This window comes from Henckelia pumila, chromosome 4 (assembly GCF_033568475.1).
Source record: "Henckelia pumila isolate YLH828 chromosome 4, ASM3356847v2, whole genome shotgun sequence".
NCBI lineage: Eukaryota > Viridiplantae > Streptophyta > Magnoliopsida > Lamiales > Gesneriaceae > Henckelia > Henckelia pumila.
This window is the reverse complement of record NC_133123.1, coordinates 200,638,622-200,782,800: the sequence shown is the minus strand read 5'-3', so window position 1 is coordinate 200,782,800 and position 144,179 is coordinate 200,638,622. Positions and strand designations below refer to the sequence as shown.

The 144,179-nt window shown below is 37.2% G+C and overlaps 7 protein-coding genes and 1 non-coding gene across 8 annotated transcripts; 4 read left to right on the top strand and 4 right to left on the bottom strand.

The window, feature by feature from the left end:
• Positions 1 to 2,779: 2,779 nt before the first annotated feature.
• On the bottom strand, positions 2,780 to 10,172 carry LOC140863696 (pescadillo homolog). The gene is made up of 13 exons (XM_073267297.1): positions 10,055 to 10,172; positions 9,886 to 9,971; positions 7,778 to 8,026; positions 7,540 to 7,677; positions 7,357 to 7,441; positions 7,154 to 7,261; positions 6,573 to 6,666; positions 6,233 to 6,468; positions 5,542 to 5,649; positions 4,647 to 4,768; positions 3,817 to 4,030; positions 3,247 to 3,453; positions 2,780 to 3,034 (listed from the first exon to the last, which is right to left on the bottom strand). Exons 1-13 carry the CDS (start codon positions 10,076 to 10,078, stop codon positions 2,963 to 2,965), a joined length of 1,743 nt encoding a protein of 580 aa, XP_073123398.1. The 5' UTR covers positions 10,079 to 10,172; the 3' UTR covers positions 2,780 to 2,962.
• A 37,809-nt stretch (positions 10,173 to 47,981) lies between these two features.
• LOC140866373 (auxin-induced protein 15A-like) lies at positions 47,982 to 48,569 on the top strand. The gene has a single exon (XM_073271350.1). It carries the CDS (start codon positions 48,065 to 48,067, stop codon positions 48,332 to 48,334), a length of 270 nt encoding a protein of 89 aa, XP_073127451.1. The 5' UTR covers positions 47,982 to 48,064; the 3' UTR covers positions 48,335 to 48,569.
• Positions 48,570 to 71,058: 22,489 nt separating this feature from the next.
• LOC140862601 (uncharacterized) lies at positions 71,059 to 71,640 on the top strand. The gene has a single exon (XM_073265634.1). It carries the CDS (start codon positions 71,059 to 71,061, stop codon positions 71,638 to 71,640), a length of 582 nt encoding a protein of 193 aa, XP_073121735.1.
• Positions 71,641 to 71,898: 258 nt separating this feature from the next.
• Positions 71,899 to 74,004, top strand: LOC140862600 (uncharacterized). Its single transcript, XM_073265633.1, has 2 exons — positions 71,899 to 72,333; positions 73,810 to 74,004. The coding sequence occupies exons 1-2, from the start codon at positions 71,899 to 71,901 to the stop codon at positions 74,002 to 74,004; spliced, it is 630 nt and encodes a 209-aa protein (XP_073121734.1).
• A 4,126-nt stretch (positions 74,005 to 78,130) lies between these two features.
• Positions 78,131 to 79,854, bottom strand: LOC140862599 (uncharacterized). Its single transcript, XM_073265632.1, has 5 exons — positions 79,384 to 79,854; positions 79,079 to 79,284; positions 78,905 to 79,025; positions 78,455 to 78,667; positions 78,131 to 78,364 (listed from the first exon to the last, which is right to left on the bottom strand). The coding sequence occupies exons 1-5, from the start codon at positions 79,852 to 79,854 to the stop codon at positions 78,131 to 78,133; spliced, it is 1,245 nt and encodes a 414-aa protein (XP_073121733.1).
• A 7,204-nt stretch (positions 79,855 to 87,058) lies between these two features.
• LOC140866162 (uncharacterized) lies at positions 87,059 to 88,563 on the bottom strand. The gene is made up of 3 exons (XM_073271070.1): positions 88,401 to 88,563; positions 88,147 to 88,225; positions 87,059 to 88,043 (listed from the first exon to the last, which is right to left on the bottom strand). The coding sequence occupies exons 1-3, from the start codon at positions 88,493 to 88,495 to the stop codon at positions 87,234 to 87,236; spliced, it is 984 nt and encodes a 327-aa protein (XP_073127171.1). The 5' UTR covers positions 88,496 to 88,563; the 3' UTR covers positions 87,059 to 87,233.
• Positions 88,564 to 135,269: 46,706 nt separating this feature from the next.
• On the bottom strand, positions 135,270 to 137,582 carry LOC140862598 (uncharacterized). Its single transcript, XM_073265631.1, has one exon. It carries the CDS (start codon positions 137,580 to 137,582, stop codon positions 135,270 to 135,272), a length of 2,313 nt encoding a protein of 770 aa, XP_073121732.1.
• Positions 137,068 to 137,174, top strand: LOC140869977 (small nucleolar RNA R71). Its single transcript, XR_012146964.1, has one exon. It is a non-coding gene; the product is annotated as a small nucleolar RNA R71 (small nucleolar RNA).
• Positions 137,583 to 144,179: the final 6,597 nt, after the last annotated feature.

The window sequence follows — 144,179 nt, the reverse complement described above, 5'->3', positions numbered from 1 at the left end:
GTTATTCACTAGTATTAAGGCCGGTTTTGTAAAACGGTTTACAACTTTTCTAGTGAAGTTTTTTTTTTTGCCCTGAGGTACCGCACTAGTCCTTAGTACTTGCGCATAATTATTCTTGAGTATTTGCTTTGTTGGTTTGTTGTATTATTTACACTTTAAATATTTTCACTGCATGTGTCATGTGTCATATGTTGTCAACATCTAATGACAATATCTTAATTTGATAATTTCTTATGTACCCTTATTCCTTACAAATCATTTCTTACAATCTACAGTTTTCTAATGTGTGCATATAATATAGTGTAATATATTTGATAATAGAGACAAAATAGTATTTTGATATAATTTTTTAAATCACGAAAGTAACTCTTTTTTTTCTCCCCAATTTTTTTTCCATGAAAATCAATTTAGGAAAAAAAAATAATCTAAAAAAATAATTAAAAATAAGAAAATTTTTAATTTTCAATTTAATTTAAATATAATATTTTTTAACAAGAGTAATTATAACAAAATCGACTGAACATGTACGTAACACATAGACACGGGACTAGTGTCCATAACGATTGACACGAAGATCAAAGGCCAAAGCACAAATAATGTTCAAAGATTAATTGACCATATGTAGTCTCAAAAATAATTTGCATGAGGGCCTTAAAAGGATGATGAACGAAACGCCTTTGAGAAAAGACGATTAACGTTTTGAAAATATACAGTCCAATGACCATTTCTAAAGCGCAAGCAAGTAAAGCTATAGCCAACCTAGTTCCATGCTTTTGCCCACTTAGAATTAGAATGAAAAGGATGTCATCTGAACTTTATTGGCTCCGATCACCGGAATGAGCATCAGCCTCTCTACAAAAGGCGACGAGACAGATCCCATCTTAAACTAGGCGAACCCTTGCCTGAGCACCACAATAACCAAGCAGCATATCGAGGGCACGACATGGATCAAGTCCGGCATATGGAGGGTATATGGCCGGCGGTGTCGGAAGTATAAACATTTACATGTTTAAATCATAACATATGATGATATGAAATTCGATAAACCATTAAATTTTAAACCCGGCCCTCGGTGCTTTACTTAATCTCGCGTTCTTATACATGGAACATGGAAACGTAAATGTACTTTCTTTTATTGAGTAGTTCACCATCTTGTGTAGTACTTTATGTTTTACCAAGTATTTTAGTAACATCAACCTCATTAAAACTTCGTCCTTATCTAATATAGTAGAACACAAATAATGCTTATATACACACTATCTTTGTGAAATCACAATATTCGTTATTATCTCCTCGTATTTACAAATTTTGCGCGCACATACCCTGAAAACACGTTCAGACAAAAGAGTACATGCTCAAAATTTGAAAACATGAAGATGTATACGCTTTTTGAGTTTTTATCTCATGCATGTAAATATTGAAAAAAAAACTCCGTGAATAAGCTTTTTGTGCGTTTGTCTCATTTAATTTCAAGTTTCCTTTGGGTAAAGATATCACAAACTATTTATCAAATAACAAATTGGTGTATGAAATTATTGTTATTTACTAGTTTTTGCCCTTTAGGGGTTTCCCATTGCAAATTTTGCTATCGGATGTGTGCACATTTTTTAAAAGAAAAACAAGTGAAATTTGCGTTTTTGGCCGTTGATTTTGGCCAATATGTGATTTTATTCTTTTATATTATCAACATTTAATTTTGGTAACCTCTCTTCTAATATTTGGCAGGTTTAATCATTTTTTTTTAAAATCAAGATGGCTAATATAACAAAACATAGACACCACGTCACTTCTTATCAATAGTTAATTGTAGTTGTCCACATGGGTATAAGCGAGTTGATAAGTCTTAAGATGACGTGAAAAAAAATTCTCCAACGTTGCAGGTTCAATCCTCGTGTGGAGCATATTTTCTGCTGAAATATTATGAAGATATGTAGGGATTGACCATGTTGCTCCCTTCCTTAGGTCTCTGTCGCCCGCGCATATCCCTCGATTTAACTCTCTCATGAATCAATGAACTTATGACTCATGTGAAATGAGATCCCTTCGATATCAACCTTTTTAAATAGTTAATTGTAGCTGTACACACTAGTAATTATATATTTTAAACTATTTCAAATCTACTGTTTAACCACCACCATGTAGTACCCAAAACTGCGAATAATCAAATACCAATTATATCGGCCGGGTAGCATTGAAAATTCTTTCTGTGCATTTTCTTTTCAATGAATGGTTAGTGAGAATCCTAATACTCAAATTAAAACTAAATAAATAATGGGCCATAAACTACTATTGCGCATTAACCCAATCTCAATGGCCACCAAATCCAAATTGAGGAAGAAAATTGTTTCGAAAAATTTCGATGAAGAAAAAATTTAAAAAGATTTAGTTACGTCTACAAATAGACAGACGACTCTAAATGCATATAGACTACGATCTAATCCAAATTTACTCTGGGTGAATTAGGAGGGAGTGCAATGACACGATTGACTCAAGCTTGAACATGGAAACAAAACAACAAAAGAACGAAAAGTTATTATTTTTATTTATGTATACATTTAAAAGAATTGGACAATATCTGTCAGATTCAAGATTTCCTTCCCACCAATATTCAATTTTTTTTTAATATTTGGTTAATTCAGTACCAAAGTACGCAAAAGTCCAGATCCGAATTTTGCGTAATTCGATTTTGATTGATAACCAGAAGAACCTAACGCACACCCCTAAACCCGAGCTCTTCTCCATCAAACCTTCCATGGCCTCAAATTAAGAGCCAGCAAAAGAATACAGAACATAAATCTTGAATTTTTTTTCGAAAAAAAGCAGCAGCATAAAAGAGAGGTGTAAGTGGTTTTCATCGAAATGAATTATCGGACACATAGAGAGAAATAAATTAGAGCTATAACAAAATTGGTATCGGGGATTACATGATAAAGGGGTTGAAGAGTATAACTTCAATCAGAATTTATTCTGATTTCTTGGTTTTCATCCGTTCCTTCATTGCTCGTTTCTTTTTCCCTTTGTTTTCGCTGCTCTTCTGAACAACAGAGGGCCCATATGAGCGAAATTGGAAGTTTCAAATGTAAAAAACAGAAAGCACGTCTGCAAATATCCAATCATGTTCTCTAATCTACCATAAAGATTGAATTACATATATCTTAACGAAAAGAAAACCGTAAACAATGCTGATTTTCGTGCAACAAATCCAGGCACGAAAGAAACACAGACCGAGTTGTGCGACTGTCTTACCTGCATCGCTTCAAAGAGCTTTCTCGTGGTTCGCGACATGAACATCATCGACATGTTGTCCTCATCCGCAGCAATTTGGTCAACAATATCAGAGACAATTTCTTCTTCAGCATCTTCACCTTCAACTTCATTGGAGACCGCAGAATACGGAACACCTTGAAGTTCTAGATCCAGTTCATTGTGATACTGTTCCTGCAGCTTATTAATCTGAATCCAGAAATTATCGAGTCAAATATATTTTTATGCTTCAACTGATAATTTGTTGATGAAAGGTTACTTCGTACGCTATGGAATAACACATAATATTATAAAACCAAAATAAACCACTTGCATGAAGAAAATGTGCACACTTCGATTGACATGCAGACATTATTTTATCTTATTCAAATTTTGAGGACTAATAAACTAATATTAATGACTTCTCGCTCTTGTATATTCATCTACAAATGCACTCGGCAAAGAAACATGCCAGAATTTCAGAACCAAATGGACAACACTTTTAGAAATACCTCTTCTTGAAATAGAAGGTATGCAATAAGAATCAGTTGGTGTTCACCAAGATGCTATTACCTTCCGTTTATTCTCGGCAGCTCTAATAGCTTCTGCCCGATCAACGATACCCAGTAAACTCTGAGGGTCATCCAAATCTTCTTTTCCAGCGCCAGGCAAAGGTAGGACTTGTTTTCTCTCAGCAGCCTTCAGCCGTTGAATAGCTTGTGCATATTCAGGAACATGACCTTCTGCTTCATTGTCAACAAATGGAGACAGATGCGGAGGTGGTACACTGTAAATATTCAAAAATCACACATGCAAAAGTTAATAACATCATAGTGAAGGCTTAACCAAGTTTAAATCGCAAATCCGAAACAAAAAATGGCCAATAAGGTGATACAAAATGGTCGATTCACTAAATTAGGGCAAGCAACTTTTTTTACACAATCTTTCACTGAACTGGGACGGTAAAATTATAAAAAAAAACTTCCACAACCGAGGTCCATCAGACGCATATGTATGTAGATACATATAATAGACACTGGCCTCAACAACCAACTCAACTAGTGATTGTAGAAAGTGTTGGTGCGATTCTTCAATGACATGCCCACTCAAAAGTGGAACTTAAGCCCTGGTAGGATCTTGTGACGTAGGAACCCACAGCCGCTACCATTCAGTGCAGCCCTGGTAGGATCTTTCTGTTCCTGGTGCTTTTGTTCTTTGTTTTAGGAGGGTGTGGCACATGGAGTCCAAGTAAATTAACAAAGATAAAGCCATGGGACAGCAACCACATATTACCGGCACAAAATTTAACAATATCGATTTCAAGATTTTTGAGAAAGAACTTGAATCAAGAAGTAAATGGGGGACAAAATTAAAACAGCAAGATGAATTGTTACTGAACCTACCATCCCACCATGTATTTCTCAGTTGGCAATAATATGCGTGCATTTACAGAGTCAAAAACCCACTGTGGCTGGATATAATCTCTGGATAGGAACTTGTGCTCCTGTGTTGGCCTATCCACAACCTGCTCATAGATGCAAGTATGCATCAAGACATAATTTTTGAAGCTCTCGATAGCTATAGCTAAATTAGAAACACAAGCAACCCAACATAACTACCTATAAGCTCAAAATACCAACATATCGAGTAGACACCACAAAAAATAAAACTATATACCTCAACTGAACTTTCACACTATTCCCATGCGATCACATGTAAATTATGTTTCGAGTATCGTTATAGTGTCTCTAATTTCTTGTGGATAGAAGTGAGTGCCAAAAGCAAAACATCAACCATTATAAAATGCAACCAATCTATCATTAAATTTGCACAAGGGTCGAGAAACAAAAGAAGTACTGTTAGGTAATAGGCAGACATTTCCGACTTTGTCAAACCAAACTATATGTATGAAATTGGCCAAGGAGACTCGTAGTTGCCAAAAACAACATGCTATTCATGTTGTCCTCTTAATTGCTACTTGTTTACAAATTCAAACACTTTAGCCCCTTTACTTTCAATCATTTCAGTTGTTCCTATAGAATATAGATTGGAGATACAGAAAAGGGGACCAAAAAAAAGATATAATTGCCAGTACAGGATAAAGGAAGAGATAACGAAATCATAATTTGGTTTTTAGAGAAAACATAAATGTTGTGGCTACGAAAACACCTTTACATACACAATATGCACATAAACGTCGAATATGGATCTGAAAAACAGGAGAACAAAAACAAGACGGTTTATGTCTCCCACTTGTGATGCATGAGTTGTGTCTTAAAAACAGAAGAATTGGTGGACCTGATGAGTAATACTCTGGTCAGACTCCTCAAGTGGAGCTCCTTCACCTTCCCAAGAAACTGTGCCACCAAACGCTGGAATGATAAATAGCAATGACTCTCTAGGAACCTGTACAAGCAAGCACAGGCAAATCACTATAGGTTATGTAAAAGAGAAAATCAGGGAGAATATCCAAGATAATAACACATCACCAGGAGGTCCAGGACAAGGACATTCAAAAGTATGCAAAGATAACAAAATGCATGACAATGGAGATAATTCATCATTGACATCAATCACTATTAAATAACAGCAGAAGGCACATATTTTATACATAGGCAGCAATGTAAGACAAATTGGAACATCATCTCCACGAATTGCGTCTACAAAACTCTGAATGAATTACAAACCATAACACCAGTAATGCACATGCAACACTGTTGATTGATATACATTTGTGGGAAGAGGATCATTATGGATCCAAAGCCATATGGCCATTAAAGCATTCAGATTAGTTACCATGGATTGTCTTGCATTTGCTATGCCAACTTTCACTCATAGCCCATCAAGTAACAGAAATACAAATGAAAGTTACTTATCACAATGTATCCAAAATAAAATATTATGTTCCGTCCTAAAAAGAATTAAAATCTCAGTTCATGACTCGAGGAATTTCATGTTCTTGAAGAGATTTTCAAGTATAACATCTCACCTCACGACTCAAGAAGAATTTCATGTTCTTGAAGAGATTTTTACAGTCCCTTGTTTCTTCATCCTCTTCATCCTCCTTTGCAGCATCTTCAACAAGGTGCATTAAAGCACCTGGCTCATTAGAAGGAAGTTGTTGTTGAAGTTGGGCAAGTCGAACTTCAGATTCATTAAGTTGTGTCCCCTTCTTTGAGGAACCATGAGCACTGGCATCAAAGAATCTTGACAGGGCATAAAGATCTGCATCAACTCGAACAGAATCAATAACAGTATCTGGCGAATTGCAGCATTTCAAAATTTTATATTCTTTTTCTGCAATTCATACAATAATTGATAAATCATACCAGCAGCTAAAGCTTCCAGCCTCGGATCAAGGATGGGTGGATATTTTAAGTTTATTGAACTATAGAATTTGTAGTTAACAAATGCGAGGAGAGTCTGCAGCCAAATAATACCAATAATCAACACTAGGTACACTGAAAATCACTCACAGGCTACTAGAACGAAATAATAAGTTTTCAACTGTTGAATAAGAATTGTTCAATTCATTGACAGTCACCACTTTAGGAAAAACATGGAATTTAAAATCTTTATGAAATCTAAAAAGGCTTTTGGACATGACCATTGGAGGAGAAATATAATCTAAAATATCTCAATAAAATTACGACAACCACTAAAAAGCTTCGCGTCAAAAATCACAATAAAATTCAGCAGGGTGGCACTCATTGAGCCTTCAGTGGGTTATTTTTGGCTGTGTACCAATTTAGGTCCACCTGCCCACGACAAAGTCTTCACTTAGAGCAAACAGCCTAGCTTTCACCCTAGAAATAACTATTAACTATAAGCGTGCTTTAGGTATTCATGCCATCTCAATTGTGTGAATAAAAAATACATTCATGATCATTGGTAAGAGTTACAAACAAACCTCATAAAATTCCAAAAATGTAAGCAAGACTCTGTAATCAACTTCAGGCAATACTTGTTGCAATGCATGAGGAGTTAACCATGTAATTTTTTGCCCTTCAACCTCTGCCTATTAAGATTTAAGGAAAAAGACAAGGAAAGGAAATCAACAGCATTACCAGCAACAAAATAATGAAAGATTATTATCTATTGCATCTTACATACCTGGTAATATATGCCTTTCACAGAAATGAACGTCTTCCGCAGTCTGTGGGTGCGAGAAATATATGCCTGCCACTCATGACTCAACCTGCTCACAGAAAGGATCATCAAACATTCACACAAACAAGTTCACTTTTTCTGTTTTGCGTATCAATGAAATCCATTTTAACAATGAAGAGTGTTGACCTTCGGCAATTATGGATACGGTCAACTGGAATCTTTTCTCCGTCTACCGCCCTATCCACAGCTGGCAATGCAGCAAACAGGTGTACCATACTAAGACAATCATCAAGATCCCTCAGTGCATCAATAAATTTAGGATACCTAAATGCAAAGACCAACAAACAGTAAACTATCAGCGGTAAACAATACAATAAGATAGCAAGTGCAAAAAGCCCTAAAAATCAAAACTTGTCAAATTTACCTCTCTTTAATGAGCATATCAAGAGTGTAAGAAGGCTTCCTTGTCAAAAGCCGTTCAGCGAGATCTTTGTTCTTCTTTGACATGGCTTTTTTCACCTTCTTTTCATATGCTTGCATATCTCTCAATTTCTCCATCAACGGCTCGTGTTTGAGAAAGATAATATCTTTCATGTGATAATAAGAATGATGGTTTCCCTTCAACTTCTTCTTGGGTTCCCGAGGAAAAACACCTTTTAGGATGCATATTTTCCTGGAGAACAGCCTATATTAAACTCTCCATATAGAAATAAAAAAAATTTAAAGCAGAAAAAGCTATGTTGCATGGATACGGGTACGGGTACGGCAATATGGGAAATTTTGAAAATATAAGACACGACACGGCTAGAATACGGCTATGATTAAAAAAATATAATATTATATATAAATTCAGTATTAAAAAGAATCCGCGGGCGGCGGGCGGCGAGCAGAAAACTTCAAGGTCCAAGGAGTGGTGTTGGTGGTGATAGACCATGAGAAGCAGAGAAAGGAGAACTCACGAACCGAAGCAAGAATCAATGACTTAAGGCTTTTAAGCCCAATTCATATTAATATATTTATTAAGTAGTCCTCATACATTTCTAATTTTTCAATTGAACCCTTAAAACTAATAATTTTTTGCAATTTAGTCCAAACGTACCGTTGCCGTACCCAACTGGTCAAACTTGAAAAAGGTCAACGACATGGGATTTGTCGTATCCGCGTGTCGGATACGTACCCGTGCCGTACTCGTACTCGTACCCGTACCCGATACTTTAAAAAAAAATTTGGAGTACCCATGCTACATAGAGGAAAAGAATGCACACCACAACATCTATCTAGATCAAATAACTTGGAACACCTTTTGAGTGCGTGGTTTCATGAGGATAGAACAAACCAGATAGAGCTATAACCCAAAATTAGCATATAATTAACAACTTTCCATCGCAGCAAAATCGAGCACTCTATCTAGAGAGATCGAAAAAACTGAGTGTCTCAAAAATTACTGGAACATAGAAAAAGACCTGCAGAAGTTAAACTTGATACACACACAAAGAAAACAACAAAATTATCATTATCATCACTGAAGTTGTTTGATTTTTAATTGTAAAGAAATAGCAAATTAAACTCAAAACAGAAACCTCTAATTGCAAGAAATCAATGGAAATTACTGTAAACCATATCAAGAGGGAAAAAATGACACCTCTGAATATTTATAATTCCTGAATTATAAATTAACATCACCATAACTTAATTAAAAAGATATGCGTAAAAGCATCACAAAATTTTCATTGCAAAAACATAGAGAACGGCACTAAGAAAACAAAATAAAAATAATCACCATCCGACAAGAATAATAAGAGAATTTAAGAAATACAAGCATCCATAAACATTTTAGCCATTATTTGAGAACATTCTTTAGTCTCATCAACTTCTGCCAAGCATACAGCGCTAAGCTAGTTATTTTTCCAAAGCCATCACAATTTTGAACTCCCTGATAGAGATGGAGGTTCATTTTATGCAAAGGTTCAACTCTACCATGGACTTGATTTCTGGATTTTTTTTAAAAAAATCCCCTTCATTTCAGGCTGATTATGAATTTTTTAAAAAAATATATGGATAAAGTTTCAAAATTTAAGCCTTTTTAAGACTTCAAATACTATAACGTGCACTCTTCCAGAAACTAAATGTTAGGTTTTAAAATTTTTCGAATTATGAAATGAACTTACAAATAGAACTCGAAATAACATTTAAACAACCTGAAAAACGGAAGGCTGGCCTCAAGATACATGCCAATTTTGGTTCGAAACAAGTATCATTGCAAATTAAAAGAGCAATTCCAATGCGTAAACTTAAGTTATTTTGCGTTATATTTAAAAAAAATCGTGAAAAATTAAGTTTAATCTATCAATCTGATGCACAGTTTCATCCTCATGCACCACCACAAGCTCATGGCTAGCCGGAGAAAGGGGCTTGCTGCCTCGCTGGTCCCAATATATCCATCAGCCCATGATTTTATTATTTCACGCAATTCTTCCTGAAAACATGCCACTTCGATTTCGAAACGCCAAAGAAACAGAAAGATTGAAGAACCTGAAAATTGGAAGTCTGAGTTGAAGGTACTTAATCGCCTGAGATCTCGTCACATATTTGGCGGCATTTCCTTCCTTCTTCTTACCCTTAAGAATAGCAAAAAATATAGAAAATTAGTCCGATTATGGTGTGTGCGAGAGGTGGCGGCGGTGGTAAGAAGAGAACATACGGCAGGCCTGTAGTGCTTCGGCATATCGGCACACGGCGGAGCAGCTGCAAAAAGTGGCGGTGAAGGCCTACGGATGAAAGGGAGGGTTTTATTGCTAGGTTTATTTGGGCCGGAGAATCGGAGCATAAACCCTAACCTTAATGGGCCGGCCGGGTCGAATGTCCGGGCAAGTAGGCCCAACTTACGAGGAGCTATCTTAAGGTATTTATTGGTACACAATATTATTAATCCATGTATAATTTATTTCATCCAATCTCGTGATCTTTTCATCATATTATTTATCCATCTATTAATTATTAATTTTACATCAATCAAATCACTAATAATTTTTCTTATATCAATCAAATCATTGAATTTAAAATACAATATTACCCTTTATAAATAATATTAATTATATTTTATTTAAAGTTACAAGGACAAAATGATCATTTGATATTTTTATATAAAATTTAATCAATCAAATCAAATAAACTATAATCTATCAATCAAATTCAATATTATATAAACTATCATTTTTTATTACATTATATTACTTGTCTATATATTATTTATCATATTCCTCAGCCAAACAGTACCTAAGGGTATGAAACTATAGATAATGGATCAAAAGGATAATCCAAATCTCACCTCAATTTCCAAATCAACTTATATACCACCTCATGGCTCTGATACCATTTCATCATTTGATCCTATATAAATAGTTATTGGCTCTTTTACAAAACAACAAAGGATTTTACCGAGGGCCACCTCAGATATATAAGTTCATAAAAAAAAAATCACACATGAAAGCCAACACATCAACTCATGGCAAAAACGGCAAAGGGCTACAACATGAACTCATAAATTCTGGTTAAACTTGAACCTTGTGCTTAAACTCGGAAACTATTCATATATTTATCAACCATGTTATTAGTATATAAATAATAAGGTCATGGTCTAAAAAAATTAAATTAGTCTGTCATACAAGCTAAACTTATAATAAAAGATTATAATCAAATTAAAATAAGAAATAAAAATAAAGAAGACTTACAAGTTTTATATCAAGAGCAAAGAACCTTTTTATAATAAATTAATAATAGAGAAAGTTTATTGGGAAGAAAAAGAAAGAGGAGGATCAAACTCAACCGTATCTAACAACACACGAAACCCCGGATTTCAAAGAAAAATAAAAACAGTAAAATGCTTTATAAAAGCAAATAGTATCGGACATCAAACCCCAGATTTCAAAGTAAAATAAAAACAATAAGTGTTTTATAAAAGCAAATATTGTTATGTCACTTCTTGTCTTCTTTGTTTATCAATCTTCGAGAATTAATCTTCTTAATATTATCTTTTAATGTCTCTTTCAAGATCTCAAAGATATCTTCAATGGATAGATCTTCATTATCTTTCGGATCTTGAGCATCTCTTGCATAAGATTATGAAATTGCATATCATATGTTCTTGAAGTCATAGATGAATCAGACTTTGAATCTGAGCAACCCATGTTTTTGCAAATGTCTTTCTTTATTTATTCGATATATTTTGAATAAATTTCAGAATATTTCCGAGTTATGATATTAAAAGGATTGGGAGAATCCTGTCCTTTTTATTTTTCTTTTTCATAATTTTGTCTATAAGACGCAATTTTTTCTTCCAAATTCTAGATGGTTTCTGAGCCATATAATTGACATGTCCCTAGATCATTCTTTAGCCATTTTTCCAAAAATTTTGTCATGCTTATACACCATAAAACAAGGGATATCATTCTCAGTATAACCAAATTCATGTTTCATTTACAAATCCATGAAATACCAAAATCTATAAAGAAAAGACAAAGGGTTTTGCCATCAATACAATTTTCTGAAAATTATTGTTGAACCTTTGGAGAAAATGACATCCATTCTTTCAATAGGTTTTGAAAAATATCGGGTAAAATTTTGAAGAAGGACCAAATGTTTTCCACCAAATGAAAAACCAATTAGGAATTGGGTTGTGAAAAACATTTTCACAAATTTTAAGAACCAAGAATGTTTTTTTTTTCACATAAAACAAAATTTTATTAAAACTCTCAATATAGTCCCGATAATTATATTTAAAACTCATTTTATGATTAATAGATGATAAGTGCAATTTATGAACTTAATTTATATATGATTTGACTTGACTTTTGTGATGTATTGAGTGAATTTTATGCATATTAGTTGTTTTTGTGAGTTGCAAGGATTTGCGCAAAAGTACCGAAAAAAAGCGGAAGGATGAAATACGAAGCATCAACTTCTAGAAAATTACTGGGAATTATTGAGATATTCAAATCCAATCTTCATCATTCATAATATAATTTAGGATATTTTGAAGCTTTTGTCAAAATTTCAACTCAATCTGACGGTTATTTTGTGATATTGAGTTTTTGACAATTATCGCGGGCTGCAAAATTTCACACCCGAGAGCCATGCGCGAGCGCGTCTATCTTCATGATCGGGCGCGCCAGTTGAGCAATTTTGAGCCTGGAGAAGACAAAATCACATGCGTGGGCGTCTCTATCTATATGCGCACATGCGACATCGCGAAAGTCGAATTTTTTTATTTTTCGGGAAGGAAACTTTCGGACTTTCGTGGGCTTTTATTTATTGGATTGGAAGCACATATAAACAAAACTTGGATACACATAGTTGAAGGGAGGAAGCCGCCGCACAACATTATAAATTTCTTAGAGCTTAAACGTGAGATTTGGTAGAAAATATTGGAAGAAAAAATATGCATCAAACGTGAAGAACATCAAAGCAAGCGAAGACGAAGGAACCGAAAGCTACTTCGGATTTGTTTTTCTTTCCCGTTTTCTTCTTAAATTCTGATTTGATGTCTAGTTTCATGAACATGATTTGTGTTTATTTATTTTTGATTATGATCTAACATTTTCTTAGTCTAGAGGGACGATAGAACCTGGTGTGTATACTTTTACAAGTTCTTAATTTTATTGAATTGAATTTCCTTAGATTAATTGCTTTTCTAGTATTGATTGTTGTTTCAATTACTTGATCAAAAATTTTTTTGTTATATTTATTTGAATTCCGGCACTCGGGAGAGGGAATTTTGAATAGGACCGATAGAAATAACACCGTTAATTGTTTATATAGCTCGGGACAGTATATAACTTTAATAGAGCCTTAAAAGAACATTTTTTACACATATCACTACAATTAGATTCTTAATAGGGATATTGAAATTGAACCATAGTTGATACACTCTATTTGTTTCTCGGGAGAGGAGAATAAAATAACCTAAGTGTTATTGGCTATTAATTGAAAGAAATTCATAAAAATAAGTTAATTAGGAGTAATTGTTGTCGAAATCAGATGAAATCTAAACATTTGGACCATTTTTCTTCTGATTGATACTTTTTGAAAATTGTGTGCGTGTTATTAAAAAATCAATGCTTATTTTATTTTTCTGCAAATCTCTCAAATATTAATTTTTTAGATAAATTTTAGACTATTGGAATTACAAGTACTAAATGATTTTCAATATTACTCCTCGTGGAAATGATACTTTACTCACTATATATTAAAACTTGACAATTGAGCGCTTGCGAGCTTAAATTTTGCAACAATAGAATAGAATTCTTTTTCAGCCAATGGAGATATGTCCCATTCTTCAATTGATATGATTTTTTTTAGAGTTATTTGCACCAAATACTCATGTAAATATTGAAAACATACAATTCTCTCCTTTAATATTGAAAATATACAATTCTCTCCTGTAAAATTTTAATATGCATCTTAAAATCTTACCTTTTATAAAATTAGCACACGCATGATCTAGAAATTCAAGGAGATAAGTGAATATAGATCATGAAGACGGGCATTCTTGACTTGTCAAAGATTATTTCTACGAAAATCCTACATTCCACGCTAAAGTGTTTTGGAGACGATTTCGAATGCGTAGTGTAACACCCGGTATTTTTAATTACATAAATCCGCCTGCATAATTAGGATATTTAATTATTTAAATTTATGATTTATGGGTTAAATAATTATGTGAATTATTTATGCATGATTTAATTTATTTTTAAGCATTTAACCCATAATTAGTGATTTTTATGATTTTTAGTATTTTTATTATTTAATCGCGTAGACGGGACCGTGGACGGACGAGATGACAACTTTCTAGCCAAATTATTTTATGAGTCTTTTTAGAGCCTTAAAATATTATTTTGAGTTTTATTATCTCAAAATTTTAAGTATTTAATTTTATTTAATTTTAGGGGTCATTTTTATCCAAAATTAGTCAAAATATTGACTTTTTAATATTTTTAAAATTCCCCTAAATTATTATTTCGAGATTTTATTTAGGTGATCAGATTTTTAAATGTTTATTTAAGAGTTAAGTTGTATTTTAATTATTTTAAAACCTTTTTATTTAATTATTTAACCTATATTCTAATTAACCTAAAATTTAAACCTATTCTACCCAAACCCCTTAGCCGATCTTCCCACCCCCATCAGCCGCCACTCTCACAGAAAGTCTTCATCATCTTCGACCTAGCAACCTTCAAGACTCCATAGCCATTTTTCGAAGGTTCCAAGCAAGCCAAGGCATCCCGTCGTCGCCCCGTCGTCCCGGAAACGTCCTACGCGTGTGCTAATCGTCTTCTACGGTATTAAGGCATGTTTTTCTTCACTTTTCAGACCTATATCAGTGTATGTATGCGTGTGGGTGTGTAGCATCAGAATCGAACATATTTGACAGCAAGTTTTCGATTTTTCCTCCTCTAATGCTCTCGGTCTTGGTTTGTGATTGCATGCTCACGTTTTTCATGTCCATGGCTAGGTGGGCTGCTGGTCCACGGTTAGAGGGGTTCTTTGGGGTCCCTAAGGTCGAATGGTAGGGTCGGACAAGGGCTGGAATGGGCTAGGACCGGGCTGGTTCGAACTGAACCATGATCGGCCATTTTTCTGCGCAGCTTAGGTTATGGTGGAAGAGGGTTCGGGGTAGGCTAAGGGGGCAGCATGGGGTTCGGACCAGGGGGTGGTTCGAACCGGCAGGACCCTGGGAAGGTCCTGCCGGCGGGGCTTCGGCCACGGTGGCCGGAGCTGGGCTGCAGCAGGCCGTGAAGGCCTGCTGCTCGCGCAGCCGAGGAGGAAGGGAAAGAAGGATAGGCTAGGTTTCGGGTTCTAGGGTTTATGGTGGGTCCGGGTCGGGTCTAAAATAATATGGGTTAAGTTAAGTGGGTCCGGGTCCGGGTTATTTTATATGGGCTCGGGTATTTTTATTTTTAAGTTTTTAAGTTAATTAGGAATTAAATGGACTAATTAAATTCCCAAAAATTTAATTAGTACCATTTAATTTATTTGGGCTCCATTAAATTATTTTGGGTTAATTTATTTATTTATGGGCTTGTAATAAATTTTATTTAAATTTTTAAGTTGGCCAGAAATTTTTATGGGCTTGGGAGCCCATGAAATTTATTGGGCCTGTTATTGGGCTTTTGGGCCCATTGGGCCAGTGTCAGTGTTATTGGGCTTAGGTTAGTCTTAATGGGCTTTGGTTGATTTATGGGCCAAGTCTTAAGTTAATGGGCTTGCATGTCTAGGGCCAGCAGCTGTATCAAACCATGAGAAAATTGCATGTGTCCTGATTATATATTTAATTATTTTTATGCATTTAAGTTATTTTAATATTTATATGTTAGTAAGAAAAATTAAATTAAATATATATGAAGGACACACAATTTATTTAAGTACATGCATTCATGAAATCAATTTTTATGCTATGATTTAATTCCTATGGTTGAGCAAATAAAATATTTTAGGTGGAAATTGAAGTAGTGTGGCCATTTATGTATGGGCAGTTTCTGCCATTTATGTATGGGCAGTTTTCTGCCATTTATGTATGGGTGGTTCGCCACCAGCCTCGTACGATGGTTTCTTAGACTGATCAGTCGCACTATGGGTCACACTTACGGATAGGACCATTCGATGTTCAGAAAATAAATGCTCAACAACTCAAGTATGTATGATATTATGTATGTTATGTATTATGTTATTTATGTTTATTTATGTAAGTTATGTTACGAAATTTTTAAGCATGCTCATTCACGTATATGTATGTATTAGTATTAAATTGTTTTAAATTATTTTGAACCCTTGTTAGTATGCATGTTGGGCCTCTAGGCTCACTACACTGATATGGTGCAGGTGAGTATGTAGTGGAGCAGGTTACCCCTACCGGTGGTGAGGACGTATGAGCAGTGCTGCAGTAGCCCCGTGACCGTGACAGCTTCTGAGTCACCATGCTTGAGTCTTATGATACATTTTATTATTTTTTTTGGGTTGAGTTGTTTGGAATATTTTATTAAATAATTTAGTGCATGCACACTTTTTATTTATTTTAATTATGCAGTATATTTTTAATTTATAGGGTTGACTCAGATATTTATTTAATTCATAGAATGCATTTTATTTAAGTATTTAAATTGTTTATTTATTTAGTCATGAATTTATTTTAAGATTTTATTCTGTGCATATATGTATGGGCATATATGTACATATTTTATTTAGTAGTATAAAAAAAAAAAAAAAATTTCCGCATATTTATTTATTATAGAGTTAGGGTCGTTTCACGTAGAGAGTTATTTATTCACATAGTCGATACGCTTACAAATCATTCAAACTACTTTCAACAGAGGAGAGACATTGTAGGAAGACAAAGTTTGTCGTCGCTTCAAAAATACACTGTGGCTATTCGTTAATTTGCATATGCTGCCCTAGCCGACTCTCTCGATGAGTATGGATGGGTGAAAAAACTGCATTGGACTGCTTGATCAACCTCTGTCAATGCATGATTGCTTTTTTTGGGCCACAATATTTGAGAAGACCCAATGATGTAAACACTCAAAGATTGCTTCAAATGCATGAAGAGAAGCACGACTTCTGTGGAATATTGTTGGGCAGTCTTGATTGCATGCATTGGGAGTGGAGAAATTGTCTCGTAGCTTGAAAATGACAATATACTAGAGGTGATTATGGCGTCCTAACGATAATTATTGAAGTCGTTGCATTTGCAGACTTGTGGATATGACATGCTTTTTTTGGCGTTGCTGAATTGCATAATAATATAGATGTTCTTAACGAATCATCGTTATTCAACGCCATCCTATAAGAAAAGGCTCGGAATGTTCATTTCACTGTGAACAAAACATCTTATACAAAAAGATATTATCTTATAGATGAAATCTACCTCGAATGAGTTGCTTCCGTCAAGAGCTTTCCGTGTCCCGTGGATCCCAAGATGAATAATTCAAAGAAAGACAAGAGTCTGCAAAAAAAAAAAAAACGTTGAGCGCGCATTTTGAGTGCTGCAAGCTCGTTGGGAAATTTTTAGAGTTTCTGCGTAATCTTATTACAAGAATGATTTAAGAAATATCATGTACATATGTATTATTTGCACAACATGATTATTGAGGACGGTGGAGATGATTCAGTCAACTGGTCGGATGAAGACTCTCCTCCACCAGCACAAATCGTCATGGGCTTTACCCAAGAATTCCGAGAGTACCTCTAAAATTATAGCGAGCTACGTGACAGAGAAGCACATCACCAACTTCGAGCCGACTTGGTTGAACACATCTAGGCAAGCTAGGTACAGATGTGATTAGTGAGAAACAACTTTATCGTTCAATATTTCGGTTGTGTGAATTTATGTTTTTTAAATTTATCTTGGTCTTTGTCACTTGTGTACGTTTATGTTTTTTAATTTTAATTTATGTTGGTCTTTATTTGTTCTGTAAGGATGTGATTCATGAATTCAATCTTTATTATTAATTATGAATATTTTAATTATATTGTTTCTTATGTTATTAAATCATTATAACACTTTAAATTGTAATTTAATATATTATTACAATTATATATTAATAAAAATAAAAAAATAAAATTTAATAAATCTATTTCAGATATAGATTTATTTATTTTATACATAGATGAATTTTTTAATAGTTATTAAATTTTGATTAGAGATTAATTAATTAATTAAAATATTAAATATTAAATATTAATTAATAAAATCACCTTACGTGTGTAAGACAAATTTTTTTATTATATTATAAAAATTAAAATTTAATTATAGATAATAAATAGAAATTATATTAATGTGTATAGAAATGATTAGCAGGACTCGTGAAAAAGTTATTTTTTGGTTTTAGGGTTGTGAAAAAAGTCATAAAAGTTGTGTTATTTTAAAATGTTGAGGTGACAATAATGTGACATTGTAGGTCTCGTGCTGAATTTGTATGTATAAGATGGTAGATTTCAACCTAGCATATGGGTAATATCCCAATGATAGATCTAATGTCTCATGATTTGCCACGTCAACAATATATAATTAATTACGCATATGTGTAAAAATACGAACCGTTGGATGCATGATTTGGGGATTACCCATATGCTAGGATCTCATCTACAAGTATAAGATCATGGTTGCGGGTACCCTAACCTAAAAAGCTTATGTACTCTCTCAATTCTATATACCTCGAACCATAGTTGCATAATTTTGGCATTTTAAGGTAGTGTTTGAGAGAGTTTCTACGAAGTACTTTTCAGCTTTTTCTAAACAAAATTTTATAATTTTTCAAATTTTGTGAAAGAAAAGTTGAGAAATGCTTCCTAAAAGCTTTCCCAAACACTACTTAAAAAACCTGAATGTTCGAGATCTCATGTGCCTACAATGTATTATGGACAGAACCAGAAGCGAGTGATATTATTCCCCAAGAGGGAAGTGATTATTCCAATCCCCAGCCTCCCAACATTTCAACGTATAATTCAGCATATTTAGACATTGTTTGCAACCTCTAAAAATAAGTGATTATAAAATTTTTCTTAACAAATTTGTTGAAAAAAAATCCATAATAACTTGTATTTAAATGTTGCAAACATTACTTTAATTAACTATACTCATGTTTGCAGTATATAATCCAGCAGTACATGTCAATTGGTACTTATTCGATTAATTCACCAACAAGTAACAAATAATTATTATTAATTTGTTATTATATCCTCTGTCAAGAATGATTTTTTTAACAAAAGATTTTTTTTTAAAAAACACACAATTTTATGATTTCAGTTTTCAGATAAAAATTCATCATCGTCGAGCTTTTTCAAGTCTGATTTGATTAGAATTAAGGTTTTGTCTATGCTAGCACATGAGTAGTGCCCATGTGCTGCAACCAAGGACCCATGTTTTTTGGGATTTAATATAATCTTATTTAAAATGAGATCATATCAAATCCCAAAAAAGATGAGCACACAAAACCCAGAATTAATTAAACATATCTTGGTGTAGATTATATGTACGCTTGCCAATTCAGAGAGAGAGAGGAAAAGGCAGTTCATAATATAATTCGTATTGAGACATTACATCCAACAAGGACCCATCAGATTTTGCCCTCTTACATTACAACAATTAAGTTCAATGTATCTAAAACAGTGAAATTAATGGCTTTCATACTTTATATTATATATATATATATATATATGTGTGTGTTTGAATCCGATAATTCAAATGTTACTTGAGTTGTTTCTGCATGTCCAATCGCGAATTTTCTTTATAATTTGTTCTTTATATATAGAAGTGGTAGGTCACCATGTCTTGACATATATTAGCCCAAACCATATGATTAATGTTTGGCAAATTATCTCACCTGATATGTCTCCTACATACACATAATCTTGATTTGAAGGCTTCAATGCACTACTTTTTAGGGTTTGATGCGATCCTTTAACAAAAATTAAAAAAACATACAAATTACGAAATAAAATATATAACTTTCATTAGTATATGACTTATTTAATTTGCTGTTTTTGTTTTTCGTTTTTTAAAACAAGACAGAGTTCAAAAGATTTTTTTTTGCATTCATCTCGTAATGAATATTATGACACTTTGCCTCCAGAGACCGGAGCCAAGGGGGTTGGTTGTTGCACCTGTCTTCTTATTTTGTCTATTCTCTAGTATGACACTAAAGAGTTATTTTTCTAAATTATTTACCCACATTGCCCCTTTCATCCGATAAAAAAATCATTTTAGCGTCTATTAATTGAATTTCATGACTCTGTCATCCCTTCTCACCTCTCTTGTATCTAATATTTGCATTCGATAAATGAGTTAAGTGTCAAATACAATAAATATAAGGGTTGAATGTGAAAATCCTGACTCTGAACATAGATAAGATATGCAAATCGAGGTCAAAAAAATATAAGTTTTAAACTTAAAGTACCACGGAAAATTGCTTAATAATCGAGAAAATCATATATGAAAATGTTAGTCAAACAAATTTAATTGAAGCTAAATTTCCCTCCGACGCACATTAATATTGTAATCTGGACTGAATCGAAAGACAAATGAAATGATATCATTTTCATTAAATTTTTAAAAGAAATTTTAAATTATATACACAAAAAGTATGCTTTAACTCAATTTCTTAAAGTATATCGTTCCCTCCCCACTACCAACTCCCTCCACCACTAGTGTACCACAATGAATACTTTGCATCATTTTCCCTATATATATACCCAAGACGTGTGATCTCCAACAGAGAACAAATTAATCAGTTTCCAAAATGGGATCTTGGCTAGAAGGCATAGCTCACACAAGCGAAAAACTCCGACGAACGATTTCGCCCAAGAAAGGTAGCATGAACTCGACCTTTTCCGATGTTCCCAAAGGTCATTTTCCGGTCTACGTAGGCGAGACACGCAGACGATTTATCGTTCCGATATGTTACTTGAACCACCCGGTGTTTCAAAATTTGTTGCATCTGGCTGAAGAAGAATTCGGTTATAATCATCCAATGGGTGGCTTAACGATTCCATGCCATGAACATCACTTCTTGATCCTCATGACTTCTGCACTAAGTTAATTAATTCTTCACCCACGTAGTCGTCGTCGACTGATCGATGCAATTCATCTTTAAGATATATGTAACCAGCTAGGGTTTTGTATTCCAGATTAGTTACATTAATGTTAATTCTTTTCCTGTAAGGGAAAAAAATCAGACATTATTTTTCTCTCAATTTTTTGCATTTGTTTCCAAAGTCTATAATTCAACGTCTCGGCAATATAATTGATGGTCATGTATTCATCAAATTATACCTATAATTTTGTCTCACCAACGTATTATTAATCTTATATTTTCAAAACCGGCCCAAGTTAATTTGTATCACCAAAATCTAATAAATTATCTAACTAATTAAAACATTAATGTTACACACACGCACATGTACACATTGTCACACACATATTTCATTGAACGAATTAAAGAAAAATAGAATTATCAATTTCCCAAAACCCAAAATAGTTTTTATATATATATATATATATATATATATATATATATATATATATTAACTTCGATTACCGATTCTTATGATTGAGAAAAATATTCAAACTATTTTGGAGTCACCAATCTTTTTCTTCTTAGGAATATATAGTTTCACATACTAGTTGGTACGAAAAAATTATTAAAATGGGTTGATGGGTCGCCCACGAGGGCTGGTCCCGACCCAAATTGTAGCTCAAATATTGATTTTTCAATTTCTTGGAGGAAGTAGTAGTTTTTAATTCTCATGATCATATAATGGTTATGCAAAATAAAGTTGAGATGATATCTTATATATTTATCTTGAAGATAATCCGCTGCCAGTAATGGATGTGCATGGATTGTGAAAAGTTATTCATTTTATGATTGACATCGAACCATCGATAATTTATTATTCATCGGAAATGCTACTAAGGTAGTGTTTGCAACCTCTAAAAATATGTGATTATAGAGATTTTTTTCATAAATTTGTTAAGAAAATCTCCATAATCATTTATTTTTAGAGATTACAAACACTACCTAAGTGCATAAATTAATACAAAGATCCTCACATAAAAAGCTTTTTATTCGATAGTTACGTTTTATACGAAATTCCGTCTCTCTTTTTTTTTTTTTTTTTTTTCCCATCATTAAGTGCACAATAATATAGTTTATCCATTTTAATTGGTACCTACAAATTAAATCATTTTTCCTTTTTTGTCCCCATGCCATTACACTTGTAACTAACAGTCAGGACAACCAAACATGCATGTAAAAACTTGATTCAAGGAAATACAAACAAAGAGAGATGATAAATTAAAAGATACTATTAGACCTAGCTAGGAAATAAATAAATGAATTTTGAAGTCCTCGATCGTTCGATTTATTACCAAAACAAAAATTACCAAAAAACTAAATTTGTAGCTCGAACTATGAAATTTGACCCAAAAATACCCCAAAAATCTTGGCAAAGAAATGAGTTTTGTTTGTTGGCTTTGTTTGCACCCAAAGAGCTGTATTCTTTTTCCCCAAAAATCCTTCAAAATTGAAGCATATGCATCCTTATTTTGCTTTGTCAAAAAGGTTTGCTGCATTGCTACATGTATATTATGGAGTGCATTAATCAATGGAATCCGATATCTTCCATTAGTAGGATATTGTCCACTTTGAGGCCCTCATGATTTTGCTTTTGGAATCACACAAAAGACCTCATACCTATGAAGATATCATTCTATTTATTAACTCATGATCATTTTCTTGATCTACCAATGTGGAACTTCGCTTGATAACCCAACAATCCCAAAAGACCTCATATCTATGGAGATATAATTTCATTTATTAAATCAATGATCATTTCCTTGATCTACCAATGTGGGACTTCGGTTGATAACCCAATAATCTTTCCCTCAAAGGAAGTCCCACCATTATTCCACATGGCTCGATCAGACCAAGACTCGTTTCCTACGGACTGCACTATTTGTTAATCAATGGAATCCGATATCTCACATTGGTACGATATTGTTCGCCTTAGGCACAAGCCCTCATGTTTTGCTTTTAGAACCATCCAAAATGCCTCCTACCTATGGAGATATCATTTCATTTATTAACTCATGATCATTATCTTGATCTACTAATATGGGACTTTGGTTGATAACCCAACAATGTTAAATGTCTCAAATCGGTTGGATAAGTTCTTGAGATCGAGTTTGTGTATATAGAACTCGACGAATTTTTCCCTTTGATCCAGCTTTTGGGTGAAGTTGAGTCCAATTTCATGGTCAAAGTCATGATATTACAACACTATTTTCTGTGGCATTATTCGATATATAAAAAAAGGGCTCCAAGTCATGAGGGACATTGGCACATGAGGAATCACATGAGTTTGGTTTCCAACTAATGGCCATGAATTTAGACTTGCATATTTGGTGAAGAACAGAAGACCCTACCATTTACCACAACCAACAGCTAAGCTGGATCCCCTCACCAAATTTTAATGGTGATGACAACCTAGAAAATAAATTAAATTCCCTCTCAATGATGTGCATAGGGACCAAAAACGCACCCCGAATCGAACATCCGAATGTGAATGATTTCCGTATGTATATTTCGATACGATTCAATGAACTCGATTTTGAATTATTGGCCCTACTTGGTACACAACGAGGTAGATTTAGTGATCGTTATATTCCTATTTGGTGTAACAAAATTGCATGGTACACGGAAATATTTGGAGAAATATTCTAAGGTTAGGCTCAAGTCAATTTTATGTAATTATGAGCATGATATATTTTGTATGGATGAAATGATCTTGACTATTTTTGCTGTCCTTGCAGCAATATGAGTCACTCGGACATGCCGACACATGATCATGTCTAAATTATAAGATACATATATCGATAGTTCGAAAATATATATTAGAGTTACACTCATATTTGTAATTATAACTTTTATATACATACATAACATATATAATATATTTCGGTCCTAAACTTAGGTTGTGACTTGTGAAGCATGCAAGGGCACAAGATTGATATTGATTGATATGCGCCTCGGCATAGAGATTGACTTGTCAAAGTTACGACTTACGACACAACAGCCGAGTCTTGATTTAAGAACTTTATTATACGATTTAATGGTTTCAAATTATATATATAGTTACTATCAACTATCATTTTAAGGGAAAATGACTTGTTAGGCTTTGAGTTTGTCTCTCTGTGAGTTTATTCTTTTAACTTGTCAAATTTTAGTTTTAGTTTATTATTTTTTGCTTTTTCGAATATTTAATAGTTGTTTTTCGATGTGATATTGATGTAACATCAATGTAGCGCTTTTGTGTATAGTCTCATATACTCCAAATGAAAAAGGGCTAAAATTGAAAAAAAAAAAAAAGAGATATATGATTAAAACTGAAATTGGATGATATAGAAAACTAAAATTGCAAAGTGACAAAATTAAAAAATACAATTTTTTTTCTAATTTAAATTATAAAACTGTAATAAATTCATATTGTAAGTTAGCCGGCTACACAGATTTTTGGTCCCCTATTTGGTCCAAATTAGACGTTGCATCATTAAGGTAGTGTTTGGGAGAGTTTTTTGGAAAATACTTCTCAGCCTTTTTTCGACAAAATTTCATTAAATTTAAAAATTTTGTTTAAAAAAATTTTTTGAGAAGTAACTCTTCTAAACACTATCTAAATTTCAAAAGCAATTTTTCTCACAACTAGGAAAAACCTCCATTTTTGCTTTTCTTTTTATTTCTTTCTAGCTCTTTCTCTTTTTTTTTTTTTTTTTTTATTATTTCCTTTTTCTTTTGCCATAACAGTGAGCTCCCGTGCCAACCCTACAATTTCCCTAGGCATTGAGAATTTTGGCCAAAATCCGGTAAAATGTGAATAAAAAATAGAAAAAAAAATCCCTAGAATTAGTGAACTGAAACCAAATTTTCATAGGAAAAAATTTTGGAATTCGAAACGAGATCTCAAATTCAAAACTCAATTGTTAACAACTCTCTTTCGACTGAAAAGAATAATTAATAATATCGATTCTGGGGAAAAAAATAAAAAAAGCTTGTTTTTGCACTAGACTAGAGGTAGATGAGATCCTATAATATGGGTAATACCCAAATCATGCATCCAACGGTTCGTATTTTTACACATAGGCGTAATTAATTATATGTTGTTGACGTGGCAAATCATGGGACATTAGATCTATCATTGGGGTATTACCCATATTCTAGGTTGAAATCTACCCTAGACTAGAATACGGTACCCAAAAAAGGGTTGACTTATCTAAAATAACCAAATGATAATATGGAAACATGAATCAAAGTGTTTTTGTCAATTAAGCCTCCACCATGGATGGACTAGCTAGCTAGTAAGTTTGCGCGTACAAAAGGGACCTTAATATTGACTCAAAGATAATGGGCTTCTTCTCCATTTTTAAATGTCAAATGTTTCTCACAAGTTTCAATAATATAGTAGTAGTGGAACACTAATTATTACTTTAGACTTATCCTTTGAACAAAATGCCTTCAACTCTTCCAATTTGTCCATATTTCAACTAACAAAATGCCCAATGAATCGATTGATGGCTATTATATTATTATTATTTTTTCCTGAATACCGTATAATTTATTCAATTTATATGTAAAGATGAATCTGGGAAAAAAATAATTATTAGTATATGTTCAGATTATCAACGACATTCACTTATGGTCAAGTGCTTGTATTATATTGTATATCCTTAAAATTTTAAGGATTCATGTAATAAACAAACGACTCCTTCGAATTCTTATATATATTATATATGTTTGTGTGTGAAAAATATCAAAATTTTTATTTATCATGTAATGGCCAAATATTTCACGTAAATGGTATGGGTGTTAGATTATATTATTTATTAATTTATTTGTTAATTAGTATTATCCGTAGGTTTCTTATTTCTGGAGTTCATTGGTAGATTATGATTTTTTTTTTTCTGTACTTTCTAATACGTTATGTTGGGATCGGTTCAGAGGGTAGAGGGGGAGGGTGAATACACTCTGAAACTTATTTTCTTTTTTTTCAAAATGATCAAGTGAAGTTTAGTTCACTTAATCTGTTTTCTCAACTTCTAAAACGGTTTGAACAACTTAAATAGTGCGGAAATAGTTCAGAGGTTTTAGTGATGCAAAGGCAAGTTATAACACGATGTATGAGCAATATATAAGATAAATATGCAGTAAAGACTAAGGCACGATTTATGGAAGTTCGAAGGCTTAATCCTTCTACGTCTCCCCTTCTTCCACTTAGGAAGGAATTCACTAGAAGACTTTGGTTATTACAGCGTCTTGCAATACACCCACTTCAGACTTAGGACTTATCCAATGCCTAATCCGAAACTCCTAGATTTACACAGATAAGATTCTCAGTTCTTATCAGACTGGTGGAAGCTTTCAGAGTAGCTTCAAGTCTCTTCAATAATGAATACAGTCCGATTGAGCTTCTCAAACTGCAGAGCGGTCGAGAGGCTTGGAAACCCTAGGATGATCCTTGAAGATCAGATATGTAAACTGTAGGCGAGGGTTTATTTGAGCAGCAAGTGAATGATCTTGTAAGTGTGCTCAAGTATTGCTTCAGTATATCAGATGAGGACTTCTGATAGTATTCAAGTGATTGAGTTGATTGAGATTTTTCGTGTTGCTTGTCTTCTTGTCACTTCTTGAGCAATCTTCCCTTTATATAGGTCAATCATCAACGTCTTTATTTTGAACGTTCTGATGCTGCATTGAATGCACATTTAATGCTTCATAAATGCATTGATGATTCTGCATGAAGTTCGTACACTTCTTTAAATGCAGACAACTTCCAGGGTCCAAAACTGGTATAAACGGTCGAATGCTTTATCTGTAGCCATTCTGCGTTTTTGCCATTTTAGTGCAACCTGTTGTCTCGATGCAAGAGTCAATAGATCTTCTGATACGCCGGTTCTTCTTTTGATAAAAGATCTTGCAATGAACGTCTTGTCTCAAGTATTTGTCTTGAGATATCTTGATAAGCAGTTGGCATTCTACCGGTAGATAGATTTATCCTCTGCTGGTTTGAATAACCAGTCGATAGGCTTGTGACTGCAACCGGTCGAGAGACAAAGGCGGTTGACAAGCTTCCGGTAGATAACTTGAAGGGTTTAGACGGTTGCGGTAGGAGTTGTAGTAGATTCCTGAAATACAAAAGATTGGCAGCACATTCCTATACAATGAGTTGTTGTTTGTTATCACCAAAATGTCGGATTCAACAATTTCCCCCTTTTTGGTGATGACAAAACTTAAGTGCTCCGAAAACAATATGAAAGCATTAAAATGAACTTCATTGAGAGAATGAATTTCATTAATTACAATAAGCATTCTTATTACACCTACTGAAGAAAAACAAAATGAGATACAGCTGCGATAAGTAAAGAAGAGACAAGTTGTTCATCTTTTGAACCAACTGGCTCCTCCTGACCTATCGCCTTCTCTTCTTCTTCTGTCGGCTTCTTTCTTTCTTCTGGATTCTTCTTCACGTCTTCTTGCCTCTGCTGCTCTTCGTTGCTCTTCTTCCCCCTTTTTGGCATCACCTTGGTTGAGTCGAAGGATGATCTCAGTGAGTTGAGTGCCAAGGCAAGCTTGCATAGTATCAATTTTTGCATCTAGTTGAGCAATTAGAGTAGCTTGCATAGTGTCCATCCGATCATTCAACTGCCTATGAAGGCGGTTTTCGGATCTGACAACTTGTTCGGAGACGGTAGAGAGCGTTTTGATTTGAGTGCAATGATGGGCAGTGATCTCTTTGGACAGATGAGCAAGGTCTCTAGACACGGTCTCAAAATACCGAATCATCGTCTTGCGTGAATTGTCAACCCATGAGGATGTGTTTGTGATGTCTTGTGAAAAGGATCGAACTGTTTGCATGAGCTCATGAAGCCTATTTATCAATGTGTGATCCAGAGCTGCTGCCATGGCTTCAATATATGAGTCATCAGTCTGAAGCATTTGACTCTGTGTGTCATTCCTTGGTGAAGCCGGGCCAGACTCAAGATGATGTGGTGCTGGTGATCTGGCTGGTGAGCTAGCTGATGTACCTTCCAATAGTGGTACAGTTGGAGATGTAGGGGTCTCAACTGCAGCCAAGATGGTTGGTGGAGTAGCAGGATCAGCACTCGGTTCATCCATTAGGAGATCTTCCACAAACTTTTCAGTAGATGGAGACGATTGAAGTGCTGGGTCAGCATCAGTCACTGGCTGTTCTGGAGGTGCAAGTGATACAATAGTGCTTGGTATCTCTGTTGGGGGCACTACTGCTTCACTGCTGCAAGGAGCCTCTGTCACAGAGGTGACAGGAATTTCTTGTTCAATCACTTCTAAAAAATCTTGTAGACGACTGGGAGAGGTGTGAGCGGTCGCCGCTGGAGATGAGTGAGCAGTCACAGCTGCTTCCGGTTGAATTACTGCTTGGACTGCGGTTGAGGCGGGGTCGACCGATGAAGATGCTGCCACACTCGATCTTAGAGCGGATGATTGAAACAGGTCAGCAGTGATGAGACCGGTCAGAATCCCATCTGAAAGAGTAATAGCAGAGACGTCTTCTTCACCCTGATCTTGGGTAAGAAAAGTCTTCATCATCACCTGTGCTTCCAGTACATAAGCCTGTAAACAAGCTGCTGAAGCTGTCGTCTTTACGTTGTTAAGAGCTTGGAAGTGCTGAAGTAGTTGAGTGATTTGACGTAGACTATTCTGTAATCCAGTAAAAATCACAAAGTCATTGGTGGCGGTAGGACTCTTGGATTTGAAGTTCTTGACACGCTCATTAATCAACAGAGATATCAGGCTTCCTCGAAGCTTCAAGTCGATGAGCTGTCTTCTTCCCAGAGCCTCCACGATGTATTCAGTGTCAGCAAAAAGAAGCATCTTCTGCTCAATAACGTTCAGAGCTTTCCACTTAGGAAATATTTGAGCAAGCGTCAGGTGAGTACGGGAATGATGCCATCTGTCAAAGCGCTGTAGGTGACGCTTGACAGTGCGGAGAACGTGAGAGATGATCAAGTTGAGCTCTACAGTAGCTGCTGGTTGAGCCTTAGGTGAGTAGATCATCACACCTTTCCCTTTGTCCTTGGGATCAGCGAGAGTGACCTTTGGAGTTGATGAGGCACCTTCCCTGATTATCACACCCTTGGTAGGACGTGGAGCAGTAGTAGCAGTAGTGGTAGTAGTCTCGACCGTTGGCAGAATTGGTGTTGGAACGGTAGGAGCAAGTCCAGAAAGGGACTTTAACCTCTTGTGCTGCCTCTTCTTCTCGCCTGCAGGCGTGGATGGCACAGCTGCTTTGGAGACAGAAGGAGATGACTTGCTGAAGGCTTGAATCAGTGGAACGTTCTCACATGATTCTTCTTCAGAGTCAGACTCTATGATAAGTTGACGCTTGGAAATTTCTTGGTATGGGCTGGTTTGGCCGCTACCGGGACTGTTGAAAGCGGTTGAGTGACAGCAGCAACACTTGCGGTTGAAGGCAGAGTGTCGACCGCAACCTCTTTCTTGTTCAGAAACTTGAAGATGGTAGACTTGTTGAGCCATTTGGTGGGATGCAGAGGCTCAGTCTTGGAGAAGTCTACTCCAAGGACGCTCAAGACGTGGCAAATTTGCAGAGCAAATCCCTCGGATTGCCCTTTTCCCCTGATCAATTCACATAAAGTAGTGAACAATATGTCTGACCAGTTGATGTTGATTTTGGAGGCGATACAAGCCATGTATTGGAATTTCTCCATCGTCACCTTGTCGTACGATCCAGCCTTGGCAAGAAGATTCTTGGCCACGATGTTGGTCAATAGCCTGAATGGAGCTTTAAGAGATGTCTTCTGAGCCGGCAGTTTGATCGGAGCATCAGTGGTTGAGAATTCCTTCAACCAGTATGAGCAGTTATCATCGGGAAGATCCGCGCATTTTGTCAAACCCCTGGAGGGCAGATCAAATGTGCTGGCGAAGAACTTTTGATTGAAGGAGTAGGACTCTGTCCGGATCAAGCATTTGACAGTCCCATGCTCGATTTGAGCGGTTGCAAAGAACTCCTTCAAGACAGGCAGATTGCAGATGGCGCTGCTTCCCAAAAACTTCTTCAGTCCAGAGGCTTCAAGCATGGTGAAGACCTCAGTGATTCCTGCATTGTTTGCCTCAATAACGAAATCAAAGTTGATTGCAAGGCAAGTCTTCTGGATCGACATGATAGCTGTAGATAAGAACTCGAGCAGAGAGTAAGCAAAAGCTTGATAGTAATACGATAGAACTTTTAATGCAATATGAAAGCTTTAGCAACGGTGAAAGGTTGATATACGAGTGTAAAGAAGTATATATAGGAACCTATGGGCCATATGGTGATGTCATGAAAAGTATTTTTGAAATTCAAAAAGTTTTGAAGAGTATAATCACAGCGCCCAATTAATGTTATTTGGTTCAAAGCACAAAACTGTTAGTACGGAGCCTGTCAGAGACTAGCTAAAGGCGGATGATATGTCAACATTTATGGCAATGTAACAGCTAAGCTATTAAAGTCATACTAGCAATCATTCCCCCTAAAAGCATGCATACTAACTTAGATCTACTAAGCCAAGAATATTTCAAAAATATGAAAACTTAGCGTCTGGTAAAGGCTTGGTGAATATGTCTACTGCTTGCTGATCGGTAGAGATGTATTCCAGCCTGATTTCCTTCTTTAAGACATGATCTCGGATAAAGTGATGTCTGACATCAATGTGCTTTGTCCTAGAGTGCATCACTGGATTGTGAGTGATGGCTATGGCACTTGTATTGTCACAGTAGATTGGAGCTTCACTCGACCGGATTCCATAATCATTAAGCTGCTGTTGAATCCAGAGTATTTGAGCACAACAGCTGCCAGCAGCAAGGTATTTTGCTTCGGCGGTCGAGGTAGCAATTGATGTCTGCTTCTTACTTGACCATGAAATTAGTCTATCTCCAAGGAATTGACATGTGCCACTTGTACTTTTGCGATCAATTCTACAACCTGCATAATCTGCATCTGAATAGCCAATAAGATTAAGATTTGAATCTTTGGGATACCAAAGACCCACATTATTAGTTCCTTTAATATATTTAATTATTCGTTTGGCGGCAATGAAATGAGATTGCTTAGGTGCTGCTTGAAATCTAGCACATAAACAAACTGAATACATGATATCCGGTCAACTGGCAGTCAAATAAAGCAATGAGCCAATAAGGCCTCGATACATTGTTACCTCGACCGGGATTCTCCCTTCATCTTTATCAAGCTTGATTGATGCACTCATGGGGGTAGATACAGTTGAGCATTGTTCCATTCCAAACTTCTTTACCAATTCCTTGGCATACTTGGATTGATTAATAAATATTCCAGTTTCAAGTTGCTTCACTTGCAATCCAAGAAAGAAATTTAGCTCGCCCATCATGCTCATTTCAAATTTCTCCTGCATCATCTTAGAGAACTTTGAGCACAACTTGGGGTTAGTTGACCCAAATATAATGTCATCAACATAAATTTGTACTAGTAACACATGATCACCTTTTACAAATTTAAACAAGGTCTTATCGACCGTTCCAATTTGGAAATCATGTTCCAGTAAAAATTTTAGTAATGTATCATACCATGCACGCGGTGCTTTTTTTAATCCATAGAGGGCTTTGTCAAGTTTATAGATATATTGAGGATGAGTAGGATTGACAAAACCTGGTGGTTGTTCAACGTACACCTCTTCTTGAAGTAGACCATTGAGGAATGCAGACTTGACATCCATTTGATAAACTTTAAAGTCCTTGAAAGCTGCATAGGCAAGAAAGATGCGGATTGCTTCTAGTCTTGCAACTGGCGCGAAGGATTCCTCAAAGTCTATGCCTTTTTCTTGTCTGAATCCTTGTGCAACAAGCCGAGCTTTGTTACGCACAACAGTGCCATGTTCATCGAGCTTGTTACGAAACACCCATCTAGTTCCAATCACATTTTGATTTTCCGATCGAGGAACTAGATGCCAAACATTGTTGCGGGTGAATTGATTCAACTCTTCTTGCATAGCTTCAATCCAGCTGGCATCTGATAGAGCTTCATCTATCTTCTTGGGCTCTACCTGAGATATGAAAGCTGCATGCAAGAATTCATTAATCATTTGACCACGTGTTTTTCGAGGAGCAGAAGGGTCACCTATGACCAACCCAGGTGGATGATCTTTGTTCCACCTAAAATAATTCCCTAAAGGGTTGTCATCAATTGGTTGACGAACGTCCTCGTTTACTGGATCATCATTGGCAGGAGGATCGTTATCAACCGGTGGATCCTCTTCTGGCCTTGTTTGATCACACACGGTAGAGGGAACTGGATCATCCTTCTTTGGAGGATATGGATCACTGTCACTCTCTTCCTGTAGATTTGTGTTTTCCAGTCTATGACTCAGATCATTTATGCTCCCTTGAGTTTGTTCTGTACAAAGAGTAGATTCATCAAAAACAACATGAATGGTTTCCTCGACCGTTAGTGATCTTTGATTGAACACTCGATAAGCTCTGCTAACGGCTGAGTAACCAATAAAAGTTCCTTCGTCTGCTTTGGCATCGAAGGCTGTCAAATGATTTTTGCCATTGTTGTGGATAAAACATTTGCACCCAAAAATTTTGAAGTATGAAATATCAGGTTTTGTGCCATTCCAGATCTCATATGGAGTTTTGTTAAATCGTTTATTAATCATAGATCTGTTTTGAGTATAGCAAGCTGTGTTAACTGCTTCTGCCCAAAGCCTTTGAGAAACATTTGAATCAGCAATCATAGTTCTGGCTGCTTCTTTTAAAGTACGGTTCCTTCTTTCAGCCACCCCATTTTGCTGTGGGGATCTAGCAGCTGACAACTCATGCTTGATTCCCTGATCATCTAGATAAGTCATAAGAGTGGTGTTTAAAAATTCAGTCCCTCTATCACTCCTGATTCTATCTATCACAGTAGATTGTTCATTTTGCAAACGTTTAAAAAGCTTAATCAGGTGAGGTGCAGTTTGATCTTTTGAAGAGAGAAAGATGACCCAAGTAAATCGAGAAAAGTCATCTATAACAACAAGAGCATATCTCATTCCCCCTATGCTTCTTACTGGTATAGGACCAAATAGGTCCATGTGAAGTAAATCTAAGCATTTGGAAGAAGACATACACCCTTTATTTTTAAAGGTTGCTCTCACCTGCTTTCCTAGTTGACAAGCAGGACAAACTTTGTCTTTTATAAAATCTCCTTCAGGCAGACCAGAAACCAAATCATGCTTCCTCAAGTTAGAGATGGACTTAAAATTTAGATGATTTAACCGCTTATGCCACAACCAATGTTTATCATGATGAGCAGTAAGACAAGTAGGTGAAGAAATATGTGAGCAAGACCAGTTTACCTTGTAGGTGTTTAGGTCTCTTACACCGGTCATAAGAGTCTCACCTTTGTCATTTTTGATGATGCAAGTGTGTTTGTGAAACTCGACCGAATGATCATTGTCACATAGTTGACTAATACTTATCAAATTATAGCACAGTTTGTCAACAAGCAACACATCTTTAATAATTATGTTACCATGGATAATCTTACCCTTACCCACGGTTTTACCTTTGGAGTTGTCTCCAAAGCTGATCTTTGGTCCTTTGCACAGCACAACTTCTGTTAGAAGTTCTGGATTTCCTGTAATGTGCTGTGAGCAACCACTATCTAAGTACCAGGTAGTGTCCTTGATAGAAGTGGTCTTCTCGCCCGTTTGGACTTTTAGTACCTGCAAAAAGTGAAGAACTTTTGGTACCCATATCTAGTAGGGTCCAGGTCGGATTAGCCCTTTCGGGACCCACACCTGGAACACCCTTACAGGTTTACCCGTGTGTGTGTCCAGAAATCTGTGCGGTCGATAAGCAGTAAATGTGTGTGCTTGTGAGGTTGCTGTGTGCTGCTTGCCTTTTTTATCTTTATCAGTTAGCCTGTACCTCTTTTGAACTGGCCTGCAATTAAAGTACTGGTAAGGCTTCTCCTTTGACCATCTTCTCTTAGAGTAGTTAGACTCATTCCATGGCCTTTTGAAATTAGATTGGTTTCCCTTTCTTCTTTCATTAGGTTTTGGTTTAATCCAAGTTCCTCTTTGATTAGAGATCTGGGGATCCACATATCCCAGCCCTCTATGCTTAGAGCTTCGTTCGTTAGATACTTTTTTATTTTTGTCAAAGCTGCACTCATCATGTTCATATATCGTGCTGGACCTGACAAATTTTATTTTGTTAAGATTGCCTTTGTCCAGGCTTGACTAACTACAAGATTCCATAGACTGCTCATTTGTTCCAAACCCTAGACCGGTTTTGTCATGTGCCGGTCTTTGGATTTCTTGAATCTTGTCAATGGTTACAGAAGATTTATTCCAAGCCTTAATTGTTTCAAGTAGTTTTTTGTTCTCAGTCAAGGTTGCTTGAAACACTCTTTTCAAGGTGTCATTCTCAGTAGCCAGCAGACTTAGCTTGACCTTAAGACCATCAAGCTCTTTTCACTGCATGCAGCTTGCTTCGCTTGACTTATCTTTTAGGTCAGCTCTTTCTGCCTTTACCTCCTCGAATTCCTTGGATAATGCTTTGTATTCATTAGCCATTTCGTGTAAAGCAGTAACTAGATCACTGTGAGTAAATTCAGGTGAACCAAAGTCAAATACCTCCTCAGCTTCTTCTTCGATGTCAGCCATAAGGCATTCCACCTTTTCATCATCGCTGTCATCTGAAGAGCTTCCGATATTGGGGTTGTCAGAGTCAGACTCAGCCCACTTGCTTTTGCTTTCGTCTGCTACTAGAACCCTTTGGTCTCTTCCTTTTCTAAACGTCCTCTTGTCCTCCTTGCCCCTTCTTCTTTCGAAGGATTGCTTCTGATCATTGCTCTTAGGCTTGGTGCAATCTGCAATGAAGTGGCCTGGCTTGCCACAGTTAAAACAAGTAGGACCATCGTCTGTATGGTCCGATTTATGATAATTTTTAAATTTAGAATTGTTTTTACGCATAAATCTACCAAATTTCTTGACAAAGAGTGTCATGGCTTCGTTGCTGATTTGCTCAGCTGATCTCTTTGGAGCTTCCTCGACCGGTGGACGCATCACCGTTGAGGTTAAGGCCTTGGTTGGTTGAGAGGTAGATGGTTCATCTTCTGTCCTAATGTTGAGCTCGAACTCGTAGGCTTTGAGATCTGCAAAGAGATCATGCAGTTCAACCTTGCTTAAGTCTTTTGACTCCCTCATGGCCACTGTCTTGATCTCCCATTCTTTGGGCAAAGCTCTCATAACCTTCACAGCAATTTAACGGTTAGTATAAGTTTTTCCTAAAGCAATAAGATCACAAATGATACTACTGAACCGTTCATCAAATTCAGCCATGGTTTCCCCTGGCTTCATTTTGGCATTGTCATATTTTTTGAATGGCCATGGTGAGCTTGTTTTCCTTGGTCTGGTCATTTCCTTCACACAGCTGAGTGAGCTTCTCCCAAATCTCCTTTGCTGTGGAGCATGACTTGATTTTGCTGAACATGTTCTTGTCCAGTGTTTTGTATAGGATGTCCCGGGCCACATTGTCAAGATTGGCCTTCTTTTTGTCCTCAGTAGTCCACTCAGCTCTTGGTTTCTCAATCATTTGTCCTGCACCATCGGTTAGAGCTGGGTTGACCTTCATGATTTTGATAGGACCGTCTGTTATGACATATAGCATGTCATCGTCCTGTGCTGCAAGATGTGCCTGCATGCGAATTTTCCAGTCATCATAATCTTCTTTAGAAAACATAGGAATTTTGTTGAAAGAAGTCATGATTTTAAAACTTTAGATCAGCAGTTGAGAAAGAAACCCACTCTGATACCACTTGTTGAGATTGGTTCAGAGGGTAGAGGGGGGGTGAATACACTCTGAAACTTATTTTCTTTTTTTCAAAATGATCAAGTGAAGTTTAGTTCACTTAATCTGTTTTCTCAACTTCTAAAACGGTTTGAACAACTTAAATAGTGCGAAAATAGTTCAGAGGTTTTAGTGATGCAAAGGCAAGTTATAACACGATGTATGAGCAATATATAAGATAAATATGCAGTAAAGACTAAGGCACGATTTATGGAAGTTCGAAGGCTTAATCCTTCTACGTCTCCCCTTCTTCCACTTAGGAAGGAATTCACTAGAAGACTTTGGTTATTACAACGTCTTGCAATACACCCACTTCAGACTTAGGACTTATCCAATGCCTAATCCGAAACTCCTAGATTTACACAGATAAGATTCTCAGTTCTTATCAGACTGGTGGAAGCTTTCAGAGTAGCTTCAAGTCTCTTTAATAATGAATACAGTCCGATTGAGCTTCTCAAACTGCAGAGCGGTCGAGAGGCTTGGAAACCCTAGGATGATCCTTGAAGATCAGATATGTAAACTGTAGGCGAGGGTTTATTTGAGCAGCAAGTGAATGATCTTGTAAGTGTGCTCAAGTATTGCTTCAGTATATCAGATGAGGACTTCTGATAGTATTCAAGTGATTGAGTTGATTGAGATTTTTCGTGTTGCTTGTCTTCTTGTCACTTCTTGAGCAATCTTCCCTTTATATAGGTCAATCATCAACGTCTTTATTTTGAACGTTCTGATGCTGCATTGAATGCACATTTAATGCTTCATAAATGCATTGATGATTCTGCATGAAGTTCGTACACTTCTTTAAATGCAGACAACTTCCAGGGTCCAAAACTGGTATAAACGGTCGAATGCTTTACCTGTAGCCATTCTGCGTTTTTTCCATTTTAGTGCAACCTGTTGTCTCGATGCAAGAGTCAATAGATCTTCTGATACGCCGGTTCTTCTTTTGATATAAGATCTTGCAATGAACGTCTTGTCTCAAGTATTTGTCTTGAGATATCTTGATAAGCAGTTGGCATTCTACCGGTAGATAGATTTATCCTCTGCTGGTTTGAATAACCAGTCGATAGGCTTGTGACTGCAACCGGTCGAGAGACAAAGGCGGTTGACAAGCTTCCGGTAGATAACTTGAAGGGTTTAGATGGTTGCGGTAGGAGTTGTAGTAGATTCCTGAAATACAAAAGATTGGCAGCACATTCCTATACAATGAGTTGTTATTTGTTATCACCAAAATGTCGGATTCAACAATTTCCCCCTTTTTGGTGATGACAAAACTTAAGTGCTCCGAAAACAATATGAAAGCATTAAAATGAACTTCATTGAGAGAATGAATTTCATTAATTACAATAAGCATTCTTATTACACCTACTGAAGAAAAACAAAATGAGATACAGCTGCGATAAGTAAAGAAGAGACAAGTTGTTCATCTTTTGAACCAACTGGCTTCTCCTGACCTATCGCCTTCTCTTATTCTTCTGTTGGCTTCTTCCTTTCTTCTGGATTCTTCTTCACGTCTTCTTGCCTCTGTTGCTCTTCGTTGCTCTTCTTCCCCCTTTTTGGCATCACCTTGGTTGAGTCGAAGGATGATCTCAGTGAGTTGAGTGCCAAGGCAAGCTTGCATAGTATCAATTTTTGCATCTAGTTGAGCAATTAGAGTAGCTTGCATAGTGTCCATCCGATCATTCAATTGCCTATGAAGGCGGTTTTCGGATCTGACAACTTGTTCGGAGACGGTAGAGAGCGTTTTGATTTGAGTGCAATGATGGGCAGTGATCTCTTTGGACAGATGAGCAAGGTCTCTAGACACGGTCTCAAAATACCAAATCATCGTCTTGCGTGAATTATCAACCCATGAGGATGTGTTTGTGATGTCTTGTGAAAAGGATCGAACTGTTTGCATGAGCTCATGAAGCCTATTTATCAATGTGTGATCCAGAGCTGCTGCCATGGCTTCAATATATGAGTCATCAGTCTGAAGCATTTGACTCTGTGTGTCATTCCTTGGTGAAGCCGGGCCAGACTCAAGATGATGTGGTGCTGGTGATCTGGCTGGTGAGCTAGCTGATGTACCTTCCAATAGTGGTACAGTTGGAGATGTAGGGGTCTCAACTGCAGCCAAGATGGTTGGTGGAGTAGCAGGATCAGCACTCGGTTCATCCATTAGGAGATCTTCCACAAACTTTTCAGTAGATGGAGACGATTGAAGTGCTGGGTCAGCATCAGTCACTGGCTGTTCTGGTGGTGCAAGTGATACAATAGTGCTTGGTATCTCTGTTGGGGGCACTACTGCTTCACTGCTGCAAGGAGCCTCTGTCACAGAGGTGACAGAAATTTCTTGTTCAATCACTTCTAAAAAATCTTGTAGACGACTGGGAGAGGTGTGAGCGGTCGCCGCTGGAGATGAGTGAGCAGTCACAGCTGCTTCCGGTTGAATTACTGCTTGGACTGCGGTTGAGGCGGGGTCGACCGATGAAGATGCTGCCACACTCGATCTTAGAGCGGATGATTGAAACAGGTCAGCAGTGATGAGACCGGTCAGAATCCCATCTGAAAGAGTAATAGCAGAGACGTCTTCTTCACCCTGATCTTGGGTAAGAAAAGTTTTCATCATCACCTGTGCTTCCAGTCCATAAGCCTGTAAACAAGCTGCTGAAGCTGTCGTCTTTACGTTGTTAAGAGCTTGGAAGTGCTGAAGTAGTTGAGTGATTTGACGTAGACTATTCTGTAGTCCAGTAAAAATCACAAAGTCATCGGTGGCGGTAGGACTCTTGGATTTGAAGTTCTTGACACGCTCATTAATCAACAGAGATATCAGGCTTCCTCGAAGCTTCAAGTCGATGAGCTGTCTTCTTCCCAGAGCCTCCACGATGTCTTCAGTGTCAGCAAAAAGAAGCATCTTCTGCTCAATAACGTTCAGAGCTTTCCACTTAGGAAATATTTGAGCAAGCGTCAGGTGAGTACGGGAATGATGCCATCTGTCAAAGCGCTGTAGGTGACGCTTGACAGTGCGGAGAACGTGAGAGATGATCAAGTTGAGCTCTACAGTAGCTGCTGGTTGAGCCTTAGGTGAGTAGATCATCACACCTTTCCCTTTGTCCTTGGGATCAGCGAGAGTGACCTTTGGAGTTGATGAGGCACCTTCCCTGATTATCACACCCTTGGTAGGACGTGGAGCAGTAGTAGCAGTAGTGGTAGTAGTCTCGACCGTTGGCAGAATTGGTGTTGGAACGGTAGGAGCAAGTCCAGAAAGGGACTTTAACCTCTTGTGCTGCCTCTTCTTCTCGCCTGCAGGCGTGGATGGCACAACTGCTTTGGAGACAGAAGGAGATGACTTGCTGAAGGCTTGAATCAGTGGAACGTTCTCACATGATTCTTCTTCAGAGTCAGACTCTATGATAAGTTGACGCTTGGAAGATTTCTTGGTATGGGCTGGTTTGGCCGCTACCGGGACTGTTGAAAGCGGTTGAGTGACAGCAGCAACACTTGCGGTTGAAGGCAGAGTGTCGACCGCAACCTCTTTCTTGTTCAGAAACTTGAAGATGGTAGACTTGTTGAGCCATTTGGTGGGATGCAGAGGCTCAGTCTTGGAGAAGTCTACTCCAAGGACGCTCAAGACGTGGCAAATTTGCAGAGCAAATCCCTCGGATTGCCCTTTTCCCCTGATCAATTCACATAAAGTAGTGAACAATATGTCTGACCAGTTGATGTTGATTTTGGAGGCGATACAAGCCATGTATTGGAATTTCTCCATCGTCACCTTGTCGTACGATCCAGCCTTGGAAAGAAGATTCTTGGCCACGATGTTGGTCAATAGCCTGAATGGAGCTTTAAGAGATGTCTTCTGAGCCGGCAGTTTGATCGGAGCATCAGTGGTTGAGAATTCCTTCAACCAGTATGAGCAGTTACCATCGGGAAGATCCGCGCATTTTGTCAAACCCCTGGAGGGCAGATCAAATGTGCTGGCGAAGAACTTTTGATTGAAGGAGTAGGACTCTGTCCGGATCAAGCATTTGACAGTCCCATGCTCGATTTGAGCGGTTGCAAAGAACTCCTTCAAGACAGGAAGATCGCAGATGGCGCTGCTTCCCAAAAACTTCTTCAGTCCAGAGGCTTCAAGCATGGTGAAGACCTCAGTGATTCCTGCATTGTTTGCCTCAATAACGAAATCAAAGTTGATTGCAAGGCAAGTCTTCTGGATCGACATGATAGCTGTAGATAAGAACTCGAGCAGAGAGTAAGCAAAAGCTTGATAGTAATACGATAGAACTTTTAATGCAATATGAAAGCTTTAGCAACGGTGAAAGGTTGATATACGAGTGTAAAGAAGTATATATAGGAACCTATGGGCCATATGGTGATGTCATGAAAAGTATTTTTGAAATTCAAAAAGTTTTGAATAGTATAATCACAGCGCCCAATTAATGTCATTTGGTTCAAAGCACAAAACTGTTAGTACGGAGCCTGTCAGAGACTAGCTAAAGGCGGATGATAAGCCAATATTTATGGCAATGTAACAGCTAAGCTATTAAAGTCATACTAGCAATCATTCCCCCTAAAAGCATGCATACTAACTTAGATCTACTAAGCCAAGAATATTTCAAAAATATGAAAACTTAGCGTCCGGTAAAGGCTTGGTGAATATGTCTGCTGCTTGCTGATCGGTAGAGATGTATTCCAGCCTGATTTCCTTCTTTAAGACATGATCTCGGATAAAGTGATGTCTGACATCAATGTGCTTTGTCCTAGAGTGCATCACTGGATTGTGAGTGATGGCTATGGCACTTGTATTGTCACAGTAGATTGGAGCTTCACTCGACCGGATTCCATAATCATTAAGCTGCTGTTGAATCCAGAGTATTTGAGCACAACAGCTGCCAGCAGCAAGGTATTTTGCTTCGGCGGTCGAGGTAGCAATTGATGTCTGCTTCTTACTTGACCATGAAATTAGTCTATCTCCAAGGAATTGACATGTTCCACTTGTACTTTTGCGATCAATTCTACAACCTGCATAATCTGCATCTGAATAGCCAATAAGATTAAGATTTGAATCTTTGGGATACCAAAGACCCACATTATTAGTTCCTTTAATATATTTAATTATTCGTTTGGCGGCAATGAAATGAGATTGCTTAGGTGCTGCTTGAAATCTAGCACATAAACAAACTGAATACATGATATCCGGTCGACTGGCAGTCAAATAAAGCAATGAGCCAATAAGGCCTCGATACATTGTTACCTCGACCGGGATTCTCCCTTCATCTTTATCAAGCTTGATTGATGCACTCATGGGGGTAGATACAGTTGAGCATTGTTCCATTCCAAACTTCTTTACCAATTCCTTGGCATACTTGGATTGATTAATAAATATTCCAGTTTCAAGTTGCTTCACTTGCAATCCAAGAAAGAAATTTAGCTCGCCCATCATGCTCATTTCAAATTTCTCCTGCATCATCTTAGAGAACTTTGAGCACAACTTGGGGTTAGTTGACCCAAATATAATGTCATCAACATAAATTTGTACTAGTAACACATGATCACCTTTTACAAATTTAAACAAGGTCTTATCGACCGTTCCAATTTGGAAATCATGTTCCAGTAAAAATTTTAGTAATGTATCATACCATGCACGCGGTGCTTTTTTTAATCCATAGAGGGCTTTGTCAAGTTTATAGATATATTGAGGATGAGTAGGATTGACAAAACCTGGTGGTTGTTCAACGTACACCTCTTCTTGAAGTAGACCATTGAGGAATGCAGACTTGACATCCATTTGATAAACTTTAAAGTCCTTGAAAGCTGCATAGGCAAGAAAGATGCGGATTGCTTCTAGTCTTGCAACTGGCGCGAAGGATTCCTCAAAGTCTATGCCTTTTTCTTGTCTGAATCCTTGTGCAACAAGCCGAGCTTTGTTACGCACAACAGTGCCATGTTCATCGAGCTTGTTACGAAACACCCATCTAGTTCCAATCACATTTTGATTTTCCGATCGAGGAACTAGATGCCAAACATTGTTGCGGGTGAATTGATTCAACTCTTCTTGCATAGCTTCAATCCAGCTGGCATCTGATAGAGCTTCATCTATCTTTCTTGGGCTCTACCTGAGATATGAAAGCTGCATGCAAGAATTCATTAATCATTTGACCATGTGTTTTTCGAGGAGCAGAAGGGTCACCTATGACCAACCCAGGTGGATGATCTTTGTTCCACCTAAAATAATTCCCTAAAGGGTTGTCATCAATTGGTTGACGAACGTCCTCGTTTACTGGATCATCATTGGCAGGAGGATCGTTATCAACCGGTGGATCCTCTTCTGGCCTTGTTTGATCACACACGGTAAAGGGAACTGGATCATCCTTCTTTGGAGGATATGGATCACTGTCACTCTCTTCCTGTAGATTTGTGTTTTCCAGTCTATGACTCAGATCATTTATGCTCCCTTGAGTTTGTTCTGTACAAAGAGTAGATTCATCAAAAACAACATGAATGGTTTCCTCGACCGTTAGTGATCTTTGATTGAACACTCGATAAGCTCTGCTAACGGCTGAGTAACCAATAAAAGTTCCTTCGTCTGCTTTGGCATCGAAGGCTGTCAAATGATTTTTGCCATTGTTGTGGATAAAGCATTTGCACCCAAAAATTTTGAAGTATGAAATATCAGGTTTTGTGCCATTCCAGATCTCATATGGAGTTTTGTTAAATCGTTTATTAATCATAGATCTGTTTTGAGTATAGCAAGCTGTGTTAACTGCTTCTGCCCAAAGCCTTTGAGAAACATTTGAATCAGCAATCATAGTTCTGGCTGCTTCTTTTAAAGTACGGTTCCTTCTTTCAGCCACCCCATTTTGCTGTGGGGATCTAGCAGCTGACAACTCATGCTTGATTCCCTGATCATCTAGATAAGTCATAAGAGTGGTGTTTAAAAATTCAGTCCCTCTATCACTCCTGATTCTATCTATCACAGTAGATTGTTCATTTTGCAAGCGTTTAAAAAGCTTAATCAGGTGAGGTGCAGTTTGATCTTTTGAAGAGAGAAAGATGACCCAAGTAAATCGAGAAAAGTCATCTATAACAACAAGAGCATATCTCATTCCCCCTATGCTTCTTACTGGTATAGGACCAAATAGGTCCATGTGAAGTAAATCTAAGCATTTAGAAGAAGACATACACCCTTTATTTTTAAAGGTTGCTCTCACCTGCTTTCCTAGTTGACAAGCAGGACAAACTTTGTCTTTTATAAAATCTCTTTCAGGCAGACCAGAAACCAAATCATGCTTCCTCAAGTTAGAGATGGACTTAAAATTTAGATGATTTAACCGCTTATGCCACAACCAATGTTTATCATGATGAGCAGTAAGACAAGTAGGTGAAGAAATATGTGAGCAAGACCATTTTACCTTGTAGGTGTTTAGGTCTCTTACACCGGTCATAAGAGTCTCACCTTTGTCATTTTTGATGATGCAAGTGTGTTTGTGAAACTCGACCGAATGATCATTGTCACATAGTTGACTAATACTTATCAAATTATAGCACAGTTTGTCAACAAGCAACACATCTTTAATAATGATGTTACCATGGATAATCTTACCCTTACCCACGGTTTTACCTTTGGAGTTGTCTCCAAAGCTGATCTTTGGTCCTTTGCACAGCACAACTTCTGTTAGAAGTTCTGGATTTCCTGTCATGTGCCGTGAGCAACCACTATCTAAGTACCAGGTAGTGTCCTTGATAGAAGTGGTCTTCTCGCCCGTTTGGACTTTTAGTACCTGCAAAAAGTGAAGAACTTTTGGTACCCATATCTAGTAGGGTCCAGGTCGGATTAGCCCTTTTGGGACCCACACCTGGAACACCCTTACAGGTTTGCCCTTGTGTGTGTCCAGAAATCTGTGCGGTCGATAAGCAGTAAATGTGTGTGCTTGTGAGGTTGCTGTGTGCTGCTTGCCTTTTTTATCTTTATCAGTTAGCCTGTACCTCTTTTGAACTGGTCTGCAATTAAAGTACTGGTAAGGCTTCTCCTTTGACCATCTTCTCTTAGAGTAGTTAGACTCATTCCATGGCCTTTTGAAATTAGATTGGTTTCCCTTTTTTCTTTCATTAGGTTTTGGTTTAATCCAAGTTCCTCTTTGATTAGAGATCTGGGGATCCACATATCCCAGCCCTCTATGCTTAGAGCTTCGTTCGTTAGATACTTTCTGATTTTTGTCAAAGCTGCACTCATCATGTTCATATATCGTGCTGGACCTGACAAATTTTATTTTGTTAAGATTGCCTTTGTCCAGGCTTGACTGACTACAAGATTCCATAGACTGTTCATTTGTTCCAAACCCTAGACCGGTTTTGTCATGTGCCGGTCTTTGGATTTCTTGAATCTTGTCAATGGTTACAGAAGATTTATTCCAAGCCTAAATTGTTTCAAGTAGTTTTTTGTTCTCAGTCAAGGTTGCTTGAAACACTCTTTTCAAGGTGTCATTCTCAGTAGCCAGCAGACTTAGCTTGACCTTAAGACCATCAAGCTCTTTTCGCTGCATGCAGCTTGATTCGCTTGACTTATCTTTTAGGTCAGCTCTTTCTGCCTTTACCTCCTCGAATTCCTTGGATAATGCTTTGTATTCATTAGCCATTTTGTGTAAAGCAGTAACTAGATCACTGTGAGTAAATTCAGGTGAACCAAAGTCAAATACCTCCTCAGCTTCTTCTTCGATGTCAGCCATAAGGCATTCCACCTTTTCATCATCGCTGTCATCTGAAGAGCTTCCGATATTGGGGTTGTCAAGGTCAGACTCAGCCCACTTGCTTTTTCTTTCGTCTGCTACTAGAACCCTTTGGTCTCTTCCTTTTCTAAACGTCCTCTTGTCCTCCTTGCCCCTTCTTCTTTCGAAGGATTGCTTTTGATCATTGCTCTTAGGCTTTGTGCAATCTGCAATGAAGTGGCCTGGCTTGCCACAGTTAAAACAAGTAGGACCATCGTCTGTATGGTCCGATTTATGATAATTTTTAAATTTAGAATTGTTTTTACGCATAAATCTACCAAATTTCTTGACAAAGAGTGTCATGGCTTCGTTGCTGATTTGCTCAGCTGATCTCTTTGGAGCTTCCTCGACCGGTGGACGCATCACCGTTGAGGTTAAGGCCTTGGTTGGTTGAGAGGTAGATGGTTCATCTTCTGTCCTAATGTTGAGCTCGAACTCGTAGGCTTTGAGATCTGCAAAGAGATCATGCAGTTCAACCTTGCTTAAGTCTTTTGACTCCCTCATGGCCACTGTCTTGATCTCCCATTCTTTGGGCAAAGCTCTCATAACCTTCACAGCAATTTAACGGTTAGTATAAGTTTTTCCTAAAGCAATAAGATCACAAATGATACTACTGAACCGTTCATCAAATTCAGCCATGGTTTCCCCTGGCTTCATTTTGGCATTGTCATATTTTTTGAATGGCCATGGTGAGCTTGTTTTCCTTGGTCTGGTCATTTCCTTCACACAGCTGAGTGAGCTTCTCCCAAATCTCCTTTGCTGTGGAGCATGACTTGATTTTGCTGAACATGTTCTTGTCCAGTGTTTTGTATAGGATGTCCCGGGCCACATTGTCAAGATTGGCCTTCTTTTTGTCCTCAGTAGTCCACTCAGCTCTTGGTTTCTCAATCATTTGTCCTGCACCATCGGTTAGAGCTGGGTTGACCTTCATGATTTTGATAGGACCGTCTGTTATGACATATAGCATGTCATCGTCCTGTGCTGCAAGATGTGCCTGCATGCGAATTTTCCAGTCATCATAATCTTCTTTAGAAAACATAGGAATTTTGTTGAAAGAAGTCATGATTTTAAAACTTTAGATCAGCAGTTGAGAAAGGAACCCACTCTGATACCACTTGTTGAGATTGGTTCAGAGGGTAGAGGGGGGGTGAATACACTCTGAAACTTATTTTCTTTCTTTTCAAAATGATCAAGTGAAGTTTAGTTCACTTAATCTGTTTTCTCAACTTCTAAAACGGTTTGAACAACTTAAATAGTGCGGAAATAGTTCAGAGGTTTTAGTGATGCAAAGGCAAGTTATAACACGATGTATGAGCAATATATAAGATAAATATGCAGTAAATACTAAGGCACGATTTATGGAAGTTCGAAGGCTTAATCCTTCTACGTCTCCCCTTCTTCCACTTAGGAAGGAATTCACTAGAAGACTTTGGTTATTACAACGTCTTGCAATACACCCACTTCAGACTTAGGACTTATCCAATGCCTAATCCGAAACTCCTAGATTTACACAGATAAGATTCTCAGTTCTTATCAGACTGGTGGAAGCTTTCAGAGTAGCTTCAAGTCTCTTCAATAATGAATACAGTCCGATTGAGCTTCTCAAACTGCAGAGCGGTCGAGAGGCTTGGAAACCCTAGGATGATCCTTGAAGATCAGATATGTAAACTGTAGGCGAGGGTTTATTTGAGCAGCAAGTGAATGATCTTGTAAGTGTGCTCAAGTATTGCTTCAGTATATCAGATGAGGACTTCTGATAGTATTCAAGTGATTGAGTTGATTGAGATTTTTTGTGTTGCTTGTCTTCTTGTCACTTCTTGAGCAATCTTCTCTTTATATAGGTCAATCATCAACGTCTTTATTTTGAACGTTCTGATGCTGCATTGAATGCACATTTAATGCTTCATAAATGCATTGATGATTCTGCATGAAGTTCGTACACTTCTTTAAATGCAGACAACTTCCAGGGTCCAAAACTGGTATAAACGGTCGAATGCTTTATCTGTAGCCATTCTGCGTTTTTGCCATTTTAGTGCAACCTGTTGTCTCGATGCAAGAGTCAATAGATCTTCTGATACGCCGGTTCTTCTTTTGATAAAAGATCTTGCAATGAACGTCTTGTCTCAAGTATTTGTCTTGAGATATCTTGATAAGCAGTTGGCATTCTACCGGTAGATAGATTTATCCTCTGCTGGTTTGAATAACCAGTCGATAGGCTTGTGACTGCAACCGGTCGAGAGACAAAGGCGGTTGACAAGCTTCCGGTAGATAACTTGAAGGGTTTAGACGGTTGCGGTAGGAGTTGTAGTAGATTCCTGAAATACAAAAGATTGGCAGCACATTCCTATACAATGAGTTGTTGTTTGTTATCACCAAAATGTCGGATTCAACACGTTATATCATGTAATTTTGATTTTTGACATTCAAATTTTCATCAGAACAAAAATACAACCTTTTTTATTCCCAGTAAATTAAGATGTTCAACAGAGGGACGATGATCATGACAGTTTAAACGATCTTCAAAAACAACTTTGGAAACGAACAAATCGAAAAATAATATTTGAACTTTGGTACTTTACAGAAAAATTGAAGATTTAAAATAAGTTTGTAATTAGATATATAATTGGCTGTTATAACAAGTTAACAAGTTAAGTTAACTATTTTTGTAAAGCAAAAATCTATACAAAGTAGTGGTCATATATACAGGAACCCATTTGTGCAACCCATTTGTGCAATCGCACAGACGCAGAACTGATCCAACATTTATTCAAAATACAATCTTACTTATTTATAGAAAATCCGACGGACATCAGTGTCACTCATTTTCCTAAAAAAAAAAAAATTTCGACGATTAGATGTTATTAAGTAGTCTAATTTGTAAGCACAACCTAATGTAAATAATTTTTAATATATATACGAAAAAACTGCAATTTTGGTCCTGTATGTTTGTCAATTTGCGATTTTGGTCATCTGTGTTTTCATATTTCAGTTTTAGTCCTGCATGTTTCGATTTTTGGCAATTTCGATCCATTTTCTTCGAAAATGCCGAAGTGACACTGTATACGTCAGCTCCACATCAGCATTACATTGGTGCCACATCGAAAAAGGACTAAAATTGCAAAAAAAAAAATAAAGATACCGGACTAAAACTGAAATCTAAAAATATAGATGATCGAAATCGCAAAATAACAAACATACAGAACCAAAAAAACCATTTTTTCTATATATACACACAAATTAATATAATTCATCATGTTACATGGCATCTCTAATTGTTGCTTCCCTAATTAAAGTGGTAGGCCACAGTGTCTTGCAACAGTTTAGTCAAAACCATGTGATTACATGCCATTTTCCTCACTTAATGTGTCGCCCAACTTCCTTATCTACTCAACTTCCCACCCTTGGATAACTCAATTCAAGGCTTAGACTTTCTCTCCATATTCGAATTCGTCCCGATTGACATATTTTCGCAAGAGATTTTGCCATCTACACTAGTCTCCATATTAAATTACCAAGATGGGAATCAAGTCGAAAGCCAAGGGAAAACTACGTCCCGACTCGACGGCAAGTACTCACGATGTCCCCAAAGGGCACTTTGCGGTGTACGTAGGTGAATCGCACAAGCGGTTCGTGGTGCCGATATCCTATCTGAACCAACCATCGTTCCAAGAACTGCTGCATTGGGCGGAAGAAGAGTTCGGGTATCATCACCCCATGGGCCATCTCACCATACCGTGTACCGAAGATTATTTTCGAAATCTCATTGCCTTGCTAAATTCATCGTAAGGATATTTTGATCAAGATATATTAGCTAGCTAGTATGTAATAATCTTTTCTTCTTCTTTTCTTTTTTTACCATGTAAGATTCTTGTAGGTTTGAGTTTTTTATTTTCTTTGTCATTTTCCAATTTGGTAGTCCATTGTTTCATCTGTAAAGTCGTTGGATTATTTAGTGTAATGGTGAAGCAATCGTGATCCAAATTCCGATTTTGAGGTTGAGTACTGAAATATATCATGTGGGAAAGAATTGTAAATCAAATTAATTAGGTTGAATGCGACATTTCTTTAGAAATCAATCTTCTCTTGATATCCCTAAATCTTTAGCAAGTGAATAAAGATCATATATTTCATTATTTTATGTATTTTTATAAAATATGGAAAAGAATATTATACTATAATGTATAGTAGAGACTAGAAAGATCATGGCAAATAACTGTATATATACGTTGTGTTGGAAAGAATCATTTTACTGTACGTAGGTAACAGCTTGGTAGCACTTTCACACATCACATTATCTCTCATTAAAAAAATGAGTTTCCATCAAAATTTGTAAACGATCAAATTAAATATATATGGTGTTGGGTGCAGTAATTACTCGGATTAAGAAAACGATTGAAACATAATTTTTGAGTTGTTGTACAGATTTGTCATTATATATATAATCAGTTTTAGGTTTTTGTAAAACGGCAATCTCTTATTCCTAGCTAACAGTCGGTACTACTAGAGTCAATATCACATGCATGTTCGAATTTCATTAATCACAATAAGTGCAAATACTAGGAGGGGATTATTTGATCACAATTATAATTGTCTTTATAATTAAGAGAGCAATTGAAACGTGAACTCAGGTTGTTGCACGGGTTAAAATGCTAGAGTTACATTGTTACCACCCATATATAATTTTGGTAAAACAATAACCAATTGATCAAGTCCAACCACATGAATATCCAAAATGTACATTATAATTAAATTTATTTTAACTTTTATTTTAAACGGCAATTTCTTTTATTGCATGATGAATGAAATTGCAATTTTGATAAGAATAACTTTCTTCTCTCCATTTCATTTTCATCGACTCTTAATTTGAAATATTGAGAAGATCCATTTTTGTTAATCTGAAAAGAACAATTACTCGAGCTGATGCCAATGAATCATGTGCCAAATTTTATAAACAAAAAATGTATTTTCCCACTAATTTTAATTTTATACGAGCGGCCTTATGCATGCGCAATGCTTACACGGCCCTTTGTTGTGTATAATATAATATTTTCTTGACTTAAGTAAAGAACGAATATATCTTATATTTTAATAATGTGTTGGTTTACAAATATTTTAGTTACGGGTGAGACTGAGATTTGTAGTAATAGATAGTCAAACTAATGATGATAATTAATTAGAAAATTGTTATTATTTCAATTATATTTTTTATCGGATGTGATTTTTGTTAAGAAATAATTACTGAAATTTTGGTAATTTATATGTTAAGTATGATAATCTATATATTATTTCCCGTGGTTAAGTCATCGCGATATTATAAAAGTATGCGATGGATTATAAGCAACGGATATTTCCATCGTTAATCTTCAAGTACTTTGTAGTGACATCGTTATGAAAAAATGGTGCTATGGTCGTTTTGTTTGGTGTTGACGCTGAGCTATCATATGTATCAGAAATGTTATATTTACATTGATGATAACACAAACGTTTATGTACGTCTTCTAAGATTATAAAAGTACCCTAGCTAAATATATATTTGAAATGAAAGTGTACATATTTAGGGTAGTTTTATAAATAACAATATATAACTGTACGTGTAACCCTAATTGTATATGTAGCATAATTCGAAATATATATATATATATATATATATATATATATATATATATATATTATATATATATATATATATATATATATATATATAGATTTGTTATGGTGCCCACCAGCCATGCCTAACTCCGTGCCCACCATGTACAATAATTGAGTTGACCAGTACAATAGGTGTGTTGACTTGTACATGGTGGGCATGGAGTTGGGCATGATTGGTGGGCAGCATAACAAGACTCATATATATATATATATATATATATATAAATAGTTTTGATATGATGAGCACTCATTATGTGTACTTATGTGAGCATCGACTGATATGACATCTACCTATCGGAGATATTATCCTGAATAAGTAGGCAACCACATGAGCATCATGAGATGTTTAAGCAAATATATTCTTGTAGAACTTCATTTCAAATTTAAATTTTGACGAAATGTTCGAATGAAAATCTCATAGATGCTCTTTTAAAGCATGTCAAAATTATATATATATAATACAATTTTTATATATATATATATATATATATATAATTTAATATTTTGAGGGTATCATTATAATATATTTGGTGTTCATACTGCGCTATAAAAAATGTTTTTACATATATATATATATATATATAATATCCTGACAAGTGACAAGCCTAATTATATTAAATTTTGAAAAAGTTGTACATTTTTTTTAAAAATATATAATTTATAAAAGGGGACCTTTTTAGAGTTTAAGTGGCATGTGACCTTGCCCACAAAAATCTAGATAAATAAATCCGATCTTTTACGCAAGGCCACACAGAATTGATGGATCAATAATAAATGTTATTATATATATAAATAAATATATTTCAGAGCATCCAATAATTTGCAAATTGCATCAAATAGTATTTGGATACCTATAATATTCAATTAGAGGCCCACATGTAGTAAGTACTTCAAAGGACATTGCATATGTCCTGTGGGGTTGAATGGGTGGGTTGGGACATTATTACCACAAAATGCCTCATTTTGCTTCCCCACAAACTCACCACCATTCAATGCTAGCTCTCCATAAACAATTTTCATCTATGAATATATATATATATATATATATTATATCAATCAATACGAGAATATATATATATATGGATATGAGAAAAGATAATTATTATACAAAAATCCATCGATAGATCAAGATATTAAAAATAAAAAATTAAAAAAAGGAAGGGACAAGATGGGCTTGTTAAGTGGATGGTTAAGTGGAAAATTTGAGAGTCCCACATTGGAAAAAAAAAACATGGTATGAGTGAGCTTATAATATGTTACACTTTATAAATGTGTAAGAATGATTGGTCAAGAGACTATCTCTCGCGCGCTCCTGCGCAGTGGGTGCAAATCAAGGGCCCGATTTGCACTGGAAAAGGCTTTGACTTGTGTGCAAAAGTACAAGCGCAACCTGGGTGCGTCGAATGTCGGACCGATCAAGGAAAAAATTCGAATGGATCCTTCAGGATCTAACCTTCCACCTGCCTGTCGAACTATTCTGTTTCTAAACACACTCCTTGAAGAACACTCCGGAGGGGAAAAATCGAAGCACACTCCGGGATGGTTCTAAGTCAATCACATTATGTGGACAAAATACTTGAGAAATACAATAAGGATGACTCTGCATTGGCTAAAACCCCGATAGATACAAGTCAACAACTATCGAAGAATCGGGGTGAGAATATCTCCCAATTAGAATACTCTCGAATAATTGGAAGTATGATGTACTTAATGAGTTGTACACGACCAAAAATAGCCTACGCAGTAAGCAAATTGAGCAGATTCACGAGTAATCCAGGAGCTGAACACTGAAAAGAAATTATCAGATTGCTAAGGTACTTAAGATACACTCGAGATCATGGGCTGCACTATACTAGATATCATGTTGTTATTGAAGTATACTAGGGGTGGAAAATTTTACAAAAATCCCGACCCGTTCCGATTCCCAACCCGTTTCCGTCCCGAATTTTTCCCGACCCGAGTGTTCGGAATTTTTTCCGACCCGATCAATGTCGGGATCGGGATAGGCAACCCTTTCCGACGGGATTCCCGACCCGACCCGACCCGAACCGACCCGACCCGACCCGACCCGAATATAAAAATAATTTTTTTAATAATATTTTTTAATTAAAAAATATTTTTTTTTAATTTTATGTTTTAATATTAATGTTTTATAATTATATACCATATAATTTTTTTATATTTATCTTTTTTAATATTAACATTGAGTTATAATTTTTTATTTTGTTTTTTTTATTATTATGAATAATTATATGTTTTTTTATTAATCAAGTAGTTGTTTTAGTTTATTTGTAATGTACTAAAAAAATGTTTTAGTTTTTTAATGGTTATATATAAAGAAATTTTAATTTATTTGTAATGTATTAAGAAATTGTTTGATTTTTTTCATAAATTTTTTTCAAAAAAATATTTTCTTAGAATATTTTTTTAAAAAAATATTATTCGGGATTACCCTCTCCCGACCCGACGAGATCCCGAACATTCGGGTGCCGACACATCTCGGGTGCGGGATCGGGAGAAAAAAAATATAATAATTCCTATCGAAACGGGAATCGGGTAAGGGGGTTACGGGACGGGTCCCGACCCGATTCCACCCCTAAAATATACAGTGATGCAAACTGGATATCTGATATGAAAGACTCAAAATCTACAAGTGGATTTTGTATTCACTTTAGGAGGTGCAGCAATTGCTTGAAAATCTTCTAAACAAACTGTAATAGCTAGATCCACGATGGAATCTGAGTTTATAGCACTTGATAAGTGTGCTGAAGAGGCTGAATAGTTGCGTCTATTCTTAGAAGATGTTCCAGGATGGGTGAAACCTGTACCAGCTATATGCATTCATTGTGATAACCAATCTGCGATCGAAAGGGCACAAAGCAAGATGTATAATGGAAAGTCTAGACATATACGTCGTAGAAACAATACCATTAGACAACTACTCTCAACTGGAGTTATCTCTATTGACTATGTAAAGTCAAAGGATAATATAGCGGATCCGTTAACCAAAGGGTTAAACAGAGAGTTAGTTGAAAAATCCTCAAAAGGAATGGGACTGAAGCCTATGTAATAAATTGATGCAAAAAAAAACCCAACCTATGTAGACTGGAGATCCCAAGAACTAGGTTCAATGGGACAACCTAATCGCACTGGTTTTGTGAGGACCTCGGTTCTAATCATCTAATCTCAAGCTAACAAAAACTAAGGACACAAGATTCAAGAATAAAAGCAACTATTTTTTTTTTATTTTTTTTAAAGAAATAGTGCCTCGCTCGATCGGTAGGATTCAACCGATCGAGCGAGCAAAGAAATGCAAACTCCCTGCCCGGATGATAATCCTGCGCCGCTCGATCGGTAAGATTCAACCGATCGAGCGGGCATGCAATTCCAAAAACAGAAACTTGGCCACAAGTCCATTGCTCGATCGGTCAATCTTTACCGATCGAGCGGTGACAGCTCTGAGCAGAAAAACAGCAGAAAAACTTGCCCAAACTCAAACCAAATCATGCAATTCCAGCATCAATCTAGTCTCATACAATACATGGTAGTTCTAGAGTCGTACAATAATCGAACTAGTAGAACATGCATCAATTCTAAGTTCTACAACATAGTACAAAGACGAGTAAAAATACAATCTAAGTTCGATTACATAAACGACAATCCAAACCACCATGTCCCCACTTCTATCAACTCAACCACCTAGCCATGAAATCTCTGACTCGGTCATGCCCCACCTGTTGCCAAGTACACATACAAACAAAGACAACAGCCGGATAACTCCAGTGAGAATAATTTTCTAAGTATAAGCAACAAACATGCTATAACATTCAATATATCAACTAATGATATATAATCTCAAACATGATACACAAATATCAGTCATGTACTTCAAGAAGGAATCTAAAATGAAATGCATAACTTTAAATTCTGGGATTATCAAGTATGGATAATCCAACGGTAATCAGTTCTTCTCTTCCTCTAATGGGATCCCGAGGATGAACTATCACACAGATCGCACCGACTCTCCACTCGGGGTGGATAGTGTATAATTCAATCCTCTAGAATCTGAAGCAACTATAGAGGGTTAAGTCGATCATTGCAGTAAATCGCTTGCCAATGCCCCCTACTATAATTCTCAGATCGTCTAAATCAAAAAAAGAATGAATTCAAATGGCTCAATATGAATGCAAGTGCAAAGCATAACTCATTCAATAATCCAAGTAATCAATTAACATGCAAGTATGTGATTTTTTCGGAACACTCGAATCAAGTCGGATTCGAGTTAATCATTCCATTCAAGTCTAAGTCATCTTAGACCTCTTCTCAAAACGTCGATGCTCCAAACCTGGAAACAACAACAATTCCTGAATTCTAGAATCTCTGATTATCTCAAATAAACTCAATTAAGATAAATTCGGGGCGTTACAGGTTTGGTAGATCACTGTGGGGGTTATCCCTAGTCTATTCCTATTGCAAACAGTGAATGTTGAGGATAAGCTTATTGCTTTTAATGATTCTGATGAAATTCAACATAGAATCACCTGTGTGAGAGAGAAGTGGGGCCATTTCGAAGGAATTGTAAGGCTCAATTGTAGACCCTCTTATAGAACCAAGCGTGTGTTCATGGCCAAAACGAACACAATGATGAGAACTGAATTGTATCAGGGAGAGTCCTGTATGAAGTATATCTTAGTTTACACAAACGGATGTATAGTTCAAAGACATCGCATCTACTGTCAACCACTGAATTATTATACTTTCACAAGGGAAGGTTCAAAAGGTAATGTCTACCTATCCTATGCAGGATTCAACTGTTGAACTTTAGCACGACTATATTCGTTTACCTTTCAATTTCCATTCATGTGGGGGATTGTTGGACTTTAGGCTATTGGGCTTTAATGTGAATGAAAATATGGACAAGTACTTGGGCTTGTTAAGTGGATGGTTAAGTGGGAATTTGAGTGTCCCACATTGGAAAAGAAACATGGTATGGGTGATCTTATAATATGTTACACTTTATGAAGATGTAAGAATGACTGGTCAAGAGGCTCTCTTTTGCGCACGCTTGCGCATGAGGGGTGCAAATCAAGGGCTTGATTTGCACTGGAAAAGGCTTGACTTGTGTGCAAGCATACGAGTGCGACCTGGGTGCATCGAATATCGGATCGATCAAGGTTAAAATTGCCTACCTAGTGTTGGCCACCTTTTGCTATTTTCTTTTATTATTTTTTGAAATATTTTTCCTATAATTTCGAATGGATCCTTCAAGATCTGACCTTCCACCTGCCTGCCTGTTCATGCTCCAACCGATCAGACTTTTGGTGCTTCAGCTGGTTTGGATTTTGGCCTTTCAGATCAGACTGTTGGTGCTTCAGCTGGCATGGCCTTTGACCTTTCAGATGGCAGTTTGTGACTGTCCATAGGGCATTCCGAGTGCCTATAAATAGAGGCAGTCTACAGTCCTTCAAACCATCAGTTTCGAATTCTCTTCACTTCTGAACTCGGTTTTCTGCTCGAGCTCTTCTGTTTCTGCTCCGTCGTGATACTGTTTAGGTAGATTCTCGGTTCGCCATTGTAGTTCCTTCGTGATAGGTTTCTACAAGGTTCCTCCATTGTATCTTGGGATTAGGGGTGGGCAATCGGATCGGGTAGTTCGAGTCCCGATCCAAGCCGAACCCGATCGGGTGGCAAATTCGTGTATTTTGTGTTTTTAATCGGGTTCGGGTAGTAATCGAACCCGATTTTTTTTTAGTCGGATCGGGTTCGGGTAGTATTTGACTACCAGAACTACCCGATCGGGTACCCGTTTAATATTATATATTTATATATATATATTAAATATTTTTTTTGACATGAATATATATTAAATATTATATTACCTATTAGTATTATGTTTTATATGGCCCAGCCCATTAGCTTTTCTACTTTGCGTGAGTTTATAACCTAGAAACTAAGAGGCTCACAAGTGATAATTGAGAAGAGAGCGGCCTCCCTTGTTCTTCCATCATGGATAATACACACACCAATACACCATCGATTCAAAGCATCGAGAGTTCAATTAATTCCCAATCAATCCAGTTTGAGTTTTTTATCCTCAGAAGTTGTTTATATACAAAAGCTTTTTCTCTTCTTTGGCTTGGATTTTGTTGTTGTTTCTAAAGCTTTCGTTTCTGGGTTTTTGATACCGGCGAGAGGCGGTGGTTCTTGACCGTCATGGCTAGGAGTTTTTCCATGTCTGTGTCATGTTGTTCTTGGGAGTACTGTGTGATGATCATATGTAGCAAGCGTTCTCTGATTAGAAGGATCAAGTTCTCAAGATGGTGATACTGAGATAATGAGATTAATATTACCAACTTTTTATACCACCAATAATCACTAGCTGCAAAACAAGAAATCATAGTACCCTAAACCCTTTGCTGCAACTTACAATATTTTCACATTTAGCCATCTTAAGCACTGTTACTCTTTACATAACAATTTAGCCGAAACATGGTCTAAAATCAAACAGCGTCTAAGCGGAAAACCGAACCCGACCCGACCCGAACCCGACATAATCGGTAAGGTATCGGTTCGGTTTCGGGTAGTGTAAAACACTACCTGAATAATCGGGTACCCGACCCGAATAACCCGAAACCCGAACAACCCGACCCGTGCCCACCCCTACCTGGGATACAGACGTCCGTATCATCCTCGAAGTACACTTCGGAGGGGACAAATCTGTTTTAAGAAAATTATACTAGTTACAGACCTCGGTTTGCTTAAATGTTTTCTTATTCGTTTCATTCATATTGTTCAGTATTTACATACTCGTTATACTGCTGAATTGTTATACAATCATTATTTGTTCATAGTATATTGTTTCTGTTATATTCACGTTTTCGAGTAGCATTTTGGGTAACATTAACAACCATTGTACTAACCAAATAAAATGAGAATTATTTGCACCAAAATCTCTTTTGAAATGTCTAAAATGTGTATTTCACCTGTGCAACAATTAAATAGGTGTCTAAATCCATGATTTTTTTTAAAATAAAAATTATATGATCTACTCCTGCCATAGTGTTTTTATTTTTTTGCACACGCGCATTTCGTGTTGTGGTTAAGAACTTAAGATACCAAAATGAAGCCCAACATTGTGTTGATATTTCATGTTGGATGGAGTTCTCATACAAGAAAATGTGATCTTGTTAAGAAATTTCACGATTTCTTGCTCAATTTTTTCGTGTGGAGCTATAAGATTATATTCTGATAGCTGTATTATGTGGATTTGGAAAATATTATAGATCAATAAAAATCATTTTTGTACATTCAGCGTAATGTTATTCAAATTTTGGTTTTTTAACCGCAACAGACGAATAATAAAAAATCACATTTATATAGTTTTTGGTTAAAGGCTAAAACGCTTGTTTTAATTTTCATTAGGGTGAAATATGTTTTTGACGATATTTTATATAGATTTTTGGTGCAAATAAATCAATAAAATAATTTACAGGACAATTTGATTATTTTACATATCTATATTGATATATTAAACACGAGATGTTTTTCCCGAAGAGCTCGTATGTATAATTTATGTGTGTGTGATATATATATACATATATATATATATATATATATATATATATATATATATATATATATATATATGCATGGGCGGACCCATACCCTCAATTTTTTATATAAAGTTTTATTATATACTTGTATCATTTATTTAATAAAATATGGTAAATGTCAATTCTAACTCATATTGATATTATATATTGAAAAATAAAAATATTTAGCGACTTATCAAATAATTATATAATAAATTATTATGAATTGATGAAAATGTTTTAACTTTTTTGCTCGTCTTTTAGTGATATAAATTATGTATTCGTGATTTTTTATAAATTGTATCCAATAATGGAGTTAGATTTTATTTTTATCCAAATTTAAATTTTCTAACCTCTCAATTTTTTAATGTGTTTAACTTGTATTTTTTATTTTAAAATTGTTCACAGAGATATTTGACAAAGTGGACTAAATTTAATGTATAAAAAATAAAAAAACTGGACAACCAAGCTACCATCGGGCGGAGCAACACATGGCTCTACTCTTCAGTGCGCCCCCCTGAACAAAATTTTTGGGTCCGCCTATGTACATATGTGTGTGATATATATATATATATATATATATATATATATATATATATATATATATACTCTAGGGTATAGGAAATCTGTGAGCGACGGGTTTTAGTGGTGCAAAAAAAAAAAACACTAAAACTCGGTACCAAGTTTAGGATTTTTCAGTTGCCCAAAAATATTTTCACTCCTCGTCTCCGACCACTAAAACCTGGTATCGGATTTTAGTTGTTTTTTTTTATTTTTTGCATAACTAAAACACGGTACAGAGTTTTAGTGGTCGAATACGAGTTGAACATCATTGGTTGGGTAGCTGAAAATTTCTCCATATATATTACTCATTTATTTATTTATTTGAATGAGCCTAGGCCCTAGCTACTTTAACAAAATTGCTCAGGGAAAATTGCAAATTTAGTCCTGTATGTTTGTCACTTTGCGATTTTGGTCCTTTATGTTTTCACATTTTAGTTTTAGTCCTGTATGTTTCGATTTTTGGCAATTTCGGTCCTTTTTCTTCGAAAATGCTGACGTGGCACTGTACACGTCAGCTCCACATCAGCATTGAATTGGTGCCACGTCAGCGCCACATCGGAAAAAGGACTAAAATTGCCAAAAAAATAAAGATAGCGGACTAAAACTGCAATCTGAAAATATTAAGGACCAAAATCGCAAAGTGACAAACATACAGGACCAAAAAAGCAATTTTCCCAAATTGCTCATAGGTAATTGGTCCAAAGAATCTCTATTAATCTCTGTATTATTAACTGAATCGAGATATATGGTCCCGTATTGATTATTTTTACAATCATCATTTTTTTAATAATTAATTTGTTTATAAATTTTTAATAATATATTAATTTTTTGAAGGATTTAATAATATATTATATAACTATATATAAAATTAATTAAATTATTTTTGAGTCTACTAAAAGCTATTTTAAAAAATTTATAGCTGATCAAAATTCATTTTTTGAGTTATAAAAAGATGTTTGATTCGAAAATTAAAACAATTATATGTGTTGTCTAATAGTTTTAAATTAAATCTGTCTTTAAATTTACATGACAAAATAGTAAGTTATTGTTTTAAAATAATTATGATCATTCAATAGTGAAAATAGAAAGTTTGTCGCAAAAGATTTACCTAATTCTGTTTGCAGGTTACTTCGTCAGCTCAAGCAAATTGTGTAAATACCGAAATCCAACTACATACATCAAAAGAGCTATCAAATTAAACATTAATATGGATCAATGCATGCTTCCGCTTAATCATCCAAATGATCTCGAAGATTCATTAAGGGCAAGTTCATGGGATTAATTCGGATTAGGGTTTCCAATTGGTCGAAATTATTTAGAAAAATGGTGGATGGATTAAAAAAAACCCCATAAATTAAATAAGAAAACATTAGAGACAAGGAAAGAGATCATATGGTATAACCAACGGCAAGGAATAGACATATGATTGATGAATATAAGCATGATTAGCAGACACCAGCATTGATTCATATTCATATATATATTTAAAACGGCCCCCCTCATTCCCTATGCCCGACGGTGCATGCATGCCTTCCAATTAGCGGAACTAGTTGCACCAATTTGCTCCTATATATATATCATTTTCAAGATGGCGATGTATAAACTACGTATGTCTTACCGGCGTAAGTCATATCGATCGAAATAACATATTCAATTATGTTGACAAGTGAATTAAATAGTTTTTTTTTTGGTATGTTAACTTGTTCAATTTTAGATTTTAATATCCACAAACTTTTCAAAGTTTGATTTCGGTACACTAACTTTTAATTTTTGACTATTTGATTTAATTTCTCACGTCCAGAAAATGATGACATGGATTTGGAAAATGATCATGTCAGCCTGCCACGATGATTTGATCAAAATAGTTTGAAAATTAAAAATTAATGTAATACAATTTTTGAAAATTTAAGAGACCAAAAATATTATTTTCCCATTTTGATGATCTTCTTGTGAAATAAGTAAAAGAAACTAAGGACCAATATAATTATACGGTATGAATTCGAAAAAAATTGCAATTTTTGTCCTTATGTAAGTTATGTTAGTCTCTTTGCAATTTTGATCATTTATGCCGACGAATTTAATTTTGTGCTTGCTATCTTTGCCTTTTTTTATTTTTCTTTTTTTCAATTTTAATAATTTTCTCATGTGACATTTATATTGTTAGGTTCCTTCGTTTTGGTGATAACAAACAATGGTTTATTAATTGTACTAAATCAAGCTGTCTTTGCATGTAACAGATACAAGTTCACTCAGTTAAAGTTTCAGAAGAAGTTACTCAACCGCTCTTAAATAATGTTTAGGATTGCTTTTAAGAATCACTTTAATTGAGTTTTTCTTGTTTTAAAAAAAAAAATTTACCCCATGTATCCAGAAAGTATCAAATTAATGGGCAATATTGGGCATGCATATGAAATCATAATATATATATATATATAACATAATTTTTTTTAAAAAAAGCCTTACTTGATAACTTCTTTAATTTAGATAATATCTTTAGTTCTTTACTGGATTAATATTACAATATATAATACAAGGATACCATATACTAACTATATAAAGTCATGCTAGCTACAATTTTAGATTTATCTAAAACACCAGCCATCTTATCAAACTAACGACATTATTTTACTAAATTAGCGTGGCATTTTCTTTACATAAAAACCCATGTCCCACTGATCAATTTTGTGAGACGACGAATCTTTTATTTGAGTCACCAATGAAAAAATATTACTTTTTATGTTAAATATAAGTAGATCAGTTAACTCATCTCACGAATAAATCCGTGAGACCGTCTCACAAAAAACTTACTCCTTTCTTTATAATTTATTTTTTCGTCCTACTATTCAATTTCAACATTAATACTTCTATTTAATTTTTTTTTTTTAGAAAATACTTATTTCTTAATTTATTTTTTTACGGAACATCCACAGAATGTGTAACGATCCAGTGGTATTTTATAATACACGATGCTTTTGTTAATTGAAGTATATAGTATACAAATAAGTAAAACTCCAAAGCTTAATCCTGAGAAGGCGATGCAGGAAATTTGATCTAGTATCATGAGATGGACGTAAAAAAGTATAAAGAATTGAAAATTAAGGCTTGAGATTTAAATTAAATTAAAAATTTTCATTCTAAAATATCTGTACTGTATACCTGCTAGCTTCACATGGAAAACCGTGGATGAGGTGCATCCAATATCTGTGTGCTGATTAATAACAGTTGGAGCCAAAATTAAATTGTACAGCACATGACTCCATGACTTTCAGAGGCGCCATCATCCTCCATCACAAACTTCTCAAATTTCGTGAAAAATACAACCAAATCCTTGACTTCTTATAGTACTGTAACGAAAGGAGAAATGTAGTTGGAATTAATTCGACTGTTTTGTCTTGTCATGTATCGACTAGTGGTGCATCAAGTATATGAGACCCTTTGACTTTGAACAGATAACATATCTCGAAAATTCCGGGAATTTGATAACTGTTTCAAACAAGACGATTGATCGTTAATTATTCCTGTCAAACGCTATTCATTTAATATTTATTATGATCACCCTTCATACGCCCTCCCACCTCTTTAGGCCGAAAAATCGAAGGAACCGCGATCATATATGCTTCCTGGAAAAATTCCTGAAAAATTATCTTGTATTTATAGACGGGTCATAGAACAAACCACCCCCGCGAAATCGGAAAAATTGGCCTCATACCTATTATATTATTTTTACTACCTTTAACCGCATGCCTAGCTTTGTAAGCACAGAACCAAGATTAGATTCTGAGTACTATAAAAGTGACCATGTCAAATTTTGATATCTTTGCTTCGCATGATTGCCGAATGACAACTTTAATAATTACGTACGTACAAGTGGGCTTCTGGTCCATGTGCTGATTCGTACAGATAAGAGAAATATATTTTTTTAATATCATATATTTCATGACAAAGGCCATGTTCTTCTTATTCTGGTAGACCCCCTTCTTAAGGTATCATATCATCCACTCCGTCCCCGAATCGATGCAATTCCGCCACATATATATATATATACACTCCTCCGTCCCAAATACACATCCATTGAATCACAATCATTAATATATATATAACACATAACACATAGCTATAGCTTCTTTGTTCATTGGAAGATCAAAATTAACATTAAACACACATAATTTTCATTCCAACACATTATACGTACACACACGAGCCATATATATATACATGGCGATTCGGTTCCCATCGTTGATTGCAAACGCGAAGCAATTTCACAAGCTTCAATCTCTCGTGAATAGGAACCAGCAAACGACGGATGTGCCAAAGGGACATCTGGCGGTTTACGTAGGAGTAGGAGAGTATGATGAGCGGAAGAGATTGGTGGTGCCTATATCATACCTGAATCATCCTTGGTTCCAAGATTTGTTGCATCGGGCGGAAGAAGAATTCGGGTTCAATCATCCCACGGGAGGCTTGACCATCCCCTGCACCGTCAATGCCTTCGTCCAACTCACGTCCAGGATTCAGCAAGAAACCCTTTAACTTTTTTTTCACTCATCATTTTTAATTTAGATATGTATATTAGATTCATCAACCAGGAATTCTTGTACTAGTATCATAAGAATCCGTTATCTGGAAATTTTAACTATTTAAATTACATATATATGTGAAATTTTTTAAAATTGTGATCATTGTTATAGCCATTAAACATTAATTGTCCATATATATATATATATACGCGAAGAATTTTCATAGTTTTCTCGCAAATCAGAAGGCCGCGTACGAATCAAAAAAAATATCAGAAAGCTATAAATCACAAAAAGATATTCGATTAGTGATTTTTTTTTTTTTTTCAAAAAAAAAAATGGAGGAAAAAAAAATCTAATCCGAATGTGGGAAACGGAGATGCTACTTCCCTAAAAGTGAATTCGAGGGTGAATATTTAATTTGTGTACATTTTTATATTTTCATAAATACTTAATTTTCATTTTCTAAAATAACATAACTTTGTCTAGTATTAGTATAATATTTTAGGGTGATGTTACATGTACATAGAGGATCACACATTGCACTTGAAATTACATAAATATCTTGAGTATATTTTTGAAATAGTTTTTTTCAAATAAAGAGGACAGATATTTTTGTAATTTCAGCACGTTAGGGAAATTATATTATTTTTTTGATAAAATCAATCTACGTTTATAGCACAAGCTTCACACAGACGACGCCATTGATGATGTTTGATAAAAATGAGTGTCCGGGCTATCAGGGTAGCAAGGTGGGCCTGACGAGATGACCGGGCTGGTAAGGATGGAATATGATTTATCCCTCCCTGACTAAAGTGATCTGCGCACAAGGAAAGGAAATAAAAGCACGTTAGTGGGGAGCCGAAAGGTTTTCCGGCGGGACCACTCCGATGCTTAAGTCAGACTTAGAAATAGAGTGGGATTTTTAGGCAAAAATGAATATAATTCTTTTGAGATTTTAGATGAACATACCTTTACTGATACCTGATCTAAGGTATTTATAGAGTTTAGAGTAAGAGAGTCACTCCGAATTTCCAGGATAGTGGCCACGATCTGGGTCGTGGGTGCAGAAGTTGCCCACGTTTACCTGTCACACACGATGAAGCTGGCAGGCTCGGAATAATGCCAATCGTGGGGATCATGCCCCTGAGAAATGGGTCTTGCTCAAGTCCTGAAGACTTGGTCTTCTCGGTCTCACGCCTCCCTCCAGGGTGAGCTACTCCCTTATATCTGAGCTATTAGTCCGACTTTATCCAACCCTGATGTTCCTGTTCCTCCATAGCCCTGATACCCCTGACTTCCCGGGGTATCACCACTCCTTCCTAAAATAGTCGGGCTAGAGCCCTACTCACTGTCCTGACTAGCCTCCTTGCCTTTCCATAGGTCTGATACCTCTAACTTACCGGGGTATCACCAGTCCTTCCTAAAATAGTCGGGCTAGAGCCCTACTCGCTGTCCTGACTAGCCTCTCTGACGCCTCTGCCTTTCCATAGGCCTGATACCTTTAACTTACCGGGGTATCACCACTCCTGCCTAAAATAGTCAGGCTAGAGCCCTACTCGCTGTCCTGACTAGCCTCCCTGACGCCTCTGCCTTTCCATAGGCCTGATACCTCTAACTTACCGGGGTATCATCACTCCTGCCTAAAATAGTCGGGCTAGAGCCCTACTCGCTGATCCGAGGTGTAGCTCCAAAGACACTATGATCCCGAGATTAGGCGGCAAACTCTTGAAATTCAAAATTTAAAAGCCAGTGTTGACGTCAGATGTGATGTAAGCCCTAGGATGCGAAGTGACGGGTCACCTTAATGGATAACGCCTTATGTCTTGTCAAGCACCCAGGCCATCATTGTCTGTCCTGCCCAATTCCCCAAGTTATCCCTGGCCACTCGATTATCCGTAAACACACGGCTCAGATTAACCCTCATGTGTTTATATATAATTCCTAGTCGTCTTCATCTCACACTTTTCTCCTCTTTCTCCTGCATCCCAGCGATCGTGCAACTCCGGCGATTCTCTCCCCCGTATTGCTTTCTTTCGTGCTTCGTCGCTCCTTCGTAAGTTCCCTATAAAACTCTTCTTTTCATTTTTCTCTTAACCTTCATTATGTCCGAATCTGCCTCTTCCACCTCCGGTGCGAATGCACGAGGTTCTCAAAGCATCGAATCCGATGCTTTACGTCACGATTCTCCCCCTCCTGTGTATTTTCCGCCATAGTAGGGGCCCCCTCTGTATCTCGCCTCAAGAAAACCCAACCTGGCCCTTCTAAGGGCAAGGGGAAAGCTAAGGCTACTGATACTGCCCTCCTTACTCCCAACCTCCGTCCTAACCCAGATGGCCCTTGGTTTTCTTGTAGTACCAGCACCCTTCGGCCGGAAGCTATAGAGGAGCTCCGGGCCATGGGTAACATCCCCCCCACCTACTCCATTATTATCCCTGGCCTCCTAGGCAGGGCTGACCAACCCCCTGAGGGATTTTATAATTTCTTTCGGGAGCAGCTTCGAAATGGACTCCGTTTCCCGATCCATCCTTTTTATTATAAGGTTGCTGCTTTTATAAGGTACCCTTGAACCAATTCCATCCCAATGCTTTCCGGATGATGGCCGCCACCTACGTTCTTTTCAAAACACACAACTTGGCCATTACCCCTCATATTTTCCACTACTATTATGCTTGTCGTTTTACCGAGATGACCTTCTTGTTGAATGCTCGGCAAAACTCTCGATTTTTAGATGACACCCCCTCCTCCTGGAAGGGATGGAAAGAGAGGTTCTTTTTCATTCAACTTCCTTCGGCCCAGACAAGACCCACCAATTTTTTGACAACCCTTCCTCCCCAGCCTTCCTCCCGAAGAATTATAAGCTGGAAGAACCATATCTTCGCTCCCAAGAACTGGTGGAAAACCAGAAGTTTCCTTCAGCCCCTCTCCTGGAGGAGAAGAGCTTGACTACTTATGGGCTGGGCGCCCGAGTAGTCGATCCGGTGGACCGAATAAATTGATGAATACGAGGTCCAGGCCCAGCCCTTGGTATGTGTTGCCGCCTCGCCCCTACGTGATTGGTTTTCTTTATCTATTATTTTTAATGTACAACCCTCATTTTATTTTATGCAGAAGGACCAGCCCCGAAGAAGAAGAAAAAATCCAGACTAATGAAGAAAGCTTTTGCTGAGAAACGGGCAGCCGAGAAGGTGGCTGCTCAACAAAAAATAGGAAGCCAGGGCTGCGGAGGTGGCCAGGAAAGCAAGAGTCCTCCAACTGGCTGAGGAACCCCGGGCACAAGAGAGCCAGACCCAAGAGCATCCCTGCTCCACAACTGATCCCGTGCCTGCCGCCTGACCGACTTTTGTTGTGCCTCCCGTGCTTCCTTTGCGGGAAACCGGGGCAAATGATGAGTCTACGTCCCCTGCTGCTGAACCTTTCTCCTTACTGGTCCGTAAAAGGAAAGATGTGGAGGAACCAGACATGGTCATTCTAAGTGACCTCGAAGAGGCGGCTCCCCTTTCTCCTTCTTTCCGACCCCTGGCACCATTTTACCAAGCTGCACATGGCTCTAGTCCCCTGGGTGCCAGGGAGAATATATTCCAGGCCGGAGCCTCCGGTCGGGGAGTACGGATGTCGAAGGACCTCCTAACCCCTGCGGAGAAACACCATCTCTATCATCAAGGCCCAATGTCAAATACTTCGAGGGCACCAACCGAATTATATCCGTAAGTCTACTTTTCCTGGCTTTAATGGTATTTCGATTTCCCTTTCTAACACCTGTGTTTGCAGGGGCTGCATATGCTAGTCGACAGCTATGAAGATGCAACCCGATTTGGTCGGATTGAGACAGACTGGGCACATATAGAGGTAGAAAGGTCCCGGGCTGCTACTGAGCTAAACAAAAAGTTGGAGCAAGATTTGGTGATGATGAAGCAGACTCATGATCAAGTGGCGTCCAGTCTTCGCTCTGCCCTGAAGACAGCTGATCAAGCTCTTCAATCTGCCCAACAGAATCTCGCCCGCTCGGAGATGGAACTGGGGCAAACTCAAGATGCCCTAATCACTGCTACTGCTGAATTAAGGGCGGCTGAGAACCGGGGCTACGGAGGCTCAGGCTGAGGCGACCAGTGCCAAGCATAAGGCTGAGAAGGCAGTATCGGCCCTGGAGACCCGCTTGAGATCAGAAGAAGATCTTAAGGCTTCTGTTCTCTCTTCCGCCGAATTCCAAGAAGCAGTGGTGAACAAGTCGTACTCCTTTTTTCAAACCGGCTTTTACAAGTGACGTGATCAATTTGAGGAGGTGGGTCTTTGGTCCATTGACAAAAAAGATTTTCCAGATTTGGACAAGGCCATTGAATCCCTCCCTGGTTCAAAAGGACCTGATGGGGCAGAAACATCTCAGCCTGGTGGAACTCCAGCTACTAGGCGAGGATGCCCTGACGAATCCAATAGTTTAAGCACATTTTTTGTAATTTGGGCCATATAAGCCCCTCCTCTTGTAACCCTTTATCATTAATGCTATTCGCCTTTTCTATTTTTCAATTGTTTAATGCCTTAATTTTCTATATAAATAAAGAGTAGATAATGCCAAAGGATTATATATGCCTTGGGCTTAAATGGGTGTCGGGGCATGGAACCTCCCGTGCTTATATATGCCTTGGGCTTAAAATGGGTGTAGGGGCATGGAACCTCCCGGGCTTATATAATATCAAGGGCTTATATATGTCTTGGGCTTAAAATGGGTGTCGGGGCTTATATAATGCCAAGGGCTTATATATGCATTAGGCTTAAAATGGATGCCGGGGCATGGAACCTCCCGGGCTTATATAATGTCAAGGGCTTATATATGCCTTGGGCTTTAAAATGGGTGTCGGGGCATGGAACCTCCCGGGCTTATATAATGTCAAGGGCTTATATATGTCTTGGGCTTAAAATGGGTGCCGGGGCATGGAACCTCCCGGGCTTATATATGCCTTGGGCTTAAAATGAGTACCGGAGCATGGAACCTCCCGGACTTATATAATGTCAAGGGCTTATATATGCCTTGGGCTTAAATGGGTGCCGGGGCATGGAACCTCCCGGGCTTATATATGCCTTGGGCTTAAATGGGTGTCGGGACATGGAACCTCCCGGGCTTATATAATGTCAAGGGTTTATATATGTCTTGGGCTTAAATGGGTGCCAGGGCATGGAATCTCCCGGGCTTATACAATGAAAAACTTTCTTGCATGAATGAATACCTTCATTAATAAACACTAATTACAACAATTACACAAAATATTTTTTCAAATGTAATGCATTCCAAGGTCGTTTGAGTAGCTGTAACACCCAGAAAATTTATACGTAAATCCGCATGCATAATTAGGAGAAATTAATTTTAAATAATGGTTAAATAAATTTATGTGTTATTATGTGATTTATATGCATGATTTAATTTATTTTAGCATTTAACCCGTTATTTTAGAATTTCTAGATTTTTGAGTAATTAATTGTTTTGATCGCGTAGACGGGACCATGGACGGGCGAAAAATCAAAATGTTTAGTCAAAAATATTTTATGAGTTTTATGAGCCTTAAAATAATATTTTAAGGTATTTTTTCAAGAAAATTTTAGTATTTAATTATATATTTATTTAAGGGTTGATTTTTAGCCAAAATAAGTCATTTTATTGACTTTTATTAATTTTTAAAATTAGCCTATTTATTTATTTCGGGATTTAAGGATTTTTTTATCAGATTATTATTATTTTTAAGAGTTTTAAAGATTATGTTTAAGGTATAATATATTTATATTAAGTAATATCTATTATTAACCAATTATCTATCCAAATTTAAACCTAAAATTTATTCTTTTAGCCGATCAAAAACCTATCAGCCGCCTCCTTCATCTTCTCCAAACTTTCTTCACGTTTCTTTTCAGAAAACTCAACCCCATAACCGATCAAACCTTGTTCTTGAATATTTTGGTCCGTTCGTCGTCCCGGAGCCTCGAGTATGCATCAATCATCGTCCAAGATTTAAAAGGCATGTCTAAATCTTTCACTTGGACACCATATGAGCTATTAATCATGCATGATGTTTTTATTTCAGATTTCATATGAATATTTCGAAATTATGCAATTTTATTGATGTTTGATGCATGTTTGGGTGTTTTCTTGTCATGGCTCACGTTTTATTCAGCATGGCTCGGTCCAGGGGCTTGGGGCTCGGGTCAGAGGTGATTTAGGGTCATAAGGATCGAACCATGGTCAGGTTATAGGCTGGTTAGGGGGCTGGCCGATCAGAAACTAGTTGGTGCGCAGGTTTAGGGTTTTGAGGAAGAGGGCTCGGCTGGTCCATGCATGGTCATGAACCAGCGGGGCATGGGCTAGGTTAGGACCGGCAGGACCCTGAAAAGGTCCTACCGGCGGTGCTCCGGCCGGTCGTGGCCGGAGCAAGGCGACAGAAGCCCTGGAAGGGCTGCTGCTCGCGCAGCTGAAGAGAAGAGGGAGGGGGATCGGGTTTGGGGCTGGGTCGGGTCTGGGTGGTCTGGGTCGGGTCTGGGGTGTAGTGGGTCGGGTTAAGTTGGTCCGGGTTTGGGTTAGGTGGGCCGGGCTCGAGTCTTTTAATTTTTAAGTTTATTATGTTTTAATTGGTTTTGGGCCAATTAATTAGAAATAAAATTATTTGGGCTTTCAAAATTATTTTTAAGTTAGACCAATGATTTTTATGGGCTCGTGGACCCATAGGAATTTTTGGGCCAGTCAGTGATTTTATTGGGCCAGTCCAGGAATTTATATGAATTAATTAGTAAATGAGCCTAAATATTTTTATTTAAACCCAATAACATTTAAGCATTTTATTTTAGTAAAAATTATAATTTTTAAAATTATTTATTAATTATGGGGTTAAGTTAGATAATGGGCTCTAAGTCAGTTAAGGGGCTTAGTAGAGAGACCAGCAGTCTGGACCGAAACCATGAAAAATTTCTAAGTGCGAAATATATATTTAATTATTTTAGTGCATGAAAATATTTTAAGTATAATTATATATTATGACAAATCAATTAAATATATATTACGGACAAATTTTCAGTGCATGCATTCATGAAATTTTATATGCTTATGATTATGTATGTGTTGAGCAATAAAATATTTTTTTGATGGAAATTGATGTAGTGTGACATAATGGTGGTTATCCACCATATGATTTATGAGGTAGTTTACTACCATAGGAGGTGATTTATCACCGCCACGTACGTTGGTTCAGGAGACTGATCAGTCGTCACAGTTAAGGTCACACTTACGGATAGGACCATAGATTGTTTCAAAGAAATACCATGCTCAACTATGTTATGTATGACGAAGGAAAGATTATGATTGTGTTTAAGATTATGATTCAACATTTATGTTATGAAAATGTTTCCATGCATGTTCATGCATCATGTATATGTATTAGTATGATTATGTGATGCATTATTTTAAACCTTGATATTCAAGTTTAGACATGTTGAGCCCCTAGGCTCACTACGCTTATATGGTGAAGGTGAGTCAGATTATACTTATGTAGCTACTACCGGTGGTGAGGATGTATGAGTTCACGGAACAGTGGCCACGTGACCGTTGCAGTTTTAGTTGATGTTTCAGATACATTTATGTTTATTATGTTGAGTTATTAAACAAGTTACATTTTATTTATTATTTCCGCTTATGGGAGTTTTACACTAGTATACTTATTATTTTTATTTCATGCATGATAATATTTTCAGTAAGTATTTAAGTTATTTTTAAGTGGTAATATTCATCTTTTATTTTGAATTACATATATGTATGGGCATATATGTATAGTCTACTTTTAAAAAAAAAATTTCTGCATTTAGTAGTAGTAGGCGTTTCATTTGGTATCAAAGCACGGTCCTTGGAGGGTGTCCATCTGCCACGTGAAGCTCAGAAATCTCACTATCGATCTGTAATTTTTAAATGCTTTAATAAGATTTATTAGGAGCTTATGTATTAGTTTAAGCATTTCATACTTAGTAAAACTTTTGAGACCCTAGATATGCATTGCGATTTACGTAAAGAAACATGTGGTGGTGCAGAATTTCTCCAAGACAGATGAACTGACGCAGGGGATCTCCACCTCCGCAGAACCCTCTTTCAGTATTGGAGCAGGCCAATGCTAACATGATGGCTGGGATTACTTCTCTGTTGGAGCAGCAGGCGGCACGCCCGATGCTGTCACATGAGGAGGACGTGGATGAGCGGTTCCAGAAGAAGGGACCGAAGGAGTTTTCGGGTACTACCAATCCGCTAGTTGCTGAGGAATGGATTCGATCCCTGGAGACCATCTTCGATTACATGGGGATTACTGATGCTGACCGGGTCAAGTGTGCAACCTACATGATGAAGGGAGATGCATCTCTATGGTGGGAGAGCGTTGTCAGGGGAGTACACCTTCCTACCTTGACTTGGGCAGAGTTCAGGCGTACCTTCTACGCCAAGTACTTCACGGAGGATGTGCGGAGTCGCATGGTCCGAGAGTTTATGAGTCTCCGTCAGGGGGACAAGTCAGTGGTGGAGTACGTGAGTCAGTACGAGAGGGGCTGTCACTTTGTGCCCTTGATTGCAGACAGTGCACCAGAGAAGCTGAGGCAGTTCGTTGAGGGATTGCGGGCTGACGTCAAGCATGATGTTGGGATGATGGACGTCACTACATATGAGGCTGCAGTTAGCAGAGCTTTGCGTTCTGAGGAGGGCAGAAGGGAGATTCAGAGAGAGCAGCAGAGCAAGAGGCAATTTCAGCCAGGGTTTTAGAGGGCAACTTCGCAGCATCCTGCGAAGAAGCAGTACGCAGGGCCATCTAAGGGCCCAAATCAGCAGAAGCCACAGGGTCAGCAGCAGCAGAGGGGCGGGGCCCCTAAGACTGGAGGAGTTTTGATATGCCCGCAGTGTCAGAAGCCACACACCGAGAAGTGTTTAGTGGGTTCCAATGTATGTTATCTTTGCAAGGAGCCAGGGAATGTGTCATAAAACTGTCCGAAGAGGAAGAACACCACTGGGAGGGTGTTTGTTATGCAGGCTGAGGAGGCTGACCCAGATACCTCCTTAATCACCGGGAGAATTCTAGTAGGAGAAAACTCCACGTATGCGTTGCTAGATTCAAGGGCTACGCATTCATTTATCTCCCTGGAGTTTATCAGACGGATGGGCATTAGACCCGAGGTTGCAGAGATAGGGTATGATGTGACCATGCCGTCTGGGCAGATTCTGTCTACCACTAGTATCTGTAGAGACTTGGAAATGGATTTGCAGGGGCATACCATCAGAATAGATTTAGTGGTCTTACCGCTGATAGGGTTCGACCTGATTTTGGGTATGGAATGGTTGGCAGTCAATGGAGCAGTGATTGATTTCCGGCAGAGGACAGTGGCAGTGAAACCGGTGGGAGGCGACCAGTTTGTTTTCTTTGCATCCCAGAGCAGTAGAATGCCGCACGTGATTTCTCATGTGCGTGCGAGGAAGTTATTGAGACGTGGTTGCCAGGGGTTTCTCGCCAGTGTAGTCACTTCATCAGAACCACCTAGCAGATCATTGTCAGATATAGAGGTGGTAGGTGACTTTTCGGATGTTTTTCCAGAGGACGTTGCAGGAATTCCACCAGCTAGAGAGGTGGAGTTCAGTATTGATCTGTTGCCAGGTACCGTTCCTATCTCTAAGGCACCGTATCGACTTGCTCCTACTGAGATGAAAGAGTTGAAGGAGCAGATTCAAGAATTGTTGGAGAAGGGCTTTATTCGCCCTAGCTTTTCTCCTTGAGGAGCTCCGGTGTTATTTGTGAAAAAGAAGGATGGAAGTTTCAGACTTTGCATCGACTACCGAGAGCTTAACAGAGTCACAGTGAAGAACAAGTATCCACTGCCAAGGATAGAAGACTTGTTCGATCAGTTACAGGGAGCTTCGGTTTTCTCTAAGATTGATCTGCGTTCTGGCTATCATCAGTTGCGAATTAGAGATGCAGATATGTCCAAGACAGCATTTCGAACACGATATGGGCATTATGAGTTTTTGGTGATGCCATTTGGGTTGACCAATGCTCCCGCGGTTTTCATGGATCTCATGAACCGTGTATTTCAACCATACCTTGATCAGTTTATCATAGTCTTCATTGATGATATCTTGATCTATTCGAGGAGCATTGAGGAGCACAGACAGCACTTGCAGACAGCGTTGCAGACTTTGAGGGAGAATCGACTGCATGCGAAGTTCAGTAAGTGCGCGTTTTGGCTTGAACAGGTGGCATTTCTAGGCCACGTGGTTTCGAGAGATGGGATAACAGTGGATCAGACTAAGGTGCAGGCAGTGCAGGATTGGGGAGTTCCGAAGAATGCTTCGGAGATTCGCAGTTTTTTGGGTTTGGCAGGTTACTACCGGAAGTTCATCAAGGATTTTTCTTCTATTGCAGTACCCTTGACTTCCTTGACCAAGAAAAATGCGAAGTATATATGGAGTTCAGACTGCCAGAGGAGCTTCGATCAGCTGAAGGAATCACTCACTTCTATGCCAGTGTTGGCGATGCCAGTGCCCCATGAGGAGTTAGTGGTGTTCACGGATGCGTCTAAACTGGGTTTAGGCGCTGTGCTTATGCAGAGTGACAGAGTCATTGCTTATGCGTCGAGACAGTTGAAGATTCATGAGCAGAACTATCCGACGCACGATTTGGAGCTTGCTGCAGTGGTCTTCGCTTTGAAGATCTGGAGGCACTACCTGTATGGTGAGAGGTGCAAGATTTTCACAGACCACAAGAGTCTCAAGTACTTCTTCACTCAGAAGGAGTTAAACATGAGGCAGCGCCGATGGTTGGAATTAGTAAAGGACTACGACTGTGACATTAGCTACCATCCGGGTAAGGCTAATGTAGTGGCCGATGCGTTGAGTCGGAAGACTTCAGTGGTATCCTGTTTGACAGTACAGTTGCCACTTCAGGAGGAGATTCAGAGATTTGGTTTGGAGTACTATTCGGGCGGTCACGCACCGAGTTTGGAAGTGTTAGTAGTACATCCGAATCTTCGAGATCGTATCAGGGATGGACAGCCTGCAGATGAGGAGTTACATCGGTTGATGCAGAAGGATGAGGCTAAGGGCGGTCTTCTTTATACTGTTGTTGATGGCATCGTTTAGTACTGAGGTCGTATGTGGGTACCGAACGTTGATAAGTTTTTGGACCGAGATCTTGACATAGGCTCACACATCTCCGTATTCCATTCACCCCGAAAATACAAAGATGTATAGAGATCTGCAGTCATTATATTGGTGGCCCGGCATGAAGAGAGATATTGGTCGATTTGCATCGAAGTGCTTGACTTGTCAGCAGGTCAAGGCAGAGCATCAGTATCTGGCAGGGTTGCTTAAGCCTCTACCCATTCCGGAATGGAAGTGGGAGAATATCACGATGGACTTTGTAGTTGGTCTTCCGAGGAGTGCCAGAGGCTGTACAGCGATTTGGGTGATCGTGGATAGACTCACCAAGTCAGCTCATTTCTTGCCGGTGAGGACTAATTACTCATTGAAGTAGTATGCAGAGCTTTATATCAAGGAGATTGTTAGACTGCATGGCATACCAGTGTCGATAGTATCATACAGGGATCCGAGATTTACATATGCTTTCTGGAAGAGTTTGCACACAGCATTGGGGACTAGATTATTGTTCAGTAAAACGTTTCATCCCCGGATAGATGGTCAGTCTGAGAGAGTGATCCAGGTTCTCGAGGATCTACTGAGAGCTTGTGTCATCGACTTTCAGGGCTCTTGGGAGACAAGATTGCCGTTGGTGGAGTTTACCTATAACAACAGTTTTCAGGCATCTATAGGTATGGCTCCTTATGCAGCTCTCTACGAGAGAAGATGCAGATATCCCGTGCATTGGGATGAGATTGGCGAGAGGATTCTACTTGGTCCTGAGATTGTACAGCAAACTGCAAACATTGTGGCTCAGATTCGGGATCGTATGAGGACAGCTCAGAATCGTCAGAAGATTTATGTTGTTACTCGACGACGAGATCTTGAATTTGTTGTTGGTGATCATGTGTTTCTAAAGGTATCACCTATGAAAGGGGTAATGAGATTTGGTCGGAGAGGTAAGCTGAATCCGAGGTATATTGGGCCTTTTGAGATCTTGGAGAGAGTTGGCACGTTGGCCTACCGTTTGGCTTTGCCACCAGGGCTTGCGGCAGTGCACAACGTCTTCCATGTATCCATGCTACGGAGATACATCACGAACCTGTCGCATGTATTGGATTACGAGCCTTTGCAGTTGGCACCGGATCTAGCATTTGAGGAGAGGCCGATTCGGATCTTAGCCAGAAATGAGCGGAGACTGAGGACGCGGGTCATATCGATGGTCAAAGTTCAGTGGCTGAATCACTCCGAGGAGGAAGCCACTTAGGAGACCGAGGCAGAAATGAGGACTCGCTATCCGGAGTTATTCGGATAAGTACTTTAATTTCGAGGACGAAATTCAATTTAAGGGGGGAAGAATGGTAACACCCAGAAAATTTATACGTAAATCCGCATGCATAATTAGGAGAAATTAATTTTAAAATAAGGGTTAAATGAATTTATGTGTTATTATGTGATTTATATGCATGATTTAATTTATTTTAGCATTTAACCCGTTATTTTAGAATTTCTATATTTTTGAGTAATTAATTGTTTTGATCGCGTAGACGGGACCGTGGACGGGCGAAAAACCAAAATGTTTAGCCAAAAATATTTTATGAGTTTTATGAGCCTTAAAATAATATTTTAAGGTATTTTGTCAAGAAAATTTTAGTATTTAATTATATATTTATTTAAGGGTTGAGTTTTAGCTAAAATAAGTCATTTTATAGACTTTTATTAATTTTTAAAATTAGCCTATTTATTTATTTCGGGAGTTAAGGATTTTGTATCAGATTAGTATTATTTTTAAGAGTTTTAAAGATTATTTTTAAGGTATAATATCTTTATAATAAATAATATCTATTATTAACCCATTATCTACCCAAATTTAAACCTAAAATTTATTCTTTTAGCCGATCAAAAACCTATCAGCCGCCTCCTTCATCTTCTCCAAACTTTCTTCACGTTTATTTTCAGAAAACTCAACCCCATAACCGATTAAACCTTGTTCTTGAAGATTTTGGTCCGTTCGTCGTCCCGAAGCCTCGAGTACGCATCAATCATCGTCCAAGATTTAAAAGGCATGTCTAAATCTTTCACTTGACCACCATATGAGCTATTAATCATGCATGATGTTTTTATTCAAGATTTCATATGAATATTTCGAAATTATGCAATTTTATTTATGTTTGATGCATGTTTGGGTGTTTTCTTGTCATGGCTCACGTTTTATTCAGCATGGCTCGGTCCAGGGGCTTGGGGCTCGGGACAGAGGTGAGTTAGGGTCCTAAGGATCAAAAAATGGCCAGGTTATAGGCTGGTTAGGGGGCTGGCCGATCAAAAACTAGTTGGTGGGCCGTTGGTACGCAGGTTTAGGGTTTTGAGGAAGAGGGCTCGGCTGGTCCATGCAAGGCCATGAACCAGCAGGGCATGGGCTAGGTTAGGACCGGAAGGACCATGGGAAGGTCCTGCCAGCGGCGCTCCAGCCGGCCGTGGCCGGAGCAAGGCGACAGTAGCCTTGGAAGGGCTGCTGCTCGCGCAGCCGAAGAGAAGAGGGAGGGGGATCGGGTTTGGGCTGGGTTTGGGGCTGGGTCAGGTATGGGTGGTTCGGGTCGGGTCTGGGGTGTAGTGGGTCGGGTTAAGTTGGTCCGGGTCCGGGTTAGGTGGGTCGGGCTCGAGTCTTTTAATTTTTAAGTTTATTATGTTTTAATTGGTTTTGGGCCAATTAATTGGAAATAAAATTATTTGGGCCTCCAAATAATTTTATTTGGGCTTTCAAAATTATTTTTAAGTTAGCCCAATGATTTTTATGGGCTCTTGGGCCCATAAGAATTTTTGGGCCAGTCAGTGATTTTATTGGGCCAGTCCAGGAATTTATATGAATTAATTAATTAATGGGCCTAAATATTTTTATTTAAGCCCAATAACATTTAAGCATTTTATTTTAGTAAAAATTATAATTTTTAAAATTATTTATTAATTATGGGGTTAAGTTAGATAATGGGCTCTAAGTCAGTTAAGGGGCTTAGTAGATAGACCAGCAGTCTGGACCGAAACCATGAAAAATCCCTAAGTCTGAAATATATATTTAATTATTTTAGTGCATGAAAATATTTTAAGTATAATTATATATTATGACAAATTAATTAAATATATATTACGGACAAATTTTCAGTGCATGCATTCATGAAATTTTATATGCTTATGATTATGTATATGTTGAACAATAAAATATTTTCTTGATGGAAATTAATGTAGTGTGACATAAGGGTGGTTATCCACCATATGATTTATGAGGTAGTTTACTACCATAGGAGGTGATTTATCACCGCCACGTACGTTGGTTCAGGAGACTGATCAGTCGGCACAGTTAAGGTCACACTTACGGATAGGACCATAGATTGTTTCAAAGAAATACCATGCTCAACTATGTTATGTATGACGAAGGAAAGATTATGATTATGTTTAAGATTATGATTCAGCATTTATGTTATGAAAATGTTTCCATGCATGTTCATGTATCATGTATATGTATTAGTATGATTATGTGATGCATTACTTTAAACCTTGATATTCATGTTTAGACATGTTAAGCCCCTAGGCTCACTACGCTTATATGGTGCAGTTGAGTCAGATTATACTTATGTAGCTCCTACCGGTGGTGAGGATGTATGAGTTCATGGAACAGTGGCCCCGTGACCGTTGCAGTTTTAGTTGATGTTTCAGATACATTTATGTTTATTATGTTGAGTTTTTAAACAAGTTACATTTTATTTATTATTTCCGCTTATGGGAGTTTTACACTAGTATACTTATTATTTTTATTTCATGCATGATAATATTTTCAGTAAGTATTTAAGTTATTTTTAAGTGGTAATATTCATCTTTTATTTTGAATTACATATATGTATGGGCATATATGTATAGTCTACTTTTTTTAAAAAAAAAAAAAAATTTCCGCATTTAGTAGTAGTAGGTGTTTCATTAGCCGTCCCTGATTATCTTCCAGGTACCAAGTATTGGCACCTACCTTTCTGACAAGTTTGTACGGTCCCTCCCATCAGGCATCTAACTTTCCTACTTCCCCTGCTGGATTAACCCTCTTCAACACAAACTCTTCTTCTTGAAATTCTCGGGGCTTGACTTTTCAATTATAAGCTCTCATCACCCGAGCTCTATAGACCTCCATTCTGCGAGCTGCCCCCTTCCTTCGTTCTTCAATCAGGTCCAATTCTTGTGCTCGGGCCCCTTCTTCTGTATCCTCATAGGCCATAACCCGAGCTGAGGTTTGTCCAATCTCTACTGGCAGAATATCCTCGGAACCATATACCAGGCTAAAAGGTGATTCTTGCATGGCAGTATGGGGAGTGGTGCGATAGGCCTACAGCACACTCGAGATCTCCTCTACCCGGTCTTTTTCCATTCCATGAAACCGAGCCTACAAAGATCGAACAATAGTACGGTTGGTTACCTCCGTTTGCCCATTACTTTGAGGGTAGGCGACTGAGGTGAAGGTCTGCCTAAGGCCCATCGCTGCACACCAATCTTCCAATTTCTGCCCCTGAAATTGTCTGCCATCATCCGAGACCAACTTCCTTGGGAGCCCAAACCGGCATACTATATTTTTCCACAAAAACTTCATCACCTCTCCTTCTATTATTTTTGCCAAAGGCTCCGCCTCCACCTACTTAGAAAAATAATCCACAGCTACTAGCAAGAATTTATTTTGTGCCCAGGCTTGTGGGAAAGGTCCCACTATGTCCAGACCTCATTGATCAAAGGGGCACGAAGCCCATATCGGATGAAGATTACTTGTCGGGCTATGCTGCGCATTGCCAAACCTTTGACATAATTCACAAGACCAAGCTATTTTACATGCGTCAGCCTGTAAAGTGGGCCACCAGAATCCTGACAGCAGTACCCTTCGAGCCATACTCATAGACCATCCATGGTTCCCACAACATCCTTCGTGTACTTCCCGTAAGACATACTCTATTTCCTCCTCCCTCAAGCATTTGAGCAAAGGGCCCTGATAGGAACCCCTATATAGCATACCACCAATGAGAGCAAATCGGGGTGCCTGTCTCCGCATTACCCGGGCTCGTCCTTTGTCTGCTGGAAGATCCCCCTGGTAAGGTACTTTACTATCAGGGACATCCATGTATCTTCTCGGAAGACCGGCTCCAAGGCTTCTATGGCAGCCACCAATTCCCTTTGCACCAGAGACTCCATATCATCCTTTTCCCCAGCTACTGCTCTCTTAGCCAAAGAATCTGATTCCATATTCTCCTCCTGAGGTATCTACTCAATGCTCCAAGTAAGAAAACCTGCCCCGAGCTCCTCAATTACTTTTAAGTATTTCATCAATTTTTCCTCTCGGGTAAAAAAGGTTTTCCTCACCTGCTGGACCACCAATTGTGAGTCTGAGTATATTATGATATGACTTGCCCCGACTTCCCGAGCCTGTTTCATCCCGGCTATCACGACTTCATATTCAGCGTCGTTGTTGGAGGCCTGAAAATCCAATTTCACAGCTATTTTGATTTTCTCATGGTTGGGTAAAACCAGGATGACCCCCACACCACTTCCTCCGATACTACTGGCTCCATTTACAAATACTCTCCATACTTCTTCCTGACCAAAAGTGGCCACCTCTGTCAAAAAATCGGATAAGGCCTGGGCTTTGATGGCCTTACGAGGCTGGTATTCAATATCATATTCTCCTAATTCCACTGTCCATTTCACAAGCCTCCCCGAGGCATCTGGATGAGTCATGACTCTCCTTAGGAGGCTGTTAGTAAGGACAGTTACCAGGTGAGATAGGAAATAGGGTCTCAATTTCAGGGCTGTTATTACCAAAGCCTGGGCCATCTTCTCAATTTTCGTATATCTGACTTCCGCCCCGTTCAAAGCATGACTAACATAGTATAAAGGCCTCTGATCTCCTTTTTCCTCCTTTATTAAAACAGTGCTGACCGCTCACTCTGTAGTAGACAGATAGATCCACAGCCTTTCCCCCGGCTCTGGCTTAACCAAGATAGGAAAGCTAGCCAAATGCTCCTTCAATTCCTGAAAGGCCTGCTCACACTGCTCAGTCCAGCCAAACCTTTGGGCCTTGTGCAACACTTGGAAAAAATGATAACTACGATTAGCTGACCGAGCTATAAATCGGGCCAGGGCTGTAATTCGCCCGGTCAATCGCTGAACCTCCTTGATTGATGTTGGCGAAGGCATCTCCTGCAACAGTTTCACCTTTTATGGGTTTACCTCTATCCATCGTTCGGTCACTATGAACCCCAGAAATTTGCCACTTTTCACTCCAAACATACACTTGGCTGGGTTCAACTTGATCCCATGCCGCCGAACTGTGGCAAAAATTTCTTCCAGGTCGGGTATAAAACAATCCCGGGTCCTAGATTTTACGAGTATGTCATCCACATATACCTTTACATTCCGACCCATTTGCTTCCGGAATACTTTGTCCATCATCCTTTGATACGTGACACCTGCATTTTTTAATCCAAATGGCATAACCACGTAACAGAAAGTACCTCCCGACGTGATGAAGCTGACTTTGTCTTGATCCTCTAAAGCTAAAGAAATTTGATGATAGCCCTGGTACGCATCCATGAAGCAGAGCAATTCGCATCCGAATGTGGAATCCACCAACTGGTCAATCCGAGGTAAAGGGTAACAGTCCTTAGGACAAGCTTTATTTAGATCTCTAAAATACATGCACATCCGCCGCTTCCCCGCAGCCTTCGGCACCAGCACTACATTGGACAGCCAGGTAGAAAATTGCACCTCCTTGATGTGCCCAGCCCGTAATAGTTCCTGAACCTGTTCAGCAATCACTCTATCCTTCTCGGGCCCAAAATGTCTTTTCTTTTGTAGCACAGGCCTGGACCCAAGGGTGATGTTAAGTTTATGCTCTGCAACATGAGATAGAACTTCCATAAAATCATCTTGAGACCAAGCGAACACATCTCTGTTCCTGATGAGGCAGCTTTTCAATTGCTCGGCCAAATTTGTTTCCAAGTCCCGGGAAATATTTATAGATTTCCCTTCTTGCCCGGACATCAGCTCCACCTCTTCATACTCGTCCTTAGATTCTTCCACGGAACAAACTTCTCTTCCTCCCTGGCCTCTCTCCTTCCCGATCCGCCTTGCCCTCTTGTAATCCACTTTAACCGTCTCGGCATAACACTTTCGTGAAGAAGGCTGATCTCCACGGACTTCTCCTACCTTATCTCCTACGGGGAATTTGATCTTCTGATGGTAAGCTGAGGCCACGGCTCTGAAAGCGTTCATAGCCGTCATCCCCAAGATGACATTATAGGAAGAGGGTGCTTCTACTAGTGTGAATCTGGTCATGACCGTCCTCTTCTCATCTCCTAACCCTAAGGTTATGGGCAGCAACATCTCTCCTCGAGGTTGGATGGTGTGCCCGGAATATCCATACAGGGATGTTTTTACCGGGCTCAATTCATACCCTTGCAGATCCATCTGCTCGAATTCTTCTTGAAAAATGACATTCACCGAGCTTCCCGAGTCTAAGAATACCCTTCGCACATCATAGTTAGCGATCCGGGCTTGTATAAGCAGGGAATCATTGTGTGGTAGCTTCACTCCTTCCAGGTCTTGGGGCCCAAATGTGATTACTGGCCCCGAATCCTGCCTTCTTTCCTCCACTCCCCAAACTCTCCCTCCGGCTCCAGGCCTTTCTAGCTCGATTGGAATCTCCATCAGTAGATCCTCCTGATATCATGTTAATAACACCTTTAGCTGGCCCATCTCCTGATTTTCTATCCTCTTTTCGAGGACCTGTCTCCTATTTCCCCCCCTCTCGGGAAACAATACCAGCCCTGGGAGGAGTCAACACCTGCGACCCCTGAATCCAGGGTGGACCCCGGGGCCTTTTTTGAATCGGCCTACCATTTCTGATATAAGGCTGTTGATGTCGTTGTTGCAATATCCGACATTCACTAGTGTCATGTGTACCTTCCTGATGAAAAGCACAGTATTTCAGAGACTTGTCTCTAGAAACAGGGGTCTGGATTTCAACCCCTTCTTCACATACATGCACAACCCTATCTCGGACCCCTCGGTGCGGTGCATACCGGGACAACCGCCCCATGGGATCCTGGATTTCCTTACTTCTTCCCTGGTCCCGGCCTCCTTTCCTCCGGGATACCTCCTTCTTCTGCCTCGCTTTCTCCATGTTAATGTATTTCTCGGCCAGAGCCAACAAATCCTCAAAAGTCCGGGGTGCTTTTTTCACTAAGGACTTGAAAAATTCCCCTTCCCGGAGACCTTGAGTAAAGGCCGTGATCTTGGTCTCCTGGGCGCAGGTCGGAACCTCCAAAGAAGTCTTATTGAACCTTTTGATGTAGGCTCTTAAAAACTCCTATCCTGCTTGCTTTGCCTCAAATAAGCTATATGTCGTCTTCCTGTACCTCTTGCTACTGCTAAAGTGTTGTAAGAACACTTGCTTGAACTCTGCAAATGATCGAATACTCTGCGGCTCCAATTTCTCAAACCACCTTTGGGCAGAATCCAGCAAAGTGGTTAAGAAGACTTTGCACTTAATCTTATCCCCATAGAAATGCAGCATGGCTACATTCTCGAACCAAACCAGGTGCTCCTCTGGATCAGTACTCCCATCATACTCCCAGATTTTGGCCGACTTGTAATGAGACGGCAAGGGCTCTTCTATCACCTCCTGTGAAAAAGGACAACCCGGGATCTTGACAGACCAGGCCATTTTGGGGCCCTCTTCTTCCAACTTCTGTATCTTCCTTCTTAGTTCGTGCAGCTCATCCGCCACAGAAGGCTGCACCGAGTGCATCCAGGAACTTTCCTCTTCTTCCCCTTCTCTTGTTCTGGTTATGGGGTCTGGATTACCCTGGTTCCTTTCTTCCTCCATTGTTATTTCCTTTGATTGTGGTTGCCTTACAGATGCTAACATCCTCTGCATCATGCCCTGGATATATGACTCAAACTTTTCAGCCTGAATGATAATGTTTTTGCCCTAAGGAATCCCCTTAGGTAGTGTTTGTTGATGAGAAGCCATATCTACGTTTATAGCACAAGATTCCCACAGACGGCGCCAATGATGATATTTGATAAAAATGAGTGCCCGGGCTATCAAGGTAGCAAGGTGGGCCTGACGAGATGACCGGGCTGGTAAGGATGGAATATGATTTATCCCTCCCTGACTAAAGTGATCTGCGCACAAGGAAAGGAAATAAAAGCACGTTAGTGGGGCGCCGGAAGGTTTTCCGGCGGGGCTACTCCGATGCTTAAGTCAGACTTAGAAATAGAGTGGGCTTTTTAGAAAAAAAATGAATATAATGCTTTTGAGATTTTAGATGAACATACCTTTACTGATACCTGATGTAAGGTATTTATAGAGTTTAGAGTGAGAGAGCCACTCCGAATTTCCATGGTAGTGGCCACGATCTGGGTCGTGGGTGCAGAAGTTACCCACGTTTACCTGTCACACACGATGAAGCTGGCAGGCTCGGAATTATGGCAATCGTGGAGATCATGCCCCTGAGAAATGGGTCTTGCTCAAGTCCTGAAGACTTGGTCTTCTCGGTCTCACGCCTCCCTCCAGGGTGAGCTACTCCCTTGTATCTGAGCTATTAGTCCGACTTTATCCAACCTTGATGTTCCTGCTCCTCCGTAGCCCTGATACCACTAACTTCCCGGGGTATCACCACTCCTTCCTAAAATAGTCGGGCTAGAGCTCTACTCGCTGTCCTGACTAGCCTCCCTGACGCCTTGGCCTTTCCATAGGTCTGATACCTCTAACTTACTGGGGTATCACCACTCCTTCCTAAAATAGTCGGGCTAGAGCCCTACTCGCTGTACTGACTAGCCTCCCCGACGCCTCTGTCTTTCCATAGGCCTGATACCTCTAACTTACCGGGGTATCAAATATAATTTTTTTGTTGATGCAATATAATTTTTAATATAATATAATATAATATTAATTATCACGAGTCAATAATAGATAGAACATATAAATTTAAAAGTAAATGCAAAAATTTTAGATTGTTTAAAAAAGCAATCTATCTATTAAATTTTTTTGAAAAAAATATATTAAGTTCTTGTAATATTATGAGGCTAGCTAAAATCAGATACACACAAGGTGTGGGAAGTGGGGAGTGCCTAGGGGTGTAAACGAGCCGAGCTACTCGTGAGCAACTCGTGAGTAGCTCGGTCAAAGCTCGACTCGAGCTCGATTTGACCGAGCTCGAGTAGCTCGAGCATACAATCGAGCTCGAGTCGAGTTTTGAAACTATGTGATCGAGTAGCTCGCGAGCTACTCGATAAGCCACATATATATATATATTAAAAAATAATATAAATATATATAAATATAAATATAATATATATAATATTATATTATATTTATATATTAATTTATTTATATATTTATTTATAATATTTAATTAATTTTATTTTATTTATATATTTATTTATTTTAAAATATATATAATATTATATTATATTTATTTATTTATTAATATATTTTTAATTTATATATATATATATATAATATAAAAGCTCGAGCTCGAGTACTCGAACTACAACCGAGCTCGAGCTCGATCGAGTAGTAAAATATGAGCTCGAGCTCGAGCTCGAGTAGTGTGCTATTCGAGCTCGAGCTCGAGTAGTGTGCTATTCGAGCTCGGCTCTGCTCGATAACACCCCTAGGAGTGCCTACATCTCAAATGTCTAGTTATCACATATCACGTTGTAGGATTTGTATTTTTTTTTTATTTTATAAATCACGTTGTAGGATTTTAATATGGGGAAAGTAATAAATAAATATAATGAGGAAAACATTTAAAGAATTTTGTCACCAAAACTCATGTGTAACTGTCTCACGAGTTAATTTTGTGAAAAAAATCTCCGATTCAGACTCGACCAATGAAAAACTATTGTTTTTTTTATATCAACGGTTTTACTTTTCACAAAAAATATGGATCTGGTCTACTCGTCTCAGTAATATAGATCCGTAATATCGTTTCTGAAAGCCCTACTCTTTTTGTTACAGATCGAAAAGGGCAATCCATAATTTCAAATTGAATAAGTGTTTTGGGTTTAATTATCCAATAGTGTTAATGCGGCAAAATTGCCTTGTATGATATATCCAGTGCAAGGAGCCAAGGAGTAACAATTTTTGGACGTTACGTCAATATGCCGTAATAGAACCTGAAAAAGAAAAAAAAGTAATTTTCATGTATCAAAATGCTTCGACATGGAGCATTTTTTTTGTTTTATTTTTTTTGAGAAAGACATGGAGCAATTTTAAATATCAACATTTTGGCCTAACAAATTTTTTTAAAGTAATTTTTTGTGCTTTAATTCGTTTTTATTAGAGTGTTGATGTAGCACTAAATATCGTCACATCAATAATATCTAGAGACATATAACACTCTGACAAAAATGATTTAATATATATATATATATATATATATATATATATAGGTAACATGGGCGCCACGTGATGTTCGCACGAAAAAAAAAACTGAACGCTAGCTTGATGTTCACATAAACATTAAGACATCGTCCATGGTTTTCCTACACACTAGTGTGCAAGGAAATAAAATATTATATATATATATATATATATATATATATATATATATATTCACACCTGTTTATTGGACTAACATTAAATTAATTTAGATTATATAAATGACCGAAAAATTATTTTTCCAAACTAAAAACCATATTTTTCTTGCTTAAGATTTTTTACTTTTCTAAATAGTTTTTAAAAATACAAGGGGCAAAACACATCGCTTGTTCGTGTAAGAACCTTTATTATTGTTGTATTTGTTAATAATTTTTAAAAGAGTGCCTTTTTCAAAGTTGATTTCTCCTTACGAATAGGCTCAAGATTGCAATTATATAAGAATTCAACTAGCACATAACGTCCAATATTTGGGCTTGAAGAAATCAACTACTTTTTACCAATGTGGAGTCGTCATCCAAACACTTTATTTAATTAAAAAGCCATATTTTTTGGAAAATACGTACCAAGATATTTAAGTAGTGAGAAGGACATATATACTTCAATAATAATGTATTGATGCGACGGTGTAATTATGGATTTATATTTGAAAATGACAATGTAACAAAAAGGGGACGTGTAGAGCTAGCTAGCCAGAGGCCTTGAAATGGTCCTTTTACAATTAATAATAATTGGACTCGTATTTTTTATATAGATAATTGTCCAAACTCCAAACCAACAAAGATTTTTTTTTTCAAGTTTCCAAAACAACATTTTCAATCAAAAAGGTGGGAAATGGCAATTGGCAGCAGTTTATTTATCCTCATTAGTTTCATGAGGTGCGAATTATATTCAAGAGAGGTCCAAAGAGGCAAAGAGCAAACAACCTAGAGACTAATAGGAGAATATATTTTTTTATATCTTTTCATATATATAATCAATATTTTTGTTTATCAAAATTATATTTATGTGATATAGATATAACATTTTTGTTTTTTTTTGTTTTTTTTTTTAAAAAAAATTCGACATTTCAAATTACATTTTAATATTTCGATAATTTTTACAACTATGATATTACTCTTATTTGAATATAAATAAAATTAATTATAAAAATATTATACAAGTATGCAACATGTGCATCAATACACTAGTATTATTAATACAAAATGTGTTCAAATACAACTCGAAAAAGATATTTTATGAACAAGATATACGAAATATACCAAGCAAGTCCCTACGCGAGGATAAGTACGTACCGGTACATCAGCTAACAATAATGACACACATGTGCTTGTGATTTAAAATCAAGGGTTTATCTAATAATGTGCCTCGTGTTTTTTTAAGCCTTTTTCGAATTATATAGTAGTATCTTGTATCTCAACCTTGATGTCTATTACTTTTCAAAAAATCCGAACCATACTTTATTAAAATATAAAATGTATGGCTTCCCATACTTTTATCTTCCACTTGCACGCCCATTTATGTTATAAATATAAATTAATTCACATTTAATATATATTCGATGAAAGTATGAAATACAAAACATGGTAGCAAAACGACGACACAAATTTTTTTATTGCTTAGCAATTATAGAGGCTCTAAACTTTTTACAACGTATTAATCTCTAACCACAACCAGATATTCAACTAGCACAAGATAATTAAAATATGCATAAAATTAATACATGCATGACATATTAATTATACATATATCATCACCATGTTTATTTAGTTCTATGATCACCTCCCATCGTAACCTTCATCACATTGAAGAAATCATGGTCATAAGCCTTGGACTTGTGATGCTGGCTGGGAATAATCTTGGTGTACAAATAAAACATAGCACAAGCTATAGTCGGCCCGGCCCAAAACACCCAATGCCCGTCCCAAAGATGCCCACCTCGGACGATGGCCGGCCCGAGGCACCTCGCGGGATTCATCCCCGCCCCCGCGTAACCCTTTTGGGTCGTAACCGTGGTGGATACGAACACGAGAAGGCCCAAAACGACGCCGACGATGGTGAAAACCAAGACATGGCCCAAAACACTGGCCTGCCTATGATCGTAGGCCATCCAAATGGAGGCGAATAGGAAAATGAAGCTACAAAAGATCTCGAGCCACAAAGCTTGGTCCAGCCCGAGCCCGATGGTGACGGGCCCATTCGGGCCCGGCGCAATGACAGTAACAGTACACCCCCCAAGTGAAAAGGTGTCCTCAATTGTGGTACTAACCACAGCCTTCAAGGCCAGGGCACCTAGTGTTGCACCAATGCACTGTGAGGCTATGTAGACCACCGCACGGGACATCGATATAAGCCCGACCAGCGCGGCGGAGAAGGATATTATCGGATTTATGTGGCCGCCGGAGACCGGGTGTACGGCGAGCAGGAGAATGGCGATTATTATCGCAGCGAGCACCGACAGCACAAGGTTTGGCATTTTGATGTCCGATTGTATAGTCGATATTACAATTGTGTCTAGCATGAACACCAGAACAGCCGTTCCGATTAGCTCCCCAACCGATGCTCGCCACAACTATATATTATATATATTCGAGCAATTAAAAGTCGAATAATTAAAAACTACTATATGTTAATTATTATTATTATATGCTATGAATTAATGTAACTTTTCTTACATCCAAAGTCAAAAGCTCATTCAATCCCCACATCTCACTTGTTGTTTGCTTTTTAGGATCAATCATCCAAATCTCTGGACTGCTTATAAGAAACATCAATCAAAAAGTACCATTCATTAAAAAAAGTATGACGATAAATATATTTATGCACACTTGCGCTATAATATTCAAATAGAAAATCACTTTCAGAAACCTCAAAAGACGTGAGATGCAGTGAAAATGCGTGTGTGTTTTGTGTGCGAATATGTAGTTACTCAGGAGTAGAGAAGACGGGCTGAATCTTGGAGGCGTTGGATTGGCTTTCTTCATCATCTGCAACTTGTAAATGCTGCCTATTATTTGAAGCCATTTTTTTTCTTCAACAATCTTTGATTTCTTGGCTTGCCTGATTTTGCCTTCGCTTGGATCCAATATATACACACGCACAAATAGTGAGATATAGAGTGACGGAAGGAAAAGGGCATTTTTATATACATATTATAATAATGACGGATCGAGAGTGTTAGCAGAATTAATTGCTTCCATCCTTATTAAAATTTTATTTTAATATCTATATTATATTATACAAATTTTGGCCCTAATAGTAACTGATTATTATTTAGAAATATCCTATTCCCAGAATACTATTATTTTAAACAAAAGAACAAAATTTAACAAAACTGAAACTAGCCCAAACTTTAATTGACTCCAGCATCATTATATTTCACAAAAACAACATTAGCACATACAACATTATATTTTATATTAGGGCAAAATCCCGGTTCAGTCCTAAATGTTTGGACACATTCTCGGTTCAGTCCTAAATGTTTGAACGTTCCCGGTTTGGTCCTAAATATTTCTCAAAAGTTTCCGGTTCAGTCCTAAATATTTATACGTTCCCGGTTTGGTCCTAAATGTTTCCCAAAAGTTCCCGGTTCAGTCCTAAATATTTTTACATTGCCGATTTCATGTCAAATATTTATCAAAAGTTCCCGGTTTGATCATTCCATCTACTTGTGTGTTAAAACTAACACCGCGTAGTGTTATAAAATTTATGATTGAGTTTATATTATTTATTATATATTTAACATTAAACAAGTTGTAAATAAAATACAAATTTATTAGAGTTTTTATCCAAATTTAAATCAATTTTACACAATGTTCAAAATAAAAATATTAAATTCATGATGCTAAAAAATAAAAACTTAAATAAAATAAACAAAACATGAGGAATTAAAATTTAATGATGTTATTTCACATTTTTATTAATTTTGTTATATTCTCTTAATGATGGTTGCACATTTAAAAAAAATTGAAGGTTGAAAAAAGATATATATCTTTTTAAAACTTTTTTTATAATTTTAAAAAAATTAGTATTTGAGAAAAATTTACTATAAAATAAAACTTAATTTCATATCACTACTTCAACGGTGGTCAAATAATTCATTATATTTTCTCAATTGTTAAGCATAAATATTCTTTTCTTGAAAAATTTGTTGAAATTTTCAAATATTTTGTGAAATAAGTAATACTAGTTATTTGCTAAAACATTTGTTTATTTGTTTCTGATTGATAATGTTTTTAACTATAATATTGCATGGTTCAATTATTTTTTTTATTCTATAATTTTATTTTGTATAATTTATATTATATTTTCATTTGAAAGAAATTTTTGTTCATTTATTATTATTATTATTATTATTATTATTATTATTATTATTATTATTAGCTTTTATTTTATTTAACTTTGTCTTTTGTTTATAAGTTTTTTTTATTACTCTTTGTTTGTAGATGGAAGGACCAAATCTAGAATTTTTGAAAAATATTTAGGACGAAATCTTAAACGTAAAACATTTAGAACTGAACTGGAAACTTTTTAAAATATTTGTGACCAAACCGGGAACATAAAAACATTTAGGACTGAACCGAAAATTTTTGGAAAATATTTAGGACCAAACCGGGAACATTGAAATATTTATGACTAAACCGAGAATGTGTCCAAACATTTAGGAGTGAACCGGAATTTTCTCTTTTATATTAACATTTATCAAAAACACACAGAATATAAACGACAAAAATATATGTATATCTGATTTTTCATTCAATTATATATTATTTATATGTATGTTATCTACATATGCAAGTAATGAATGTGAAAGTTGACTTGTTACTAAATAAATAAAATAAAAGTAAAAGAATAATAAATATATCAGCAAGATAGATGGAGATTCAGTTGGATATTAAAGGCTGTCACACCTTAATGTGACTACTATTTCAACGGGTGGGCCTCATCCTCATACCAATACTTTTCAAATCAAATGCTTTGATTGTTTGTTGTAATAACCTACTTTTCAATCAATCTCTTCTAAATTACTTAGGCCGAGTCTCCTTTTTTAGTCATTATTTAAGAAAGAGAGGTTGAAACTTGTGACTTTAGGTTTTTTTTATCCCTTAAATTATTATTGTGTTTCTTTTTCAAAAAAAAAAAGAAAAGAAAAGAGATCGATGATATATTAAACTAAAGTGATTTTCATGCTCCATAATCGAGGAATTTAAAATTAAATACATTATTTAATTTTCAGTTCGCAGCAAATTCATTTAGTTTACTATATACTATATAATGAGTGGATGATACTTGATTTGAATATCAATTTGTGAGTGGATCGACCTCGAACAGATTATTTTCTACCGCGTGTAACAAATCCAACAAATACTTACATTTGAATCAGTCAAGCTCACACTCATATTAATTCAAGGATTGTGTTGCACCTAAAGTTTTAGTATGCAGCATAGTATATGTCAACCATATATAACTCATCGATTTTGAACTAAAATAATATATAGTTCGCATAGGATTAATAATTAGGATCTCCTTGGATAAAGAGTTACATCACAAGGACCCCGAGATTAACTTGGTTGATATTGACATATGTGTATATAGGATTAATCACACCATATCGGTAATTAATACACACGTGTGTGTGTATATAAGATTGTATTTGGATAGAATAATTTGATTTAGAGGGAATCGGTGTAGTGATCTTATCTGAAATCATCTACTAATTAAAAAAAATAAAGCATGCAATTAACTTAACATGAAATATAATCAGAGATAACTATGAAAACTTAAATATTATCCGGCAGAGTACAACCGAAAATAAACTGAGAACTCAATTAAAATCAATGTACAACTAAATTGAATAAATCAAATACCAAAATCACTTAAACTATACTACAAACGACCTTCTTTCCCAGGCCTTGGTCACCTACCAATTATCACTTATCCTAATCCCGATCAATTTGTAAATGTTCCGTCGAATGAGTCGACTATGATAAAATACATACGTGATTGACCCTCTCTCAGTAAGTAAACATGAGTGTATACAAACCTACATGTGCATGCAAAATGATGTGACTGGATATACTAGGTAACAAAATCAATCCTACTCAGACTAGACGTCAATGAGTGCGTAGTATCATCTGGGGTCAACTCCGCTGGATAGCTCACAAACTCGTCGTGATCACCGTAGCATCATTCTTCGTCATCACGACGTCTCCCGATATCTGACCATATATCAAAAGTATAGGGCTGACCAACCCTACTAAAAAAGCTATCTCAAAGGAGATATAACTCAACGTGTTGCGAAAATATCACATACATGATCATGAACAATATAACATGCATCATATGACAGATAATAATGCACTAGATAATAATGCAACACATAGCTATGTATACTAAACTGGATATCTCAGTTTGTAATTACATATCTCAACCACGTCCTATTTTTACAAGTGCATATAGCCCATCACTACAAGATAGGTGAAAATCATATCACTCTAACTTATCTAAAAGTTTTAACTAAGCTAATAGATACTCCCACTAGCTACTAGGGATCCTCGGACTATACATGCGCCCGTCATCAGTTCACTGATGTCGAATGCCACAACTTCAGAATAGCTCTGCTACATGTTCGGTAGAACCTCGTTAGTGCCCGACCCTCGAGTATAAGACTAAAACACTCGAAAATATACATTGTATCAAACTCACAACTCAAAACACACACTATTGCATGTGAGGATTTCTTGGCCTATTTATAAACGAAGTTCAGAATTTCTGAACCCTAGTTCGGATGGTCCGAACTTATATGTATGCCATGTCTTTGGACACTTGTCTTCAGAAGCTCCAAACTAAACATCGGAATAGGGGTGGTTTTTCGGTATACCTTATTACAAATATTGGTATGAAAAAAATTTATACCGATACCGATAGTAAAATTTCAAAACTTTGGTACAAAAAAAATCCATATTGATACCGTATAGATACCGAAAAAAATTCAGTATACCGAATAAATGTCTGTATATCGAAAAAATTTTGGTACGATATGCCAAAATTCCGATATTTCGGTACGGTATGCCAGCCCTACATCGGAAGATCCGATCGTCTTCGGACGATCCGAACTTGCATGAAAAATACATGTCAAAAGCATTTTGACACCTCACTGGCTGTAGTAGTTCGGACGCTCCCTTGATCGGTGCTTCCGATCTACCATGTGTCGGTGTGTCCTTGACACCTCACCAACCTGAATGGACTAACTCAGATCGGATGTTGCTATCCGTGTTCGGACGTCCCGATATTTCCTTCTGCTTCTGAACCTTTAACTTAACATCCGATCAGTTCGGACCTTCCGATCCGCACTTCGGATGGTTTGATCACTCCAATGAATCCGAAGCTTAATTCCTTGGTCCGAACTGTTTAATCACTCGGTTAACTTAGTAATGGCTCCTTAATCAATTTTTACCATATAATCAGGTAAAACAGAACTTGATTTACTACATGAGGATTTGATGGGTGCATGGTGTGGAAGGAGTAGCTATTTTTCATTAAGCTTTCTAAGTTTGTTTTTGGTACACTGACTATATATTAATTTTTGGTTATTTTTCTATAAGTGTATTATGTTACTACATCAGTATTTCTCGGTGAAAGATGGCTGGAAGCCAAAACAAATTATAGTAATTAGTGCACAAAAATCAAAATTTTTAAAAACTTATTAAACCAAAACTCAAAAATAAAAAAATTAATAGACCAAAAAATCATCTTCCCGACATATAATTAGTGCCGGCTAAACAACTATATGGATTACTCTAATTTCTGTAGCATTAACTGGTTCGTTAAGTTTTTTCATTAGCGAGTTATTTATTTATTTAATTACTGGTGTATATAGAAAAACATTAAGATATAAGATAGATATAGTTTAGATTATATGGATTTTAGAATTTTTCTTTGATTGATCGGTACATTTTTTTCCCCATGAAAAACAAGTTTGCCAGGTCAAATTAATTAGTGGTCCATTTTCTTGAATTTATAGCTTGGTTTCCAAAGTGTAGGCCTGCTGGCTCTAAATTGATTACATTCCGGTCCTTGTATGCTGGCGGGATATTTTGGGTGATGCTACGTGTATACGGAGGGTTACATGTTGGGTTACACGTTGTACTTGAAATTACATAAATATATTTAATGTATTTTGGAAATATTTTTTTCAAATCAAGTGGAGGGATAATTTTATAATTTCATGTGTAGTGTATAACCCAATGTATAAATCAACGTGTACATGTAGCATTTCCCGGATATTTTTCCCTTTTAGTAGTAATTAATAATTAATTAATTTATTTAAATAATTCCGTGCGTGTTAATGTACCATACGTGTATATCAGTAAGTGTTTTAAAAAGCTCGCTTAAGCGACGTTTAATCTCGCTTAAGTTTTAATACGTTTAATCTCGATTAAGCGACCGCTTTTTAGAACGGAAGATTTCATTTGTTTTTTAAAATGAAAATAATTTTTAAATATGTATATTTATAGTTTAGAACTTGAATTATCTATTAAATCTTATATTTATGGTTAATCTAACATTTTATTTAATGTTTGTCTTAAAATAATTAAAATTATAGTAAAAATTGAAAACATTTTTTCGCGCTTAAGTTCTTTCTAAGCTCGCTTAAACTTGACCTTCACGCATCGACGCGCTTCAAGCTTTTTAGAACCTTGATACCAGCGTACGAAAACCGGGATGTAATCTATTTAGAGCCGGCAGGCCTACACTTTGAAAACCTAGCTATAAATTCAAGAAAATGGACCAATAATTGATTTGTTATATAAATTATCGTAGTTTTTTTTTTTTCATTTGTTTTTCTTCATCAAAATTTGTAATTAGTATGAGGAATGGTGATAGTTTCGTAATTTAAATAAAGATAGAGATAAAATCATAATTATAAAAATTTATACGGGCAGTATGAGAATTTTACCATGGGTGAATTGGTGTTCAGTCCCTAAATCCAAAAGCAAATTAAGAATAAGTCCCTTGTCAGAAAAAATTTGTTTGCACTCCCTGAGCCCACGTTATTTTTATCGGATAAAATTAAGTACAAAACATTGAAAATATGGTACAAATACAAGATATTTGAGCACTAATTATTCAAGATCGAGTACAAAAAATACAATTTTGAGTATAAAATTTAAACATCTTTATTAATGTGAACTTGCAACATATGTTTGAGAACTCAAAATTCATATATTTGTACCAGATCTAACACATTGGGTACTCAAAAATCACATATGCGTACCATATTTTCAATGTTTTGTACCGATTTTCATCTAAATAAGATAAATGTGTTATTAATATCGATATTTTTTAGTACTCGAAAATCATATATTTATACTAGATTTAACACATTTGATACTCAAATATAATGTATTTGTACCATATTTTTCATGTTTTGTACCAAATTTTATCCGAAACAAAACATGTGGGCCCAGGAAGTTTAAACAAAGTTTTTTTCTGACAAGGACTGATTACTGATTTAAGTTTAGATCTAGGGATTGAAGTATAAATTACCGTTTTACCATTGATCATACCACACATACCATCAATGTCTCAACTTCAATACAGTAATATATATATATATATATATATATATATATATATATAAATATAATTGATTATTAAATAGAGAGAGTTTATGATCGTGAAAATTCTAATAAAAATCTTCCTGTCAGATCACTTGATCTGGTTTTTGGACGATCAAAATAAAATGGGGGTTTCAGTGCAATAAATTCTTTATGGTTTTAGTGCAATAAATTGATCTTTTTCACTTTCTTTTTACTTCGTTGTGATTATGATATGAAATGGGCGCATCATTGATATGACCTTATTAAAGTAAAACAAGATTTTTACAAATTACATAGCTCAAACCTTATTAAAGTAAAACAACTTACATGATGATTTTTGAATATTTCCCAATCTGATCGAGTAAACACGAAAAAAATATAATAAAAAATTCAAATTTATTCAAAATAGTCATAGACCAACTTGCATGACTAAGAAATTAGATGAAAATTATACCATTTGCACTTTGAAATTCAAAACCAAGAATAACCCAATTTACTAGAGGACCAATTGGGTACGTAATTTTTCCTAATAAATTATTTCAATCTAAAACAATATTTAACATTCTAATATATAACATAGAATATATAATTAAAATATCAAGTCAAAATAATGAATTTCACACATCGACATATACCCAAGATCTTGTTCACATGGCCAGACAAGCATAAATAAATTGAAATCAATATTACGTAATATTGTCTGTTAGGCAAGACAATCATTCTCGATTGGAGAGAATATTGTTATATGAATAAAATACATGGGTGATTCTTTTCTCCACCGAATGAGATACACTCCTTTTGTGTTTTTTATTAAAATGTTCGCGCGAACATCTTGCTAAAAAAAAATCATGTGGATCTGTACTTTTTTTGTCTTTTAGCATAATATTTTTTGTCATTTAGAGAGATGTTCATGCGAACATCTCAAAAAAATTAGAGAGTGTTTCACCCGATGTATCATAAAATCACCCAAAAATACATATAAGAGAGACGTGCATGGATTTATCAAAAGTTATAATAGTTGATGAGAATAAAATTTAAATATTTTAATTCATATAACACTTCGATCACCATGTTTCAATAAGGTTCAATATTATATCAATCCCAACAAAGAGAACTATTGTGAGATGAATATTTAATTCGATAAAATCTATAAAAAAAATTATTTTTAAGATATCGTTTAGTTTGAATAATGAGATAAATAATATATAGATAAGTAATATAATGTAATAAAAAAATAAAAAAATAATAATAATTAATATAGTATTTGATTTGATTGATTAAATTTTATATAAAAATGCTAAATTATCATTTTGCCCTTTTAACAATAAATAAAATATGAATAATATTATTTATAAGGGGGTAATATAATAATTTAAATTCAATAATTTGATTGATGTAAGATAAATTATTAATGATTTGATGACGTAAAATTAATAATTAATAGATGGAATGATGGATAAATAATACGACGAGAAGAACGCGAGATTGGATGAGATAAGTTATATATAGATTAATAATACATCCAACCAAACGGTGGTATTGTTTTTCACTACAAATATGGATCGGATAAACCCGTATTATGGATTAAATCCGTTAGATTGTTTCATAAGATACCTATTCTAAATATAATATCATAATTGGTAGGATGAAATGAGGTAGGAATACAATTTATTAGGATTAAGTTCTTACCACCACCACTAGCTATTGCTTTTGTTAAAGTAGTAAACATTTGGTCCTACAGGTCGGGTTGTTAAGCCAGTGAGTTTAGAGACGAACGTGCCATATTGCTGGTCATATCTCGAAGGGAGGCGTGCATTAATGGTGTTTTCATCTTATATATATATTCTGATGAGTTCAAAAATTTCGCATCAAATAAATTACCTTGAACCGATAATCAAAGAACCAATTTCTTCAATAAATCGAGCCGAATAATCTCAAAATATTTATGTGTATCAAAGAAAACATGTGAGATGACTCGCCCGGAGGCGAAGCTACTCCGACGCTCAAGTCGGTATAGAATTCAATAGAAAAAGTATGGAAACGATGCATGGAAAGTGCGTAAAAACGTGTAAAAGAGCATCTAAGAGTATATAAAAGATCGTGTAAAAGCGTATGAAAGAGTTGTATAAAAAGTGTGTAGGAACATATGAAAGATTTATGTAAGAGACGCATTGAAAGAGTGTAAAGACGTATAAAAACGTGTAAGATATATGTAAGACATACCGTAATAAGGGTTAGAGACCCCTTATTTATAAGAAGAGAGTCACAGTTCATATAGAATTTTTAATGCATAAGGTAACTAGATCCATACATATCCATGCAATATTCTAATATATCTCAAAAATATAAATAAAGATATGATAGGATTTTTATCATATCATCAATACTACCTCCCGGAAAGAAGTGGCGACAAGTGAAATAAGGAAGAACTTTGAAGTGATTGGATTTATATTTTAAAGCATGTAAGACAACATTCTGGTTGTTTGCAATTTCCTTTGAGCGTTCATGATGAAGTGAGCTTACATGGTGCCGAGATGGTCGGGCTTGTGATTTTTGCCAAGTTAATGGACTTGTCTTCATTGCCAAGGTAATGGGCTTATAGTGCCGAGATGGTCGGGCTTATATGACAACCACGAGTTGTGGAATTACGTTGTGCCGAGCTGGTCAAACTTTTGTGACAACCACGAGTTGTGGAATTACGTTGTGCCGAGCTGGTCGGGTTTTTTGTATTTTTCCAAGATGTGTTGGGCTTAAAAAGTGTCAAGTCATAGATTGGGACTTATTGCAAGATTGCATGCCCAATATCGTAAAATAGAGTCTTACTACGAGATTGAATGCCTGATATAGTAGAATTAAGTCTTATTGCAAGATTGCACGCCCGATATAATAGAATAAAGCCTTACTGCAAGATTGCATGTCCGATATGATATAATTGGGTCTTATTGCGAGATTGGATGCCCGATATTGTAGAATAGTGTCTTACTGCTATATTGCATGCCGAATATAGTAGAATAGGGCCTTATAACAAGATTGCATGTCCGATAACGTAAACAAATGGCCTTACAGCGAGATCGCATGCCCGATATAATTGAATTTGGCCTTACTGCAAGATTGCATGTCCGATATTTGTAAAAAGACCCAAACAAAAAATTAAAAGTCAATAGAATTCCAACAAATCTTGTTACGCCTTAAACGTATACAAATCTCGTGTAATAAGATTAATGTTTTTAATGCATTAACAAGTCTCAAAATATTGTGTTTTGATGATTACAAAACTCGTTTAATTATTACTAATAGTTTAAAGTGAGAAATTTGCAGATAATAATACCTTTGAGTATGGACAATATTGGAAGCAAGAACCGATAATAAAAAATTGGAGAAAAAATTTTAAGGATTCGAATTTGCCCAGGTTCGGACGGCCCGAAGAGGGTTCGGACGACCCGAAGATTATTCAGAATTTAAAAATGTTCGGATGACAAGTTCGGAGGCCACGAAAGACTAGTTTGGACGGTCCGAAGCCAGTTCGAACGGCCCGAATATTTGCTGAATTTTAATATTGCTCGGAGGCACTCTCGGAGGCCACGAAATGCTCACTTCGGACGCCCCGAAGTCATGTTCAGAGGACCCGAACTACTTTACGGCCACTGAAGATTTTGTCGGAAGAAATTTACCGGAATGAATTTAATGCAGCCGTTCGGACGACCCAAAGACGAGTTCGGACCCCCCGAATAGTTCAACAGCCGCAGAAATTTGAAATTGAATCAGAAGACTTCGGACGACCCAAAGACCAGTTCGGAGGCTCCGAACCATCCCGGATCAGCAACGATAAATACATGTCATTTGAAGCCATTTCAAATCACCAATTCATATCCTCTCTTCTTTACAAGCAATATCCTCTCCATCAAGTGTTCAAGTGATATTTGTGCGATATATTCAAATCGAGGGTTGTTTGTATAAGATCATTTGTGAGTTGGTTGTTCGATTGTTGTAAACACTCGTGTGTGAATCCGAGTGTATTGTGCGAGTGTTTTGGCTATCCTTGGAGCCCTTAAGGCCAAGTGTATCGAGTTGTATCGGCGCGATGACCGTATTGAGTTGTAAGACTATCCTTGGATCCATCAAGGCCAATACGTTCGAAGTGCTAGTGGATCTTTGATTAATCGATCTTAACCAAGAAGGGGAGACGTAGACGATTTATCGTCGAACTTTCATAAACATATCTTATCCATTTTACTGCTTTATTTACATTACGCATTTATTTACCGCACTTATTATTAATTGCTTTAAGTCTTTCGCTTGCGTATTTTCATAATCGCTTTAAATTGCTAAAGTTGCCAATAGAACCTAAATCCCCTCCTATTAGGTTCTAACAAGCGGTATCAGAGCCACATTTTTACAAAATATTTTCAAAAAGGCTATATGACAAATCTAGCGAGCGATTATGCTCAAGGGCAATCAACCAATCGTCCTCCACTTTTCAACGGCATAAACTACGGCTATTGGAAAAATCGAATGTCCCTATATATCCAATCCGTAGATTATGACCTTTGGAAAGTAACCATGAAAGGTACCTACATACCTATGAAAGAGGTTGAAGGGGTTAACATTCATAAGGGAATGAATGACTTTTCAAAGGAAGATATGAAATTAATTTCTCAAAATTCTAAAGCTATGAATATTCTGCATTGTTCCCTAGATATGAACGAGTACAACCGGATCTCGATGTGCTCATCCGCAAAATAGATTTGGGACAAATTGGAGATATGCCACGAGGGAACCAACCAAGTCAAAGACACAAAGATAGATCTTCTACAACTCAAATACGAGACATTTGAGATGGAATCCAATGAAGATATAGACGCAATGTTTCATAGGCTCTCTCAAATCATCAATGAGCTAACCCAACTTGGAGAACAATATCCAACCAAGCAAGTGTGGAGGAGAGCTCTATGCGCCTTACCCAAGGAGTGGGATGCCAAGAAAACGACCATCATTGAATCCAACAAAGGAGAAAATGCATCCTATGATCTCGATAAAATCCATGTGACCCTAAAAACCCATGAGTTGGAATTGTATACAAGTAAGGAAATAAAGAAAGAAGATGAGAAGATCAAGGCAAAGAGGATTGCCTTATCCACCCAAGTCGAAGAAGATGATGATGATGATATGACACTCTTCGCAAGAAAGTTCAAAAGATTTATGCGAGAAAACAACTTAAAGAAGAAGACGGACAAGGAAGTAACATGCTAGAACTGTCAACAACAAGGGCATTATGCAAATGAATGTACTCTCAAGAAGAAAAATGACAAGGGCAAGAATAAAGCACTCATAGCCACTTGGAGCGACAACGATGATGACGAGAAGATAGCTAGCATCTGCCTCATGACTAGGAGTGATGACATCGTATCTGACGACGATGACGAGGTACCTTCCTATGATGAATTACTACATGCATATAAACATATGTTTGATATGACTAAATCACTTAGAAAGGGAATTAGAAACCTCAAAAATGAATTAGAAACTAAGGAGCATGAAAACCTAAGATTAAAAGATGACATAGCTCACTTAGAAAAATCATTTGATAAATTCAATGTTAGTAGTAATAAATTCAATAATTTGCTAAGCATGCAGAAATGTAGCTTTGATAAGGGAGGAATAGGGTATGGTAAGAAATCTATAGACTTTGCTAGTCTTATTGCTAAAGCTAAAATGAGATCACCCCCTACATGCTCTTACTGCTGTAAAATAGGTCATGCTAGACATAAATGTAGATCTTTGAAATATCAATATGATCAAAAGAGCTATATGAAATGGAGGCCTAAGAGTATTTAACAACTCATCAGTCGGCATTATGAGAACATGATCTAAGAGAGTTCATCATAGACCGGTTTAAACTGTCTTGACTTGCGACTGGTCCTCCTGATGAACGCTGCTCTGTCCAAGGAAATAGGTTTTTAAAGAGGCCATTGCCCTACCTACTACTGGGAGCACTCTTGGAAAATGTCGATGATGTCTCTATGAGAGACTGAACTCTTATAAATCTATTTTGTATCTCTCTTTTCTAACATTGTGGAACCAAAATAACTAAAGGGTACCAAAATCAATTTTCGCAGGGAAATAGGAAAAATGTTCTCCCTAAAATATAGTATCGAGACAGTGGATGTTCTAGACATATGACAAGGAACAAAGAGCTACTCCAATCGGTCAAACAAAAGGATAAAGGAACTGTCACATTTGGAGACAACAACAAAGGAGTTATTGAAGAAATCAGCTTAATAGGTATTTCTGAATCCTGCTTGATTGATGATGTATTCCTAGTGAAAGGACTTAAGCATAACCTACTAAGCATAACTCAATTGTGCATACATAGAGGTTATGAAGTCAAGTTCACTCCCCCAACACTGCACTATATTACTCACATCTGACAAATCCATAAATTTCAAAGGATATATAAGTGAAAATGTTTACAAGGTTTCTTTAAACAATTTATCTTTGACAAATATAAATAGTCTCGTATCCTTGAATGTTGATGACAACATTCTTTGGCATAGACGATTAGGTCATGTTGGTCCTAGTACCATAGAAAAACTTTTTAAACTTGATTTAATTGTTGGTATGCCAAAAATCAATTTAAAATTAGATTCTGTTTGTGATGCATGTCAACTTGACAAACATACAAAGGAATCTTTTAAAAGCAAAAATTTTATATCTACTTCTATGCCCCTTGAACTTCTCCACCTAGATCTATGTGGTCCCTCGAGGAACGCTAGCCTAGGAGGGAAGATTTATGCATTTGTCATTGTGGATGATTTCTCACGCTTCACGTGAACATTGTTTTTAGCCCACAAAAATGATGCCTTTGATTATTTTAAAACTTTTGTCAAACGTGTTGAGAATGAGAAAAATCTTTCAATAAAACAGATCCGTAGTGACCACGAAACTGAATTTCAAAATGAGAGTTTTACAAATTTTTTTGAAGAGAAAGGCATTGGTCACAATTTTTCTTGTCCTAGGACTCCTCAACAAAACGGGGTCGTTGAGAGGAAAAATATGACACTTTTGGAGATTGCGAGGACCATGATATGTGAGCATTCTCTACCAAAATATTTTTGGTCTGAAGCAATGAACACTGCCTGTTATATCATCAATCGTGTATCAATAAGACATATTCTCAAGAAAACTCCATATGAATTATGGAGAGAGAGAAAGCCTAACAGTTCATACTTTCGAGCTTTTGGATCAAAATGCTACATCCATAATAACGGTAAGGATAACCTCGGTAAGTTTGATGCCAAGTTTGACAAAGACATTTTTCTCGGATATTCTATATCAAGTAAGTCTTTTAGAGTTTTAATAACGTACTTTACTTGTTGAAAAATCTATGCATGTTTTATTTGATGAATCTATGTCTGTAGTTTCTCGTACTACTAACGATGATGTAGAATTACTCGAAAAAGAGATGGCTTCCTCAAGCCTAAATGATATAGATGTTTCTGTTGAGAAAACACCACTTTCGAAGGATTGGATGCTTCAAAAAGATCATCCTATGGATCTTATCATTGGAAGTCTTTCGAAGGGAGTAACCACTCGATCTTCTTTTAATAATATTTGCAATCATCTTGCTTTTGTTTCGCATGTTGAACCTAAATGTATTGATGATATTTTATTAGATGATTCTTGGATAATTTCTATGCAAGATGAATTAAATGAATTCAAACTTAATGATGTTTGGTGTCTTGTTCCTAGGCCGCATGATAGATCTATTATTGGTACTAAATGGGTCTTTTGGAATAAACTTGATGAGCATGGTACTATCACTAGAAATAAAGCTAGGCTTGTAGCAAAATGATATAGTCAAGAAGAAGACATTGATTATGATGAGACATATGCTCCTGTTGCCCGACTTGAATCTATTCGCATTTTGCTTGCTTTTGCATGTTCTAGAAATTTCAAGTTATTCCAAATGGATGTAAAGAGTGCATTCCTGAATGGTGAAATAAAATGTGAGACCCCGTTTCTAATCTTCTATTCTCGAATAATTACACAAAATCGAACACGAAGAGCCGCGTAAAATCGAATCAAATTATTATTATTTTTTTTTTTAAAGAGAGCCTCGCGCCCGCGCGAGGTCATCACCTCGCGCGCGCGCAGGCGACGCGAGCAGAGGCTAGCGGAAATGCTCGCGCCCGCGCGGACAAAAACTCCCGAGCCTCTCCAGGCTCCTCGCGCGCGCGCGAGGTGATGCCTCGCCCGCGCGCAGGCAAAATGGACAGAGAGGGAGGGAGAGCCTGGGAAATCAACAAAAGCAATTCTAAATATTCCAAGACTCAAATACAATACAAATCCATATTTAGAACATACAACGGGTTCTAAGCTCTGCCCAACAATTACAACCAAAAGTCGAGTTCTAGAATAGAGTTCAAAAGACTCAACAAAACTGATACAAGTTCAACGAACTCGACCCTACGACGCGGAGTCTCACTTCTATCAATCTCACCCCGGGCTAACCAAGACGACTCGGTCCAGCTCCTGATCCTCCTATTGCCAAGTACACATACAAACAAAGACAACAGCCGGATAAACCGGTTAGAAATATAATTTCTAAGTAAAAGGGACAAATAAAGCAATTTCAAATAATATAACAATTCATGCTATATAAAACAACGAGTCAATTAATTCAAAAGGGCATATCAGCTATCAACTCGAAATGCATTAAAATGCAATGCATGACTTCAAAACTCGGGATTATCTAATCGGATAATCGAATATCAATCGGTACTCGGTTGGGATCCCAGGGTCAAGGTTTCACGAACAACTCACCGACACACCCATTCGGGGTGGATGTCGCTCAACTCAGACCCCTAGACTTCAGAGCAACTATAAGAAGCATTCTAGCAATTGGAAAAACTCGAAATCCAAAGCCACTTCAATATAGCTCCCTAAATCGTCTAAATTCAAAACGAATCGAATCTTCGGCTCAAGATGTATGCAAATGAAACTAAACTCATTCCATTTAAAATCAAATAATTCGAAAAGCATACGAGTATGTGATTTCTTTCGGGCACTCGAATTAATTCAAATTCGAGTTAATCGTCCCGTTCATTCAATCGTCGTCTTTTTACCTTTCAAGTTCGTCGAGAATTCAATCTGAAAATAACAACGAACTCAAATAAATAATCAATCGAATCAAAAAAATCGAAGCAAAGAAACTCAATCAATATCGAATCAAAACCAGTCGAGCCATCTCAAGAAGTTCAATACTATACCGTTCTTCAATTCTGAATCGATTCAACTCCCAAGTTCGATCCAAATCCAAAACTTCAATCCAAATCTGAAAATGAAGATTATACAGATTCGATGTCAATTCATCAACTCAAACAATTCCGGAAATCAAACCGAAACAAACAACTGATAATCCAAACCTCAATTTCGACGGCATAACGGCTATAAACGGTCAAACCAAAAATCCTCAACATCATCAAACCATTCCAAACAACTCATATCATCTTCCAATCCATCAAAACACAACAAAATCCAACAAAATCCAAAGACCCATTTTCGAAATTAGGCTCCTAAAATCATAAAAAATCCAAACTTTGTTCTTTTTCCGAACCGACTTCGAATACACGATCTATGCTAGCTCAAGCACAACATACCCGAAAATTATCAAATTCTGACAACCCAACAAAATTCAAAGTTCGTGGATCGTAACAAAACTTACGTCAGAATGAAGCCCTCGTTGCGGTGATCGTGAATCTCAACTCGAATCTGAAATCTAACGGTCGGATCGAGCGAATCGGACGGAAGAAAAGATTGAAGAAGTCGCCTCTCATGGCTTCCGCTTCAGCACGTACGAAAATGGAGAGGGAGGAGAGGGAGAAGGAGATGAAGTGATGGTGAAGTGATGGGGAGGACCACTTGCAAGGATAATAATAATAATAAGTCCCATCTTGCATTTCGGTCCCTGAAAATCCCAATTAAATCAATTCAATCTCGGCTCAATCAATCTCCCTTAATTCCAAAATAAATAATAATCAACTCTGCTAATCTTGAAATAATTAATTTCAGGGCCTTACAATTCTCCCCCTCTAAGAATCGATTTCGTCCTCGAAATTAAAGCAGTTCCATCTCAGAAAACAAGATAAAGTTCGATGATAGCTATAATAATTCTTCTCTCAAAACTCTGAAATCGTGGTTCTAATTAAACTCCGCTTCCTGCACCGTTTCTTTAAATCCGTATCGGCTTAACTGCACAAACTCATCTGAAACGGTTCCTCTAAGAAGCTGCAACTATAATTGGTCAACTCTGAATCGGTTGTCTCAAACAAAACTGGTGACACATCAATTCTAGTCTCAACCTCAAAGAAATTTTCGAAGTTGGAAACAAAAGACGTGAAGCATGTCGCGAAAAACCGAAGGACACGGAAGATTAAAGTAGTGGAAAACAAGGAGAACTGCAAGAGTACAAGTCGGTAGGCGAGATCTTCTATCTCCTTTAGAATCTCAAAAGAACTCGAGAGTTCATCAAGAGATTTCTCTCTCTTAGCAATATGCCACAACCTCCAAAAGGAGGAATCTTTTGAATTACTTGGCCTCCCTGCACATAAGTACATAGATCTGCGCCGGAATTCGAATACTTCGTTCATCCTTCCTCTCAAGTTGTCTTTATCCCAGACATGAATTCTCCATCCGTCTATCGAACCTCGAATCAAAACTGATCCCAAGTCAGGGAACTCAGAAAATCATCCCAATTAAATTGGGATTCTCATTTCTTCTCGTACAACTCGTCTACAAAAGATGATACCTCGTCTGATAGCTGTTGTATGGAAACCTCGCAAAAGATGGAAAATCCATCCAGCTAGTGCCAAAATCAAGCACTACAGCTCAGCATATCCTCTAAAAGTCTATATCGCTTTTTCTTGGCTGTCCGTCGTTCTAAGGACAATAAACTGAACCCGATAATAATCCAATAACAAAGTCTCTTAAAGACTGAGTTCAAGGTGAGAGTTAGCTCAAAATCTCATTCTGAGAGGACAGACTTTAACAAGTCAACTATCTGAAAATTCTCCTGACAACAATCTCATTCACATTGTCATGTCTGAAATTCATTCGGTACAAAACAGAAGCCGACTACAGTCATATCTCGATTATAATCAGATAGCATCTCCAAATCAAATAGTTCTATACCTCCGTGACCACATGTCGAACGCTCCCAATTCCATTCTGCACGGATAAAACGGCGACAGAGTAAAACAATCTGAAACTCTTTCTGAACAACTTGTCAACATTGGGTCGAGTCTGGAGTTCATTCCATACGGAAAAACAGTAGCAGATTCTGTAATCGGTCTAATAGTTCAGCTGACTACTAATTTCCCGACTGAACAATAGCTTCGGAAAGGTAATCATCGAAAAATAATCTTCTTTAAAATCTAACAATAGCTGTACCACAGACAGTTGGTTCTTTAATCCTCTGAACATCTTTCGGTCGTCTGAGAGAATAATGCATAAGTGCAAAGTGCAAATATCAAGGTACTCTGTCTCAATCAAAATCTCTGACACGACAAAACAATTACTCAAAATTGAGGTATTGTCACTATCCTGAAACTCAGCTTGTGTCCAGTACTGACTCTTCTTCATTAAATTCTCCAATTCGAATCTGTTTTCTGCGCTATCCCCCATCTTCTAAATCAATTCTGGCTCAGTTCGGATAAAATAATTCTGGTAGACTTCATATCTATTCCAGACTCTAAATCAAAAGTGAAACACTCATCGGTCGGCGAAGTCAAGGATAGTAGATAAAATAAGAACAGATCCATCGGCTCAAAGAGAATAATGGTAGCAGATAAAATAATAATAATAGATCATTCTGTTCAAACCTCCGTTGCTGCATTGAATTACTCCGGATCATACTGGAATTCACCATCAGATTCTGCATCATAATCAATCTGTTCCTCGATCTCAAAATCAGTTCGGTTGCGACACTCATACTCTGATTTCTCAGTTCAGAAAAGACCTCGAAAATTCCACTGGAGATAATGATGCCCGATCTAACAAGCAATAAGATCACTGTCAATTCAATATCACGAATCGGATGTTGAGTCTCGAACTGCTCCATCTGCTACCATGACTGAGTTAACACATATTTCTTCTAAATAAGAATACCTCCAGAATCTGGATAAGAGAAAGTAATGAACTGAAGATCATCAGTACAAAGGAAATAAGAAATACTGGAGCTCGGCTCGATCTCTTCTTCATGTCAAACAACCGATCTCATAAGATTCGGTTTAGGTATAAGAGCATTCTCTGGAGTTAGATGAGAAATCGGCTCCACGATGATAAAAATCTCTCGAAAATATGCTATAGAACTCAAAATCTTCAATTCTCAGATACAAATGCCGGTTTGGCTTCAATCAAAATAGCTTCGGTCTTGCAATGATCACAGAAATTCCAGCTCTAGAATTAATATGATCGAGGAAAATACATGTCGATACAATCAAAATTCAGACTTCTATAGCGAAGCATGCAATGTCTCGACACTCAATTCTGTAAGAACATTCTCCAATACTCTGTATGATCAGTACTATTCTTCGAACAGAACCGAAAAGATCGATAAGAATTTCTAATTTCATCCAAATACCTCTGATAGATTCAATTCAAAAGATCTACAACACTGTAGACGAATTTCACTCCAAACGGTACGACTATACTCCAAAGCAGTCATACCTCGATCCAAGTCCAGTCTTCAATACTTCTTTCTATCAAACTCTCAGCTGATGATGTCTGATCTCAAGTCATTGCTGAATCTAACCTCATGACTCAGAGGCAATCCAGAAATCTCATCTGGATGATAACAGCAACTCTCTAACCACTGGTTTATCAACCACTTCAGGCTAGATTCTAGGAAATCGGCTGTGAACAAGAGAATTCCTCCGCGAAATTCTGAAATCAGAAGGTCATTCGACAGATCAACTAACAAGGGATCCTGGAATCGAGAATCCTTACCGGAGGATTTCTGTTTGCCTATTGACTCGGATCTGAATCTGTCAACTTCCTGAAACAATCCATAGTAATCCTGTACTGGATAAAGCAGCTAACGGAAAATCAACTCGAAATCTGATAACTGAAGTACGATACTGCTCAGTTACAATCAAATCAAAATCTTAATCAAATCAGAATCTGAAGTACAATACTGTTCGGTTCCAACTTATCCCATCAATTCAAAGAATTGCGACTACGGATAATCAAAATTCAACAAACGAGGTGCATCGATAAGTATCAATAAGAAGGAAGATAAGGTGCGTAATCGATCATATCAGAATAAGACTAGAAACCATACTCCATTGCTTCCTGCGGTCGTCATCGGTGAAATCTAAATCTGATCCTCGATAAGAGTACAACTAGAATCTGTTGCCTCGAAGATTGATTTGTCATACGGTTAAGTTCTCATAGATTCTGTTAATGCGGCCGAAAGGAGCAACTGAAACAGCTAGTATCCTTGTCGGAGTTAAAGACACAAGGAAATTCTCTTCGGAGATCTTTCGATAATATCATGATGACGAACTCTGGCAGAGTGTCCAGGCTGATGACAGACCTGACAGCGTCTTCTGATCTCAACGCACCGCTCACTGATTACATAAATTGCTTTCTCTTCGATCAAAGGTGATCTCTAAGTCCCTCTAACTCTGATCAAACGATGAAAAGGAAACTGTCGAAGAAATTCGGATGAAAGCGGATTCCAAAAAGTGATTGAACCTTGATTCCCTAATGCCCTCTTCTCCAATTTCTACCAACTTGTATCAATTCTCTAAGTCGGTACCACACCAACCGAATTCTCCGGTCATTGTAGTTCAGAGAATCACCCAACTGATCGATCTCTTCTATTCAACTTCTACATCAGACACCATTCTCGGTACTCTTCAAAATTGGTAATCTAAACGACTAAAACCTCCTCGGTAGTACTCCCATCGGTGTCAGTGTGACATCTATCAGTGCAATAGTGGTACGATCTAGATCATTCGAAGGAGTTACTGCTGGTTGTCGTCTGCTAAAGTTCTTCAGGAGACAATTCTAATAATTAGTAAGAAATGGACACAAAATATCCATCTCAAAATTCGGTGTTCCACATCTCTGTTCGATAGGTTCGTTCAACTACAAAACACTGAATTTCGGTTCTCAATCGAATTCTAATTCTCATCGCAAACAATATCTGATCTGCTAGCTCAAGCAGATGGTGGAACTCGGATCCGAAATTAAAATACAGTTCATATTTCAAGTAATTCATGCTTTAAATTCTAAATCACATAATCATGTAATTTCAAGTAATTTACAAATAATAAAGCATGCTTTCAATCAAATCAAGTAATCGTGATTCGAAAATTAAATCACAACTCATGTAATTCAATTAATTCAAGAATCAATAAATTATGCTCGCAAGTATTTAAATAATCATTTAAATAAATCAATCACATGCGAGAATTCAATTCATGCAGACTCGATCTACCCCGCTCACTCTAGTTCAATTCCAAGAATCTTATCGCTCTGATACCACTTAATGTGAGACCCCGTTTCTAATCTTCTATTCTCGAATAATTACACAAAATCGAACACGAAGAGCCGCGTAAAATCGAATCAAATTGTTTTTTTTTTTAAAGAGAGCCTCGCGCCCGCGCGAGGTCATCACCTCGCGCGCGCGCAGGCTACGCGAGCAGAGGCTAGCGGAAATGCTCGCGCCCGCGCAAGAGGAAAGCTCGCGCGCGCGCGGACAAAAACTCCCGAGCCTCTCCAGGATCCTCGCGCGCGCGCGAGGTGATGCCTCGCCCGCACGCAGGCAAAATGGACAGAGAGGGAGGGAGAGCCTGGGAAATCAACAAAAGCAATTCTAAATATTCCAAGACTCAAATACAATACAAATCCATATTTAGAACATACAACGGGTTCTAAGCTCTGCCCAACAAGTACAACCAAAAGTCGAGTTCTAGAATAGAGTTCAAAAGACTCAACAAAACTGATACAAGTTCAACGAACTCGACCCTACGACGCGGAGTCTCACTTCTATAAATCTCACCCCGGGCTAACCAAGACGACTCGGTCCAGCTCCTGATCCTCCTGTTGCCAAGTACACATACAAACAAAGACAACAGCCGGATAAACCGGTTAGAAATATAATTTCTAAGTAAAAGGGACAAATAAAACAATTTCAAATAATATAACAATTCATGCTATATAAAACAACGAGTCAATTAATTCAAAAGGGCATATCAGCTATCAACTCGAAATGCATTAAAATGCAATGCATGACTTCAAAACTCGGGATTATCTAATCGGATAATCGAATATCAATCGGTACTCGGTTGGGATCCCAGGGTCAAGGTTTCACGAACAACTCACCGACACACCCATTCGGGGTGGATGTCGCTCAACTCAGACCCCTAGACTTCAGAGCAACTATAAGAAGCATTCTAGCAATTGAGAAAACTCGAAATCCAAAGTCACTTCAATATAGCTCCCTAAATCGTCTAAATTCAAAACGAATCGAATCTTCGGCTCAAGATGTATGCAAATGAAACTAAACTCATTCCATTTAAAATCAAATAATTCGAAAAGCATACGAGTATGTGATTTCTTTCGGGCACTCGAATTAATTCAAATTCGAGTTAATCGTCCCGTTCATTCAATCGTCGTCTTTTTACCTTTCAAGTTCGTCGAGGATTCAATCTGAAAATAACAACGAACTCAAAAAAATAATCAATCGAATCAAAACAATCGAAGCAAAGAAACTCAATCAATATCGAATCAAAACCAGTCGAGCCATCTCAAGAAGTTCAATACTATACCGTTCTTCAATTCTGAATCGATTCAACTCCCAAGTTCGATCCAAATCCAAAACTTCAATCCAAATTTGAAAATGAAGATTATACAGATTCGATGTCAATTCATCAACTCAAACAATTCCGAAAATCAAACCGAAACAAACAACTGATAATCCAAAACTCGATTTCGACGGCATAACGGCTATAAACGGTCAAACCAAAAATCCTCAACATCATCAAACCATTCCAAACAACTCATATCATCTTCCAATCCATCAAAACACAACAAAATACAAAGACCCATTTTCGAAATTAGGCTCCTAAAATCATAAAAAATCCAAACTTTGTTCTTTTTCCGAACCGACTTCGAATACACGATCTATGCTAGCTCAAGCACAACATACCCGAAAATTATCAAATTCTGACAACCCAACAAAATTCAAAGTTCGTGGATCGTAACAAAACTTACTTCAGAATGAAGCCCTCGTTGCGGTGATCGTGAATCTCAACTCGAATTTGAAATCTAACGGTCGGATCGAGCGAATCGGACGGAAGAAAAGATTGAAGAAGTTGCCTCTCATGGCTTCCGCTTCAGCACGTACGAAAATGGAGAGGGAGGAGAGGGAGAAGGAGATGAAGTGATGGTGAAGTGATGGGGAGGACCACTTGCAAGGATAATAATAATAATAATAAGTCCCATCTTGCATTTCGGTCCCTGAAAATCCCAATTAAATCAATTCAATCTCGGCTCAATCAATCTTCCTTAATTCCAAAATAAATAATAATCAACTCTGCTAATCTTGAAATAATTAATTTCAGGGCCTTACATAAAAGAAAAAGTTTATATTGAACAACCTGATGGCTTTGTTGATTCGTTATTGCCTGATCATGTGTATAGACTAAACAAAGCTTTGTACGGTTTGAAACAAGCTCCTCGAGCTTGGTATGAAAAATTGTCTACTTTCCTTCTTTCAAATGGTTTTTTGAGAGGAAAGATTGACATTACTTTATTTACTAAAAATGTCAAAGATGACTTATTGATTGTGCAAATTTATGTTGATGACATAATTTTTGGTTCTACCAACGAAACTCTCTGTCAAGAATTCTCCAAGCTTATGCAGGATCACTTCGAGAAGAGCATTATGGGGGAACTTAATTATTTTCTCGGATTGCAAATCAAAAAGTGCAAAGATGGGTTCTTTTTGAACCAAAGCAAGTATATCAAGGAGATTATAAAGAAATTTGGGATGGAGAACACAAAATCATCATCCACACCGATGAACACAGCAATCAGACTCGACAAGGATGAAAATGGTAAATCTGTAGATCAATCTTCCTTTCGTAGTATGATTGGCTACTTATTATATGCTTCTGCTAGTAGACTGGACATTATGTTTAGTGTTTGCTTGTGTGCACGATTTCAATCATGTCCAAAGGAATCACATTTGTTCGCCTTAAAACGCATTTTCAAATATTTTTCAAATACTCTAAATCTCGGCTTGTGGTATTCGAAAAATTCTTTCTTTGATTTAAAAGCTTAATGCGATGCCGAATTTGGTGGATATAAGGTGGACAAAAAAAGAACTAGTGGAACCTGTTTATTTTTAGGAAATTGTTTGGTTTCTTGGTTTTCCAAAAAGAATTGTGTTGCGTTATCAACGATCGAAGCCGAATATATGGCTGCCGGTAGTTGTTGTGCGCAAATTCTTTGGATGAAACATCAAATGCTCGATTATGGTGTCTCATTTTCAAAAATCCCTATTTTTTGTGATAACACTAGCGTCATATGTCTTACAAAGAATCCGATTCAACATTCGCGCACCAAACATATTGAAATTCGTAATCATTTTATTCGTGACCACATCGAACAAAATGAAGTTGAACTTCAATATGTTGACACTAAAAATCAAATTGCCGATATTTTTACAAAACCACTAGATGAAAACATTTTTATTCGTTTGCGTGGTGAACTTGGCATAATTGATTTGTAATCGCTTGAAGACATAAAATAAATTTAATGTCATATTAAGGAGAAACTTAATATTAAATCTGAGAAATTTAATTTTGGATAATATAAATCAATTGTATTTATTCAAAATTAAAAAGCTCACATTTTATGTGAATTATTTGATTTAAAACTTAAATTGCAAAATTTAATAAATTTTAAGGTCATTCTCGAGTTTCTGACTTCGGCCAGTTCGGACCACCCGAACTGCCTCGCGCCTTTTCAGTTTAAGACTTTCAAAATTTCCTCCGAAATGGTCGGTTCGGACCCTCCGAACTTAGCTTCGGGCCATCCGAACCCTTAGCGGTAAAACTTCAAATTTTAACCGCCTCACCTTCGGATCGTCCGAAATTATTCGGACGACACGAACTCAAATTGAACTATTTGGACACTCCGAACTCACTTCAGGCCGTCCGAACCCAATTACAGTCTGTCAGATAAGATAAAACTTATCACCTCGATAAAGAGCTTCGGGCCGTTCGAACCCACTTCGGACCGTCCGAACCCTCTGCTATAAATACCCCTCGGGCCATCCGATTTTTTCACACCAAATTTTCTTCTCTTCTCTTCCTTAGTCCAAAATCTAGCCTACAAAATGTATGACAAACGCCATTGTGATCAAGCTAGCTCTAGTCGCTCAATCCCAATCCATGATCCTAACCTACCTGCTGTTTCACGTCCTATCCCGGACGATTACCCCTCTCGACTGATTTTACCCGGTCGTATTTTCGATGTCACCTACCTTGCGACATCTCATCTGCTGCTATTTCCTCTCATTGCTGCCCAGCATTGAGAATCTTTTTTTCAGTCTTCCACTCCAGATTCTATTTTCCCAGAGTTTCTTTACGAGTTCTATGCCAACATGGAACTCGAACTTGGCGAGGAGCTCCATATCGCCACGATTGTCCAGGGTCGGCATATTCGCTTTTCTGTCTCCAACTTTGCTGAGTGGTTTGATCTTCCTACGGAGGGACCCAGCAACTATTTCGGTCAGGGATGGACCACTGACGATCCCACTTTTGATCTAGATGAGGTCCTTTCTACCATTCTTGGTCGTCCTGCCACTATTGCCGACGATCGTCTAATTTTGAAGCAACTCCGTCCCGACTACCAAATCATTCAAAAATTTATCACCACTTCTATCATTCCGCGCAGTGGAGACTCCTCCACATGCAAATATCTTGGCATCTATGTTCTCTATCACATCGTTTTCTCCCGTCCTTTCAACCTTCTTCGCTTCATTATGTAGACTATGCATAATGCGGCTAAATCCATGAGGAAGGTTACTCTACCTTTTGCTCGTCTCATCAACCGCATTTTGACTCACTTTGACATCTATTTTGTTGGCTTAACTTCCTTTTCCATCTCCTATTTCCATACTTTCAACCATTCTACGATTACCAAGATGGAACTATCTTGGAATCCTGTCCTCTCTCGTTGGGTTGATGACCCAACTCGTGCCTTTAAAAAATATCTTCCGGATAAACACTTTTCACTTTCTTATTCGAGTCTTTCACCCACCTCTCAGGCTAAGGGCTTTCTCAATGGGCCGTCTATAGAAGAAGGACATTCTTCTTCTGGCTTTCAGTATTTTTCGGCCAATCTTGGCGAGCTTTCATTCGAGATTCCCGAGATTCCTGCTACCCCTGCTCATCAGTCTGATCGTCTTTTTGAGACTCTTCAGTGCATTGAAGGGAATCTAGCCAGCCACTTTGCATCTTTTACTGTCTCTATGGATGCACTGACTATGAGAGTTGCCTCGTTGGAGACTCTCTTTGATGACTTTTTCTCCCGCTATCCTCCGCCGCAACACGATGATGACTCTTAGATTTAATTTTGAATTTTAAGTTGTATTTGTTTTATGCTTCTTATGTAAAATTCAAGTTTAGTTTAATGAAATTATTGTGTATTTATTTTCTCTTCTTTTAATTGCTTTTTGATTATTGCAAAAAGGGGGAGAATTAATTTGGTTAAATAATTAATTATTAAATTGAGGGGGAGTTTTAATAATTAATTCTTAAACAATAATTGATTAATTGTTTAATATATTTATTATTGCTCTATTGCTTATATTTTATTTCTCCTATTTAACCAAATTTTGTGATCATCAAAAAGGGGGAGACTGTTACACCTTAAACGCATACAAATCTTGTGTAATGAGATTAATGTTTTTAATGCATTAACAAGTCTCAAAATATTGTGTTTTGATGATTACAAAACTCGGTTAATTATTAATAACAGTTTAAAGTGAGAAATTTGCAGATAATAATACCTTTGAGTATGGACAATATTGGAAGCAAGGACCGATAATAAAAAATTTGAGAAAAAAATTTAAGGGTTCGAATTTGCCCAGGTTCGGATGGTCCGAAGAGGGTTCGGATGACCCAAAGATTATTCAGAATTTAAAAATGTTCGGATGACAAGCTTGGAGGCCACGAAAGACTAGTTCGGATGGTCCGAAGCCAGTTCGGACGGCCCAAAGATCTCTTAAATTTTAATATTGCTCGGAGGCACTCTCGGAGGCCACGAAATGCTCACTTCGGACGCCCCGAATTCATTTTCGAAGGACCCGAACTACTTTACTGCCACTGAAAATTTTGTCGGAAGAAATTTTCCGAAATGAATTTAATGCAGCCGTTCGGATGACCCGAAGACGAGTTCGGACCCCCCGAACAGTTCAACAGCCGCAGAAATTTGAAATTGAATCAGAAGACTTTGGACGACCCGAAGACCAGTTCGGAGGCTCCGAACCAGCCCGGATCAGCAACTATAAATACATGTCATTTGAAGCCATTTCAAATCACCAATTCTTCTCCTCTCTTATTTACAAGCAATATCCTCTCCATCGAGTGTTCAAGTGATATTTGTGCGATATATTCAAATCGAGGGTTGTTTGTATAAGATCATTTGTGAGTTGGTTGTTCGATTGTTGTAAACGCTCGTGTATGAAGCCGAGTGTATTGTGCGAGTGTTGTGCCTATACTTGGAGCCCTTAAGGCCAAGTGTATCTAGTTGTATCGGCGTTGTGATCGTGTTGAGTTGTAAGGCTATCCTTGGAGCCATCAAGGCCAAGACGTTCGAAGTGCTAGTGGATCCTTGGTTAATCGATCTTAACCAAGAAGGGGAGAGTAGACGATTTATCGTCGAACTTCCATAAACATCTCTTATCCCTTTTACCGCTTTATTTACATTACACATTTATTTACCGCACTTATTATTAATTGTTTTAAGTCTTTTGCTTGCGTATTTGCATAATCGCTATAAATTTCTAAAGTTTTCAATAGAACCTAAATCCCTCCCATCAGGTTCTAACAAATCTGATCATAAGAAAACAAACATAGAACTTTGATACTAGGAGAGGTTTTAGAAAAGATAATAAATTTTAAAAATAAAAACTTCGATTATTTAATGTCGAGATAAGAGTAATTTAAATACTTATCTCTCAATTTGTGGATGACATGAATTTGGATGTATAACAAGATAACATCATTTATTCTTTGCTCAAATAACCGACTTGATGTATTAAGAGAAAAATGATCTCCACCGTCCAGAATGAGCGTAATGATGTTATGAGCACGTGGAATAAATGTTGAAAAAATCCAGCGGCTATATTTTCCGTAATCGCTTTTTCAAAAATCCTGCATTCTAATCATGCGAGAAGAACAACAAATTCTGTTTGGCCGTATATATCCGAGACTAGAAGCTTCCAAAATAGATCTTCACCGTTCATAATTTGCATCACAATAATTCAAATCCATGGTATAAATTTCAAAGCAATCCAACAGTTATATTTTCCATGACTGCTTTTTCAAGAATGCTGCACAGAAATCATGCGAGAAGAATAGTAGAATATGTTCGGCTGTAAATATCTGTGTCTACAACCAATCAATAAAAATCTCCACCATTCAGAAGTTAAGACATGATGTTCAAACACATAGTGTAAATTTTGCATAATTCTAATGGTTAGATCTTTCGCAAGCTCCTATTCAATTAGACTGCACAAAAACTGTGAGAGAAGAGAAGCCTATGATTGGCGGTCAAATTCTGACTCTAAAAGCACAAATCAAGATCTTCACCGTTCAGATCCTAGATAAAATAATCATAAATATGTATACCAAATTTGAACCCGATCTGTCGGTTCAATATTTCAGAACTGCTTTCGCACGGTGGCTGATGTGCATGACTATGCTAAAATCCGAAAATATTTCCTTATCTCTTCCGTTCTTGAGTCAACCGTGAAGAGTAATAGTGGTTTAGTTTTTGTTCACACAGACGATGCCAATTGATTCGTTCAAAAATTTCATATCAAATAAATTACCTCGAACCGGTAATCAACGAACCAATTTCTTCAATAAATCGAGCCGAATGATCCCAAAATATTTCTGTGTATAAAAAAAAACATGTGAGATGACTCGTCCGGAGGCGAAGCCACTCCGACGCTCAAGTCAGTATAAGATTCAATAGAAAAGGTATGGAAAAGATGTACGAAAAGTGTGTAAAAGAGTAAAAAAAAAGTATCTAAGAGTATATAAAAAGTATGTAAAAACGTATGAAAGAGTTGTATAAAAAGTGTGTAGGAACATATGAAAGAGTTATGTAAGAGACGCATTGAAAGCGTGCAAAGACGTATAAAAACGTGTAAGATGTATGTAAGACATATGAAAGGCGTATGGAAGCGTGTAAAAACATGTAAAAAGTAAAACATATGTAAGGCGCGTATAAGGGTTAGAGATCCCTTATTTGTAGGAAGAGAGTCCTAGTCCATATAGAATTTTTAATGCATAAGATAACTAGATCCATACATATCCATGCAATATTTTAATATATATATATATATAAAATATAAATATAGATATGATAGGATTTTTATCATATCATTATATTCCATCGAGATCAGTCATATCTTTTCTCTAACGTCGATCCTGTTCAGCTACATCTTAATTTTTTTCCAAAAAAAAAAGAAGCAAATACTACAAGTTGGATGCTCATTCAGCTGGCGTCCATGTTATCTTGTACAGTTAAAATTATATATATATAATTTTTATTTTTTATTTTTAATAATAAATATTTATAATTTAATTTTTAATAAAAATAATAAATAAAAATTTATAATCTTAATTATATAAAATTTAGAAATCTTAATAATTCAAAATTACTAAAAATTTATTTTTACAATAAAATAAATATACATTTTAATAATAACAATAATACCATTTAATAATAATCATAATAATGGTTCTTAACGATAATAATAAATAACTTAAAAAAAAAGATAATAATAAATAGAATATTATACAAATTAATTCAACGAACTCCGAAAATCTATAGTATGATATTCAAATAAATATATAATAATTATAATAATAATAAAATTCATTATTATTAAAAATAATTGAAATATAATAAAAATATTATTATTTCCAAATAAAAGATTAAGAATAAAATAATTTTAACAATAAATAATAATGATAATGATAGTAATACCAAATAATTTTATAATACTTATTATTTATATAATATGATTTGATTATTAAAAATAATTTCATTTCATTTTTTCTCATCTTTTTATATCAATTATAAGAATTGAATAAACCTATTATTCAATGTGCAAATTGCTCAAAAATCCCCAATACAAACATGTTTTGCTCTGCACTCCCTAGCCACTTTTTTGTACCACATTTTTTGTTAATTTGTACCACATCTTGTATGATTTTGTACCACATCTTGTATTGTTTTGTACCACATTTTATGACTAGGGACCCCAAAGCAAAACATGTTTGCATTTGGAAATTTTTGAGCAAATTACCCTTATTCAATTGCTATTTTTATTCTATTCTAAAATTCATTATGTTCTTATCAAATTTCATTTTATCATACTAAGCATGACATAAGCTAAGAGTTAAGGATTGTTTTTTACACAAAAAGTCTTATGAAATCGTGTCATATATTAATTTGTGATACAGATATCCGATTTGACTCGATCATAAAAATAATTTTTTATGCCAAAATTATTACTTTTAATTTTAACTAAAAATATGGGTTAAGTTGACTTATCTTACCATTTATAGATCTATGATACTATCTCCAAGAAATTTATTTATTTATTTTTTAATTTAACATATGCACATGTCATTTTAAGTTTATTTATTACTATGAGTACAAATATAACATATAAATGTATATATGATGGTTTAAATAATTTATATATTTTATAACTTATATTGGAATAAAGAAACATTATTACGAAAAATATATATTGGAAATAAATTAAAATTGATAAAATAATTTAAATAGTCTCTTGGTAAAATATTTTAGATAATTTTAAAATATAATTACTTAATTAATACCGACTAATCCTATGTTTACTTGCAAAATTGAAAACGGGTATAAATCTTTCGGCCCATTAATGATAGGATTCACAAATAATTTTTAGTCCTAAATTTTTCATGGAATTATGAATCTTTACAAGATGAGAGAGTGAATTTTTTTTAATCCATCCAACTAAACGTATCATTATTTATCCATAAACACTCTATATCCTATCAAATTATCTTAATAATTATACTTTAATTTATCCTTGCCCAATTCCATTATTTAAAGTAAACACAACCTTCGTGTTTTAGAAAGAAATAATAATATATGTGGTATGATAAATGTATATGGTTTATGCGGTCTACTGGACTCTAGCAATTAAAGTGGTGTGCGTCAACTAAATTCTCATGCTCATTAAATAACTGTATCATGTACTAAAAATTTTAAAAAGAAGGATGACTTTGAAATTAAAATTTTGAAAATAAATAATTTAGATTGGTATATTTTCATAGAGTACTTTAAGGCTCCGTTTGGTACCGTTATTAATAATCTATGTATAAAATTATCCTGTCTAATCACACGTTCTTCTCATCATATTATTTATCCATATATTAATTATAATTTTACATTAATCAAATCATTAATTATTTATCTTATATCAATCAAATCATTGAATTGAAATTACTATATTACCCCTTATAAATAATATTATTTACATTTTTTTTATTATTAAAAGGATAATATGGTAATTTATCAATTTTATATAAAATTTAATCAATTAAATCAAATAAATTATAATATATCAATCAAATCAAATCAAATATCCAATATTCTTTCTTATTTATTTTTTATTACATTACATTACTTATCTATATATTATTTATCTCATCACCCGTACCAAACTGAGCCTAACAGTAGTGACCAATGGATCGGGTCAAGTTCCCAACAAATCAAATCGGTAAAATTTATATTTTTCCTTCCAAATTCAATTTTAGGATAAAAAATTCGATCCTTCCTTTCGGATTCTGTTATATTCACCATATTACTAATATAATGTATAAATATAACTCATCTCATCACATCTCACGTTTTTCTCATCATATTATTTATCCATATGTTAATAATTTATTTTACAAATATAATCTTAAACCAAATTACAACTATATTAAGTATCTGCCTGCATTACAGACGAGACTTGATCGTGGACTCGAGACATGCTTATCTCGAGCAAAAAAATTACAAATAAAACTTCTAAACGTGTCTAAATAAATTAAAAAAACTACCCACGATTAGCGGGAATCGAAATGAAAGTAGGGTTGGGATACCGAACCAAAATACCGACTTTTCGGGATACCGTACCGATCTTTTTTTTTTTTTTTTTTTTTTTTTTTAGATATTTTTTTGGTATATCGAAATTTTTTCTGGTATCTATACGGTATTAATATGGATTTTTTCCATACCAAAATTTTGAAATTTCGATATCGGTATCTATATGAATTTTTTTCATATCAATATTTTGGATACGGTATACCGAAAACCCACCCCTAACTGAGAGCATTGGGCTAATCAAGGGCTCCTCGGAAATAAAAAAAATTCGATCCTTCTTTTCGGTTTTGATTCATACTGGGAATTTTGCAATATCTATGTTGGGCTTGGTGGGAATTTCAAATTTTAAAATTAAAATATTCGATCATTACTTATGTAACACTACATTTGATTATTTTGAGAAATTTAAAATATTTACATATTATTGACGTGTTGTACGAAAAATTAGCATTCTATTTTTTTGAAGCTACAAATTAGCATTCTATTGAAAAATAAAATCGAATAACTAAATTTGCAAAACGAAAAAAAAATAAAACTAAGTTTGAGATTCATTTAACTACATAAATAACCAAAGTCGGCATGAAGCCTACTTTGAGGACTAATTACAATTTTCCCCGTAAAACTGACTGTAGAGAAAATAATTCTAAATTTAATCCTATGAATTGGTCTTTACGACTTTTCATCATCTAATTGGTCAATAATTTTTTTAAAAAATGTTCCGTCCTATTTTCGGGGATATTTTATGCTACACCGGGAGAGATACACCCCCTTTAGTGTTTTTTTTCTTCAGATGTTCGCGTGAACATTACGCTAAAAAACACTAGATGTTCGTTATATCAATGACTTGACATCTAATAGGTCGTAATTTTTTTTGTGACGTGGGAATCCGCAGCCGCTACCTTTAGGTGTGCTCTGGCTAAACCCCCGAACTAACGCAATAGCTTGCAAACTACGCTAGTCAGGTAAACCACACTAGGCAAGTCCTGTGTGGCAGACTATTCCAAAAAAGTGTTGGCAGGGAGAATCGAACTCCTGACCTATATATGACCAAGAGTTCATCTACTCCATCAACTTGGACACCTAATAGGTCGTAATTTTTGGCATCATGTGAGTATGTCGTTGGTCTAAATTCTAATTACAAACAAAAATGTGGTACTATTACTAAATTTCAACCAATTTTTGGATCATACAAAAAAAAAGAAAAACGTATATATGCCAACACACGATATCGATCCGTTCGTTGGAAATTATTTTTGAAGGCATATTAGCGATCACGGCTGAGAGAGCTTAGTTCTATCGTAAGTTTTTCTACGATCAGATACATTCTGGTTTTTGGATGTCTTTAGAATCGTTCGAGATTCGAGTATGTTGTTCTTGGCAGAGTTCTGATCGTTTATTATCTGTCGGTTTTGAAATAGAGCGACATTCGGATTTGTTATGATTTTTGGAAGCTTTTTTCAAAAATAAGGATTTTTAGATTTGTTGAGTTTGAGCTTTCGTTGTTTGTTTGGGCATTGTATTGAGTTGATATCGTTGTTATGATGCTGTCTGCATTTCCGGTTTATCAGATTATAGCCGTTATGCCGTCGGTTTTAATTTTTGGGCTATAGTTTGGTTTGAATTGAATCGAACCATTTTCAGTCGAGTTGGATTGTCGATATTGATCTCGAGCCTTTATTACTTCTTTTACAGATTCGTTTGCAGGCCGTTGGGTTTCGAGATTTCAAGAGTTGTATCGCTTTGAAGATTGTAGCCGGTATAGTATCTACTTGCTTATTATCGTTAGAATGTTAGAATGAATCTTGAATTGAGGAATCATTGTTGTTTCCAGGTTTGGAGCATCTACGTTGTTGAAAGAGGTATAAGATGACTTAGACTGGAATGGAACGAATGACTCGAATCCGACTTGATTCGAGTGTTCCGAAGAATCACATACTTGCATGTTATTTGCTTTTACTTGAATTTAGTGTTGGAGAACGGCGATCAGATCAATCAGAATTGATACCCGGTGCAGCGGAAGTTTAAAAATTTTATATGGAACGATTCCATAATGGGTATCAAAACTTTATGATTAAATTGTGTGTGTAAAAATTAAATAACAATTATAAATTTTTACCTCCAATCTCGAATCGAGATTATGGACACCAACAGATTACTCTGCTCTTGTTGTATATCCCAGGAACTGATGGACGAACTGTTCTTCAATCAGGTCCACGAACAGAGATTTAATCCCTCTGATAGATTGCACTAGAAAATCTATCAGAAGTTTCTACGAAGAGAATTAACGAATTTGATCCGTTAAACCAGACTGCAAATTCAAAATTCACAGGCTGGATTTTCCCGACAGAGAGAGGGAGGGGGCGGCCACTTTAGAGAGAAAAACAACTAGGTTTTCAAAAATTGTGACCTCTGTTGTCTAATTTCTGTACTGCAATAACTTATTTATAATGTGGGCTTCTAACAGCTTAGGGCCCATTAGTCATAAGTTCAAGCATGACAAGCAAAGCCCGCATGTTCAGAAATTAATATAAAATTCATCGTGACTCATATTGATAAACCAATTTCACCAATGTTCACAGAAACCATTTCTGCATCTTTTAGAGTCAAGATAAATTTTCTGAATCCGAATTCAGTGGTTTCCAAAAATGCCCATCCCTATGTCATTTTAGGAAATCTTACTCCTCTACTCTGATATAAGAAGTCCCACTTCTTCATTCATTAAATTTAACTCTTTAAATTTAACTATCTCAACGGGGATTAAAAATCCATTACTCTGTGTGACCCTCAATGGTTCAGGGATACAGCTAGCCGTGGGCTCACAACTCCTTGTGACTCGGAACAACAATTTCCGACTTGCCCATCGAATCATGGTAAGAGCGCCTAGCAACATCGCCCCATGATTCCCTAGGTATCACTGATAGTGCCTGCAAGAACCAATAGATTTTGGTTAGCGTACAGTACGGTCCCTTCATCCATATATCCCGATCGAATCAACAACCATTGGTAAATCGAGAGTCGTTCGAGATTCGATAACTATGCAATACATCTTGAAGATCAAATAGTGACATCGCATGTGCTACTAAGAAACCATTTCTTAAAACACATCATGTACTCTGGCCAGAGATTCGTCACACTAATATCTCCTCAGATTGCATAGGATATCCACACTCGCAAGTATGTGGTGAATCCTTGACAACAAAGCATCGACTCCAATATGTGTCGTAACTGTACCCAATCCCGACACCTGATGACCCCAATAGAGTCGGTAAACGAGTCAAAGTACAGTACTAGCATATAGAGTCTCAATGATGTTTCAAGTAGTAAGGACTAATGGTGTACAACCAAAACCGCGGACTTTATCCACTCGATAAGTAATAACCACTTGGAAAGTCCGGATAGGGTAATTCGATCATTCATCGTATGAATATCCATTTGCATGCTTTGAACATCTCTATGTTCCATACCAATGAAACGTGGTACTCGGCATCGCAAATGCTAGTCTCAATCTCGAGCGATCCTTATCCTTATTCACGGACGGCTCAATCGACTAGGAACCATTTAGAATATACAGTGACTATAAGATGTGTTTCATGATAGACATCCCCATGTTCTACCACATCTTACATACACTATAGTATATTCAAGGTCTTTATCAAAACAACAATAGTATATCACAATATAACAATATGAAGAAAGATAAAGTCATTGCCATTAATAAAAGCGTAAATTATATTAAACAAAAGATTGTTTATACAAAGAGTCATCAAAGCCCTTAGCCACAAGTTGGCTCACCGGGCACCCACTCTTTCAATCTCCCACTTGCCCTATAGCCAACTAGTCATACTACACAGTCCCATTGCTTCGCAATGTTTGTCAAATAATGGTCCTGGCAAGGGCTTAGTAAGTGGATCAGCGATATTGTCTGCAGAGGCCACTCTTTCGACAGTGATGTCTCCTCTTTCCACGATCTCCCAAATGATGTGGTATTTCCTCAGTACGTGTTTGGATCTTTGATGAGACCTTGGTTCCTTTGCCTGAGCAACGACACCCGTGTTGTCACAGTACACCGGGACTGGACCAACAACTTCAGGAATGATGCCCAACTCTTGGACGAAATTCCTCATCCAAACGGCCTCTTTAGCAGCAGCTGATGCTGCAATGTATTCTGCCTCAGTGGTGGAATCCGCTGTGGTGTCCTGCTTGGAACTCTTCCAAGAGACAGCACCGCCATTGAGCATGAACACAAATCCAGAGGTTGACTTCGAGTCATCCATGTCACTTTGGAAGCTAGAGTCGGTATAGCCTTCCAATTTTAGTTCTCTTCCTCCATATACCATGAACATATTCTTAGTCCTTCGTAAGTACTTAAGAATGTCCTTCACGGCTTTCCAATGCATTTGACCGGGATTAGCTTGATATCTGCTCGTGACACTCAAAGCAAATGCTACATCCGGTCTGGTAGATATCATCCCATACATGATACTACCTATGGCTGACGCATATGGTACATGTGTTATTTTATCTATCTCTTCATCAGTCTTGGGACACATAGACTTGGATAGAGAAACTCCATGACACATAGGTAGATGTCCTCTCTTGGACCCATCCATTGAAAACCGTTTCAATATGGTGTCGATGTAGGTTGCTTGAGTGAGTCCTATCATTCTCTTAGATCTATCTCTATAGATCTGTATCCCTAGAATATAGGATGCCTCACCCAAATCCTTCATCGAGAATCAACCTGATAACCATATCTTTGTTGACTGCAACATCCCTACGTCATTCCCAATGAGTAGGATGTCATCAACATAAAGTACTAAGAATGTCACAGCATCCTTAACTACTTTCTTGTACACGCATGGTTCCTCCGGGTTCTTGATGAAACCAAAATCCTTTATTGTTTCATCAAATTTCTGGTTCCAACTTCTTGATGCTTGTTTTAGACCATAGATTGATCTCTGAAGCTTGCATACCTTATGCTCGCTTCCCATGGATGTGTATCCCTCAGGCTATGTCATATAGATCTCTTCCTTAATGTTTCCATTAAGAAATGCAGTCTTCACATCCATTTGCCATATCTCATAGTCATACCAAGCAGCTATGGCAATAAGAATTCTTATGGACTTGAACATTGCGACTGGTGAAAAGGTTTCATCATAGTCAACTCCTTGTCTTTGAGTATAACCTTTCGCCACCAATCGCGCCTTGTAGGTCAATACCTTACCATCAGACCCAAGCTTTCTCTTGTAGATCCATTTACACCCTATTGGAACAATTCCATCGGGAGGATCTACTAAAGACCAAACTTGGTTTGTATGCATCGAATCTATTTCCGACTGCATAGCTTCAAGCCATAAATTTGAATCCGCATCAGAAATTGCTTCCTTGAAGTTTCTTGGATCACATCCAACGTCGGGTTCATCTTGATCCCCTTCAAGAAGAAGACCATATCGAATAGGAGGTCTAGAAGTCCTCTCGGATCTTCTAGGTATAGGCGTGTCTATCAATGGTTCCTGAGGTGTAGGATCATTATTTTGTATTTCGGGTTCTTCTCGAATTTCTTCGAGTTCCATCATCTCGCCTTTCTTATCCAATAAGAACTCCTTCTCCAAGAAGGTGGCATTCCTTGAAACAAACACCTTTGTTTCAACAGGATGATAGAAATAATATCCGATTGAATTCTTCGGATACCCTACAAAATAACATAAGGTGGATCGACTATCCAACTTATCTCCCACTGTCTGCTTCACGTAAGCAGGACATCCCCAAATCCTCAAGTACGAATACTTAGGAGCTTTGCCATTCCATAACTCGTATGGTGTTTTGTCCACTACTTTGGTGTGGACGTTGTTCAACAACAACACCGCCATTTCAAGCGCGTAGCCCCAAAACAAAGGAGGAAGCTCAGTGAAGCTCATCATGGATCGAACCATGTCCAACAAAGTTCGATTACGACGCTCCGATACACCATTTAGCTGAGGTGTCATAGGAAGAGTCCACTGAGAGAGAATCCCATTCTCTTTCAGATAGTCCAAAAACTCGGTACTTAAGTATTCTCCACCTCGATCCGATCGAAGTGCTTTAATACTTTTACCTAGCTTGTTTCTATTTCAGCCTTGAATTCTTTGAACTTTTCAAATTCTTCAGACTTATATTTCATTAAATATAAATACCCATACCTAGAATAATCATCAGTAAAGGTAATGAAGTAGGTGTGGCCATATTGAGTACCAATTCTAAATGGACCACAAACGTCTGTATGGATCAAATCCAACAGATTTTGACTACGCTCAGGTTTCCCCTTAAAAGGAGATTTAGTCATTTTTCCTTTCAGGCAGGACTCACAAGTAGATAGAGAGTTAATATCAGACATATCAAACATGCCCTCTCCTACTAGCTTGTTCATCCTCCTTGAGAAAATATGACCTAGCCTAGCATGCCAAAGGTTTGCCGGGTTTTGACTATCGATTTTACTTTTGTTTGTTGTTACCGGTTTATCAACATAATTTATTGGAACGTCTTTTAATTTTAAGTTATATAGATCGTTTTCAAGTTGTCCATTTCCAATTAAACATTCATTCTTGTAAATATTGCAAATCCCATTCACAAAATTGCAAGAATAACCATCTCTATCAAGCATAGAAACAGAAATAATGTTTTTAATCAAATCTGGAACAAATAAAACATCTCTCAAAAGTAACTTAAAATCGTTCTGCAAAATTAAATAAACGTCTCCTACAGCTTTAGCTTCAACTCTAGAACCATTTCCGAGCCTCAGCTGGGTCTCACCCATTCTAAGCTTGCGACTTCTTGTCATCACCTGCAAATCATTGCAAATGTGAGATCCACATCCGGTATCCAATACCCAAAAATTAGTATTAAGTGAAGCATTTATTTCAATATAGAACATACCCTTCGCAGTTCGCAACTGCTCTAGATATTCCTTGCAGTTACGTTTCCAATGACCGGGTTTCGTGCAGTGATGGCAAACATCCTTGGATTTTTCCATGTTTGAAGCCTTTGTCTTATACTTCTTCTCTGGTTCGGTTTTCTTGGGTGGGGAAGAACGTTTCTTACCCTTTGTACTTGTCCCCTTCTTAGCAGAAGAAGAGGAGCCCACCAAGAAAGCTGGTTTATCCTTCTTTAAAGTGGCTTCATATGTTACAAGCATATTGACCATCTCTTCAAGGGAGGCCTCTATCTTGTTCATATTGAAATTCACCACAAATCCGTCAAACGAAGAAGGAAGAAGTCCACGTTGAGTTCATGCTCCAACACCAAATCAAGCGTTACCAACTTCTGTATGAGCCAAATCACTCGTACCCCATGATTACGGACCGAAGTCCCTTCACGCATGCGACACGTCATTAACTCTTTTACAGTAGCAAACCTTTCAGCTCTCGATTGAGCCCCAAAAAGTTCCTTGAGTTGTACGTGAATGTCAGCAGCATTCACGGTATCCTCAAATCGCCTCTGGAGTTCATCAGACATCGAGGCTTGCATATAGCATTTGGCCTTGATATCATGGTCCCACCATGTATCAAGTTTGGCCAACTCTTCCGGACTTACATCAGCTGGTGCTTCCTTCGGAGGAGATTTTTCTAACACGTAGAGCATCTTCTTCGAAGTCAAGACAATCTTCAACTTACGGAACCATTCCGTATAGTTTGCGCCAGTCAGTTTACTAAGACATAAAATAGGCGAAATTTATTTTATGAATCTCACTCCCACTATTTTAACGATTTCACTACCCTCTAGTGAAAACGGGAAACTGTTTTCCTTAGTGGGAACATGGAGTCCAATTGACAAACTATGGTCCCGAATAATATCAGCCAACCATAATTTTCAAAAGGTAGAGCCCAATTGCTTCCAAAGCAACCTCCACGTTTTTACCTCATGTCCAATAAGGGCCCAATAATATGACGCCGTTTATTGTGACATGTCAAGATGACCCATCAATATTAAGTTGTGATGGACGGTCGCCATGTGGATCCCCCAATAATATGAGCCGATCCCATGGGAGTTCCACCCAACTTACAACATGTGTCGATCCAATGTACAGCTTTCCGACAAACGGGCCCCCCCAATAATATGAGCCGGACCGTATCCGCGGGTAGCATCTCATACATTGATCATTGATGGAAGGTAGGAACATTTAAACAATTTTAAATTTCCTTTATTTATCTTGATATCAATTTTAAATCATATTTAAAATGAGGGATTTTAATTTTGAAAATTTGTCTCATCATTTTAAAATTTGTATGCTTGCGGGATTCATACAATTTTGTCTAAAACATGCATACAACTATAATATCATATATTATATAGGATGATCGATTCCATTTCTATTCGACCCGTGGTTGCCAATCACGAGTCTAAGTCCAATCCTAGGTAATATGCAGGTATGCAATGCAATCCTATTATATTGAGCTTCCAATTTACATTTATTCAGTCTTTATTGTCTGCTGGGCCCACCTCCGTCTTCAAATCTTCATCTCCCACTAAGTCTAATGTATTTACAATAAATAACCATGACAAGTAGGGGATACATTTCAAGGGGTGAGAACGGGCCATAAACCAGGCCCACTTTTATTACATATGACAATTCATATTGGGTCATAAACCAGGCCCATTAATAAATCCAACAACAATAAAAACAAATGTAAATTCCTAACATACACCTACAAAATTGGTCATGGCAATCGATCATCCTTATCAAATAATATTTAATTCAAAATTAATTTATTGGATAACATGCAATGGCAATTTAAATTAAAAGGATAAAATCATATTCCATATATAAAATCTTATTTTACATACAAAATCATATTTTATCTTTTTATCAAATAAAATCATATTTTACATATAAAATCCAATTTTATACATAAAATCATATTTTACTCAATATTTTCATAAGATCATATCTTATCATCAATTGTACCAAAAATAATTAATTTCATAAAATCTGATTTAACGGATAAAATCTATAAATTTTCCAAAAATTCAAATTTATCCAAAAATCAATTTTAAAATTTTCGGACTCGAACAATTCAATCCGACGCCTCGTGGACCAATCAAAAACAATTTTCGATCGGACCAAAAATAGAATATAAACATATTAAAATTTTAATTTTAAAAAAAATAAAAATTAATTTTTGCGGGCCGCCCGGGACGCTCCCGGGCTGCCCGCGCCCCAAAGGGCTTGGGCCGGGCAGCGATTTTGCCCGAAAAATTTTATTTTTAAAAAAAAAATATTTATTTTGTTTCAAAAACCGAGGCTTAAAAATTTTTGTACAATCGTTTAATTTAATCTCTTGATCTGAGCAACCTGTCTCTGATACCACTGTTGGAGAACGGCGATCAGATCAATCAAAATTGATACCCGGTGCAGCGGAAGTTTAAAATTTTTATATGGAACGATTCCATAATGGGTATCAAAACTTTACGATTAAATTGTGTGTGTAAAAATTAAATAACAATTATAAATTTTTACCTCCAATCTCGAATCGAGATTATGGACACCAACAGATTACTCTGCTCTTGTTGTATATCCCAGGAACTGATGGACGAACTGTTCTTCAATCAGGTCCACGAACAGAGATTTAATCCCTCTGATAGATTGCACTAGAAAATCTATCAGAAGTTTCTACGAAGAGAATTAACGAATTTGATCCGTTAAACCAGACTGCAAATTCAAAATTCACAGGCTGGATTTTCCCGACAGAGAGAGGGAGGGGGCGGCCACTTTAGAGAGAAAAACAACTAGGTTTTCAAAAATTGTGACCTCTGTTGTCTAATTTCTGTACTGCAATAACTTATTTATAATGTGGGCTGCTAACAGCTTAGGGCCCATTAGTCATAAGTTCAAGCCTGACAAGCAAAGCCCGCATGTTCAGAAATTAATATAAAATTCATCGTGACTCATATTGATAAACCAATTTCACCAATGTTCACAGAAACCATTTCTGCATCTTTTAGAGTCAAGATAAATTTTCTGAATCCGAATTCAGTGGTTTCCAAAAATGCCCATCCCTATGTCATTTTAGAAAATCTTACTCCTCTACTCTGATATAAGAAGTCCCACTTCTTCATTCATTAAATTTAACTCTTTAAATTTAACTATCTCAACGGGGATTAAAAATCCATTACTCTGTGTGACCCTCAATGGTTCAGGGATACAGCTAGCCGTGGGCTCACAACTCCTTGTGACTCGGAATAACAATTTCCGACTTGCCCATCGAATCATGGTAAGAGCGCCTAGCAACATCGCCCCATGATTCCCTAGGTATCACTGATAGTGCCTGCAAGAACCAATAGATTTTGGTTAGCGTACAGTACGGTCCCTTCATCCATATATCCCGATTGAATCAACAACCATTGGTAAATCGAGAGTCGTTCGAGATTCGATAACTATGCAATACATCTTGAAGATCAAATAGTGACATCACATGTGCTACTAAGAAACCATTTCTTAAAACACATCATGTACTCTGGCCAGAGATTCGTCACACTAATATCTCCTCAGATTGCATAGGATATCCACACTCGCAAGTATGTGGTGAATCCTTGACAACAAAGCATCGACTCCTATATGTGTCGTAACTGTACCAAATCCTGACACCTGATGACCCCAATAGAGTCGGTAAACGAGTCAAAGTACAGTACTAGCATATAGAGTCTCAATGATGTTTCAAGTAGTAAGGACTAATGGTGTACAACCAAAACCGCGGACTTTATCCACTCGATAAGTAATAACCACTTGGAAAGTCCGGATAGGGTAGTTCGATCATTCATCGTATGAATATCCATTTGCATGCTTTGAACATCTCTATGTTCCATACCAATGAAACGTGGTACTCGGCATCGCAAATGCTAGTCTCAATCTCGAGCGATCCTTATCCTTATTCACGGACGGCTCAATCGACTAGGAACCATTTAGAATATACAGTGACTATAAGATGTGTTTCATGATAGACATCCCCATGTTCTACCACATCTTACATACACTATAGTATATTCAAGGTCTTTATCAAAACAACAATAGTATATCACAATATAACAATATGAAGAAAGATAAAGTCATTGCCATTAATAAAAGCGTAAATTATATTAAACAAAAGATTGTTTATACAAAGAGTCATCAAAGCCCTTAGCCACAAGTTGGCTCACCGGGCACCCACTCTTTCATTTAGTTGATTGAATTATGTTTGCATTGCATTCATCTTGAGCCAGAATCCTTGATTTGAGAAGCGGGCAGGACGGCCCTTTTGATGATAGACGTTTTGGGGACTATATTGTGAGTGGCCTGGGTGTAGCCGTTTCACCTAGTGCTAGCATACTCCTGATAGTCGCACCAAAGTCTAGAGGATGGAGATACGTAGCACCACCTCGATCGGGAGAGTCGATGAGTCGTTTACGTGATCTCGTCCTCGGGATCCCAAAAGCAAAGCAACAACTCTTTCGATTATCCGACTTGATAATCCCAGATTTTAAAGACATGCATTGCATTTGGAATTGTCTTGGGAATTGCATGATTTATATTTGAATATCTAGAAGTTGATGTATTTCGTTTGAAATGCTTATCTGATATTGCATGTTTGTCTCTTTTACTGGGAATATTATTCTCACCGAATTATCCGGCTGTTGTCTTGTCTTTGTATGTGTGCTTGGCAACAGGTGGGGCAGGACCGAGTCAGAGATCGCATGGCTAGGTGGATGAGTTGATAGAGTGAGGCCTTGTTATCGTAGAAGTCGAATTTGTAATCGAACTTAGATTGTATTTGAACTCAATTTGTATTTGGATTTTGGAACTTAGAATTGATGCATGTTCTACTCTTTCGTGTAATTGAATACTTCGTTGTTGGAAAAGTGTTAGTTGAATTATGTCGGAGCCTTTCCGGGTGTTGGATTGCACTTTTGGAGCCTTATTTTGTGCAGAATCAGCAGGCCATGCGCGCCCGCACCTGGTGTGGAGCGCCCGCGCGTCCTGCTCTATTTTTTCGGAGGCCCGGACAGGGCTTTAGGTGTGCTCGCGCCTCGGGTGGCGCGCCCGCGCGTCACCTGTTAAAAAAAAAAATCCTTTGTTTTTAATCTTAGATCTTGTATGCTTAATTATTGTTTATTCCGAGATTAGATGATTAGAATCGAGGTCTCACATATTCTCTTGGTTCGTTCCTTGTACGAAACCGCCATATCATATGCACTGTCGCGGAATTCCTCCAGTTGATTAAGCTCCAACAATCTCTTTTCACCTGCAACAGCAAATTCAAAGTTTAGGGTCTTAGTAGCCCAATATGCTCTATGTTCTAACTCAACAGGTAAATGACATGCCTTTCCAAATAACAGTCCATAAGGGGAAGTGCCTATAGGTGTTTTAAACGCGGTCCTATAGGCCCATAAGGCATCATCAAGTCAAAGTGCCCAATCTTTCCGATTAGTACTCACACTTTTCTCCAAAATCTGTTTGATTTCTCGATTGGACACTTCCACTTGGCCACTGGTCTGGGGTGATATGGGGTAGAGACTTTATGCTTGACACCATATTTTTTTAAGAGTTTGTCAAAAAGTTTATTGCAAAAGTGGGTGCCACCATCATTAATGATTGCACGGGGTGTACCAAACCGATTAAAAATATTTTTCTTCAAAAATTTCAGTACAACCTGTGCATCATTTGTCGCATAAGCTTCAGCCTCTACCCTTTTTGAAACATAATCTACTGCGACCAGAATGTATTTTTTTGTCATAGAAATTGGAAATGGTCCCATGAAGTTGATTCCCCATACATAAAATATCTCACACTCAATGATATTATTTAAAGGCATTTCATTTCGGTTTGAGAGATTACCTGTCCGTTGACATCTATCACAAGATAATACAAACAAGCGCGCATCCTTAAAGAGATTGGGCCAATAGAACCCACATTCAAGTACCTTTGCTGCTGTTTTGACTGGCCCAGCATGGCCACCTACCTCACGATCATGACAATGACTGAGGATGCTTTGAATTTCTCCTTCCGCCACACATCTCCGGATCATTGAGTCAGCACATATTTTAAACAAAAACGGTTCCTCCCAAAAATAATGCTTGACATCTGATAAAATTTTTTTCTTCTGATGGAAAGACAGATTATGTGGGAGTGTGCTTGTGACTAGATAATTCGCAAAATTAGCATACCATGGTGAACTTTCTATGGCAAAAAGTTTTTCATCAGGGAACCAATAATCTATGTCCTCTATCTCATTTGTTGCACCATCAGCAATGCATTCTAATCTAGATAGATGATCAGCTACTACATTTTCAACACCTTTCTTATCCCTGATCTCTAAATCAAATTCTTGCAAAAGTAAGATCCACCTAATCAGTCTAGGTTTCCCATCTTTCTTTGCCAACAAGTGCTTAATAGCAGAGTGTGTATACTGTGATTTTTGAGAGTACAAGGTATGAATGAAATTTATCCAGTGCAAATACTACAGCTAACAACTCTTTTTCAGTGGTGACATAATTTAGTTGAGCTTCATTAAGAGTCTTGCTAGCATAGTAAATAGTTTTGAATACCTTGTATATTCGTTGGCCAAGCACTGCGCCAACAGTAGAGTCACTTGCATCGCACATGACTTCAAATGGGAGATCCCAGTTCGGTGATGTAAGTATTGGTGCAGTCACCAGTCATTCTCTCAAAACTTCAAAGGCCTGCAAAAAATTCGAATCAAAGTCAAAAGGGGCATCTTTCATTAGCAAATAAGAAAGAGGTTTGGCAATTTTTGAAAAATCCTTAATAAACCGCTGATAGAAGCCGGCATGGCCCAGGAAACTTTTGACTCCCTTGACTGTCGTAGGTGGAGGCAAATTTTGAATAACATGCACCTTGGCTTTGTCCACCTCGATCCCCTGCTCAGAAATTTGGTGACCCAATACTATACCTTCTGTCACCATGAAATGGCACTTCTCCTAGTTCAGTACCAAATTTGTCTCCTCGCATCTCATTAAAATAGAATTCAAGTTATGCAGACATGCATCAAAAGATTTACCGAAAATAGAGAAATCATCCATGAAAATTTATAAAAAATTTTCGACCATATCATAAAAAATGGCAGTCATGCACCTCTAAAAATTAGCAGAAGCGTTACATAACCCGAAAGGCATACGTCTATAGGCAAATGTACCATATGGGCAAGTGAAAGTCGTTTTATCCTGGTCTTCAGGTGCAATCGCTATTTGATTGTATCCTGAATACCCATCTAAAAAACAGTAAAACTCATACCCTGCCAGTCTCTCTAGCATTTGATCAATGAAGGGGAGGGGAAAATGATCCTTACGGGTTGCGTCATTTAGTTTTCTATAGTCTATGCACACACGCCAACCTGTAACTGTCCTAGTGGGTATCAGTTCATTTTTCTCATTCTGTATGACAGTAATTCCCCCCTTCTTTGGTACACACTGCACCGGACTCACCCATGGACTATCAGATATAGGATAAATGATACCTGCATCCAGAAGTTTGATCGTTTCAGCTTTTACAACTTCCTGCATTTTTGGATTCAATCTACTTTGTGGTTGGACCAATGGGTTGATGTTCTCTTCCATTAAAATCTTGTGCATGCATAAGGATGGATTGATTCCATTGATATCCGCCACTTTTCAGGCAAACACACTCTTGTGTTTCTTGAGAACCTCCATTAGTCTGGCCTCCATCTCACCTGTCAAAAAGGAAGATATTATAACAGGTAACTTATCATTCTCACCTAAAAAATGTATTTGAGATGGACAGGTAATGGTTTCAATTCCACAGTAGGTGGTTCCTCAAGGCTTGGTTTCTGGAGGACTAAATCCTTCCGGTCACCAAGGTCTTCAAGTCTAAGATTTCCACCTCTTCTCCATGACTGGTTGTCATTCAAATATGCGGTCATCTCTTCAATTCCATCACTAAGAACGTCCACTTGCTCAGAGATATGTGCAGCTTCTAATGGTTCCTGAAAAGTGTCCTGCACATAATCAAATAACAGTGAGTCCACTACATCCAGTTGAAAACATTCTTCATTATTCTGAGAAAATTTTAAAGCATTAAAAACGTCAAACGAAATTTTCTTTTCTCCCACTCTTAACAGCAACTCTCCTTTTCGGACATCTATTAATGCCTTTCCTGTCTCCAGGAAGGGTCTACCCAATATGAGTGGCATGTCCAAATCCTCTTCCATATCTAACACCACGAAGTCCACGGGGAAGATGAATTTGTCCACTTTTACAAGCACGTCCTCGATTATCCCCTGTGGATATTTGATGGACCTGTCTGCCAGTTGTAACGACATTCTGGTGGACTTTGGTTCTCCCAAGCTCAATTTCCTGAACACAGAGTAAGGCATTAGATATATACTAGCACCCAAATCACATAAAGCTTTATGAAATTGAATATCATTAATCACACAAGGGATAGAGAAACTCCCTGGATCTTTTTGCTTTAATGGGATTTTATTTTGCACCAGTGCTGAGCAATTCTCAGTCAGACTAATCATTGCATGCTCCTCCAGTTTCCTCTTGTTGGAGAGGATCTCTTTCAAGAACTTTGCATAACTTGACATTTGCATCAGTGCATCGGCAAAGGGAATATTAATATTCAATTTCTTGAATACTTCTAGGAATTTTCCAAACTGAGAATCTAGTTTTGCCTTCTTCAGGGCTGCAGGAAAAGGTGGTGGCACAACAATTTTTGCTTGTGAAGTGGGTGAAAGTGTTGGGATAGATGACTTACCTGCAATTCTTGTTGATGTAGCCAATTCTGGCTCTTTCTCGACCTGTGGTGCAGGCTCTACTGTCTTCCCACTCCTTAGTTCAATTTCTTTTACCTGCTCCTTCGGATTCTTCTCCGTGTCACTCGGCAAGGTACCCTGATCTCTGCTGGAAATTGTTTTGGCCAATTGCCCTATCTGATTCTCCAGATTCTTTATCGAAGCATCTTGATTCTGCATCCAGGTTTCAGTAGATGATATGAATTGCTGCATCATCTGCTCTAAACTCGATTTCCCTTCTTGAGGTTGTCTGCCGTAGTTCTGATTCCCATATGTCTTATTGTTCTGTCCACTCCACGAGAAATTTGGATGCTGTCTCCACCCTGGATTATAGGAGTTCGAGAATGGGTCATTCCTTGGGCGATTTTGATTCCCCATGTGACTTGCCATAACTCCCTCTGGCTGAGAAAATGTTTGAAAGTCTTTCGTGAAATGTTCTGCACCACATTTTTCACACCATACTTCTTGAACTCGCATCACAGAGTTTCCTATACTCAGTTCCTCAATTCTCTTGTTCATGACTTCAAGTTGAGCGGCCACTGATGTGAATGCATCAACCTGATGAATCCCATTAGATTTTCGGGCTGCACTCCTTTCAGATAAAGGGTGATAGCTACTAGATGCCATTTCCTCAATTAATTCATAACCATCCTCTGATGATTTTCGCAGTAAATTTCCACCTGTAGCTGCATCTAACATGGAACGATTAGAGTGAGAAAGACCATAATAAAAAGTTTGTACCACAAGACCGTCTGGTAATTGGTGGTGTGGACATCTCCTCAGTAGATCTTTGTAGCGCTCCCATGCATCATAAAATGTTTCCTGTTCTCCTTGGGAAAAAGTTGTGATGTCAGTTCTTAGTTTCATTGACTTAGATGGTGGAAAGTATTTGGTGAGGAAAGATTTCGCCAGATCATCCCAAGTCATGATGGAACCTGCAGGTAAATTTGTCAGCCATGCTTTCGCCTTATCTCGTAGTGAAAAAGGGAATAAACGCAAACGAATAACGTCATCAGAAACTCCCTGTATCTTGAATGTATCACAAATTTCCAAAAAATTTGTGAGGTGCACATAGGGTTCATCAATGATAGTCCCGCCAAATTGAAGTATGTTTTGAATCATTTGAAGAATAACAGGTTTTATCTCAAAGTGATTTGCTGCTACAGTTGGCCTGATGATGCCTGGTCTAGAACTTTTGATGTTCGGTAAGGCGAGATCCATCATGGATCTGTAAACTGGTTGTTCTTGTTCTTGTTCTTGTTCTTCTTCCATTTCTTCTTGTTGTTGCCTTCTTCTTCTTCTGTGAAAAGTTCTCTCGATTTCTGGATCAAAAGGCACTAGTTCTTCAGATGAGTGTCGCATGCACTGCAAGAGAATCCTGCAGTTCACAGATGGAAAAGAGTGATTAAAATTGTAATAGAGAAAAACCAAATAAAACAAATTAAAATCTCAATAGTCCCCGGCAACGGCGCCAAAAACTTGATCGACGGAATACTAACACTTAAATTTTCTCTAAAAATCTCTCAATTCCAGTCGAAATAATCGCAAGTGCACGATTCAAGTTATAATAAGATGTATTGAGTACGAGTATCGTCCTCAGGGACCAAACAATAATAATTTGTTTCTTTGATTTTTAACTACATAAAGTATCGAAAATTTGATTTTGGATTCTATCTAACATTTAACACTAAGAACTCAATGTAAATAAATCTAAATTTCACAACCACGAAACCAATTTGCACCACTAAAAGAAATAACAATTTGAAAAGATTTTTGTTGGAATTTCGGTTCACCTTCCCCTTAATTGAACTGGATGATTGGAACTTAATTATTGCGCATAAGTTTGACAGAAATCCCTGTAACATTGACACTCTCTCTCGAGGTTATGCAAAACTAATCAAATCAGTGAAACAATTAAATCTCTCTAATTATTTATCACGACCTATTGCTTTGCATTCTATGAATTCTACAGCTTTCAACCTGGTGGTCTATGGCTATCAACATGTACTAAATAACATATCTCTATGCATATTTTAAATCCATGGATTCTATCATTCGTCCTAATTATGAACCTATCTCTCGACAACAATTCACAATTTACGAATCTATGTTAAGGGTAGCTAATCATCAACATAGAGAAAAACACATGATAAAATCAATTATAAACATAAATCAAATCTCAATACATCCGGTGATTCAATCACACTACAGTGTTTCGGGGTTCGGATCCCCTTGATTCCAACAAAATAAAAGTTTAGCTACTGAACGTCATTACAAAATTCAATCTAAAAACAATGCTTAACATAAAAATTCAGAAAAGATGAAGAGAAAAACTCCCAATGGAGATGAGAAATCTTCAATATTCAGAGCCGCCTCCTCCTGTGTCTGTGCGTGTGTCCAACCCTCAAAATCGTTTAATAACATCCTATTTATATGGCCCAAGAGTCCTCGTCAAACTAATTACCCGAAATAAAATATTTCCCAAAATTACGTGCAGGCGCCCGAGTGGTAGAAAAGAGCCGCCCTGGCTGAGCTCTGCCTCGAGGGTTTTTCTTCAAACGGGAGTGCGCGCGGGCAGTAGAAAAGTGCCGCCCGAGCGGTTGAGCTCTGCCTCGAGGGTTTTTCTTCAAACGGGAGTGCGCGCGGGAGGTAGAAAAGTGCCGCCCGAGTGCCTTGTCTTTTTCCAGAAATATAAAGTCCTTCTCTTGCTTTTCTCACGATCGCATGCGTGCAACGCCTTCTCATTAGCATTTTCTAGTGATTTTCTGCAGTACAAATAAATAAACCATAGGAGTGACTACAAACACAATAAAACAAAAAAAACAGAATAAGAATGGTAAGGAACAGACACAACGTAACCGAAACGAATGCAAAACAAACACAAAACATGCAAAATAACGCACAAAAACGACTCCTATCAAACATACAACCACAAGTATGTGATTTTTTGTTGGGATAACTCAAAAATCACCGTTCTTGAGTTTCATAACCATTTTCAATCGATGTCCATTTATACCTTCTCGTTTCTTCTTGGTTCTTGAAAACTTCAAATCTGAAATATATTATCAAGAACACATATATCATAATCTATTCAATCTCACAATTCAATCTTCCATATCAAAGAAACTTCAAACCTAGCTCAACTTCTTCTTCGGTTCGAAAGCGGACTTCTCGAGTGTATCAAGCTCTTAACTAATCTAAATTGAAGTATTTGAATCAAGGAATATCAGATATAAATGCTTATAAACTTCAGCTCAATTGCAAGGTCTCAAAACTACTTCAAATCATAAGCCGATGGCGTAACAACGGCAATTCGGTAACCGAAACGATATCGAATCAATAACTAAGCTTTTATCCATGATATATATCAGAAAATAGCATCATAAACTATCACATCAGCAGCTATAAAACTCGAACTAAGGCTGGAATTCATATCGAGTACAAACAACGCTTTTTCTTCGAACCGGTTTCGATCATACAAGACATATAATCTCAAGAACAACAAAATATAGTCATATCTGATTTCTTCCAACTTATAACCTTCAAAACATGCTGGACAGGTAAGAAAACTTACACCAAATCGAAGCTCGTACCAAGAGGATCGCAGCGCTATATTCAAAATTAAAATCGGATCACCGGATCAAAAGATACGAGGTTTTGAAAATCAAATATCAAAGAAGAAAAGGGAGGTCTTGGTTTTTGCTCTTGGAATCAAAATGAATTATCTCAATTACACGTATCCAAGCTGACTCTTCAACAAAAATTCTGATATGTATAGCCATATTTGCAATTTAGTCCCTAGAAACTTCAAAAATTGCAAAACAGCCCTCGACCCTCTTTTTAATTCAATTTCAATCCTAAATAATTTAAGAATATTAGAATTTAAATCTAAACTCTAAAAATTCTCAAATTAAATATACTCGAATTAAAATTAAATAATCTCGGATTAAATAAAATAATCCCGTGCCTTACAGAGAAAGTCTGCAGAAAAAACATGAAAACGACTTAAATTCGAATATGAAAGTGTTGTTGCTTGCCAAATATAAATACACATTAATGGGGGCACTTGGAGGCCACCCGCCTTCTTAGAAAAATACTCGCGCATATATTTTCACTATTAGAGGTAAACCGACCACTCTCGGTTTACACACACACAATCGGTCGATGAACGAAAAGCCTGCTTCAATGTTTACATTAAAGAGCAGAAGAATACACATAAGCAATCATAATATCAGATCATTAGGATCACAAGATGTCAAAAAAACATGTTGTATCTGCGATTTGTCAGTTGAGGTGCTGCAAACCTCTTTGTAACAAGAATCAGTCGAGTGCTGAGTTCTTGAGTCTATGAGTTCTGAGATAGGCAATCGTGTGTAAGTTGTAGTCTTGGAGTGCACTTTTGCAAGTATGTTGCGTTATTTATTTCCCTCACAAGCGCACGAGGTAAAAGTTTTAATAAAGGATGAATAGATTTGTAGTAACCCAGATTTCCATTTTAAGATAATAATATGATAATGATGATTAAGGGTTAGTAATTAACCAATTCAAGGGCTTAAACGGGCTTTGGAATATAGAATTGGGATTCCAAAGTTTTGGGCCAGATCGAACGGTCTGAAGAGCCTTCGGACAATCCGAACCCAGCAGTTCGGGAGCTCCGATTTTGCCTTGTTTGACTTCGGAGTTAAGGCAAGTTTGGACGATCCGAACCCACGATCGGACGGTCCGAACTCCCATATGTGTAGTGACCCTGCATGGAATAACCTACTAACTGGCAACTAATAGCATGCATTAAACTTAATACAGCAAAATTCTTAATAGAGTAAAATGTGCGAAAACATAATCCATAATTTACATATCAGCTTAGAAAAGCAAGTCCAGGCTTAATACTGTAGTGATACAACCATAACGAAAAGCTTAAATAAACTGTCTAAAACATTTATACAGCTAAACAAATCCTGCTGTATAAAATCCCCTGAAAAGCTCCGGTTCCCTAGTCCTTACTCGAGCTACCGGCTCCGTCCATCCTGCGACCTGCCCCGTGGAATAGGGTGTCCAAGATAATAACTAGGACGTGAGCGCTAACACCCAGTACATAAATAGGAGTAAACATATGTATATGATGCATGCAACATGATGACTGATAAAGGGTCATCTGAAAAGTCATGCTCAGTACCGGCGCCACATGAGTGCTGCCACCGCACGGATCAACCTCTGGGTGCAACCACATTCGTCTAGTACACCAGAGTAGTCAGATATACATGTCCCCGCCGTCGCGGTACTCTCAGTGACAGACTATCGAGTATAGAGCTGAGCGGCTCTATAATCAGTTATAACAAGGTATAGGCTCAACGTGTATATGCTCATGACATATGAATATGGAAAACGGTAAATCATATATCATGCCATATAATAATTCCAAATAAATGCAACATATAAACATGTATACTTGCTGGCAATCTCAGTCAATGTGTACGTACTTAACACCAAAGTTTGAACTAAGCTAGAAAAATACAACCCCTAGCTGTCCTAGGTCAAAGCCCGACCCGACCTGGTCTCAAGCCCGACCCGACCTGGTCTCTTGGTCTGAACCCGAGCTCCCGAGCTACTCCTTCGTCCGAGCAAAAATATGATATGAGAGATGTGGTGTGCCAATGACCGAACCCTTCCCTCCTATTTATAGAGGATGAGCTGGGACAGGTGTCATCCGAAATGCACGAGACCTTGACATCTGGAAGGACACTAAGCATCTCATCACTTTAATGCTTGACACCTCGCCTATCAGCTCGGGCTTATACATGCACTGATTTTGGTTAAGACACGTGTTCATTCCTGACCTGAACACAATGTGCTCTTCCCATGACCGAACACTACCTTGGCCTTGCACAACACTTCCTTGAACTCCTAGACCCGACCCGAGCCATGCTTTTCCTTGGTCGAGCCCCTCATGTCCAAACCCTCCCTTGGTTCACCATGACCGTCCCAAGCCCCAAAAAAACATCCGAGCTCAAACCAAGCTCCACACCCGAGCCAAATCCACCTCCATGCCCGAGCCCTAGCCAAAGCCACACACACACGGCCGAGCTCTTGATGCTCTACCATGTTGTTACGCCTTAAACGCATACAAATCTCATGTTATGAGATTAATATTTTTAATGCCTTAACAAGTCTCATAATATTATGTTTTGATGATTACAAAACTCGGTTAATTGTTACTAACCATTTAAAGTGAGATTTTGCAGATTAGATTTATTGACAAATAAATTCTTGAAAGCTATTTTGAAGCTATAAATATATTTATGAAGTCTTATATTGCCATATAATGGACACAATGTTATGTGGATGATATGGAACATTTTTATGAGGATATGAAGAAAAGGACAAGAAGAAGCCAAAGTATGGAGCAGCAACTTCCGAAAATTACTGGGAATTTTCTAAGCATTGAAATCTGATCTCCACCAGTCATAATCTAGATGAGGAAGTGTTACATGTACTGTCAAAATTTGAGAGCAATCCAACGGCTATAATGAGAGATATGATTTTTTTTCAAATATGCTGCACAGTACCCACTTCTGCAAGGAACGAAACCATGAAGATTTGGCTTCAGAAAATAACTGGGAATGTAACAAGATGCGAAAACATGATGAAGCGAATTCCAAAAATTACTGGAAATGTTTTACTGTTCAAATCAAATCTTCACCGTTTTTAATGAAGATCAAGATGTTTTAAAGCTTCAGTCAAAATTTTAGATCAATCCAACGGTTAGATTGTGAGATATGATTTTTCCACAAAATTCGCTCAGTGTTGGGTAAAAGCAGGCAGCGGCGCCGAACACTTTTTTGCCTACTTCTTGACTTTCCAATACACGCTCCATGCACTCAAATCAGATTCAAATCCTTGCCAACTATAAATAGAGGCTTTCCAAGGTCATTTGGAGATAACCCAACTCATCTCTTCTCTCCTTTGCAAGCAATCTTCTCTATATCAAAGTGTTTGTGTGATATATTCAAATATTTGAGAGTGTTTGTAAAAATAGTTTGTGAGTTGGTTGTGCTATTGTTGTGAACACTTGAGTGTCAAGACAAGTGTGTTGTGCTATCATTGTAAACACTTGAGTGTGAAGTCAAGTGTGTTGTGTTGAGGCTATCCTTGGAGCCCTTAAGGCCAAGTGTTCGAGTTGTATCGACGCGGTGATCGTGTTGAGTTGTACGGCTATCCTTGGAGCCATCAAGGCCAAGAATTTGAAGTGCTAGTGGATCCTTGGTTAATCGATCTTAATCAAGAAGGGGAGACGTAGACGATTTATCGTCGAACTTCCATAAACATATCCTATCTCATTTATCGATTTATTTCTTTTACGCATTTATTTACTGCATTTATTTTTGATTGCTTTAAGTCTTCCGCTTGCGTATTTGCATAATCGCTTTAAATTGCTAAAGTTTCCAATAGAACCTAAATCCCCCCATTAGGTTCTAACAAGTGGTATCAGAGCCACCTTTTTACAAAATATTTTCAAAAAAAGCTCTATGGAAAATCTAGCTAGCGATTATGCTCAAGGGCAATCAACCAATCGTCCTCCTCTTTTCAACGGCATAAACTACGGATATTGGAAATACCGAATGTCCCTATATATCCAATCCGTAGATTATGATCTTTGGAAAGTAACCGTGAAAGGTCCCTTTATACCTTTGAAAGAGGTTGAGGGAGTCAAAATTCCTAAGGGAATGGACGACTTTTCCAAAGAGGACATGCGATTAATTTCTCAAAATGCTAAAACTATGAATATTTTGCATTGTTCCCTAGATATGAATGAATACAATCGGATCTCGATGTGCTCATCGGCAAAAGAGATTTGGGACAAATTGGAGATAT

Coding starts and splice junctions, on each gene's coding strand:
- LOC140866373 (XM_073271350.1), top strand. CDS start 48,065: ATGGGAATCAAGTCGAAAGCCAAGGGAAAACTACGTCCCGACTCGACG.
- LOC140862599 (XM_073265632.1), bottom strand. CDS start 79,854: ATGGCCCAGGCTTTGGTAATAACAGCCCTGAAATTGAGACCCTATTTC. Junction 79,285..79,383: donor CACAATTGGTGGTCCAGCAG/GTGAGGAAAACC, acceptor AGCATTGAGTAG/ATACCTCAGGAGGAGAATAT. Junction 78,668..78,904: donor CTATGAGTATGGCTCGAAGG/GTACTGCTGTCA, acceptor TTTTCTAAGTAG/GTGGAGGCGGAGCCTTTGGC.
- LOC140863696 (XM_073267297.1), bottom strand. CDS start 10,078: ATGCCGAAGCACTACAGGCCTGCC. Junction 9,972..10,054: donor CGAAGCACTACAGGCCTGCC/GTATGTTCTCTT, acceptor GCTATTCTTAAG/GGTAAGAAGAAGGAAGGAAA. Junction 8,027..9,885: donor CTCAGACTTCCAATTTTCAG/GTTCTTCAATCT, acceptor GCTGTTCTCCAG/GAAAATATGCATCCTAAAAG.
- LOC140866162 (XM_073271070.1), bottom strand. CDS start 88,495: ATGGCTTCAAATAATAGGCAGCATTTACAAGTTGCAGATGATGAAGAA. Junction 88,226..88,400: donor CCCGTCTTCTCTACTCCTGA/GTAACTACATAT, acceptor TCTTATAAGCAG/TCCAGAGATTTGGATGATTG. Junction 88,044..88,146: donor ATGAGCTTTTGACTTTGGAT/GTAAGAAAAGTT, acceptor TATAATATATAG/TTGTGGCGAGCATCGGTTGG.
- LOC140862598 (XM_073265631.1), bottom strand. CDS start 137,582: ATGGAAGAAGAACAAGAACAAGAACAAGAACAACCAGTTTACAGATCC.
- LOC140862600 (XM_073265633.1), top strand. CDS start 71,899: ATGCAGGCTGAGGAGGCTGACCCAGATACCTCCTTAATCACCGGGAGA. Junction 72,334..73,809: donor TGCCGCACGTGATTTCTCAT/GTGCGTGCGAGG, acceptor TTGCCACTTCAG/GAGGAGATTCAGAGATTTGG.
- LOC140862601 (XM_073265634.1), top strand. CDS start 71,059: ATGCTGTCACATGAGGAGGACGTGGATGAGCGGTTCCAGAAGAAGGGA.